The 144179-nt window shown below is 43.1% G+C and overlaps 1 protein-coding gene across 1 annotated transcript; it reads left to right on the top strand.

Moving 5' to 3' along the window:
* The first annotated feature begins 76735 nt into the window (after positions 1-76735).
* Positions 76736-136804, top strand: LOC126252532 (troponin C-like). The gene is made up of 6 exons (XM_049953427.1): positions 76736-76863; positions 103263-103293; positions 107492-107635; positions 117861-117977; positions 125155-125286; positions 136603-136804. Exons 1-6 carry the CDS (start codon positions 76861-76863, stop codon positions 136629-136631), a joined length of 456 nt encoding a protein of 151 aa, XP_049809384.1. The 5' UTR covers positions 76736-76860; the 3' UTR covers positions 136632-136804.
* The last annotated feature ends 7375 nt before the right edge of the window (positions 136805-144179 follow it).

Genomic DNA, 144179 nt, shown 5'->3' with positions numbered 1-144179 from the left:
TAAACCGCAATCGCGATAGGCTACAATCCGACCTTTATCAAAGTCGGAATCGTGATGGTACGCATTTCTCGTCCTTACACGAGGCATCACAACAACGTTTCACCAGGCAACGCCGGTCAACTGCTGTTTGTGTATGAGAAATCGGTTGGAAACTTTGCTCATGTCAGCACGTTGTAGGTGTCGCCACAGGTGCCAGCCTTGTGTGAATGCTCAGAGAAGCTAATCATTTTCATATCACAGCATCTTCTTCCTGTCGGTCAAATTTCGCGTCTGTAGCACGTCATCTTCGTGGTGTAGCAATTTTAATGGCCAGTAGTGTACCTTACTTACTTTAGGTAAAACAAACTTTTTTTTTGCTTCGTGTGACTTTCACCCCCCCCCCCCCCCCCCTGCCATACTGACACGTCGCAAAGCCCCGATGCTACTAATATGAGGTTCGCCTTGTAAATTAGGACGAAATCATTTGGTACAAATCGTTTCATGTCTCTGAAAAGTTTCGACTTCTTTGCATGCGTTTGAAGCAATCCTGAAAAACATTGTCTCTTATTTTAAAACACATCATATTCGCTATCGACGTTAAAAAGCATTTATTTTCACAACAGCAATTTCGGCCTTGAGGCCTTTATTAAGTGATATACTGCTTCAATGAATGTCAAACTTCAAAATTCCTCTGATAGGTCAGCGGAATGTTAAAGTTTTCGTTCTGTTGAAGCTCAGTAGTATGACGATGACACTTCAGAAACCTGGTTTTGGACTCAGCAGCTTCCGAAAGCGATGAAAATCTCTCTCCAGGGATAGATGAATGTGAGATTAATTCGATGTTTTTCTCCGTCGCATAATCAACTGCTTGACGTGCTGTCCATTGACAGACGCATTGTCATAATGAGGAACGATGCCATGTTTCCCGTCCTTTTTGCTCCTATCATTGCTGAATTGTGACAAATTGTTGTATACTACTCAGAATTACTTTTTCTTCAATCGTCTAAACTAAACGTTGCTACGTGTCCAGTGCAAAGAAAAAATAAAGCAAATATTTTGTTGGAAGTGTTATGTGTTGTTGGTTTCCGTTCAGTCATGAACACCAAAATTCTTTACTGCTGTTTAGTTTTCGGTTCGTAACGTTATATACAAATTTAATGTTCCGTTACCATGTTGCATTTCTGTGGTCCAATTTTTTGAGCATTCTGGTTTTAGGTCAAATTATGCGGAATACATCTGGTACGGATCTTTTTGACAGTTAAATGATGTGACGAAATAGAAGGTATTATCACATTCGATATCCTAAAGCAGTTCTCAAACGGGAAGCGTTGCTTGCCAAATGTGATATGCATGTGGTTGCTGCACACTCAGAGGCGAGCTGATAAATCACACGGAACGTGCTCCTCATCATGATTTACGTCTGCAGTGGCGTCCAGAGGCTGCTGTAGACTGTGTCTAACGCTCTTGTTACACAGTTTGTTTCCAAAAATGGACTATTGTCCATCTGTAGTGTGCGTAAATATAAACTTTAGTATCCATAACATGATACAAGGAAAAAAGAAAGTTCATGTCCAGTCATTAAGGATATCGCTTTTTAAAACTGCTATTCTAAACAGTACGATAGAAATTTAGAATGGAGTTCCACATAATATGGAAATGATTTATGAAGTGTGACAAATGCAAAAATCTGGCTGCGAACCGCAACACCACTATAAGCGATTATAAGTGGGAATTACGTCTTTGATCACGAAGACTTTAATATCTGATAATCATTAGCTGACATTTTGGTGCCTTGGAACGGCATACTTTCGTGTCAAATGTTCTAGGGAATTTTGCAACTTGCGACTAACTTCATTTCTTTTGCAAGGAAAGTCATTCGTTTTAAGTTTATCAATTATGAAATATAATTCACAAATCAAAGTGAAGGGTACTTATTTAAAGGTTACTGCGGACGTTATCTGATGTAGCACGCATAGACCGAAGGTGTCTAGAAATACTCGCGAAAGGAAGTTCAAAATATTACACATTTTCTCTTTTCGCAGGAGAGACCAATGGAATACAGGGACACGAGTAAGTGGCAATTATTCCGCACGCATTCCGATTTGCCGTGCCTGTAATAGGGAGCATGAATACTTCATTAGTTTACACCGCTTTATTATGTATACAGGAGGATAATCAGGTTCACTGTCGATGTTAATGGAATCACCCTGCTAATGATATCTATCGGGAATCAATGGATTTAATTAGAGAGCGCATTCATCCACATGATGTGCAAATTCTTTTTTTTACGAAATTTAATATAACAATTGTTTTAACGAGATTTGATTCACTCGCATCGAAATACTTGAAATGAAATAAAACCGAGACTAAGCCTCTCCAATATTAGAGGTGAAAAGTGCTGAAATTTTATGAACTTTTAATGGCCTATGAAATTTTAAAACAAGTAGGGGTGTACGAGGGAGGCAATGGCCGAAAAGCCAGCTTTCACGGTGCGAACAGAAGAGACGACGAAGCTCGGTCTGATGTGTCTAGAGGAGGGCGAAGTTGGCAATTTTGTGCGTCCCAAGAGGGATATATAAAAATTAATTTGCAAAGTCGGGGAGGACATTCAGAAAATTAAAAATTATGTCCTATGGCAGTTTACTTTATGAGTTCTTTAATGTTTGTTAAGCCACGTTGTTCGACAGCAGACGGAAGAGAAAATACAGAAACGGACCACAACATCTGTCACGAATCAGCAGCAAACGTCACTTTTTATTTTTCATCTAGGACTTTGGACAGCTCGCTTATTACCACTTGTACAAATAAATTAATCAAAAATGGAAAAAACTGTAAAATCATAATTATAACTGCGCCATTGTCTTCTTTCTAATGTGACATCCATTTTGTCGTTTTATTTACGAAGATACGAAATACATACTTATTTAACGACTATTGAACCAAGAATTTTATATGTGCTTCCTATATCTACATGTGAGTTGCATTTCAGTGTGTTGACCGATCCAAGATCTCACACTCGATTTCCATCTTACAGCAGACAAAGTTTGTGGCAGTAGAGTCTTTGTAAAACGGACTAATCTAAAATTGCTCGAGTTATTAGAGTTTCTTGGGTTTCCAGTCACTTTTATACATTTGCATGGAATTTTATTGCCAGCAAACTATCGGCTATGCTTTGTATAAGTTGCACCTTCGAAATGTATGTGACCCATACTGCGTTAAAGTTCTGAAGCGTGGGCAGCTCTCTCTCTCTCTCTCTCTCTCTCTCTCTCTCTCTCTCTCTCTTTTACATACACACACACACACAAATCAAGACTATACGAGATAATAGACCTGAAAATTTACCTCACTCGCAACAATTTCAAGTTTCAAGCCTATGCGAATTTTCTCCTTTGTATATTAATACAGTAAATGTAGAGTCAAAATAGACGATCGTTTGTTGGGAGAGTCACCAGTCAAAAAGGGGCTAAGATAAAGTTATAGAATCAGATGTTCAGATGTGTGTGAAATCTTATGGGACTTAACTGCTAAGGTCATCAGTCCCTAAGCTTACACACTACTTAACCTAAATTATCCTAAGGACAAACACACACACCCATGCCCGAGGGAGGACTCGAACCTCCGCTGGGACCAGCCGCACAGTCCGTGACTGCAGCGCCCAAGACCGCGCGGCTAATCCCGCGCGGCAGTTATAGAATCTCTACGTCGAAGTACAGGTCTGCGAGTGGGAAATGGAAGTATATATAGCTTAGTCTTCAAAGATTACCAAGTGATTATTTGTAGCCGAGGATGACGAAGACATGTTTGGAGAATTAGTGTAGGGATACGAGAGGTTGCGCATGGAGATAAACGTTCAAACAACACAATACAAGGGTATATAAGTGGAAGGTCATTACCTACAGTCGGAGAAGGAAACTATTAAAAACATAACCACATGTAATTCGTACCTGTACTATGTTCAAAATGTACAGAATAAACCCAGAAAAAATAAAAGATCATAACTAAGCAGCTGCATACAGTGGTATGGGACGACAGTGTCTCAAGGTTACAGAGAAGAGTGTCCAGTGGGGAAGAGGTATGAGCACTGACAAAGAAATTGAGAGAAAGAATACACGCAACGGAAAACATATTTTGTAGAAACTATTGCAAAACAAATACAATGGACAATGTAAGGAATGAAGACATAAAGTGAATGACAGAAATAGATCCAAGCAGATACAAGAAACAATTAAGAATTGAAAGGCCATGCGAGACGTACTGGTGATAACAGAACACTTCACAAAGTGTGGGCATGGGGACCTCCGGGAAGACGGATAAGATTCAAGTGGTTCAAATGGCTCTGAGCACTATGGGAGTTAACATCTGAAGTCATCAGTCCCCTAGACTTAGAACTATTTAAACCTAACTAACCTAAGGACATCACACATATCCATGCCCGAGGCAGGATTCGAACGTGCGACCGTAGCAGCAGCGCGGTTTCAGACTGAAGCGCCTAGAACCGCTCAGCCACAACGCCCGGCCACGGATAAGATACAGGATTTCCAGAAGCCAAGCAAGAAACGCATAGATAGATAAAAAGGTATGGAGACTGGGCTGCGGTACGCGGACAGCTATGCTGCAAAACTCCTGCTACAAACGTATTATTTTTGTAATATTGAAAATAAATGTGGAAGCGTTCAACTATTTCAGTACATCTGCAATTTTAAAGAAGGTAAATGCGACAAAAAGTGAACCTCCATGCCGAATGACTATACGAGTCTCGCACGTCCAGCTAAACCAGAAGACCACTGCACGCCAAAACACTTCCGTCTGGATTGTGTAATGCCCAGTGTGTACTCCGCGAACATTAACAGTTTCCACAGACTGACTGCGATAAACGGAAACAATTTCAGTAAGTCGTGGACACCGGAGAAGAAAGATTGAACAAGACATCAAAATATAATAGTGTAGCCGGCCGCGGTGGTCTAGCGGTTCTAGGCGCTCAGTCCGGAACCGCGCGACTGCTACGGTCGCAGGTTCGAATCCTGCCTCGGGCATGGATGTGTGTGATGTCCTTAGGTTAGTTAGGTTTAAGTAGTTCTAAGTTCTAGGGGACTGATGACCACAGATGTTAAGTCCCATAGTGCTCAGAGCCATTTGAACCATTTTTTTTATAATAGTGTAACTGTCGTGACAAGCGAAACTACTCTCGTTCGACCACAACTGCTTGTTCTTCGGTTGCCCAGGGAGAAGGATCATCAATGTAGAACACGTGAAATATTATTTCACTTCATTAAGTAAATGAGTAAAAGATTTACTTATCTTTCACACACCTCTTTTCCACAAGAGTAATGGGCAATTTACTGTCATGCCATGGAGGTGCAAAAACATCACTTGATGCCGTCATTAACAAACTGTTCTGTTGGGGTACAATGTTCAACATTGACAAAAGTATATTTCCATCTGAAATTTTAACTGTCACTGTGCTACTCGATGATGATGAAGTAGCTGTGGTCTCCAACTGTGCTGTGCTCTTGTATATTGACTTCAGTGCAGGGGCGCTACTGTTGCTGAGAGGAAGGCGTGGTTTCGTTGTTGCGGATTGCAGCTAACCGTCGCTAATGTCACTGGTATCTATTCTCGTAGCTGACTTGCAGTTCCGCTGTCTGTGAACGATACCACAGTAACGTCCAAAAACACAATACAATTGATCAGGATATTTTCGATGCTCAAAAGTGGTGCGCACGAGGTAAGAGAAGGATATGCTCTGTAGGACGGGGAAGAAAGTGGTTTCAAATGGCGCATAGGAATGTTACGCAGCGTTAGTATCAGCCCCGGGCTCGTATTCGGAGCTGAGCCAGAAAGTTAGCAGAACGCTTCCGCTGCGTCACTGCCGGCTCTGAACGACGCGGCAAAGTGGAGCGGAAGGCCCGTGGCCCGCCTGTATCAACAGAGCGCGAGTTACGCGCGGAAATGAAGTGCGGCTGCGGCTGTTTGTTGGTGCGCTGTCAAAGTTGCGTCTGCTGCCGCAGGCTCGCACCCACGCAGGAAATGAGACACTCGTCCGAAGCCCCCACCCTGCGTCGATGAGCGGCGGTCTACTTTTACTGGTTCGTCTCAATCCTGAGATCGATGAGGTAGTAATTTAGGTACTTCGTAGCAACGAATACACTACTAACGGTTTAAAAATACTAAAGCGTACTATACCACTTGCTGCAAACGCGAAACGGTACATATGTGTGAGCAATCAGTTGTAAATTCGCGTGCGAGGAGCATACCTTGTGTCTCAGTTTTAGTACAGCCGAAAACAGGCAACGAGTAACATAATAAATCTACAATAACGCTATAATAAAAAACTACAAACAAAAGAATTTAACTTGTATGAACAGGTACGTGGCTACTCGACTTTCGTCACTGCACATGCATGCAGCGGCCGCCCTGCCGCTCTCTCTCTCCCCCCCCCCCGCCCCCCCCTTCTCACCTTTTCTCTCTCTGTCTCATCTGCTCACGCCACGAACATTCCACTATACTCTTTCCATCTCTCTCCCATCCACAAACATCTCGTACCGCCTCGAAGGATTTCGTCGCTTCGCTATCTGTGGTTCAACACTCGGTGTTATATAAGCCCGCACCATGCAATACAGCGTACAGTTCCTAGTCGAGTATAGCCGGCCATTGTGGCCGAGCGGTTCTAGGCGCTACAGTCTGGAACCGCGCAATCGTTACGGTCGCAGGTTCGAATCCTGCCTCGGGCATGGATGTGTGTTACGTCCTTAGGTTACTTAGGTTTAAGTAGTTCTAAGTTTTAGGGGACTGATGACCTCAGAAGTTAAGTCCCATAGTGCTCAGAGCCATTTGAACCATTTTTGAACCTACTCGAGTTTGCGATTGCAACACACAGTCCAGTTTGGCACGGCAAATTCGTGCACTGCTTTCAGACAGCAGTATTTTCGATTTGTGTTTGTTACTATGTTTGTACAACTCAATGTCTTGATGCAATATTACTCTGTTTTTGTCATAATATAAAATTATACTGTTGATTTTAAAAGATAAAATGGAGCGTTGGGTTAAAGGTGTTGCGAAAAAATCTTGCATTGAAAGTTCAAAAGGTGGCTCGCTCGGAAGATGGGGTATTAGCAACAAATACACTCCTGGTTGGTTGGTTGGTTGTTTTGGGGAAGGAGACCAGACATCGAGATCATCGGTCTCATCGGATTAGGGAAGGACGGGGAAGGAAGTCGGCCGTGCCCTTTGAAAGGAACCATCCCGTACACTCCTGGAAATGGAAAAAAGAACACATTGACACCGGTGTGTCAGACCCACCATACTTGCTCCGGACACTGCGAGAGGGCTGTACAAGCAATGATCACACGCACGGCACAGCGGACACACCAGGAACCGCGGTGTTGGCCGTCGAATGGCGCTAGCTGCGCAGCATTTGTGCACCGCCGCCGTCAGTGTCAGCCAGTTTGCCGTGGCATACGGAGCTCCATCGCAGTCTTTAACACTGGTAGCATGCCGCGACAGCGTGGACGTGAACCGTATGTGCAGTTGACGGACTTTGAGCGAGGGCGTATAGTGGGCATGCGGGAGGCCGGGTGGACGTACCGCCGAATTGCTCAACACGTGGGGCGTGAGGTCTCCACAGTACATCGATGTTGTCGCCAGTGGTCGGCGGAAGGTGCACGTGCCCGTCGACCTAGGACCGGACCGCAGCGACGCACGGATGCACGCCAAGACCGTAGGATCCTACGCAGTGCCGTAGGGGACCGCACCGCCACTTCCCAGCAAATTAGGGACACTGTTGCTCCTGGGGTATCGGCGAGGACCATTCGCAACCGTCTCCATGAAGCTGGGCTACGGTCCCGCACACCGTTAGGCCGTCTTCCGCTCACGCCCCAACATCGTGCAGTCCGCCTCCAGTGGTGTCGCGACAGGCGTGAATGGAGGGACGAATGGAGACGTGTCGTCTTCAGCGATGAGAGTCGCTTCTGCCTTGGTGCCAATGATGGTCGTATGCGTGTTTGGCGCCGTGCAGGTGAGCGCCACAATCAGGACTGCATACGACCGAGGCAGACAGGGCCAACACCCGGCATCATGGTGTGGGGAGCGATCTCCTACACTGGCCGTACACCGCTGGTGATCGTCGAGGGGACACGGTACATCCAAACCGTCATCGAACCCATCGTTCTACCATTCCTAGACCGGCAAGGGAACTTGCTGTTCCAACAGGACAATGCACGTCCGCATGTATCCCGTGCCACCCAACGTGCTCTAGAAGGTGTAAGTCAACTACCCTGGCCAGCAAGATCTCCGGATCTGTCCCCCATTGAGCATGGTTGGGACTGGATGAAGCGTCGTCTCACGCGGTCTGCACGTCCAGCACGAACGCTGGTCCAACTGAGGCGCCAGGTGGAAATGGCATGGCAAGCCGTTCCACAGGACTACATCCAGCATCTGTACGATCGTCTCCATGGGAGAATAGCAGCCTGCATTGCTGCGAAAGGTGGATATACACTGTACTAGTGCCGACATTGTGCATGCTCTGTTGCCTGTGTCTATGTGCCTGTGGTTCTGTCAGTGTGATCATGTGATGTATCTGACCCCAGGAATGTGTCAATAAAGTTTCCCCTTCCTGGGACAATGAATTCACGGTGTTCTTATTTCAATTTCCAGGAGTGTATTTCCAATTAAGAGTACGAGATTCAAGAAAGTGGTGTAACGATTTCAAGCTCCATGGTTTGAAGCAGTAAAATATTTAACTTCTCACTAAAGGTGAAAAATAGTACGTTCTATCTCACGTCGATCTCGGGCTTACTGATTCTTAACAGCTCTCCCCTCTGCGTGTTACGTAGCAAGCTACTTCCAAATAATTCGATGGTCTCTTCTAAGATGCACCGACGTTTTGAACTATACATCAAGATTGCAAAGATAATAATGAACATGTCTATGTAAAAAGGACATTTCACTTATAAACTGCAAAGAAAATACCGAAGAACATTTTCATGTAAAAAAGACATTTATTAAGACGTCAAAAATGTGAAGAATGGGAGGGCAAATACTGAATAAAAAAAGTCACGGGGGCATCGTATCTGACCAGCTATCACACTGCACAAGTGAGCGGAGCACACACTATCACTGAGAATTTAATAAAACCATGTGTGGCAGACGTAACACAATGTCTGCTCGATGAAAATTCTACAAAGTATCTTTCTACAGTGCAGTTTCGAACATCACTGTTTCGCATCGAATTACAGATCTCGCAGACTGTATCAAACAAGAACCAGATAGTCGCCGTCAACACATCAAATTCGTCTTGCAAGTGGCTGACTCGACTGATGTTACTGGACTGGCCATCTTGCTGATGACTGTAAGACATCCATATAAACATTCACGCGAAAAGAAGATGTGCTTATGTGCGCGTCGCCGCCAACTGACACTATAGGAAAAGAAATTTTTAACACGATTAACAATTTTTTAAAATAAATCACCTTGATGGGAAAGACTGTATCGACATTTGTACAGGTCAGACCAAGGTAATGACTGGTAAAACACCAGTAGTGGTGCCGCTAATTAAAAAGTAAAGTGGAAAACTGTAGTTCAAGCCATTGTACCCTGCATAGGCAATCACTGAAGATAGTGAAGATGCTGTCAAATCTAAAACTGGTTCTTGATGAAGCAAAAAAAAAAAAAAAATCCGTAATGTTCAACCATGTGCTCCTTGGGGAGCCGATTGTTTTCAATATTGTGTGAAAATTATGGGACCAGACATAAAACACTAGTTAGATGTTTTATCTAGCCTAAGTCTTAATAAGATTATTCGAACTAAGACATAAATCACAAGCTTTTCTGACTGACATTTCTCTTAAATTAAAAGACCGTTTGAGTGATATGAATTGGTTATTAAGATTAGCTATTTGCCAGATATACTGGAAAAATTAATCAAGATTAGCTTTTTTGGCAGATATATTTGGAAAAATTAATGAATGAAATCTATTTTTACAGATAAAACAAGCAACAGTTATCAACTTTCAATACTAATAACAAAACAACTGCCTTAAAAATTGGATTTTTGGACTGTTTGTGGTGGCAAGAGAGAACTAGAAAGCTTTATAGCACTGAATGTGTTCGTTGGTGAGACAGTAGAATTATCAAATGAGAAATCTGAAATGATAGGATGTCTTCATGATATGCACGCATATTTTGGTATGTACTTTCCTGAAAAGCAGAATACAAAACAGAAAATGAATTCATGGACTCAGAGTCCCTTTGTACCAAATTTGCAGACGCCATAAAATACACTCCTGGAAATTGAAATAAGAACACCGTGAATTCATTGTCCCAGGAAGGGGAAACTTTATTGACACATTCCTGGGGTCAGATACATCACATGATCACACTGACAGAACCACAGGCACATAGACACAGGCAACAGAGCATGCACAATGTCGGCACTAGTACAGTGTATATCCACCTTTCGCAGCAATGCAGGCTGCTATTCTCCCATGGAGACGATCGTACAGATGCTGGATGTAGTCCTGTGGAACGGCTTGCCATGCCATTTCCACCTGGCGCCTCAGTTGGACCAGCGTTCGTGCTGGACGTGCAGACCGCGTGAGACGACGCTTCATCCAGTCCCAACCATGCTCAATGGGGGACAGATCCGGAGATCTTGCTGGCCAGGGTAGTTGACTTACACCTTCTAGAGCACGTTGGGTGGCACGGGATACATGCGGACGTGCATTGTCCTGTTGGAACAGCAAGTTCCCTTGCCGGTCTAGGAATGGTAGAACGATGGGTTCGATGACGGTTTGGATGTACCGTGCACTATTCAGTGTCCCCTCGACGATCACCAGTGGTGTACGGCCAGTGTAGGAGATCGCTCCCCACACCATGATGCCGGGTGTTGGCCCTGTGTGCCTCGGTCGTATGCAGTCCTGATTGTGGCGCTCACCTGCACGGCGCCAAACACGCATACGACCATCATTGGCACCAAGGCAGAAGCGACTCTCATCGCTGAAGACGACACGTCTCCATTCGTCCCTCCATTCACGCCTGTCGCGACACCACTGGAGGCGGGCTGCACGATGTTGGGGCGTGAGCGGAAGACGGCCTAACGGTGTGCGGGACCGTAGCCCAGCTTCATGGAGACGGTTGCGAATGGTCCTCGCCGATACCCCAGGAGCAACAGTGTCCCTAATTTGCTGGGAAGTGGCGGTGCGGTCCCCTACGGCACTGCGTAGGATCCTACGGTCTTGGCGTGCATCCGTGCGCCGCTGCGGTCCGGTCCTAGGTCGACGGGCACGTGCACCTTCCGCCGACCACTGGCGACAACATCGATGTACTGTGGAGACCTCACGCCCCACGTGTTGAGCAATTCGGCGGTACGTCCACCCGGCCTCCCGCATGCCCACTATACGCCCTCGCTCAAAGTCCGTCAACTGCACATACGGTTCACGTCCACGCTGTCGCGGCATGCTACCAGTGTTAAAGACTGCGATGGAGCTCCGTATGCCACGGCAAACTGGCTGACACTGACGGCGGCGGTGCACAAATGCTGCGCAGCTAGCGCCATTCGACGGCCAACACCGCGGTTCCTGGTGTGTCCGCTGTGCCGTGCGTGTGATCATTGCTTGTACAGCCCTCTCGCAGTGTCCGGAGCAAGTATGGTGGGTCTGACACACCGGTGTCAATGTGTTCTTTTTTCCATTCCCAGGAGTGTATGTCAAACGAAACCTATGAATCCTTTCTAGAAACGACATCAGATTGAAACGTGGGATCATTGCTCAAAACAATTTCACTTGATTTTTGGAGCAGGGTTCGTGATGATCGCTCACAACCTGAAGCACAGACTGACTGTTCGTTTCCTGTTCCCACTAACATACTTGTGTGAAACGGGATTCTCAGCATATGCAGCCACAAAGACAAAATACCCTAATAGACTGGATGCTGAACTCGACATGAGTCTTCAAATCTATTATGTCAAGCCTGGCATAACCAGTCGGTCCAAATTTCAGTAAATAAATAAATAAATAAAAACTTCATACCTCCCATTAAATGGGAACAGTTTATAGTAGAATCAGTTCAATTTTATTTTTTTGTATTTTATTATTGCGTGTTGTTGTGCATATTGTCGTAGAAGTGAGTAGTGTATAATGTACCTGTTTTTGTATGATTTTCATTAAATGATTGTAAGTGAAGAGTAAACACAAAACTAGATTTTGCTTATTTTAGGTCTCCGTGAAGCATTTCAAAAGGGTTCTGTCGCCTAAAAATTTTGAGAACAGGTGTTCTACATCATAGTTCATTTTCTTTGCCTATCATCTGTTTTCGGAACAACAGAAGATAAGGCTCATTCGAGAAATCATCAACTTTCGTTCTTCTCGCAAATAATAATTTAACCCATAATTTCCCACCTTTTTTGGATAATATTCCAATTTTCAAACAGTTTTTCGACTCAGAGAACTACTAAAGCCACGTTCCACGTTCAGTTTCTAGCTGTTTTTGTTCTCTGAATAACGTACACAGAGCTAACTACAGCCGTTCTGAAATTTCCCTGTAAGCCTGTTTTTGAGATACATGATGCAGTATCTCAACTTTTGTAAGGAGCATTAAATGTAGTATTTGAGCGAGAGTGTGAACGTAGTTGAGAAACCATTTCACGTATAAATTTGAAAATAATTATCGGCCTATATAGAGGCTGTAGTCGCATAAACAAGGATAATAGAAAAATGGCTCTGAGCACTATGGGACTTAACATCTATGGTCATCAGTCCTCTAGAACTTAGAACTACTTAAACCTAACTAACCTAAGGACATCACACAACACCCAGCCATCACGAGGCAGAGAAAATCCCTGACCCCGCCGGGAATCGAACCCAGGAACCCGGGCGTGGGAAGCGAGAACGCTACCGCACGACCACGAGATGCGGGCAAGGATAATAGAAACAGCAACGTAAACATCGCTTTTCTGGTCCCTTGTACATTAAGGCAGGCCATGTTTCCTTGACCCACGGTGTGTAATACATTTTACACCGCAAGCTCACCTCTTATGCAAATACTTGGCACCCACAGGACAACTGCGTCAAAGGGCGTGCTATGTAACAGGGAACTTGGAGTTTTTCCCGTCCTGCGAGATGACTGCCGCAAATGCTTCAGCTCTCTCGCGTTCTTTCTCAGCTGCTCTCATGTTAACCTGTCATTTTTCAGATATGAATGGAATACCTAATATGAAATAAAGGCCAATAGCTACTTATAATATGGACTGATCTTTCTGAAAAGACATTTGGAGCTATTTTTTAAAACATGCGTTCTTATATTTTCAGTGTAATCAAAACCTTCAGCTCCTTCTTGCGAGTGTTCCCCATGAGGAAGGAGACAGAAGTATGGGCCAGCAAAATACCCTTACGTCCCTTCAAAGCCCACAGGTGGGCGCCACTACTCCCGTTCGAAACCACTCTACATTTATACGAGCTACACGCGCTGATCACTGTTCCGACGAACGTCAAGCAAATAAAAAAATACGGGATAAGCAAGGAGGTGCAAATAAGGCGTGCCAGTACTTCTCCTAATAGAAATAAAAATGCAAAAAACAGATCTGAATTCCAAGAATCTCTCGCATTTCTATCCTAAACAGCAAACTTCTTCGTTATCAACGAAGATCTTTGACGTGATACAGAACGTTCACTTAAACTGGGTTGGAACGCAGCTACGGTTCACCAGAAGGTGTTGTCGTCATCTCGGAAATTAAAGACATAAAAAATCATTCCGACTTAAGAAGAAAAACTCATAAACCCACTAGTACTCACAGTTTCCCGTTATCATGGCGCAAGCAGCGCTGTGTGACGTAGCAATTTGTCTCAGTGACTAGTGTGCTCTGTGTCGCCAGTTCAAACCTGACTACCATCAATTACTTGTCATTTGGTATGTTTCGTTTCCGGAAGATTCTCGCAGTTTCTTATATTTGTAATCGTTAAGTATTCTGAAATATTAGATTTGTGTTTAAATAGCAGCATTCTCCGTCAGGCGATCAGTTCTGTTCCGGCTGTACACTGTTCAAATGGTTCTGAGCACTATGGGACATAACGTCTGAGGTCATCAGTCCCATAGAACTTAGAACTACTTAAACCTAACTAACCTAAGGACATCACACACATCCATGCCCGAGGCAGGATTCGAACCTGTACACTGTTGTCCGTAATAAACATGCTTCCAGTACTGAGTGTCTTGTTTCACCGATTACTTTGGTTTTGAATTAGGCGTTGAGTATGATTACGACGTGACAATATGAGCGGTATTCTGCAAGTGCTTGTGTTTGGGTGGTCAAGCTAGTTGTAGATGGTAACGAAAGCTTGTTTGTGATATATTTATGATTTTCGGCTTTTCCCCATATCACTACATCCTTCGAACCGTTATTTCGGCAACATTGGAATGAGAGTCGACATTTCCATTCTTACTTTTTACACTACGGTTTGCTCAGTTTCTGCAGCACCTTCTCATTTATTATCGAACAGCAGCACAAGGTCCCCCCCATGAACCATGGACCTTGCCGTTGGTGGGGAGGCTTGCGTGCCTCAGCGATACAGATAGCCGTACCGTAGGTACAACCACAACGGAGGGGTATCTGTTGAGAGGCCAGACAAACGTGTGGTTCCTGAAGAGGGGCAGCAGCCTTTTCAGTAGTTGCAGGGGCAACAGTCTGGATGATTGACTGATCTGGCCTTGTAACAATAACCAAAACGGCCTTGCTGTGCTGGTACTGCGAACGGCTGAAAGCAAGGGGAAACTACGGCCGTAATTTTTCCCGAGGGCATGCAGCTTTACTGTATGATTAAATGATGATGGCGTCCTCTTGGGTAAAATATTCCGGAGGTAAAATAGTCCCCCATTCGGATCTCCGGGCGGGGACTACTCAAGAGGATGTCGTTATCAGGAGAAAGAAACCTGGCGTTCTACGGATCGGAGCGTGGAATGTCAGATCCCTTAATCGGGCAGGTAGGTTAGAAAATTTGAAAAGGGAAATGGATAGGTTAAAGTTAGATATAGTGGGAATTAGTGAAGTTCGGTGGCAGGAGGAACAAGACTTCTGGTCAGGTGACTACAGGGTTATAAACACAAAGTCAAATAGGGGTAATGCAGGAGTAGGCTTAATAATGAATAGGAAAATAGGGACGCGGGTAAGCTACTACAAACAGCATAGTGAACGCATTATTGTGGCCAAGATAGATACGAAGCCCACATCTACTACAGTAGTACAAGTTTATATGCCAACTAGCTCTGCAGATGACGAAGAAATTGAAGAAATGTATGATGAAATAAAAGAAATTATTCAGATAGTGAAGGGAGACGAAAATTTAATAGTCATGGGTGACTGGAATTCGAGTGTAGGAAAAGGGAGAGAAGGAAACGTAGTAGGTGAATATGGATTGGGGCTAAGAAATGAAAGAGGAAGCCGCCTGGTAGAATTTTGCACAGAGCACAAATTAATCATAGCTAACACTTGGTTTAAGAATCATGAAAGAAGGTTGTATACATGGAACAACCCTGGAGATACTAAAAGGTATCAGATAGATTATATTATGGTAAGACAGAGATTTAGGAACCAGGTTCTAAATTGTAAGACATTTCCAGGGGCAGATGTGGATTCTGACCACAATCTATTGGTTATGAACTGCAGATTGAAACTGAAGAAACTGCAAAAAGGTGGGAATTTAAGGAGATGGGACCTGGATAAACTGAAAGAACCAGAGGTTGTAGAGAGTTTCAGGGAGAGCATAAGGGAACAATTGACAGGAATGGGGGAAAGAAATACAGTAGAAGAAGAATGGGTAGTTTTGAGGGATGAAGTAGTGAAGGCAGCAGAGGATCAAGTAGGTAAAAAGACGAGGGCTAGTAGAAATCGTTGGGTAACAGAAGAAATATTGAATTTAATTGATGAAAGGAGAAAATATAAAAATGCAGTAAATGAAGCAGGCAAAAAGGAATACAAACGTCTCAAAAATGAGATCGACAGGAAGTGCAAAATGGCTAAGCAGGGATGGCTAGAGCACAAATGTAAGGATGTAGAGGCTTATCTCACTAGGGGTAAGATAGATACTGCCTACAGGAAAATTAAAGAGACCTTTGGAGATAAGAGAACCACTTGTATGAACATCAAGAGCTCAGATGGAAACCCAGTTCTAAGCAAAGAAGGGAAAGCAGAAAGGTGGAAGGAGTATATAGAGGGTCTATACAAGGGCGATGTACTTGAGGACAATATTATGGAAATGGAAGAGGATGTAGATGAAGATGAAATGGGAGATACGATACTGCGTGAAGAGTTTGACAGAGCACTGAAAGACCTGAGTCGAAACAAGGCCCCCGGAGTAGACAACATTCCATTGGAACTACTGACGGCCTTGGGAGAGCCAGTCCTGACAAAACTCTACCATTTGGTGAGCAAGATGTATGAAACAGGCGAAATACCCTCAGACTTCAAGAAGAATATAATAATTCCAATCCCAAAGAAAGCAGGTGTTGACAGATGTGAAAATTACCGAACAATCAGTTTAATAAGCCACAGCTGCAAAATACTAACACGAATTCTTTACAGACGAATGGAAAAACTAGTAGAAGCCGACCTCGGGGAAGATCAGTTTGGATTCCGTAGAAATACTGGAACACGTGAGGCAATACTGACCTTACGACTTATCTTAGAAGGAAGATTAAGGAAAGGCAAACCTACGTTTCTAGCATTTGTAGACTTAGAGAAAGCTTTTGACAATGTTGACTGGAATACTCTCTTTCAAATTCTGAAGGTGGCAAGGGTAAAATACAGGGAGCGAAAGGCTATTTACAATTTGTACAGAAACCAGATGGCAGTTATAAGAGTCGAGGGACATGAAAGGGAAGCAGTGGTTGGGAAGGGAGTAAGACAGGGTTGTAGCCTCTCCCCGATGTTATTCAATCTGTATATTGAGCAAGCAGTAAAGGAAACAAAAGAAAAATTCGGAGTAGGTATTAAAATCCATGGAGAAGAAATAAAAACTTTGAGGTTCGCCGATGACATTGTAATTCTGTCAGAGACAGCAAAGGACTTGGAAGAGCAGTTGAACGGAATGGATGGTGTCTTGAAGGGAGGATATAAGATGAACATCAACAAAAGCAAAACGAGGATAATGGAATGTAGTCAAATTAAATCGGGTGATGCTGAGGGTATTAGATTAGGAAATGAGACACTTAAAGTAGTAAAGGAGTTTTGCTATTTGGGGAGCAAAATAACTGATGATGGTCGAAGTAGAGAGGATATAAAATGTAGACTGGCAATGGCAAGGAAAGCGTTTCTGAAGAAGAGAAATTTGTTAACATCGAGTATAGATTTAAATGTCAGGAAGTCGTTTCTGAAAGTATTTGTATGGAGTGCAGCCATGTATGGAAGTGAAACATGGACGATAACTAGTGTGGACAAGAAGAGAATAGAAGCTTTCGAAATGTGGTGCTACAGAAGAATGCTGAAGATTAGATGGGTAGATCACATAACTAATGAGGAGGTACTGAATAGGATTGGGGAGAAGAGGAGTTTGTGGTACAACTTGACCAGAAGAAGGGATCGGTTGGTAGGACATGTTCTGAGGCATCAAGGGATCACCAATTTAGTATTGGAGGGCAGCGTGGAGGGTAAAAATCGTAGGGGGAGACCAAGAGATGAATACACTAAGCAGATTCAGAAGGATGTAGGTTGCAGTAGGTACTGGGAGATGAAGAAGCTTGCACAGGATAGAGTAGCATGGAGAGCTGCATCAAACCAGTCTCAGGACTGAAGACCACAACAACAACAACAACAGCACAAGGTATGCTTCCTATCTTCAAAAATGGTTCAAATGGCTCTGATCACTATGGTATTTAACTTCTGAGGTCATCAGTCCCCTAGAACTTAGAACTACTGTAACCTAACTAACCTAAGGACATGACACACATCCATGCCCGAGGCAGGATTCGAACCTGCAACCGTAGCGGTCGCGCGGTTCCAGACTGTAGCGCCTAGAACCGCTCGGCCACTCCGGCCGGCTTCCAGTCTTCTTATTATTGTCCCTGCTCTAGATATGCAGTGGAGAAGGAGCAATTGTTGCTCGACCGAGTTACCACAAGCATTTATCACGGACTCAAGATATTTAGTTCCTATCTCTACCCTCGGGCTCTTTCACTTGTTCATAGGCTTATCTTGTGTGTACGCTGATTTTCAGTACAGTAAACGCAATTTATGCGCAATAAGAAAAACAATACTGATTTCCATTATTAGCGCTAGTCCCGAATTACTGTTTATCGAGAATGCGGGACAGAGCCAAAGGTTGCTGGAAACTATCAGCTGTAAATGTCGCACACGTTGTACTTTGAGAAGAGACATGCGATTATCACTGAAAAAGCTTGCTGTCGAAACAAAGGCTGTATCTGTATGGGAAAGCAAATGACTGAAGTAGTGCTGGAGGGAACTGACACCATGAATCCTACAGGGCTGTCCATAACTCCGTAAGAGTACGAAGGGTGGAGATCTCTTCTGAACAGCACGTTGCAAGGCATCGCAGATATGCTCACTAACATTCGTGTTTGGGGAGTTGGGTGGCCACTGGAATTGTTTAAACTCAGAAGAGTCTTCCTGGAGTCACTCTGTATCTATTCTGGACGTGTGGGGGATTGCACTGTCCTGCTTGAATTGACCAAGTCCGTCGGAATGCACAATGGATGTGAATGGAAGCAAGTGATCAGACAGGGTGCTTACATACGTGCCACCTGTCGGAGTCGTATCTAGACTTATCAGGAATCCCATATCACTTCAACTGCACACACCCACACCATTACAGAGCCTCCACCAGCTTGAACAGTCCCCTGCTGACATGCAGGGTCCATGGATTCATGAAGTTGTTTCCATAGCCGAGCGGTGTGACCGAGCGGTTCTAGGCGCTTCAGTCTGGAACGGCGCGACCGCTACGATCGCAGGTTCGAATCCTGCCTCTGGCATGGATGTGTGTGATTTACTTAGGTTAGTTAGGTTTAAGTAGTTCTAAGTTCTAGGGGACTGATGACCACAGTAGTTAAGTCCCATTTGAACCATTTGTTTCCATACCCGCACGCGTCCATCCGCTCGATACAATCTGAAACGAGATTCGTCCCACCAGGCAACGTGTTTCCAGTCATCAACAGTCCATTGTCGGTGTTGACCGGCGCAGGCGTGGCGTAATGCTTTGTGTTGTGCGGTCATCAAGGGTACATGAGTGGGCCTTTGGCTTCGAAAGCCCATTCGATCACGTTTCGTTAAATGGTTCGGACGCTGACACTTGTTGATGACCCAGCATTGAAATCTGCAGCAATGTGCGGAAGGGTTGCACTTTTGTCACGTTGAAGGATTCTCTTCAGTCGTCGTTGATGCCGCTCTTGCAGGATCTTTTGCCGACCGCAGCGATGTCAGAGATTTGATGTTTTAGCGGATTCCAGAGATTCACGGTACACTCGTAAAAATGGTTGTACGGGAAAATCCCCACTTCATCGCTACCTCGGAGATGCTTTGCCCCGTCGCTCGTGCGCCGACTACAACAACACGTTCAAAGTCACTTAAATCTTGATAACCTGCCATTGCAGCAGCAGTAACCGATCTAACAACTGCGCCAGACACTTTTTGTCTTATACATGCGTTGCCGACCGCAGCGCCGTATTCTGCCTATTTACATATCACCGTATTTGAATATGCATGCCTATACCAGTTTCTTTGGCGCTTCAGTGTAATTGTCATCATCTGGCAAGATGAAATTTATTACGTGGGTTATAACACAATACATTTTTGTACGCTGCACTTGCATGATGTTGTCAGTACATTTGCTGCCAATATGTGTAGCAAAGTAAGCACAACATTACTATTTAATTTCTACTTGCCTAGACATGACAAAGATGACGTGTTTCCTTCGTTGGCGGTACATATTTGTAATCCTGCTGACTTCTGCAGTTGCAGCCGTACAGCACGAAAATTGATCCTATTTCAAGATGCAACAATAATATGAAGGTACTTCAGGATTGAAGAACGTCGGCTCTCAAAGCTGGCTTTCGCGCGTCAAACAGAAAGAAAAAGGTGATTTGTGAGAAAAAATTGAACTTAACGACGAAGAAGCAACAGTTGTTAATTTGTGATAGAGCTCTCGATATCGATGTTATTGATGGTGATGATGATGATCGTGGGTTACAGTTTAAGACTGAGATGTACCCTTCTAATGGGCAATACGTTTGATGTGGCACATAAACCGGGGAAATGACGGATGCACGACACGCGGGTGACTAGCGCACATACCGTTTCCCTGTCATTCGAATATCTTTAAATTGTACGAAGGACAGCTCTGTGCTTCAGCCTTGACGGATCATTCGGTGCCGATAGCCTGCCATGTCAAGCTCTGTTATGTGGCGTCACTCGGATGCGGCGTGGAGGGGAGAGGGCGGGGGGTGTTAGAACATTCAGGAAGCTCGCAAACTGGCATTACCAAGTTGAGTGCACACCGGCCTGACCATCCTATCAAAGAGAAACCGTGGCAGTACCGTGTACTGATGCCAGGTCGTCCGCATGGAAGTCAAGACACGCTAATCACCCGGCTACAGAAATGGACCTTCAATATAATACATGACACGTAAGTACAGCTATACATATACGTCATGAAAAGTGTGTAACGACTTTATATTATCTCTTGCAGAAGAAACACACAGAAACAATAGTATAAAGGAAATTTCTAGGGGATATGGTACGTTCATCTTACATCTTAAAATGTTGTAGTTGTGAAAATAGTTTGGGCTGCGCGGCCCCTCCCGCCGGAGGTTCAAGCCCTCCCTCCGGTATGGGTGTGTGTGTTGTTCTTAGCATAAGTCAGTTTAAGTAGTGTGTGAGTCTAGGGGCCGATGACCTCAGCAGTTTGATCCCTTAGGAATTACGCACATTTCAATATTTGAAAATAGTTTGGGTAAGAGACGAGTCAATATGATAAAATTTAATACCTTCTGCACATTCGACTTATTGCGTCCTGAAATAGATGGCAGGTGAGTAGCTGACAAACTACTGTTTAATTTTTATTTTTTTCTGAATACAGAACGCAGTATGTCAAGATGCGGTGGTGTACTGGGATCAGAGCTTCACAACCACTAACCGGAGCTCCTTTTCCCTGTGAGATTGGATCGTCGGAGGATTGTCCTCTATTCATAGTCTTGTTAGGGTCCTTCCTTTCTATCTGAGTGACTGAAATAATGTAAGTGATTGATTTGTAATAGGCATCGCCTTGTGTAGCTCCCTGTTCGTTTTTGTCTCCAGCCGTTGTTCTGCCACGGAGACATCAGCTTTCGCATATGGTGTGATGTGACAGCGTGTAATGGACTAGTGCAGTGCGTAACCACCTACTCCTCACAAGTGATTTTGCTAGAAGACATTTGAAAAGAAGGAAAAATAAAATCAGTAGATTACCCTCAATATCAAATTACGAAATACTCTTGCGGATTTGCTCCGAGGTAACGAGCTACCCACCGATTTAAATGGACTGGCTGGTAGGTTCAAAAGGACTGTATTGCGGAGCTACGATCCGAATACCAAGTGGGAGCGGTAGTCTCAGCCTCGGGAGGCGAAAATAAACCCCACTTTAACCGAATACAAGACAGCTCACTCAGATAACTCCAGAGCCGAACGGTTTTATGAGAGAAAAAAAGCAGTCGCAAACCAGAGTTTGATATCCGACATATTTTTGTTTCTTCCTTTCTCCTAAAATGCTCGTGGGCGGGACACGTGCCCGATCCCCGCGGCGCACACAACACAGCTCCGCCGCAGCGCCTCCGCCTTCTCCCACGCTATTTCGGGCGGGACGCGTCCTAACGACACGACGCCGGCGGCATGAATTTCTGTTACACGGCCCCTGAAAATACTGCCGGGCGTCCGCATTACGTTATGCCGCTGGCGCGCTGCCTAAGCGATCCGGCAGCACCCGGCTATAGGCTGCCGCGGCACGCGAGCGTAAAATGAAGTCGGCCGCCCACCCCTGTCTCAGACCCCATCACAGGCTCATCAGCCACTCTCTGAAAACACTTCCACTTTGCCGCTTCATTTGGGTTCCCACAAGGTGTCGATACCTGGAGTAAATTGCTTTCTGGGAGTGCAATAGCATCATTATGAAGTGCAACGTAATATTAAACATCATCATAAAGTCCTAAGGTATCCAGCCGCCATAAATTACTCTCACAAATACGCGGCTCCGCAGCCTAGTTCGCCAATGCACGCTAATGCAGTACCGCTCAACTCCGAGGTAGCCGGTTCGAATCTTACCGGTAAACTCTGCTGCCCCCCCCCTCCCCCTCTCTCTTTCCACCACTCCCCCCGCACTCACAACTAGTCTAGCCAAGTGATAGACATGCGTTGCAGAAGGTGAGGTAAAAGATTTTTTTAACTCGTTCATCTCTCTAGAAAGACAGAAAAAACCAAGCTTTGCCAACAAAATTTATATTGACTGAAATTTCTGTAGTAAAAAAAAAAAAAAAAAAAAAAATGAAAATTTCCGACGTATTCAGATTTTTCAAAAAACCTCCGTTTTCTGTGCTCCTAATGCATTGACGTTTACGTCCTTTTTTAAAAAAAATTAGACTACAGAAAGTTTAGCCAACACAAATTTTATTGGCAAAACTTGGTTTTCCAATCTCTCCAACCATATGAACACCTTAAAACAATAAACTCTTCTTCCCCACCTTTTGCAAAGTATATGTCCTTTTTTTCCACAATTTGGCTAGACGAAACCCCCGATTCTTTACAGTAGATTCAGGTGTCCGATTACTTTAAAAATGACGTCATAACTCCTGACCTATGTGTCATACAATGATATAATTTTGCAGGTGCATTCAATGATAAATGTGGATCTTGTTTGCAAAATGTTTTGCAGATAGAAAGAGTAATAAAGAGGAAATAAATTGAAATGTCGCGTTAGATGCTTAGGTTTTACTGCACGAACAGCAACGTGATCAAGTTTTTTTCCTTTCATTCTTTAGTGAGGGTATCCGTGAGAAAAAATCTCGGAAAAGTTAGAAATTACATGTGAAGTTTATTCGAAGTTGCTTAGTGCTTTCAAACTCAAGTAAGGGATTGATATAGTCTGCGCTATTCGCACACCGGAAGTATCACCGTCTCAAGATGTATTAAAAGTTTCTAACTTTAATACTAGACCTATTGCGTTAAACCCTTAACATAAGATCATATTTCTTAATGAGCAGATTATGACACTATTTCAAAGTTTTAAATTAAGTCAGTAATTATATTAAACACTAAAAATCAAATTGCCGGAAGCCATTAGATAACTTGGAACTGGGACCGGCTGAGCGATACTGTCTTGTAATGTGAACCGTGGCCAAAACAGAACTGGTCTGGAGAACATTTCATGCACCTTAAGATGGACGAATCAACTTACTTCGTCTGTACCCAGGGCAGATGGTGTAAGTTTGGTTCTCTTTCTGAAGGTGCATGAAATATTTTCCATATGCGTTAAGATATTTATTCCACAAAGCGACGAGACGATCAGTTAGTTGTTGTTCCACAGAGCGCTATTGGCCGCTGACGGATCCACAACCACACTCATCTTGCACTTCCTCGTCCGACTGAAACCGACGCACACGCATGTCTTCCTTCAAATCACCAACGATGTGGAAATCACACGGTGAAAGATCCGGGCTGTACGGAGGATGTTGCAGTATTTCCTAAACAAGTCGTTGAAGCATAATCTTCTTCCGATTGGCAGCGTGGCGGTGGACGTCATCCTGCAAGAGGATGAATCCGTCCGACAGCATTCCTGGGCGTTTTGACTTCATGGTGCATCGCAGTTTCTGCAAAGTGTCTTCACAGCGCTTGTAAGGTACCCCTTAATTGCAGATAAGAGTGCATTTTAATTTATCTCCAGTTTTGGCATTTCACTTACGTGAAGTTATTGTATCAGACCTGCTGTATAGACGAAGTAAGGAGCGAGCGGTAGGTTCAAACGCTGGCTATCAAAGGCGGCTGGACATCTGGCGCTCTCACACTCAGTGGGATGAGGTGCCGATGCAGAAGTCGTGACGTGAGCAAAGAAATTCGCAGGGAAAGTACTCGTACATCTATTCCGGCGCGAGTCAAGTAATTGTTATTAATAAATACTTACTAACAAAAGTTGCCTTTTATCGCTCAGACATTAGAAGGAGTCTACGGATTACAAACACTATCTTTCAGCTATGTCACATTCCCAGGAAAAGTTGATATTAATAAATAAATGAATAATTTTTGCATAACCGAGATGTAAGGTCTTATACGAACTATACCGATTGTACACTCAAGTTACAGACTGTGTGCCATAGTAGGCAGTCGTCGATAGGGTGCCTTTCAATCTAGTCATGGGGTAGACCATACTCTCATACTGTTAATATATAGCTTATAATCAGTTTGAACAAGTTCATTTTACGCTGTTTCTTAAATAAACGCACCATAATCCTGTGTAAAAATTATTTGCACAAAAAACTTCTTCCCGCTTCATTACGTAAACCATAGACAGTAGTACTATCGTTTCAGAGAATCTGACGGCGCTACTACGGCTCTGGAAGGGGACATACAACTATAAGAGCATCTCTACATAACAGGTAGGAACAATTCCCAGGCGGCGGATCACTAAGTGAGTTGGAGGACGGACTGGCTCAATTATCGCAAAACTGGGCTGGCCAGTTATACTATACGCTGCTTATACCATTTCTGGAGGTTTTGTGTGTGTGTGGGGGGGGGGGGGGGGGAGGGGAGATTCTTGCATGCTGTGCACTGATTGTGGCTCCACGCTCGAGGAACTCTACATACTGCCACACTGTTAGTCGGACAAATGCTACGATTCAGGAGCTGTATTGGGAAACACTGTACCATCTTCTGTAAAACCCGCATCTTCACTGAGTGATTTTCATATCGTTGCTGACCTAGAGAAAGATACAGTAGAGACGTAGCTTAAAGGTGGTTCGATGAAACCTCTGCCAGCTACTTAATTGTGAACTGCGGAGCAAACGTGTAGATGTCGATGTAGACGTCGGTTTCAGTTGGACGGGTGAGTGCAAGAGTCGGTGTGGTTGTAGATCCATCAGTGATCGATCGCGTTCTATGAAACTGGAATTGATCATCCCGTCTCCCAATGGGATAAAAGTCTTAACGTGTGCGGTAATTACTGTTGAATGGAACCGTTCCATGGTTACTTTGTGGCAGGTGTTCTGTTGTCATTTGATTGCCCCTCATATTCTTCGGAAGTTTTAAACTGGTAGAAGAAATACTCATCGCTAATTGCTGACTGGGAAAGGGAGGGAAAGTTCCTGTTCACTAGACGTTAGGCCAATATCCTGGGATAAATTCCAAATTGACCGCAGTATCTCATGGAGTATAGGCATGCGACACCGTTGAATCAGATCGGTCCATCGGACAGGGACATAAAGCTAGGTGGGTCTATGGCAGTGTTCAGGAGGAGTGAGTTGTGCGACAGCACCGCACCCGGTTTAGCTTCTCCCTTCCATCATCATAGAACACAAAAATGCCACAGCTCTATACAAATTACCATTACAGTCACGTACATTCGACAAATGCACTTTACTCACAACATTCGTAACAGTGCGAGGAAGGGGGTCATTCTGCATGGAGGAAGAAAACTCTTCCAGAGGAGGCAACCGAACCTATACCGTGGGGCTTCCCAGCCATTCCATTCTCTCTCTTCGAGGTCATAATACCTGAAATTTGTGGAGTAGCACTGCGCATCTTCCAACCGTCTCTTAATCAGTATCTATACTTATGAAAATTAAACTGTTTGTAGTTGAAGTTGGCGGTACCCCTAAAACGACCTGTCCCAGTCATTGGTACTGATGCCTGGTGCTACCCTTTGGCTCCGCCGTTGTGCCCTATAGTGTTTGTTCGCTGGCAGCTGTGGGTATACCGGTACCTGAAGTGGTCACCATCACATTATGGTGGCCGCCAGGAGCCCTTCTGTCTTTCGCATCTGAACCGATGTGTTGTGCAGCATTGTAAAGACCGAGGAAGAATTCATCAAGAAGTGCATCAGCTTACACAGAGTATATGAACACAAAGACTGGGTTTGTGAGCGAAAAATTTTATAAAAAGATAACGTTCGTCAATAAAAAAAATCTGCGAATATAGAATACATTGCCTGGGGAAGGAAAAAAAAATACATCCATTTATAAAATGATGAACCAAGACGAAAAGCGTTCGCTCTCCAACAGGACTCGTAAATTCGCTCAGTGCTCCCGGTTCGCCCTTGCAATGAGGCTTCTAAACAACATCAGAGAAGCCGGAATATTAACCGGAAAAGAAAAAGGCAAGTCAGTATTCGAACCACGAATTCCACTAATTTCAACTAACCACTCAGCTTTGAAAGGCTCGTTTTCAAAAGGTTCCAATTTCCGGTAAGGCTAACATACACGCTGAGCGCCCATAAACACACACACACACACACACACACACACACACACACACACACACACAGACCGTCGTACAGTATAATTATAAATAAACCACAACGGCAAACATTCCAACACTGCAGAAAGAATTTAAAAAAATATGTTTCTCGCATGAAAACCACTACGTACCGTGTTCGTGTGATAGACAACCACAAAACTGATTTATCTTTGCAAAACTCCAAATGGTGCGCGTATGAATATTCTCTGAATATGTTAGATGCTAAACAGAAATTATGATAAATTGCGCATCTTTTTTTCATTTCAGAGAGGAAAGAGACAATTAGACTAAACGAAGCAGGCCCTTTACAGCTAGTACATTACATTCGCACAGAGAGGGGTTTAAAATCCTATTTTCTATGATAGAGTCTTTAGCAGCTCGAACCAACATTCACACACATCGCATTCTCATACGCTGTCATTTAGACATTTAGAGACGCAGGAATTGGTGATCGCGTGTCAAGCTGACAAGCTTACGAAGAAGTTGAACGATTCGTACAGTATTGCACTGAGGGGAACTGGACAAGGTCTGTATAACCAGATCAAGGACAAGTCGGATCTCAAACAGCACGTCACCCCTGTACAAGAATAGTTCACGGGGTGGATAAATGCCCAGAAAGAAGTCTATTTTTGGTACCGGTATCCTGAAACTGTCCAGCGACAAGGCCGCCGTGGCATGTCACCTGCGTGGAGGATAGCACAGCCGGTAGTGTTTCGTATTTATCTCGTGCTAAACATATATTGATCTCATGCGTGACATACGTACAGGCCTTTATTCCACTACTGACTAAGTTTTGTTTTCGTTATCTCTTTGATTAGGTTAAGGCGAGGACACGACGATTTCTGCTTGGTCCGTATTCTCTGCATCTACACCTACGTGATTACTGTGCAATTCATGCTGCTTGTCAGAGTGTGCATAGAACAACTATGGGACTATATTTCTACCGTTCCATTCTCAGACAGCAGGTGAGAAATTGAAAAACTAAATAGCTCCCTGCGAGGTCTGATTACCCCTATTTTATCACGACGATCATTTCTCCCTATGTATGTGGGAGTGGATCAAATATTTCAACGTTCAAAAGAGAAAGTTAAAAACTGTAATTTCGTGAAAAGATATGGCCGCAACGAAAAATTCCTTTGTTTTCATGATTAAGACACCAAATCGCTTATCTTATCCGTGATATTCTCTCCCCTATTTCTCCGTTACATAAATCGATCTGCCCTTATTTAAACTTGCTCCATATCCTCCATCAGTCCTAACAGGTAACGATCCCGTATTGCTCAGCTGTGCCGGCCGCCGTGGTCTCGCGGTTCTAGGCGCTCAGTCCGGAACCGCGCGACTGCTACGGTCGCAGGTTCGAATCCTGCCTCGGGCATGGATGTGTGTGGTGTCCTTAGGTTGGTTAGGTTTAAGTAGTTCTAAGTTCTAGGGGACTGATGACCATAGATGTTAAGTCCCATAGTGCTCAGAGCCAATTTTTTTCGCTCAGCAGTGTTCCAGAAGAGGACAGACAAAATTTTATGTGATGGTTCTGAATTAAACTGTCTACAATTTTAATCCATTGATGTTTAGTTAAATCGAAATCCTTTAAGTCTGAATTATCGCGAATCCGAAATTTAGTGGGACCTTTTTTAATAGTAATGTGGAGGATCTCTCACTTTGTATTGTTCAACGTGTTTCCACTTTTTGCACCAAGCAGAGATATTTGGTAAGTCACTACACAATTCGTTTTACCTTCTGATGACTTTGGCAGACGATAAAGACGGCACTATATGCAAACTATCTAAGAGAGCTGTTCAGGTCGTCTCTTACATCACTTGTATAATTTGAGAACAGCAAACGGTCTAAACGCGTCCTTGGATTAACAATTTTTTTTGTCGTTTCAGTGTATACTCGCCCACAGCTACGAGGTCTGTTCAAAAAATTCCAGAATTTCGCGCCAATGGTGCGTTCGAGCGAAATGCGGTTGGCATCCCTTCACACACCTGTGTCTAATGTGTAACTTCCGGAAATTTCATTGTTGTACGTCTGTTAGTTATCGTTCGGTGCTGTAGTGAGTAGAACGTCATGTTGCACAGTTTGCGAATTTCGAGATGGCCGAGTTAGGGGAGCCACCATTCTGCATTCTAGTTTGCGTGAAACGCAAGGAAACCTTTACAGAGACAAAACAAATGATGCAGGAAGGCTACAGTGGTGAGTTCTTAAGCCGTACTCGGTGTTACGAATGCTTCGCACGGTTTAAAAATGGCAGTACGCAGGATAAAGATTACCCTCATTCAGGACGCCCTTCGCCGTCTACCGACGACGCTCATGTCAGGAACGTCAACGAAACTGTGCGTGCCAGTAGAAGACTGACTGTCCGAGACACTGCATAAGAATGTAGCATTTCAGTCGGATCACGTCATGAAATCCTCACACGGCATCTTGCAATGCACCGTGCTGCCGCCAAGCTCGTCCCACGGCTCATCAACCTTCGCCTCGCAATCTGTGAAGAGCTTTCGCGCAAATGAGAACGAGGTGTTGCTTAACAGAATTATAACGTCATGAGATGTGGATCTAGTGTTATGAAGTTGAGACCAAGGTCCAGTCTTCACAATGGGTCGGGAGAGATTCTCCAAGACAAAGAAAAGCTCGCCAGGTCAGACCAAAAGTGAAAGCCATGCTCATAGTTGCATCTGACTTTGAAAGACTAGTTCATCATGAATTCGTGCCACAGGAAGAAACTGTTAATCGATGGTACTATCGCGACGTGTTGTGACGCCTACGAGAAAATGTGAGGAGGAAACGGCCTGAACTGTGGCGAGGCAGTTCATGTCTCTTGAAACAGGATAACGCACCCGCATATTCATCCCTGTTAGTCCGCGCCTGTTTGACAAAAAAAGACAAAATCACTGCGTTGCCTCATCCTCCATACTCTACCGACTTAGTCCCCTACAGATATTCCTAGTTTCCAATGCTGAAAATCCCGGTGAGAGGAAGATCTGCAACGATAGACGAGATAAAAGAAAACTCTCAGATGTTGCTTCGTGCGATCCAGCAAGACTAAGGAGTGCCAAGACTACTTCCGGCAGTGGAAACGGCATTGGGAGCGGTGTGTCAATTGTGAAAGAGAGTATTTCGAAGGAGACCATACAGAATAAGTAAAAGATAAGCGTAGAGAAATTTTGTGGACGAAGTTCCGAAATTTATCCATCAGACCTCATACACGGGATTTTATATACCCAGTTTCGCGAGTGAATACCTATGTCTTTTGCGTTTCTTAAGCATTCTTTTATACTCTTGGTGGCCCCAAAGGTCGGTTCAGCCCCATGCTTGGTCAACACTTTCCAGTGATGAGTCAGAACCACAAATAGGAGTGTTAACACCCTCTTACGGCAAACACAAAATGAACTGCCGGCGAGGTGAAAAACACGAAACAAAATTTAGTGGAATTAGCGTTTTGGCAAAGACAACTCATTATCATGCGCGCAGGTACAGAGAGTCCATAGAGATTTACAAACGCCATAGTAATTTCAACAGAAAAGGAGAAGGTGTAAAGTTATACAAAATAGGCTGTTCGACTACTTTTAATCGAGAACGACGGCGCCTTCCGGAGAAAATCACGCGAGCAGCATCACGTGACGAATGGTGGTGCCTGTATACAGCTCTATAAATTCGTTGGTGCTTCGTGACTTTCATGCAGTTGCCGTTTCGCATCCGACCATGTCTCTCGCAGTGGGAAACGAAACGCCAGGGAACAGTTTTATATACCCACAACGATCTCTCAGCCCGAAAGTTTCAACTGCGGTAAACGCCGGCAGTGAAATTTCACTGATTTGTGAACTGCTACTCGTCATCATAATAAAAAAATCAGTTACAAAGAAATAAGATTAAGGATTAGCATAGGTCGACAATGATATTATTAGACTCACAGCAGATGGTAGACTAGGACACAGGTGTACCGACGCCACGGAAAATGTAAACCTGTATTGCCACCCAGTACCCAAACCAAGTTGGCAATAGCGTTAGGTCTCTGAGGAAATACGGAACACAAATACCGTTGTGTAGATAATTTGCAAACTTCTTGGAAACATAACAACACTGATCTATTGCGCCACTGAAATGTACCTGGAAATTTGTATGTAGAAATGTCCTCCTCTCGATTCCACTGAGATAAAAAACAACGTCCATGGACTGCATAATTACACAATTGTTGCCGGCCGAAGTGGCCGTGCGGTTAAAGGCGCTGCAGTCTGGAACCGCAAGACCGCTACGGTCGCAGGTTCGAATCCTGCCTCGGGCATGGATGTTTGTGATGTCCTTAGGTTAGTTAGATTTAACTAGTTCTAAGTTCTAGGGGACTAATAACCTCAGCAGTTAAGTCCCATAGTACTCAGAGCCATTTGAACCATTTTACATAATTGTTCAAGCTTGTGCCTGAAGAAGTAATAGATACGGAAATGAATGCTCCAAACTAGCTGCAATAAGGTGATATGTTTTTGAATATTTTACACCACATGCCTGTTTCGGCTTATTGCCATGATCAAGTGACATCTAGTTGGAAGTGACGACCATATTTGATCTATAGTGAAGTCTTTTCTGTCATGTCTCAGCAAGTATAATAAAAATACGTTTTTGTCAGATATTTTGACAGTTCTTTATTATGACGCTATATGCTTACAGCATCATAGTAAAGAACTGTCAAAACGGGAATCGCTCCAGGCAAATGCCGGGATGGTTCCATTGAAAGTGGAGGGGAGGGGGGACGTTAAATTCTAATCTTCCTTCCTTCCATAGCTTCCATAGCTCTATCGATTTCATTCTCTAAGTATCATATCTCTCATCTCACGTAAATTTAGTTTCCCTTCTCTTAAATACCAAAATTCATTATAACTCTGCCAGAAAACAAGTACGTCTATGTGCATCTGACCTCGCTGTGAGATGTCTACTAGCGGAATCATAACGGAAAGAGAAAATCTCACACGACGTACTGGCTACAAATTAAAATGACAGGATTTACATAAAAAGTGAGTCAGTATATTCTAAAATAGACAAAAAATATGAACACAACGCCGCAAAAGCTGATTTCGATGTTATGGTGACTAAGAAGAATAAATGATTCAAATAGACGGATCCCATATTCAACATCTTTGTCGGGAAAAGGAAAAGAAGAATACCGTGGCACATGAACATGGAAAAACATCCACAGGAAATGCGTAAGCAATCGGAAGACGCTCTCATCAGACATTATCGTAAGAGCTGTAGTAGCGCTTGGGACATTGCGAGACGAGAAACGAACGACTGGTGCCAAATGGTCAGGTGATCGTCGCGCTAGACAAAATGGTGGCTTAAAAGAAAAAGATAAACTTACGTGAACTGTCACAACGGTTCGTAAGCTTCTTGTGTTACATGGATGCCCGGCAACGTAACAAATAAACAAATAAAAATGTGGCAGCACCACTGGGGGGAACAGAGGTGGCAACTATTCGCCAGCAAGCGGTCTCTCTTGCAGCGGAAAGGTGTCGACGCACAGTTACGCCTGAGCAGCGGCGACGCAGATCCGATAACGCCGGCTGCCAGCTGCCGCCGGCCGCCTGCACTCGTTAGCGCGGGACGAATGGCCCAGCACACTGCGCAGCCTCTGTCTGCGGCATCAGTGCCGCACACACTTCACAAATAGTTCAAGTCTCCTCAATTCTCACCATCTTAGAACGACGATATCCGTGGCAGGCAACTTTTTCTGTTCTTCTACTTCGAAAGCTCGCAATCGATTCGACTTACCGACCGGGGTTACTCGTGGTGGAATGCCGACATTAAGACGTGTGGTACAGAGGCATTTAAACTGACGAGTGTGTCCTGAACGTATCCGAACGGACTGTCCTCGTTATTTATACACTGTAATTTCCTTCGTCCCGTTCTTCGTTTCATCTTCTTTATATACAGGGTGTCCCACTCAGACCTCCCTGATTTCAAAGACCCAGGGAAAAAAAACACTTGATACGACAGTGAAAAATGCACCACATTGTAGAGCATCTCAAAGAATTTATTTATTTATCATCAGTACACCTCAACATGTGAACCATATGTAGCACGAAGAATATCGAGTCCATATTCAGTTTCTTGCCAAGTTCTTTGTAACATTTCCTCTGTTATTGTTGCAATTGCATTAGTGATACGATGTCACAACGAAGGAGTATCGGCCACTTTGGTCGCATACACGTGGTCCTTCACGAATCTCCACATGAAGAAGTCAAGCGGCGTAATGTCGGGTGAACGTGGCGGCCAGGCAATGCGTCCTCCACGTCCGACCCAACGATTGGGAAATTTCCTATCCAGGCACTTGCGAACAGCCGTTGACCAATGTGGCGGATATTGGGTTGCAAGTCTTGTATATGAGGGTAAACAAACTGCTCCAACATGTCCAGACACGCTGACCCATTAACTGTGTGTTGGGCAAAGAAGAACGGTCCAACAATCCTGTCCTGCATTAGCCCGCACCAGACGTTTTGTTTAGGGCTATCACGAACTTGTTCAATGACAACGTGCGGAATTTGCGAACCCCAAATCCGAACATTATAAATGGTAACCCTTCCTGATAGATGACAGGTTGCCTCATCTGAGAATAAACATCTTTCCAGGAAGCTAGCATCCATATCAACACGCTGCAGCATATCCACAGCAAATTGTTGTCGGCGTGGTTTGCCGTTTGGCGTCAGATGTTCAGAATTTGCACTTTGTAGGCACACATACGAGGACGCTGGTGAACTACACGATGCAATTTTGATCAAGGTACATCAAGTTGCCTAGATACTTGAGGAATTGACTTACGTGGGCTTCTGAGAAGTGTTTGTATGATGTCCTCCACTATCTCTTCTGAAACTCCATAACGTGCACCGCCAGAAAGTTTCACAACACTTTCTCTTGCCAGAAACTTCCTATACCATTCCTTAATTCTTTTCACATCAGGTGGATCACATTCATACACACGATTATAATTTCTTTGCACAGTAATCGGCGATTTTGCTTCTGAAAACCAGACTACTGCTTGCGCGTGCTGCTGTGGAGTCGCCATTTTCACTGCATGTGATCATGCTGCACTCTGGCGATGATACTTGGCACTTCTGACGCGGGAATATAAATTCTTTGAGAAGCTCTACAATGTGGCGCATTTTTCATCGTCGTATCCATTATGGTTTTTCTCTCCTTGGTCCTTAAAATCTGGGAGGTTTGAGTGGGACAGCCTGTATATTGTCCCTTAATTCTACTAGGAAAGGGTGCAGACTGATGAGCACCATTCTTTAACCGATCGAACAAGTGTTTTGTATGTAAGCCATTTCTTTCGTGAACGTATTACATTTCCTTAAGAGCCTTCCATTAAACTTCAGACTCCAATCTCATTTCCCTGCGGTTAGTTTCAAAAGCAAACACCCGAATTCTAAGTATATAGAGAGCAGCACTGCTCCGTAAACATTTAGAATTTGGATGTTTTCTTTTAAAGGGCTGTCTCATATATATTTACTTTCATGGCATACACTACACATATTAAGTAATGACTAATGCCATATGGTAGCGTAAATCATTTTAACACTTCATGGGTGAAGATGGTCCAAGACCGAAACCGGTAGAATTTGGGTTTAAAATAAAAACAGCTAATTGTTCAAATATGCATTTTATACATTATTTAACGGCTGTTGGCTTCCAAAACTGCTACAGATTTCTGACTGTGGGAGGTATGTGAAATAAGTCGTGTATGCGGAGCGCATCCCGGACGTGCAGATCCTGCAACAACGGACGCACCCATGCTAACTGTGGTGCCTTTCGGTTGCAGGATGGCACATTTAAAGGTATGAGTAGATCAGTCAGTGAGTCTTGTGTTTGCGCTTACGTTGAACACCTTGTCTACTGGTGGTTTCATCACAGCATGTTATGCACTGCATTGTACTGTACAGCCATGATGAATTAATAAACAGACTGTAGTAGAGAGACCATGCATTTCCGGACACATGTCCATACGACTTTTTTTTCTTCTTATCCTCTTAGATACAGTTTCCTGTAGTCTTCTCATTTAGAAAAATAACCATGTAAATATTAACCATTTCTTGGTGTACGCCAGAAATTATTTTTACATCTGCCAGTATCGTCCTCTTACGAATAACGTGTTCTATCCGCCTGGAAGTGTTGAATCTAGCCATGAATCTGGCCTGATAATTGGTAAACTCTTATTATCTTCTCTGTATTTTGCACAAGGCTACCGACACACTTGGTTTCTAATCAATTCGCGTTCTTACGGAGCATTGTCTAAACTGTGAGACTGGATTCGTTATTTCCTGTCAGAAAGAGGCGGGAGGTCATCTACTGAAACGAAAGTGATGTCAGGAGTGCCCGAAAGAAGTGGTATAGGCACCCTCCTGTTCTTTATCTGTTTAAACGGATAAGAGACGATCTGAGCCGTCTTAGATTGTCTGAAGATGATGCAGTCGTTTACCGTCTAGTAAAGTCAACAGAAAAACAAAAATTATTACAAAATGATTTAGGCAATATACTTGCATTGTGCGAAAAGTGCAACTGGCCCTAAAAATAAAATGCATGAGGCCCTCCACAGTAGTACTGAAAATTATGTTAAACTCCGGTTGCACGATAAATCATACAAATTTAAAGTTGTCGGTTAGACTAAATGTCTAGCGATTAGAAACTACTTAAAGAGGAGGACCACACAGAAAATATTGTGGAGCAGGAGAACGAAAGATTATGTTTTATTGACAGATTATGTTTTATTGACAGCACACATGGAAGATGCTACAAATATACTAAAGAGAATGTCTACATTATGCTTGTCAGTGTTCTTCTGGAGTACTGCTGCGCGATATGAGATCCTTACCAGATTATCAAAATGGTTCAAAAGGCTCTGAGCACTATGGGACTTAACGTCTGAGGTCATCAGTCCCCTAGAACATAGAAGTACTTAAACCTAAGTAACCTAAGGACATCACACACATCCATGCCAGAGGCAGGATTCGAACCTGCGACCGTAGCAGTCCCGCGGTTCCGGACTGAAGCGCCTAGAACCGCTCGGTCACACCGGCCGGCGCTTCAGATTATCACAATGGACTGACTGACGACATGGAAGATCAAAAGCGGGTAGCTCGGTTGCAACGGAAGAGGATTTCGCAGATACGGTAAGAGAATTGGTGTTGAAGTCAGTAAACCAAAGACGCTTTTCGTTGCGGCGAGAACTTTTCCTCCAAATTTCGGTCACCAAATTCCTCCTCCGAATGCCAAAATGTTTTGTTGGATCTCAGACCTCGAGCAGGACATTTCCCACGTGCTATTCGAGAGTGAAACGGTCGAGAGATAGGCTGAAAGTGGTTCGCAGAATTTACGGCCAAGCAGCTAAATGTGGTTCAAATGGCTCTGAGCACTATGGGACTCAACTTCTGAGGTCATTAGTCCCCTAGAACTTAGAACTAGTTAAACCTAACTAACCTAAGGACATCACAAACATCCATGCCCGAGGCAGGATTCGAACCTGCGACCGTAGCGGTCTTGCGGTTCCAGACTGCAGCGCCTTTAACCGCACGGCCACTTCGGCCGGCCAGCTAAATGTGAATTTGAGATTAATCATGTAGATGTTGCCGTATATGTTAAGGTCACTGCTGAACTGTATCAAATGCTTTCCGGAATTCGAGCAATAAAACATCAGATAACACTCCCGTTCTGAATACGTTCACACGCTCCTCCTTGACTTGCAATATTGGAGGAACGGTAATAGTCGGGACTAGTTTAGGACATTTTGTCACGTAAAACAAACACGGTGCACAAAGGTACAATGTAAACAACGAAAATCGATCACATGTATCATTTTGCCGGCTGCAAGCCCCGTCTGCAACTGACTAACACAGCTGGCATATGAGTTAACAGGAACACGATAACGGTGGACAGAATACCATGCGAGACGAAGGCCAGTCTTAGACTGGTTGTTGCTGTGGCAGCTGAACTGTAAACAACTAGCTGTGCAGTGCGGTGCAGCGGCCGAGATATTCTGGGAGGCCCGACGCACGGATCGGCGGCGCCAACGCAAACAACAGAGCGGCGCTAATGGCGGGCAGCGTGACTTCTCTCCATGCTACAACACACTCCACGCCACTCCGGGTCGGACGAGCGCCAGTCCTTGTAATTACGGATACACATCGTCAGACAGCTCGTGTCCATACGTTCTCTACCTCTAGGACTAACCTGACCTGCCTTCTCCTTGCACCCGTACACGTGCGAGGAGCGCAGCTGCAATCGGTTCATAAACCATTGATGGTAATATGCTGATGGACCAAAACATTAGCATCTATTCCTACAGGCAAGTGACGCCATAAGGTAAATATACTGGATGTCACGGAAATGTAGTGACGAACTTCGAGGGATGGTAGAGGGTGTCTTGAGGAACAAATCGAAGATAGGAACACGTGTCCGGAAACGTGTTCCAACGACGCTACAGAGCATCGAATTTATAGCCTCCCCTTCGCAACAAACGTGACTTTGTACGCTGACGGACTGTAGGCGGGACGTATCTAATGTTGTTGTTATTCAGTGACCGCGACTTATTGCCACGAACACCAGTGGAGGAGATGGAGTTAGCTGTTGCGTAGAAAGGCCTTGTCTCCTATGAATGGGATGCTCTGTTGCCTGGGTGGATGACCATTTAGGACACGGGTTTCCATCCACAGCTTATTTTTCTCCTGGAACCCTCTAAAATCTCTAACGTGTTTTGGTACGCAGGAAAAACTAACCTGCAGATGGAATCCTTTGTCCAAAACCGTCAATAGCCTAGGCAACAGAGCATCATATTCCGGTCTTCCTATGCATCAGCTAGCTCCATCTTCTCCTTGGCGATCCTGGCAATCAGTGGTAATCGCCGAGTAGCAAACAATGTTACAAAACTTTCCACCTACGGTCCGTCAGCGTACAAACATCCCGTATGAGTGGAGCAGAGACGAATTGGGTATCACTCTATCGATTATTCTGGCCACAAAAGAGAAATTCACTAACATGAATTACTTACACGAAGGGCCCCGCGCCTGACAACTAGCATACCGGAAGCGCTGATACTAATCAGCCCTTCGGACTCTACTGCGGTGAGGATTTACGGAAAGTTGTGAAGGGTGGTGCTACCACGACTGGCTGACAAAACTGTTTAACAGCCCCGGCTCTTCACTGACCGTGGAGGTCGGAGGTTAGCCCGCACTATAAAGCGGGATAGGCAGCGATTTGTGGCAGATCCAACGGCAGAGTACAGTGCTAGTCCAGACAAAAGTGTTGCGGAACACACCATGCGGAACACACCATTCAGCGCACATCGTTGAAAATGGGGCTCCGCCGCTGCCGACCCTACCTACTCCCATGTCGACCCAATAGTCAACCACGATTCCACAGTGGGCATGGGACCATTGATATATGTGCTTATTTATATGCTATTTTCTTTTCGTCTGTTATCTACATAGAAGAACAGACCAAATGCTGCACTTGAATTGGCAAGACTATAGCATGTAAAATTTTAACACAATTTCAAATGTTTCAGTACAAGTAAGCATTATGATGTTTAAAGGAAATAAATCTACGTCAGATATCTACAGAAAAAGTAATGATTAACAAAAACCATCCAGACTGTATAGTGGATCAATTGAAACATGTTGCCTAGTTGGGTGAATCGGCGTTCTCGTTATACTAGATCGATGGTCGCGTCCAGGTAGGTTGTCATCGCAGTGAACAGCTACTCGAAACATCTACCATGCCACGGACTGAGGACGGTGTGGTCTTGGAGGACGTTCCCCTGGTCTTCCACGGGCCCTGTGGCAGTAATCGAAACCATCATGACAGCTATGGACGACGTCTACATAGTTGGCCACCATCTGCAGCCCATCAGGTCTGATATCTTCCGTGGCGGCGATGGCCTCCTCTAGCGGGATGACTGCCCATGTTATATGGCCAAAGTCCTGCTGTAGTGGTTTTAGAAGTGTGGTAGTGAACTCATGTTGACAACTTCGCCTGATCTGGACCCGATAGAACACACCTGGGACGCCTATATGGTGCCAGCTTTGAAATTTGGTACAGATACGAACGGAAAATGCAATTTGTGAACTGTGGCGGCCGAAGGATACCTGTGCGTCGCTAAAGCGCAATTTCATCGCAGGGAACATGTCGATGGCAGGGCATAAAATCTCTGTGAATTTCATTCGGTGTACTCAGTTGGACAGATAACATGCCTCGTAGTCAGGCCCGTGACCAATATATGCAGATGTCAGCATTTGAAAGAAGGCGTGTAGTTGGGCTCAAAGAAACCGGTTGGAGTAGTTGACGAATCACTAGACGTTTAATAGGAGCGGTACCACTATTCGACGATGTTGGCAAGAACGAGGGAACCATAGCCGAAGACACAGCGTCAAGATGGAAGTGGTTGAACTAGAGGGATGACAGAACGTGAGGACCGAGCAATCTTCAGAGAGACACTCCGAGTCCCAGATTCATCACAGTCATCGATCCAACGAGCAACTGGTGCTTCAGAGGCCACAAAGACCATTAATTGGCAGCTCACAGAAAGAGCGCTGAGCTCAGGCGTTCCTAGCACCTACTGCCAATAACCTCTGTTATTCGGCCTGCAATCTCATCGACAGGAGGATTGTCTTCGGAGATGAGTCACGCTTCGAGTTGATTCCCGATGACGAGACATGTCTGGAGGCGCTCCAGACCTGGATGTTGGCCGCCATACGGCCCGACAACCGGAAGTAATAGTCTGGGGTGGCATTTCATTTCTTGGCAGGTCCCCTTTGGTTGTCACCCGCGGCACCCTTACATCACAGTGGTACGTCGATATTATCCGTACCATCCTCGGTTTACGTTTCAGCAAGATAATATTCGCTCTCACGCGGCTTGTGCTTCTACTGCTTGTTTTCATGTTTGCCAAACCCTGCCTTGGCCAGTAAGGTTGCCGGATCTCTCCCCCAATTCAGAACGTTTGGGGCATTATGAGCAGAGCCGCCCAACTAACTCGGGATTTTGACGAAATAATGGGACAATTGGACAGAATTTGGTGCGATATTTCCCGGGAGGTCATCAAACAAGTCTACCAGTCAATGCCAAGCTTGACTGCTTGCAGACGGTCCAAAAGTGGACCAACGCTCTATTTAATTGTTCAATTTGTGGAGCTCTTTCCCTTGAATAAATCTCCTAACTTACCTGAAATTTCCATTCGTTCATTTGTACGTAGGTATAATCACATCTCCCGATTTCCGTCCCATTCGGATAAGTCCCTCGTGGCGTGTCTTTTTTTTTTTGTCTTAGAGAGTATAAGGAGCCTAATGCTTCTGGTAACCAAACAAACAGCCTTTCATCTAATCGCAGAATCGAACTTTATGTCTTAAGAAAGTGACAGTTGTAACGTAAATGAAAGAAACTGCTAGAGAAATCGACGTTCGAGCTCGCCGGCGCTCGATCTCCCCCGAGAGGATATGTTCTTCCAACAAAAGAACAAGATAAGGCTCCAGCATCTTGGGTGGCCCACACCTAGCAACGAAGTACACTATCAACAGACACACTCTGCTTTCAATCACCAGTCACTTGAGACGCCTTACGTCACCTCCGGAGTCTCGCATACTCTTCACTGGTAGAGCGCTCTATTTCTGTCCAGCGGGAACACAATACGCTGTGAATCGGGCGTTGTAGGATTATAAGCTGCGTTCGAAAGTTCGGTGAATGGTCTCGACTAAAGGAAACAAGAGCTATATATAAAATATCTTTACTGCCCTTCGAAGTAATCGCCATTAACTACAACACACTTCTGACACCGGTTGTAAAGCGGTTGGAGACTCAGCAAACGCACCTCGTGGAATCGCACGAAACACCGTGCACAGCGTCGTTGGATATCTCCAACGTCTTCGTGCTCAACTTCCTCGCTCAACACAAAATGTTTTTAGAAACCTTTCTCGTTCTCTAGATCTGCCCCTGCAGACTTCTCACTCAGCTACTCACTACTCAACAGCTTCTCTTCGATCTATCCATCGTTCAGGTAGATTTTCATCCAAGTAGGCTCTGACATCTCTGTGACAGCGAGGCGGAGCGCTGTCTTGTTGAAAGTAAAATCTCTCATTTCTCAACATCTCTCAGATAGCACGTAAAATCGATGCTCGCTGCTTATGTTCTCACCAATTTCGGTACCTTCAAAGAAGAATGAGCCAATCAAACCGCGGGATGACAGACCAAACTACACGTTAACAGCCGGTAGATTAACGTTTTTCTTCACTTGAACGTGGAGCCCTGTACACATACTTGTGACGGTTTACAGTATTGTTCAGTTTGAATTGCGCATCGTCAGACAAGATAACCATCTCTGCGAACCGTTCACCCACGCGAAGCCTCGTTCATAGCGTGCTGCGATTTTGGAATGTACACTTCCCAGTTTGCAGCCTTCAGAATTCGCCGTACACTTCATCGCCTTACCCTGCTTTCACGTGCACCCTGCTTCACAGACTTCTGAGGTGATCTAGTAAAATGTTGGAACACAGCAGCTGCACTTAATGTCTTTAGTCGGCCTCATGCACATCCTTAATAGTACCGTCGACTTCAAATTTATCCTAAATACGATAAACTGTTATACGTGTCGGTGGCAGGGTTCCGTAAACATTAAGCTACTGCCGCTTTACCTCCATATATTTTCGTACTTCTGGTACCACTTCAATATGGCCTTGCGTTGCTTCAACGACAATTTTACCTCATTCATTACTGCACTATCATCTGCTGGAAAACGCGCGCCAAGATCTGTTGAGAAAATAATGGACTACGCTACCGCACAAAATTGCAACGATATGTCATTGTTTTCTAAAGATAGCAACTATCAAAGAGTATCTACATTTTTCTGCACTCGTCTGTATACATTTTTCTGGACTCCTCCGTATAAAGGCAGATAAAAATATTTTGTTTGTAACTCTTGCTTCCTTTACTTTCTGAGACCACTCACAGAAGGTTTCGTACGCACCTTGTATTTACGTTTAATCGAGGCAGGGATTAATCCTCAGCGGTGCCAAACGGCATCGCGTTCCACACGGGAAGTTTATGCAGTCGCGGTAGTGGCAGCGCCTGCAGGCAACTCGCAGTGCGCAGACGAGTCCGCTAAATGCCGGAGGGCACTCGATGAAAGCGATGGGTTACGGCACCCGGCGCCCGGCTTTCAGGAAACTTCGCTCGCCTCTCAAGATCGCTACGCCTGACTGTGGCCGGATTTCCTAGTCACGCCACGGTCGGCTATCGAATTTCTGAGCCACCGTTTCCCTGGGCGATAAGATGGAAGTTTCAAAAAAGGTATCCGCCTTCGTCTCTCTCTCTTTGTATCTACCTTGTTAACATGAAGCAATGAATGACTTACATCATGTGGAAAAAAGATTACACATATTATGTCACATTCCAACCCGAATGCAAAGGCAATACGCAGAAGACACGCCCATGGAGGGAAAAAAAACTGCCTACCGCGAGACTAAATGCCGCGTGGTAGCGCTGCGTGCGCGAGACGCGATAAGGAAAGTACATAAGCGCAATACCGTTTAGCAACGATAGTAGCCACAAGTTGGTAAATGGAACTAACAGTTGTGACTTCGATAAATGGCAGGTGGTTATTGTCGGGCGCCTGGGAACTAGCTTCTTCGGTACGATGAAGCTGCTCCGTTGTTGCCGTCCTCTCCCGTCGTGAGCATCGACGGAATGTGATTGAAGAACGGTGAAAACCACGAGCAGGCAATAGTGTTCGACATCGACGCATCAGCAGAACGTGAAGATCGGATGCTTATCCGTTCCGTTAAGCAGACCCGGTGGCGATGTGTATCATACCTTATTAGAGAGTATAGAGTGGCTACACGAATTTGAAAAAAAGAAAATCAAATTACAAGTGTGAGGATGAATCAGGTGTAAAGAAACTCTTGATAAAATTAATGGTGAGCGGGAAAAGGGGGTTGTGACACGGACACGATGTCATACCACAATAACGCCTTTTCCCTCTCAGCTGAGCTATACTACCTGCAGTTTTTACACATCGCTAATTTATGTGGAATAATATTCATGTAAATGACTCACTCTGAAGTATCAAGTATTTTAAAATTTGTGATTTATATAATTCAATAAAATTAAACTTAAATGCTGCCTTAAAAACCCACAGAGTTCCCTGAGATTTTATGAAGTTCCCTGACATTTCCCTGACTTTTCCAGGTAAAATGTAATTTCCTGAGAATTTCAGGTTTTCTAGAAGAATCGCCACCCTGGAGTACACTGCGGGTGCGCAACGTTCAGTGTTAACTGTCAAACATGTGCCTCTTCAGTACATATCGCTTATGTGTTGTCATGTTGACGGAAAGACTTTTTCAGTTACAGGTGTAGTGGGCACGGGATGATCGAGACTTGACTGTGGTCGCGTCCGGATATGCCGTCATCCAGGCGAATGGCTGCTCCAAACATGCCCCGCACAAAGGATGCAGCATTATGCTACGGGGACATACATCTGGGTTTCCATTTAACCTGTGTTACTAATCATAAGCATTACGACAGCTGAGAACTATGTGAATATTACACTGAACATTACACATAGAATACTTCTTCATACAGTCTCGGACCTCCTTTTGCCTGACTTAGGGCAACAATTCGACGTGGTATGGACTCAACAAATCGTTGGAAATCCCCTGCAGAAACAATGAGATACGCTGCCTCTATACCCGTCCATAATTCCGAAGGTGTTGCCGGTGCGGGATTTTAGACACGAAACGACCTCTCGACTATGGCCCATAAATGTTCCATGGGATTCAAGTCGGGCGATCTGCGTGGCCAAATAATTCGCTCGAATCGTTCGGAATGTACTTGAAACAAGTCATGAACAACTGTGGCGCGTTGTCATCCATGAAAATTCCATCTTTGTTTGGCGACATCAAGTTCATGAATGCCTGCAAATGATCTCGAAGTAACCGAACATAACTAGGACCCAATCCGTTCCATGTAAAAACAGCCTACACTATTATGCAGCCACTGCCAGCTTGCACAACTTGGATCCCTTGCTTCGTGGCGGTCTGCACCACACTCGAGCCCTACCATCAGCTCTTAGCAACTAAAATTGGGTCTCATATCACCAGGCCACAGTTTTCTAGTCGCCTAGGGTCCAGCCGATATGGTCACGAGCGCAACAGGGGCGCTGCAGGCGATGTCGTGCTGTTAGTAAAGGCACTCGCATCGGCCGTGTGCTGCCACAGCCCATAATCGCCAGATTTCGCCACACTGTCCAAACGGATACGTTCGTCGTACGTCTCACATTGATTGGGCTATTTCAGGTAGTGCTGCTTATCTGTTACCACTGATAACTCCACAAGAACGCCGTTGCTCTCTGTCATTATGTGAAGGCTGTCCGCCACTGCGTTGTCCGTGGTGAGAGGTATTACCTCAAATTTCGTATTCTCGGGGCACTATTGATGCTTTGGATCTCGGAATTTTTCAAATGATTTCCGAAATGCAATGTCCCAAGTGTCTAGAGAAAGGTTGTTCAAAGTCTGTTAATTCCCGTAGTGCGGTCCTAATCACTTCGGAAACCTGTTTACATGAATCTCCTAATTAGAAATGACATCTTGACCTGCATTCCTTCATATTTGACGGCTTACCCGATGCAGTCTTCCCGGATTACGTCACAAGTCTCGGTCGGGCACACAGTTTTAATCTGCCAGGAAGTTTCATATCAGCGCACACTCCGCTGCAGAGTGAAAATCTCATTCTGGTCACAAGACCTGATTAGCGCTACAGTGGTTTAAGGGACATGATAGTCAACTGACGATGACATATTGGTCACCAAATGTTTCTTTATCTGTACCTAATGCAACACATCAGGGACGTAACTGGACGAAGCTCCGCGCCCGCAAACCACCGCCGTGTAATTTTCGGAAATTGTATAATCTGTGCTTGGACATCTGGTACCACATATCTTCGAAACCTATCAAGTACTTGTCGATCCATGCCACGTAGAATCGTTCCAGTAATGCTTTCCAAAGGTCGACCAACCCGCTATAGTGGTCAAAATTTGTTGTTCAACAATGTAAATATTTATTAACTAAAATGTTTCAAATGGCTCTGAGCACTATGGGACTTAACATCTGAGGTCATCAGTCCCCTAGAACTTAGAACTACTTAAACCTAACTAACCTAAGGACATCACACACATCCATGCCCAAGGCAGGATTCGAACTTGCGACCGTAGTGGTCGCGCGGTTCCAGACTGAAGCGCCTAGAACCGCTTGGCCACACTGGCCGGCATGAACTAAAATGGTGACCTTTTTATGGTATTCGTTTTATCCAGGTAAATTTCTGTATAAGTGACGCAAGGTATTTGAATTACGTATACTGTATTAATGATGGTTCAGCTCTGTGATTGTGGATCATATTTCGTGAAGAAATACATCAACCAGCCACATTATTGTTGAATTTTAATTTGTTCAGAGACGCATGTCGGGCTTTCGCCAAAATTCAACATGAGTGATACGTTTAGATCTTCATCAGTATACTTTCTCGACTGCATTTTGAGTGCTAAGCTGCCTTTCTTGCAATTAGTGGCCTCTTTCTCCGCCTTTGCATCATCATCAACCACTGCTCAAACTCTATCCTTGCATAAAATAAAAGTAAATAAGACAGTGTCTGGAACAGTGTATGTTTAAGAAATACCATTCAGAACCACAGCTATACAAAAATAATGTCTGGTTGATGTGTTTTTCACATTATGCAACTGGGCATACTGCCTTAGGGGAACACTGTGACCGTATTATTCTTACTATTAAAAAAAATAATAATAATATTATTTTGCCTCAAGTGAGACAAATAGTACTGTGAAATGGGGTGAAAAGAAATTAATGAGTGAATAGCAACGAAATTTCCAAAAATGTTCTATGCTGTCGTGTCAGAAGACAAATGGCAATATTTTTCAGATAAATTACCGTACGAATTTCAGCGTTAGTGACACTGTAGTTGATGTTTTGTTCACTCCATGGCAAACTTCTTATTTGATGTCTAGTTTGCCTACTTCGAACTTTATTTGTAAATGTCTGTCTAAACTGTGTTGTTTTGATTTAAGTATCTGCTATGTACGGAACTATGCAATCCCATTTCATTTAGCAGAAGTTCATTTTAAAAGTTTTTTTTAATCTGATTTGTGTTTTGGCTAACTGAAAATTTGGCTTTGTGTTTTCGGAATTTGTGGACTGAATAGCAACAGTAATCTTCGGAATTTCATCAGAAGATCAAAAATCTGACGGAACTGAAGAACCACCTCACGCTGTTCTTAACCAATATTGATCTTTGATTAAAGTATATGGAAAAAGTAAGCATTAATTTAGAACACATGAATGTAACATTTATTATGTAGAAGGCAAGGATTCTGTTTAAAAAAAATAGACCGATTAAACATTTTTATTGTACCGGATGAGGAGACCATTTTTAGTCAAGGAGAGATTTGTTTGAAACCTCTTCATTGCTTCTGGGGGTATGAATTGTACATGCAAATACATCATTTTCAAACATGATGTCAGTCATTTAAATGTGTGACATATAAACCACGTTCATCAATTTAGTATTAGATAAACTAACTACAGATATAACAATTTTTATTTAGAAAACAGAATAAAAAACCACAATTCATGCAATTTACTTGTTTTTATATTGAATAAAAATGTTTGTGATCGATATGCTTTTTCCCTTATTCTCCTACATCAGAAACAGGTTTTAAAATTTCCCAACTTACCCCAAAGAAAACTTACCCCAATACAAAAAAAAAGACTGGCATTGCTCTTTCTATTAACACTCTTCTGTGGAATGAACAGAAACACCAAGTTTTTGTTTTTTATATTATAAAAGCATGACTCAGGTCCCAAATGTAATCATAAGTTTAAAGTTAGTCACACAACCAATAACCCAATACAATTTTGATTTTCACATTACTTTTTAAAATTATCAGTTGTAGCTAAAAACAGTTTCTATTCGGCACATTTTAAGGTACCTTAATTAGTTTCGAGCCTTTGGCAAATCACCACCAGATGATCCGTTTAAAAACAAAGAAAAAAAGAGGATGATAAAATGCAACGGATCCAAATAACAAAACCTAGCATCTTGCATCTCCATAATTACACGCACATGCGTACATTACACAGTAACTCGTCAAAGTGCGACTGAATGGCGTAGGAGAGGGCACGTGGATGTGGCAAGAACGAATAACTGAATGAATAAATAACTTACTTAATGAGTAAGAAACGTTCTTTGCAGTTCATATGAACGTAGTCGGCCCAGAGGAAAACACTGTGCTTCCGCCTCACACGCGACGAAATCGCTCCACTATCCACAAAGTGACTTGTGAAATTCGCTCTGGGTATCAGCCGGCAGGGAACACGTGGCTCGGAAAAGGGATCAAGAACAGCACAGGCATCACGCCGGACTTTTACCGCCCAACTCCGCCAGGGAAACGCAATACGCCGCAGACAATTACTGTTAACGAACCTGGCCCGCAGCCAGGTCTGTTTCGAATGCCGCGGTTGCAACAGCGAGCGAGACTAAATGGAGTCGTGTCAGTACACGAGTTCCACCGTGCAAAAAGATGGTGCGGCCCCGCTCTGCGTTGCAGAAGTGGAATAATGAGAACAACCGACGGTCGCGGAACAAATCTCTTAACTATGAAGCAAGACACGGGTGCTGCAAATCATCCGCTGTCTAACTTGTACACCAACATGAACAGGATTTATGCGCCACGAAGTCGCGCTGTAACTTTGTTAACGTCCGCTTGCTGGAACAGAGACACCACCGCAGTGTCGCCTACGACATAAGCCTTCTCTTTTTACGTTCTTCTGAATGTCCGCTCATGTCCCTCCTCAATTTTGCAAGCACGCATAACAGTATACAGACTTCCAAGCGACTCTTTGGAGCCCTACTCTGAAGACAGATCTAAATTTACCTCTACATCTATACTCCGGCAAACCACCCATTGCCAAGTGCCTTGCAGAGGATACTTCCATTCGCGTATTGAGGGTGAGAATAAAAATTGCTTAAATATGTTCGTGTCTGCCGTAATTAGTGTAGACATCTCAGTCGCGATCTCTACAGGAGAGATATGTAGGAGTTTGTAGAATATTCCTGAATTCCTTACTTAATACTGGTTCTTCAAATTTTGTAAGTAGGCTTTCTCAGGTAGCTGTCGTATATCTTTAAGCATCTAATAACTCAGTTTATTCAGCAGTTCCGTGATGCTCTCCCTTGTACCAAACAAATCTGTGGCCATTCATTCTGCCCATCTCCTTTGTATACGTTCATTTTCTCCCGTTAGTCCAATTTCGTTTAGGTCCCACACACTTGAGCAATATTCTGTTGCACGAGTCTTTTGTCAGTAATCTAGTTTGTATACCATCTGCATTTTCCTAATATCGTACTAATAAACGAAAGTCTGCCGACTGTTTTAGCTATGTCTGAGCCTTTGGAGTTATTTCGTTTCATATTCTTACAATATATTACACACGGGTTTTTGTGACAGCGTGACGTTGTCAGGAGCAGGCCTATCCGCCCTCCGCTCACAGACGTCTCGTGTCGTTCCGGAGCATCGCCTGTGTGCCCATTCGCTGGCTGTAAAAGAGTCTGTTTAGGAGAAGGCATCGTCGCTGAATATCATCATCTAGAACATTTACTGTCCCGGTTGTTGTCAGGTTATGTGTGATCTTCGCTGCTTTGTGAAAGACAACAGCTGTGTGCTCAGAGCAGTTGCGTCGTTCGTCAGGTTGCAGCCCGAGATGTCGGCAACCTGCACGCACTGATACCTGCCCCTTCAAGCGTAATGACGGACTTGCTGTCCTGCTTTTAATTTAGCACTACGAAATGTGTTATAAAAGTAAGAAGACTGGTAAATATGTTCCGAAAAGCCAACCGCGAAAATGAGATTTTTTCAGGGCTCATATCTCGGATCTGTTGATCAAGAGGTAAAGGGCCGCGTGTTTTGGATAGCCCTTCGCCTAGCGGGCAATAGGCTATTCCAAAGTGCTGCGTCAAAATTTTAATATCACACACTTCCTTCAGCCCAGGCAAATTGAGCAAATCGGTCGGTTCTTTTGCGTTAGGTGTGGTCGCGGTGGAGCTGAGGTGGCTTATAAAATAACCATTTATTCGTGGGCAGAATCTGGCAAAACCCTGAAAAACCATGATTTTAGGGTACTTAAAGTACCAATTATGCGGATGGCCACTACATCTACCTATTCGTGGCAAATCATGGAAATTTTTACCATATGTTCACAGGGTGAAATTCTCGGGGAAATTAGAAGTTTTTCAATGTTCTTATCCATAACCGAGATCCAGAGGGTCAAAGTTACAGTACTTAAGCAGAAAAAATAAAAACAGTTTTTGCAACGTGGCCGCAACTATCTACACAACTAACAATAGCAAACTGCTCAAATTTTAACTGTACATTCTTTAGAGATTCATCTAGAAACATCATTTTTCCGTTTTCGAAAATTGTATCCGTTATCAAGACACCCACGAAAAACCATGATCTTTAGGCAGCCGAAGTACCAAGTATGGGTATCACCACTTCTATCATTTCTATTCACGACTGATCCTCGAAATTTTTACTGTATGTCCTTAAGATGATGTTCTCGGGGAGCCTTTAAACTTTTTTCGATACATTATCCTTTACCGAGATCCAGAGGTTGAAAATTACTGTTCGTACCCACATAGAATATGCGCCTAATGTCTGCGTAATGGACATTACACGCCTCTATAAACATGACCAAAGTAGTGCTGCAGCGACAAAAATGGGCTAAAAAGGGCTTAATACGCCGTAGAAGCACTTAAAATAACTGCCAAAAACTGATAGAAAAGTGGGGAAACAGCTGCTTTAAACCCAATTCCGTCTTCCTTGCCAAACAATTTTGGCATGTGAACATATTAGGGCGTTTTTTGTGCTGAAAGACAGTAGCAGAGAGACAATGACGGTGGAAGAGAGAGACAGTGTCAGTGTAGGATAAAGAGAGAGGAGACAGTGATGGTGGGAGAAGAAAATGGCAATGAAACATTAAAGGATGAACACAACAGCAGTGAGAGACAAAGAGAGAGGACATACTGATGGAAAGTGAGAAACAGGAATAGTAAAAGAGAATGAGAAATGGGTAGAAACACAAACAGTAGGAGCAAACGAGAGAAGAAATACGGGAAATGAAAAATACGTATGAGCGGAGAGCACACATTGGTTTGGTGGGTCTTAACCTTCTAGATTGGTGAGTTTTAACGCGTAGATATATGGGAGTGCGCATTTTGGAACGAAATTTCAAACACGTCTATATACGCGAAAAAATTTGTTGTATCAACCAGAATTTTGGGCTGCTGAGGTGTGGTGGAGACAATGGCAGTGGCAAAGTAAAACAAAAAGGAGCAGAGTAAGTGGGAGGGGAGACAGCGGCAGAGGGATTGACTGTAAATCAATGGGAGGAAGACGAGACAGTGGGAGACAGACATAACCAACAGCAGTGAGAGGAAGATGCTAAATACGAATGCTTAACTACAATGAGAGATTGGGCAAAATGATTTCGTATGTTCTATGTTAAAGGAGCACAATATGTTCGCATGCCAAATGTTTGGCGAGGAAGGTGGAATGACGATTGAGGAGCTGTTTACCCAGCTTTATGTCATAGTTTTTTTTATTTCTTTTAAAGAAAGAGGTACGTATTTGCCTTTTCTGTGTTCTGGCAGGAAAGGAAAACAAAAAGAGGCAGAGCAAGTGGGAGAGGAGACAGCGGCAGAGGGATTTACTGTAAATCAATGGGCGGAAGACGAGATAGTGGGAGACAGACATAAGAAATGGCTCTGAGCACTATGGGACTTAACTGCTGTGGTCATCAGTCCCCTAGAACTTAGAACTACTTAAACCTAACTAACCTAAGGACATCACACACATCCATGCCCGAGGCAGGATTCGAATCTGCGACCGTAGCGGTCGCGCGGTTCCAGACTGTAGCGCCTAGAACCACTCGACCACTCCGAGCGGCGAGACAGACATAGCCAACAGCAGTGAGAGGAGGATGCTGAATACGAAATACTGAATATGAAAAACTACAATGAGAGATTGGTCAAAATGATTTCGTATGTTCTATGTTAAAGGAGCACAATATGTCCGCATGCCAAAATGTTTGGCGAGGAATGCGGAATGACGATTGAGGAGCTGTTTACCCAGCTTTCTGTCACAGTTTTTTTATTTCTTTAAAAAAAGAGGTACATATTTGCCTTTTCTGTGTTCTGACAGGAAAGGAAAACAGAAAGAGGCAGAGTGAGTGGGAGAGGAGACAGCGGCAGAGGGATTTACTGTAAATCAATGGAAGGAAGACGAGACAGTGGGAGACAGACATAGCCAATAGCAGTGAGAGGAGGATGCTGAATACGAATGCTTTTCCGGCGTAAATTAGACGCTATTGCTATACTAGTGCGGAGATCTTATGTGAAGGCTTGTTTTCCAGTGTGCTGTGAACACGGACAGGTAAAAGTATTGGCAACGCTACGGTATCAAAATTAATATGGAGCCTGGTGGCGAAACTGCTAATGTGGCGTATGAAATTCTACGAAGGACGTCAGTAGAACATTCCCCATCTACATCTACTTCTATGTAAGTACTGCGCGAGCCAGCATATGATGCGTGGCGGTGAGTACCTTGTGCTATTACTACACATTTCCTTTCCTGTTCCACTTGCAATTATAGTCATGGAAAAACGACTATCTATGTGCTTCCGTAAGAGACGTAATTTTCCTGATCTTATCTTCGTGGTCTTTACCCCGAAGTGTACGTTGACGGCAGTAGAATCTTTCTGCTATCAGCTTCAAACGCTTTCTTTCTAAATTTTCTCAGTAGTGTTCCTCCGAAAGAACGTCGACTTCCTTCAGGACTTCACACTTGAGTTCCCGAAGAATCTTCTTAATACTTGCGTGTTGATCGAACCGACTGGTAACAAACCTAGCAGCCCGCCTCTGAATTGCTTCCTTTAATCCGACCTGGTGGGGATTCCACACACTCACGCAGGAGGCTACTCGAAAATGGCTCCCATTAGTGTACTATACGCGGGCTCCCTCACAGATGAACCACACTTCGCTAAAATTCTCTCAATAAACCGAGGTCGACAATTCGCCTTCCTACTACAATCCTTACACGCTCGCTCCGTATCATATCGCTTTGTAGCGTTACCAGCGCAAGTGTGTCAAATGACGCAATGCTCTTTTAGCAGGGCAAGGAGAAAGGAAAGACGAAGCTCGTATGTGAAGATATTTACCTTCGAGGAGGACAACCTCAATTTGGAAAGAGTGAAGGGTTTTCTAGTGTCAAATCGTCGACTGTCGGTGTCAATGAACGGAAGTGATTTAAGCTGAATGTGTTCGGCGCCATGACAGTTTAACACAGGGATCGGACATCCAAAAGATATACGCAAAGTTACTTCCAAAGAGCTTCAAGACTCAGTAAAGCGGTTGGAAGGATAGGTGTCTTAATTTTTGGGACTACTTTCAGAGAGAGAATTTCTCATAGGTAACAAATCACCTATTTTCAAGAAAAAAAAATCAAGTCGTGAATGGAAAATGTAAACCCTTGCCGTTTCAGGAAAGCGAGAAATAGCAAATCGAAAATGGAATCCATGGACACTTTTTATTTCAGGCGGGGAATCGTGTTCATAAGTTTGTGCCGCCAGTACAAATTATGGATAAAGCGTCATATAGGGAAGTCCTTGAGAGACTCATGAAAAAGAAGGCTCGTGTGTCATCAGGTATTACACGCACCTGGATTCTCGAACTCGACAATGCTCTGTGTCGTTTCCGTCAATCGGCCTTTTAGAAGAAATCGCATTTCTGAAGTTTCTCAGTTCCATATTCGCCGGATCTCAGTCCCTATGTCTATCTTTTTATTCCGCCCCTCCTCTCCTCCCCCCCCCCCTCCCGGCTCCAAAATATCTTAAAAAGTGTAACACAGAGACCTTGTGTAGTTGTGTAATATCCAGGATATTGTAGCCAATGAGCTGAAAGCTCCCCAGGGATGGAATCGATGGTTTGAAACCATCTATACGGTGATGCAGGTTAAGGTCCAATGTATGACAAAAAAATGGCTCTGAGCACTATGGGACTTAACATCTGTGGTCATCAGTCCCCTAGAACTTAGAACTACTTAAACCTAACTAACCTAAGGACATCACACAACACCCAGCCATCACGAGGCAGAGAAAATCCCTGACCCCGCCGGGAATCGAATCCGGGAACCCGGGCGTGGGAAGCGAGAACGCTACCGCACGACCACGAGATGCGGGCCAATGTATGACACTCTGCAGCCATTCACCCTGCTGGGTCTTGCTTTGAGAGTAATCGCCGAAACAAATTTCATAATCTCGTGTGATGTCCTACAGCTTTAAAAGCTCCTAGCCTTTGCACACACCAGTGGCGTAGAGCAATGGTAGGCGGCACGGCAGCGTGTTCGGTCAAAGGGCTGCGTGAGGTAACCAATGATTAACTTGAAGGGACGTCATGTAACGTCCGCCCAGATCAAATGACGAGAACAGTAACCAACAAAATGAGGAAAAATTGGTTTATGTGTTTTCCTCATATCCAGAAAATTGCCGGTTCGAATATGCATATCTGTATTTTAGTCTTCATCATAATGATATTGATCATTATATTCATTGGTGTGAATGTATTTCTTTATTTTAACCCTCTGTTAAATCATTTCAACTTTATCATTTGCTCTGATTTTTTTCTTTCTTTCATTCTTTTTCCATCTGGAATCTACGTGCATTTGAATTTCATTACTTTTATATATCTCTCAATTTTTAAAAGTTTGAAAAATTCCGATTTATGACTTAATAACAAAAGACGAAATAATCCATTTATGTTGAATGTGTACTAGTGTAAAAAATATGTTACCCGTTACATAGTAAACATTTTTAGATAGTGATCATCATACAAACGTTCAAAACAAATCCTTGTTGCACTAGGGACAAAATAACGCATATGAAGATATTGACGAACGTAGATGATGTGGGTAAAACGAAATTCAAGGAATAATGAATACAATAACATGGGTGAAAATATAAGATCATGAAATGGAAGAAACTAAAATCGAAGTTAATACACAATAATAATTAAAATCACACGAACAAAATTCCATATGAAAGCAGAACGAAGCGAAGAAAACTGAACGCAAATTAATGTTAATATAGTGCTTAAAATGACATGAATAAGGATTAGAAAAAAAGAATTACATTTAAACGAGTTAACTGAATGAAAATAACGATAAAAATACAAAATTTGAAACCATCTGATGAGATTCGAACCACAACCTTTTTCATGGGGGGCAGTGTCGGGGCGGGGGGGGGGGGGGGGAGGAGATGCGGGACGCACCTTACCCATTACGCTGCACTACCGACCCGCGTAACTACAACTACTTTTAAAGCTCTAGAGCGTGACATGACATTATGAATATTTTCTTTCGCGGTTACTCACTAACGAAGCCTCACCAGGATGAACGGTTGCAGGTTGTGACATGTGTGATACTTATATACACAACCGTATAGATTGTTTCAAAAAGTCAGTCCCACCCCAGGCGACATCTTCTCGTACAACAGATAACATCTCCGTTGATGTGAAACTGCCGTTGAAAACTATTTTGAAAAGATCAAACTGGAGGTGTGTAAAAAATCATTGTAACCAAACCAAATCTGTGACATTATTATTTCAGCTAGTCTTGCAGGTAGTTTTTTGAACGGCGATCCCCTCCAGGACCCCTCAACAGCGAGGGACATCTCGGAGACCGATAATTCGGTGGGCACGCCGGGATTCGAGCTCCACTTCTCTGTAATGCGAGTACACTGTCTCGAGGACTACGCTAAGACTCTCGGCTGCACAGTTTTTCTGCAACTGTGTGTCGAAATCTTAACCAGCGCGACAGACGTGTTGTGGATCGTGAATTAACGTGGTAGCAGCAGAGGGGAGCTAAGATAAACAGCGTAAAACGCCCATGCCAGGAGCAGCGACGTCTTGGCACCCGAGTGACTCGAGAATAAAAGCGCAGAGCTGAATGGCGGAGCGCGGCCATTCAGGCAGCCCCAACAGTCTGCGGCCGTACTGCTCTCGCAGGCTGGCACCTGTGAGGCGCCGGCGGCTCAGCGGCGCGCGAGCCCCGTCCTCCAGATACCAGACGCCAGATACCAGATCCGCGCCTAAGATGGCCACGGGCCGCCGCGCCACGCCGCGCCGCCGCAACTTACTGCACGCCGCGCCACGCGCCACAGAAATAGACGCCGTCCCTCCCCCGACCCCGCCCCCGCGCGACGCATTCCACTTACGAAACGCAGCGGCGAACGGCTACCGGCTTCTGACGGGGTTCGAACGAAACGGCCGCCCGATCGCCGCTGACAGACACCGGCGACGTGCATCAGCAGTTGTGTCTCAGGAGGCGGGACAGTGCAGCTACAACGTGCAGCTGCCGAGCGAAGACGCCTAGTTCACTCTAAGACAAAATAAACCGTACACCACGAAGGAATTATTCGAATGGGACGGAAATCGGCAAATGTCATGTATGTGTAGAGACATAGAAATGATTTATTGGAGAGAATGATCTTCACAGATAACGCGCTGGTCCCTCTCTGCCTCTTATGCAAGTTATTCAACTTGAGATTGATAAGATGTCCTCCTGAAGGGTATCGTGACAAATTCTGCCCAACTGGCGCGTTAGATCATCAAAATGCGCAGCAGACTGGAGAGCCCTGCCAATAATGCTGCTAACAGTGTCAGTTGGGGAAGGATATAGCGACCTTGCTGGCGAAAGCAGGATTTGGCCGGCATGAAGACAAACAGTAGAAATTCTCGCCGTCTGCGGGTGGGCATTACCTTGCTGAGACATAAGCCAGCCGGCAGGTGTGGCCGTGCGGTTCTAGACGCTTCAGTCTGGAACCGCGTGACCGCTACGGTCGCAGGTTCGAATCCTGCCTCGGGCATGGATGTGTGTGATGTCCTTAGGTTAGTTAGGTTTGAGTAGTTCTGAGTTCTAGGGGACTGATGACCACAGATCTTAAGTCCCATAGTGCTCAGAGCCATTTGAAACTAACATAAGCCAAGGATGGCTTGCCATGAAGGGTAATAAAACGGGCCATAGAATATCGTCGACATACCGATGTGCTGTAAGAGTGCCGTGGATGCCAACCAAATGGTTGCTGATATGAAATGGCACCCCAGACCAACACTCCTGGATGTTGCGCCGACAGTCAGGCTGGTATCCCATTGCTGTCTGGAGTGTCTCCAGACACCTGGAATCTCATTCATTGGAGTAGAACTGGCTTAAGTGATGAATTCCGCTCGATCTGAGCGCTGATGACCAGCGAAGACATGTCTGAAGATGCCGTGAACAGTGGTGGGATACCGATCTGACTGTCACCCGCCATACGGGCCGACAACCAGGAGCGATGGTTTGGGACCGTTCTGGTTGTCTTCCCCTGCACCGTTATAAAACAGCGGTACGTGGACGATTTTCTGCGCCCCGTTTTGTTGCCTTTCATGACAACCCATCCTGGGCTTCGCCCCCCCCCCCCCCCCGCAGTTTCTACTGCTTGTTTTCCTGCTTGTCAAAAATAGTTCTGAGCACTATGGGATTTAACTTCTGAGGTCATCAGTCCCCTACAATTAGAACTACTTAAACCTAACTAACCTAAGGACATCACACACATCCATGCCCGAGGCAGAATTCGAACCTGCGACCGTAGCGGTCGCGCGGTTCCAGACTGTAGCGCCTAGAACCGCTTGGCCACTACGGCCGGCTCCTGCTAGTCAAACCCTACCTTGGCCAGCAAGGTCGCTAGATCTATCCCCAATAGAAAAACGTTTGGGTCATAATGGGCAAGACCCTCCAACCATCTCTGGACTGAATTTGGCATGATATCCCTCAGAAGAACAACTTTCTCACTCAATGCGAAGTCGAATAACTGCTTGCATGAGGACCAGAGAAGGATCAACGCATTGATGACTTGCTTAATTTGTGAAACTCTTTCTCTTGAGTAAATCATCTAGTTTTTCTGAATTTGTCATCATTTGTTTGTCTGTACATGTACACCGCGTCTACCGATTTCAGTCTCACTTGGATAATTCCTTCTTCACGCGTCTTTTCTTGTTATCTTAGAGTGTATTTCAGTCACCTTTCAACAATCCCATTTGTCACTATTATCGAAAATGTGATGGTATGGGTTGATTGTAACAGCCAAACACGTCACATACGTCTTGCACGTGGACACGTACACTTCAAGCAAACGTCGTGAACGTTCTCTCCGCTCACTGTGCGCCTTCTATGGTTGCGTCCCATATACAGAACATGTATCACGGTCGTAACTGCGCTGATGCCACTCACGTTGACTTTTATGAGGATCACTATAAGTTTAATAGTCTGCTTGCCCTTTCTAACAGTGTTATTGAATTACTTTTAGGGGTGTCATCGTACTTTTTATGCGTCACAAGAACTATCCTTACGAAAGATGTACCACTAGTAATCTCACAAGCACTTTTAAGAAATACTAACACATAATTGTAGTAGGATAAAACACACTCTTTCACTATGTACGTCTTTCTCCGTATGCGTTCACACTAACACCGACGCCAGCCCTTCACGTCAGGCGGTTTTGGGGTCTGTATTTTCAAAAACTAGCCTATAGGACGGCAGAAAACGCAACGCTTTCTTATACGGGCAAGCTCTGAACAGCCAGTGGCAGACGACAAAACGTATATGCCACTTGTTACACGTGATCTACCATGCACCCAAGGCGGAATCACAATGCAATGTGTGTCGACCTGTTGAGTGTATTCTATAACACACTACATTTCAATTTCCATATACTGGAATGATGACTGCCCCCCAACCCAATAAACCAACGGCACGTCCCAGATTTGGCAGGGCTTAGCTTAAGGCAATCGCCAAAAGCATTGCAATTTGGCAATCACTGGTTTTCAAACAGATTTATTATGCCTCTCAAGTACGTTAGTTTTTTAAATGGGCATTTTAGGTTCAACATGAATCATCCTCAGAACTGAATGTATCAGTAACTAAGAGTAGCATTCTCAACTACGAACAAATTTGGTAATAAATTTATTGTGTGATATAGCATGTAAAATTGTTGGTAGTTGGACTTACTCTTATAACGGACAGATTCACACTTGAAGTTGGTTCATGTTGAACGAAAACTGCAATTTAAAAAAAAAAAGCGTTAGTGCAATTCAGACAGATAATAAAACTTTTTGATTACATCTCGGCTCACATTCAGATATGAGCTGAGTTCCAATTCTATCCTCGCCATTTAGTTTTAGATTTGTCGTTTTTCCGCTAAACCGCAGCAGCAGACGAATGCAGGAATGGTTCCTTTCAAAACACATGGCCTATTTCCTACACAATCATTGTTCAACCAAAATAATAATCCAGTAGTCAACGGGACATTAAATGATAATCTTGTTATTATCTTGCCGGCCGTGGTGGCCGAGCGGTTCTAGGCGCTCCAGTCCGTAACGACGCTGCTGCTACGGTCGCAGGTTCGAATCCTGCCTCGGGCATGGTTGTTTGTGATGTCCTTAGGTTTAAGTAGTTCTAAGTTTAGGGAACTGATCACCTCAGAAATTGAGTCCCATAGTGGTCAGAGCCTTTTGAACCATTTTGTTATTTTCTTCATCTATCGCCAGTCGCTAACGACAGCAGACCGAAAGAAGAAATTTTTAAATTTCACCTTTAAAAATGCAACATTCAAGATGATACTACAATACCAATGGCTGACAGCCGCACAGACTTTCAGATCAGCGATACCGATATTAACACCCCCGATACTGAAACATCACGTAACTTACTTAAAAACGCACACGGCACTGACATTCCAAACAGCTCAAGTACACAATAACACACCAGATACTAGCATTCTGCAGCTGCACATAATCTCTCATTCTGAGGATACAGCGTCTTTTGAAGCTCCGACGTGCTGCTATCACAGAAGCTTAATGAATGCAAGCCCTTGGAACGAAGGCAGTGCTTGTTGGCGGACCGTTTCTATGAACGATATCACAATTTTTTTCCAGTTTGACATTTCAGGGATACGTGTAGGACAAGAAAGCACCATCTTCTTCTTCTTCTGCTCCTCGTCCTCATTCTAAAGGCTAAGCCTTGCCGCTGTAACTACTCTTCTTTATTTTCTGCTGTCCACTTCATTTACTGATTAACTCTTTCTTCCAACAGACGGTCTTCTTTTATTCTTTCTTGGCTTACCTTTGGTTTTTAATCAAAACTTCTCCTTCCAACATGTTTATTGAAGACTTATTCAACGTAACTAAGTATTCAGAATACTCCGTTTCCCTTTACGGCACAATTCTAGTGAGAAACTTGGTCATTGAACTCTATCAAAGCATCTTATTTGTCCAAAAGGTCCTTGTCGGCCTTCTCTAAAGCCATATACACATCGCTTCTGAGCGCTTTCTGTCTGTCATCAACAGTATCATGCTTTTACAGAAGCACACTCAGGTGAATGTCTTGACAAATTGCTGTATCTTTTCTGAAATAAACGACACTTTCACAGAAAGTACGTTTTGATGTCACAATTCTCGTCTGATTTCTTTGCTACAATAGTTGTCTCCTCAGTTACGCTGCCTCAACACCAAAATATGTCGGCTATTTCGATTTTATTTCTTCCACTTTTGATATGAGGTTTTGTTCTCATCTTCGACTTGCTCATGGTTTAGTCGCAGTTTTTGACTGTTAATTATAAATTCAATCTTCTTTACAACTTTTGAAAATTCATAATCTGCGATTGTATCTCATTATCAGTTATTTAGGCTATATGACCCACTAAAATTTTGCAGTGAATGAATTCTGCTTTCATTTTAACTCCAGATTTTTTTTTCCTGTGACGATTCTCATAATTTTTCCACAAAAAGCTTACACAAAGGCAATGATAACAAGCGTCCTCATCCATGGTATATGCCCACAAAAAGGCTCCTCCATTGGAGTACTGACTCTTATTAGCACTTCTGCAGAAGAAGACATGTATTTCATAGCAGCCAAGATGATCTAGTGCTCATAGCTCTATAAAGGTATGCACTTTAGCGTCCAAGTTAACTGGACGTTTGTTTTTTGTTTTGATCCATACTATCACCTCTCGAAATATGGAAAGAAAAGAGCTTGCAACATAAGAGATTCGTTTCACAGTAGAGAAGATGAAAAGTGCTCATATTCGTAGCTCTTAAGATATGCATTTTATAGCCCATGTTTACTAAGGTTTTCTGCTTCGAATGATGAGGTCTGGCGACTCTGCACGGGGTCACCTTGACATATCAGTGATGTTTCCTGCCACAGAAGAAATAGTAGTGCAGTGATTCTATGTATTCCATCCCTCTCCTATTTAAATAGCTCATCAATGGTACAATAATGTAAACATTAATGCTATTTTATCAAACAAAAATGCTGATTTTTTTTCAGTTACTCGCAAACGAGAGTCCACCAGGGTGAATGGGATCTTAAATATGTCATCGCATAGATGGTTTCAAAAAGTCGATCGCACCGTTGGCGACCTCTGCCTTGTGTGTTCAACCTGTGCCTTCAGTTGATCGGATAACTCACGTTCCTCATTATACCAGGTTGATGGCGGCCCGGCGAACAGCTGCTGGAGACTTACACCACGCCATCGACGCAGGCTTGTGGCTGCAGTATTACGCTATGGGGGACAGTTACCTGGGATTCCACCATGACAGCTGTGGGCTACGTCAACGTTATTGCGGACCACATGCACGTTCAGGCTAGGTGTGTACTCCGACGACGATGCCATCATGCAGCAGGTCGAACTCGCTCTGTCACTTGGCCAGAATAATGCTACAACGGTTAGGAAGTAAGATGGTGATCTCAAGTTGATATGTTGCCCACGAAATTCGCCTGATCTAAACCTACAGGACGCCCTCCGCGCCCCCAAACCACCGGATTGTAATTTACAGGCATTGTACAGCCTGTGCGCTGACAAACGGTGCCACGTACCTCCAGAAACCTTTCCATGACTTGTCGAATCCACGACAAGCAGAATCGCTGCCACACTGCGTTCTAAACATGGACTAACACGCTACTAAGCAGGTGACCATTATGTTCTGGCTCACCAGTGTATGTTACCGAGAATTTTTTTAAGGCTCTTGTTTCATTCCTTCCTCCTCTTCCACACACGATCACAGTTTTTCTGGTGGCTCTGTTTTTTCTTCTTTATTTAGTAATTTATGTAATCTGAAGTTCAGTAAAATGAATTAAGTTATTTGAGTGCTTCTATTGGAAGAGCGTGAACTGTAATCTAAGAGAGTGAGGCTTTGTTTTGGCAGAAAACTGTTATTTGTGACTCGTGGCTGTGGTGTTGGGCGGGTTGCTTGCGTGCCGTTACCTAGACAACGGCAGGCAGCAGACTGAAGTGTGGCCTGGAGTGGGTGCTTAGCACGTAAGGCTACTCCAGTAACTGCTCCGGCGACAGGTGCGATGGCCACAGATCTACGCCAGAACTGCGATATATCTGACACACTTTTTCGCTTCTATTAATACCACTTAATTCATGTGGTGCGTGAGTGAGATCCAGAAATCTCTGTACTTCTTTTTTTCTGATTTTACTTCAAGATATTTTCTCTATGCCTGCTGCTGACAAGTGAGTTACACAGTGTAAACGTCATAGCGTACCAGCAATGTTGGTACTATCTCGATAAACAATAATCAACTTTACGGTTGTAATATATAAACGCCCATGCTTCGCAGTGGAAGTTAAAATAGGGCCTCAGGATATAGTTGCTTTTTTAAAAGCGGAACCGTTATCGGATAACTGTCTCAGTACATACATTTTTCCTATTCAAGAAGTAAATATAAATGAAACCTATCGAAAGAAGCAAAGCAATTTCGTTAATTTTTCAATGCACAAAGTGAAGTCAATAAATACGTATATCCTATCCGAGTGAATACAATGTTAGTTTGTATTCGTAAAGATAAGATTGCGGCACTTAGCCCTCCTAATATGATCCCATAAGCACATTGGAAACAAATATCGCCTTGGTTTTCAAAACTATTGTTTTCCAAATACACTCCTGGAAATGGAAAAAAGAACACATTGACACCGGTGTGTCAGACCCACCATACTTTGCTCCGGACACTGCGAGAGGGCTGTACAAGCAATGATCACACGCACGGCACAGCGGACACACCGGGAACCGCGGTGTTGGCCGTCGAATGGCGCTAGCTGCGCAGCATTTGTGCACCGCCGCCGTCAGTGTCAGCCAGTTTGGCGTGGCATACGGAGCTCCATCGCAGTCTTTAACACTGGTAGCATGCCGCGACAGCGTGGACGTGAACCGTATGTGCAGTTGACGGACTTTGAGCGAGGGCGTATAGTGGGCATGCGGGAGGCCGGGTGGACGTACCGCCGAATTGCTCAACACGTGGGGCGTGAGGTCTCCACAGTACATCGATGTTGTCGCCAGTGGTCGGCGGAAGGTGCACGTGCCCGTCGACCTGGGACCGGACCGCAGCGACGCACGGATGCACGCCAAGACCGTAGGATCCTACGCAGTGCCGTAGGGGACCGCACCGCCACTTCCCAGCAAATTAGGGACACTGTTGCTCCTGGGGTATCGGCGAGGACCATTCGCAACCGTCTCCATGAAGCTGGGCTACGGTCCCGCACACCGTTAGGCCGTCTTCCGCTCACGCCCCAACATCGTGCAGCCCGCCTCCAGTGGTGTCGCGACAGGCGTGAATGGAGGGACGAATGGAGACGTGTCGTCTTCAGCGATGAGAGTCGCTTCTGCCTTGGTGCCAATGATGGTCGTATGCGTGTTTGGCGCCGTGCAGGTGAGCGCCGCAATCAGGACTGCATACGACCGAGGCACACAGGGCCAACACCCGGCATCATGGTGTGGGGAGCGATCTCCTACACTGGCCGTACACCACTGGTGATCGTCGAGGGGTCACTGAATAGTGCACGGTACATCCAAACCGTCATCGAACCCATCGTTCTACCATTCCTAGACCGGCAAGGGAACTTGCTGTTCCAACAGGACAATGCACGTCCGCATGTATCCCGTGCCACCCAACGTGCTCTGGAAGGTGTAAGTCAACTACCCTGGCCAGCAAGATCTCCGGATCTGTCCCCCATTGAGCATGTTTGGGACTGGATGAAGCGTCGTCTCACGCGGTCTGCACGTCCAGCACGAACGCTGGTCCAACTGAGGCGCCAGGTGGAAATGGCATGGCAAACCGTTCCACAGGACTACATCCAGCATCTCTACGATCGTCTCCATGGGAGAATAGCAGCCTGCATTGCTGCGAAAGGTGGATATACACTGTACTAGTGCCGACATTGTGCATGCTCTGTTGCCTGTGTCTATGTGCCTGTGGTTCTGTCAGTGTGATCATGTGATGTATCTGACCCCAGGAATGTGTCAATAAAGTTTCCCCTTCCTGGGACAATGAATTCACGGTGTTCTCATTTCAATTTCCAGGAGTGTATATGACTTTCTCCCTCTGAATCAACTGTATCGAGTGATGTTTTGTTCACTTTTATACATTTACAATAAATTTTTTTTAGAATTTCAGTGTGTATTACTCTATCTTCTATACTGTTTAAATTTCGGCTTTTATGCCATTATACAGTAAGATGCTAAAAATTCTTAAACCATTACAAGCTGTTCTTGGTCTTTGTCTTTTTACTGACCGCGTTAATGGTCTAAGAACTTTAGCATTGTACCCGATAATGTAATAAAAGCGGAAATCGAGATAGTACATAAGATAATTACGGTAATAAACAGTCAAATGGCTGTTTGTTCTCTCACAAAGTATTGCTTGACTGTGGCTGAGCACCATCGAAAACATTAAAATTTATTCATATCAGACGTAAATTACTTTGGGGTCTATATTGCCCCAGTGGTACTCGGAGACACAAAAATCCTGCTTACAGGAGGGTTAATTGTGTTACTGACGTAAACTTGTGAAAATACCTCTGTCACTGAGGTAAGACAAATAAAAGCGCGATATACTCGTATTTGTTCTTTGGTGTACTACGGAACTAACTGTTGGTCCTTTGGTGTACTACATCGTCACTAAGGTGAACATCCGGACTCCTAAGCTGAGCAGACCCCTGAAACTTTAAATTACGATATATTTTTCTTCCATGATTAGATTTTGATGAAAGAGAGGCCATGTTATGCACCAAGCTACGCTCAAGTTATCTGCGAAAACGCCATGACTATTTGTCCATTGCTTTTGGAGATTATCGTGTTGAAACATACAAATAGACAGATGCGACGGATTTACAGTCTTATTATTAGTACACTGATGGGAAAAAAGGATACTGACGGAAAAAATTCAACAACAAGAAGAAGTTGTGCGACATAAAAGAAAATTGGTAGGCGTGTTTCTGCGTCTAAAAGATGATGTCGATTCAAGTTTCACGCCAATCATCTAAGAGTGGCGCTAGTAGCGCCATTATGATGATGCAAATCAGGTTTGATTTAAATGCACGCTGTTACGGTCGTTTGCGTTAGTTACCTCTGAGAGAGGACGTAGTGCGTTGATGTTAATCAACACTGTCTTTAAGGTGACAAAGACACTGTTATCAACAGGTCGTGAACGAAGTCATATAATAGGGCTACGAGGTGCTGGATGTTCAAATAAAATGGTTCAAATGGCTCGGAGCACTATGGGACTTAACATCTGTGGTCATCAGTCCCCTACAGCTTAGAACTACTTAAACCTAACTAACCTAAGGTCATTACACACATCCAAGCCCGAGGCAGGATTCGAACCTGCGACCGTAGCGGTCGCACTGTTCCAGACTGAAGCGCCTAGAACCGCTCGGCCACACCGGCCGGCGCTGGATGTTCCTTCTGTGATATTACAGCAAGATTTGGCTGTAATGTAGCCACTGTACATGATTGCTGGCAGCAATGGCAACGAGAAGGTACGATAGCAAGAGGACTGGATTTCGGACGGCCATGTGGTACTATAATACGTTCATCATAAGAATAAACCTGATGTAAACATTGCACTATGTATTCTTCTGCGTTTGCTGAAATCTCATTGGATTTCCGTTTCACTCGGGACTGCAGTCAAGCTGTCTCGAGTACTGTCAAGTACGATAATAAGGGGTACTTTGGTGAGCGATAGTACGGGACAACAGCTTTACCTGCTCATTTAACGTGGACAGCACTGGCCAGTCAGCTGGTACAGTGACGTGACCAACTTCAGTTCGCACGTAAAAAGAGACGAGGAGGGGAGCAATGCGGCTACGAATGTCATTTAATTTTTAAGCAGAATGAAATAATACACTGAAAATCTCCTACGATACGCTCCTCAGGCGACTAGACGAAAACCGCAACACGTTATCGTTTTTAGCTAATGTACTACTGTAATTAATAACAAGAATGATGAAAATTCACGACTTAACCGTAGAATAATTTTTCTGCATAATCTGTGTTTGACGTAAGAGAGTATCGAAAGATTTCACCGGATAGTTAAATATTGAAGCCACTGAAGGTATTATTTACAGTCAGTCGTCTGGTAATGTCTCAGCTCCTTCCTCATCCGAACCCGAGAAATACATTTCATTTCTGGAAGTGTCACCTGCTACGTTGATAACTAACCTATCAACAACAGAATCCACGAAGCCAACCAGGCGTAGTATTTTCTCTTCTTCTTTTAAGACAAGCCGTTCCATATCACGCCAGCGTTTGGCAGTGACGTGTGAAAAAGCTGTGTCCGTTAGTTCCAGTACGTCTGGCAGCTTAACAGTCTGTTCACTTCTCGGGCCAAATCCCGCAGCTTGGCTCCAGATCAGTTCCGTTGGATTCATATTGTAATGGTACAGTAGCAAATTTAAAAATGCAGCATTTGTATAATGTGCTCGATGCTGTGAAAATGATTATTTTTCATGTTTCTACGATACTTATCTACCTCTGTAGCGTAAGACGCTGGACATAGTCCAGATAAAGGGGACTTGGTTTCTCATTTCTGCTTTAAAAAATTAATTTAGGTTTTCTTTATTTAAACAACTTATATGAACCGGAACAGTCTTTCATAAAACATCAATAATTAAGAATTTCTATTTGAAATGGAAATAGGAATTTCGCGTCCAATACGTAATTAGAAACAAGAAGAGTTCAGGGTCTGCAACCAACCTGTCTGCATGCTAGACAGACTGGACCTACAGCTGGAGTTATAGTCTGCGATGCGACGCCGTGTGACGATAGGAGCACTCTCGTGTTTATCCCATGCATACTGACAGCAAACCTGCACGTTAGTCTGGTGACTCGACTGTTGGTGCTGTCATTCGTGAACAGTATTCCAGGAGGTGTTTTCCAACAGGACAACGCTCGCCCACATGCCGCTGTTGTAACGAGCACATATCGGACATCATCGGACAACTCCAGCGTCATCCACAATCAGCATTAACCTTCCCTCTATTGACAGACCAAGTGCAAACAGACATGGAACGCCATCCCAAAAACTGACATCCGACACCTGTACAACACAATGCCTGCCGCTTGCACGTCTGCGTTCAACATTGTGGCGGTTACACCAGTTATTAATGTATCAGTATTTCACATTTGGAATGGCATATCTCGCGCTTACTTTAGCTGTGAATCCTGGTCATGAGTCGTGTTTGGACAGCTCAGTCGGTACAGTATTTTCTCGCAAAAGGCAAAGGTCCCGAGTTCGAGTCTGGGTCCTGCACGCAGTTTTAGTCTGCCAGGAAGTTTCATTTCACATTCCGCTGCAGAGAGAAAATTCCATTCTGGGATGTAGTGGCTGTGGTAATGCGGAAACGGAGCGATTTATCTGACGTCTTTCGCTGTCGGGCCAAGGGTGGAAGCATTTCCGAAACGCCTACGTTAGTAAACTGTTCGCGTGCCACCGTGGTTGAAGTATATTTAAAATCAGTCAATTGTTTCACATAAATATTGCTTCTTTATTTGTCTATCATAAGTGCTCATGTATATTCATATTGTCAGTCAAACGGGAATTAACATTCTCCATTAACAGGAATCTCCTTAAAACCACCTTTCTATATCTGTTATTTTCATCCTTGTCACTACCACTACTACTACTACTATTATCTTTTTCGTAACCATCACTGCCACTTTCCATCTTACTTTTCGCTCCCTTCTCCGCTACCTTCAAAATGGTTCAAATGGCTCTGAGCACTATGGGACTTAACATCTATGGTCATCAGTCCCCTAGAACTTATAACTACTTAAACCTAACTAACCTAAGGACAGCACACAACACCCAGCCATCACGAGGCAGAGAAAATCCCTGACCCCGCCGGGAATCGAACCCGGGACCCCGGGCGTGGGAAGCGAGAACGTTACCGCACGACCACGAGATGCGGGCTCTCCGCTACCTCCAGGGTGTCTTTCACCTTTAGCCCACAGACGCTTGAGTCAGCCACGACCTTGGGCACACCTGTAAATATGTCTTCCCCCGCGAAATCCAGCTTTTGTCCTTCTTCCGGCAGCAGGTAAACGGAGCGCGCTCGGTCCTACAGGCGGCCACAATGGGACGGACCGGTTCCGGCGGCGGGCTCTTTGTGGCCCACGCGAACGCGCAGTCGCTAACGGCTCACTTCGACAAGTTCTGTGACCTGTTCTGCCAATCGCTGTTCCATATTATCCTCATCTCTGAAACTTGGTTGAAACCAAACATTTCTTCCGATGCTATCCGAATCACTGGTTACTCTCTCCTAAGGACTGATCGTGAAACACGACGCGGGGGGTGGTGTGGGTGCCTATGTTCGCTCTGATCTGACACCTACTATACTATGCACATCGGATGGAAAGGGCGAAGGAGAAGCAGAGTTCTTGTTTTTTGAAATAAATACATCAAATCAGAAACTGCTAATTGGAGTAATCTATAAACCTCCAAACGTCGATGCTATGTCCTCCTTTCAGTCTGCCCTGTCCTCGCTCGTGACACAGTATGAGCACATAGTCATTATGGGCGACACAAACATCGACTTACAGTTAAAATCTCCCTCTGCAGAAAAACTAAGCAGACTGTTCCACTCCAATGATATGAGTTTAACACCGCTGGACCCAACTCATCACACGCCACACAGCCATACACTCATAGATATAATAGCAACAAAGCGACCAGATAAAATAATTCGCGCCAATCAGACATCCGCTCCGGGACTCTCTGCTCATGACGTGATATTCTTAAATTACTCAATGCATACTACCAAAGAAAAATCTCACCTGGTAACCTACAGAAACCTAAAAAATGCTAACCATGACGCTCTTCAGAAGGATTGCTCAGACATCCCTTGGCATGATATAAGCAATGAACCGACTTTAAACCGAAAAATTCGGGAATTACGTCGCAAAATTATTGCACTGTATGATAAACATGCTCCTCAACGCACTGTCAAGGTAAAGAGAGCCCCCGCTCCGTGGCTCACCACTGCATTACGCCAGTTAATGAATAAACGTGATGCTGCACATAGGGCCTTCAAGCGTAACCCAACTCCCGAAGCGTACGAAGCTTATAGGAAACTCCGAAACAGAACCAAGCAAAGCGTGAGGAATGCCAAAATCAGACATGCCCGCTCTGTCGTATGCGGCATATCAAAACCTGCTGCAATGTGGAAAAAGCTGCGCAGTTTCGGTATAGGGAAGCGAAGATCTGACGCTGTTTATCAAGCGTCTGCAGAAGAATTAAACGATTTCTTCTCAACAGCTGTAAACTGCCACGCAGCGACAAATTACCAGACCCAAGATATCAATCTCTCGAGAGACAAGATTTTTCCTAAAACATGTCACTACCGGCACAGTACACAAGGCAATTTTGAGAATCTCTTCCGAGGCAGTAGGAAATGATGGAGTGAGCATTGGCATGATTAAGAACGTCGTAGACACTATTATTCCAGTTATCACAGACATCTTCAACCTGTCTCTTATCGGTAGTACATATCCTACTGAGTGGAAGCAAAGTTTAATTCAACCTGTACCCAAGACTGGCAACCCTAAGTCGCCAGGTGACTACAGGCCGATCAGCATACTACCTGCAATATCTAAAGCCCTAGAATATATCGTCCATGAACAGCTGACGGATTACCTCAAAACTCATAACATCCACGACAAATATCAGTCAGGCTTTCGAAAGCACCATAGTACAGCAACTGCATTAATCAAAGTAACTGATGACATTAAACATGCTATGGACGGACGTGAAACTACCATCCTAACACTGCTTGACTTTAGCAAGGCTTTTGATACAATTGACTTTGATATATTACTAATTAAAATGAAACAGCTGAATTTCTCAAACAGCGCAATACACTGGTTCGACAGCTACCTCAAAAACAGAAGTCAACAAGTCATTGGGGGTCGAAAAAGTCATCATGGAAAAACGTGCGTTCTGGAGTTCCCCAAGGCTCCGTCCTTGGTCCATTACTCTTCTCACTGTACATTAATGATATTTCTTCAGTTATTCACTCCTGCAACTACCATCTATATGCCGACGACATCCAACTGTATATAAGTGCAAGCCCCAAGAACATTGCTGACGCAGTAGCGAGTATGAACGCAGATCTTTGCTCTGTTTCTCGATGGGCACAGAACCTAGGTCTGAAACTAAACCCCAAGAAATCCCATGTCATACTTATATCTCATCCAAAGTTAATCAGCCGGTACTTTGGCGAAACAGTCCCTCAAATACTCCTCAATGGTACCCAACTACCATACCAAAAAACAGTAAAAGACCTTGGAATAATCTTGGATGAACACCTAAACTGGGAAGAACAAACAGTCACAGCTTGCCGGAAATCACTCTCCTCCCTACATGCAATTCAAAAATTTAGAAAAATATTTCCAACCCATGTTAAACAAAAATTAGTCCAAACACTGGTCTTGCCTAATCTTTACTACTGTGATGTAGTTCAACACGGCACAAATAGTGAAAATTCGAGATGCCTCGAGCTAGTGATGAATGCTTGCTTTAGATACGTGTGCAATATACGGTTGTATGATCATATCAGTCCTTCATACTCCCAGCTATGTTGGATACGCCCTCATAAGGCACGCGTTCTCCACACGATGTGCTTACTTCATCGATTACTTAGCCACTGGTGCCCCCAATACTTATCTTCTCACATTAAACACCTATCATCATTCCACAACCGGAATACCAGATCGGATACGTCTAGCATCTTGGCTGTACCTTTACATAACACAAAATCTTTCTCCGTTTCATTCTCCATCTCAGCCATACGACTATGGAACGCGCTCCCCTGTGATCTGCGTCTCATCCAGAACTACTCAACATTCAAGAGGGAACTCAAAACTTACATATTAGGGATGGTATAGCCACCACTGTTGTGCCCCTCTCATCTCTTTCTTTCTCCTCTCCATCATAGCTTCGAATTTTACCATTCTATTTCTCTTCCTCTAATCTACCTACCTCTTCTATATCTCTTTCACCCCATTCTATCGTCTTATGTCTCTGCTCGATGAGAATAACTCACAAGCTACAAGAACATAACGAGAAAATTCCCAACTAGCAATAGGACTGACATTCATAAAAGAAAAAATGTTTACTTTCATATACATAGTCATTACTATTATTATTATTATTCTTGATTGTTATAATTATTTTTTGATTGTTATAATTATCATTATACTACTGTTATAATCTCTATTTTTTTTCTTTAACATTAATACTATATAACACGTTATATGTGCTTCATGTTCTGTAGAAACTGTAATTCGTTCAATATGGGTATTCCTGGTTAGGTGTAAGAGGGCCTGAAGGCTCTAATCTTGCCAGGTAAAATAAATGCATAAATAAATAAATAAATAAATATATTGTGGACGGTTGGTCCCGGCGGAGGTTCGAGTCCTCCTTCGGGCATGGGTGTGTGTGTGTTTGTCCTTAGGATAATTTAGATTAAGTAGCGTGTAAGCTTAGGGACCGATGACATTAGCAGTTAAGTCCCATAAGATATCACACACATTTGACATTTTTGACAACAGTTCCCTGCTTCACGCACTCTGCTGAGTGCTGTTAATCGGAGACGAGGGCTGGAACTTGCACATAAGTACCACAAATGGACAGTGGCGACTGGTGTCCTTTTCAGAAGAATCACGTTTTAAGCTCCATCGGACAGATGGCCATTAGTGTGAAACGTCTGAAAGCAAATACCCTGCAACCAGGACGGAGCGTTATGGTCTGGGGAATGTTTCGTCATTCTGGAAGGCACAATGAATCAATACATGTCCACCCTCACATGCATTTCGTTTTTCCTCGGCACGATGGGATCTGTCAGCAGGACACTGCAATGTGTCACACAACTCGATGTTCCGAATAGCACAGGGATGATTTTACCGTTCCGTCCTGTCCACCAAAATCAACAAATTAAACCCAATCGACAATCTGTGGGACACTCTCGATCGGGCTATTAGCGCCTTGTACTCTAAACCGAGAAACCGAGAGCAGCTGGCCACGAGCTGGAGTCGGTATAGCTCCACTTCCTTGCCGGTACCTTCCAGAATCTCATTAATTGTCTTTCTGGACGTCTCGCTGCGGTCCGTGCTCCTGAAGGTGGTTATTCAGGCTTTTGAAGGGTAGTCACATTAACGTCATTAGAGAGAGTATATCCGAGAGAGAACAAGATTCTAAACTTGCCATTTCAGATAGCAGGAAACTTGAGATGTTTCTGTTGATTATTAACAAAAATAAGCAGCAGAAATACTACTGATTAATACTCCTGAAAGTGAGAAAACAGAAAAAACATTTCAAAAAAGCTTATTCAGATTACACTGACGTAATAGAAGTCACGGGATAGCGATATGCACATATGCAGATGACAGTAGTATCGCGTACACGAGGTATAGAAGGGCAGTGCATTGGCGGAGCTGTCATTTGTACTCAGGTGGTTCATGTGATAAAATTAACGACATGGTTATGGCAGCACGATGGAAATTAAGGCACTCCGAACGCGGAATGGTACACTATGTGATCAAAAGTATTCGGACTGTCCCAAAAACATACGTTTTTCATATTAGGTGCAGCGTGCTGCCACCAATTGCCAGGTACTCCGTATCAGCGACCTCAGTAGCCTTTAGACATCGTGAGAGAGAAGAATGGGGCGCTTCGCGGAACTCACGGACTTCGAACGTGGTGAGGTGATTGGTTGTCACTTGTGTCATACGTCTGTACGCGAGATTTTCACACTCCTAAACTTCTCTAGGTCCACTGTTTCCAATGTGACAGTGAACGTCATCTGCCAGCGTGTGTAGTGCCAACAGTAAAATTCGGAGGCGGTGGTGGTGTCGTGTGGTCGTGTTTTACGTGGACCCCTTATTGTTTTGTGTGGCACTATCACAGCACAGGCGTACAACGATGTTTTAAGCATCTTCTTGTTTCCCACTGTTGAAGAGCAAATCGGGGATTGCGATTGCATCTTTCAACACGAGCACCTGTTCATAATTTACGGCCTGTGGCGGAGTGGTTACACGAGAATAACATCCCTGTAATGGACTGGCCTGCACAGAGTCCTGACCTGAATTCTATAGAACATGTTTGAGACGTTTTGGAACGCCGACTTCGCGCCAGGCCTCACCGACCAACATCGATACTTCTCCTCAGTGCAGCACTCCTGAAGAATGGGCTCCCATTCCCCAAGAAACCTTCCAGCACCTGATTGAACGTATGTCTGCGGGAGTGGAGGCTGTCATCAAGGCTAAGGGTGGGCCAACACCATATTGAATTCTAGCATTACCGATGGAGGGCGCCACGAAACTGTAAGTCATTTTCAGCCAGATGTTGGGATACTTTTGATCACATAGTGTAGTTGGAGCTAGACGCATGGGACATTCCATCTGGAAAGTCTTCAAGGAATTCAATATTCCAAGATCGACAGTGTCAAAAGTGTGCCGAGAATACCAAGTTTCAGGTAAACCGTGGAATGGTCAGATGAGTCCCGATTTCATTTGGTAAGAGATGATGGTAGGTTCGAGTGTGGGGCAGACCACACGAAGCCATGGACCCATGTTATGAACAAGGCACTGTGCAAGCTGTTGGTAGCTCCATAATGGTTTGGGATGTTTATACATGGAATGGACGGTGTCCTACCAATGTTCGGCTACTTGGAGACCATTTGCACCCACTCACGGGCGTCATGTTTCTAAAACGATGCAATTTTTATGGATGTCAATGCGACGTGTCAACGGCACGTAATTGTATGCAACGGTTTGAAGAACAGTCTAAACAATTCGAGCGAATGGTTTGGCTACTCAGATCGCCCGATATGTACCCCTTCGAAAATTTATGGGCCATAATGGAGAGATCAGTTCGTGCACAAAATCCTACACCCTACACAGTTATGGATGGCCAATGCCGAGTCGCTGCACTACGCGGTCCGACACGACATTAGCACGTATCCCATAACTGTAGTCACCACAGTGTATGCCATCTACAACACTGTTTGCTTAGAAAACTTCTTAGCTGATATACTGACAGATTTTATCGCAATATTTTTTAAATTGATTAGTGTAATTAACACTTTCGGCCACGAATTATTTTTTTTTCCTGAAAAAAAAATCATAGCTTTGCTGTCCAGTTCTTCGAATTCAATTATGATTTTTCAGATGTATAAAATATTCCGAGGTGCTCCCAAGGGGGGATACAACGCGTCTCCAAATGAGGACATTGTATTCAAGTGGGTGCAGTACAAGTCGAAAAGTCAAAGTACTTTATTTGATTTTATTTCACCGAAATACATAAATTACACAACTGAAGCATTTGCATAATGATTGGAATTCACGAAATATAGTGTTTTATGGCGTTATACGATAAGTACGTTTATTTTGATAAAAGCGTGTGAGGCCTGAAGATCGCAAAATTGGTTGCCGAAACTGGTTGCTTTCAGAATAAAATAAAATATTTTACAGTTGTTGGTGAAGTTTATTGACATTAAAAATTCGTTTTATGTAGATTTTGAGGTGGGCATGCGGCCATATAGATTTTTTCAGCGACTACTTGATGGAATATGCTTCAGGTTGCAAAACCGGCTATAAACCGTCGAAAATGGCTGTCGAAAATAGTGGTCGGTTCCAAAAGCAGCTAACTGTATGTTGTCTTCGGGTGCAAAGCCTGCTAAATGCTCAATAGGCGTGGCAGTCGCGCTGCCGTGTCTGGATGCAAAGCACGTGGACAGACATTAGACTTACCAACCTGGACATTCAAAGCTACCTCTCAGTTTGTTATGATTTGAATGGATATTTTTCTTATGGAGCTTTATACTGGCTGCGCTGTAACAAATTAGCACACAGCAGTAACATTCTCGCTGCCAATGCATTGTCGTTTGGTTGGGACGAGTGTTTCGTGATTATCTCAGTGTCATTTATCATGCAGTTAGCGGGCCTTGTGTCAAGGCTACTCAGTTTACAATATACCGTATGATACAAAACGTCTAACATTATCTCCATCATTGTTGTCTTGTTCAGAATTATACCAGTATCATCGGATGTATCGTCAATTTCAGATGAATTAAGGAGCTCTATAACTTCTTCTGTAAGTGGCCTTTGTCTATGTTGGACTCGGGGCAATGTGAAATCACTGTAAGATTACTAAAAAGACAGCGAAATAATGTCTTAAATTTCTCCGCTATTACAACCTTTCAATCACAGTGTCCTCATTTGGAGACACATATAAAGTTATAATACGTCATTTACCTTTCGTTAGGAAAGACACCATTTCTTTTCACCTTGAAGAATGCACCTTTCTACGCACAAATAAATTTTTCTCCTAAACTCAGAAGATATGAACCAGCTGATGAGAAGTACAAAGATTATTGGGAAGCGTTCATGTGACTGTGCACATTGAGTTTTGTTTCGTGCTACTCAGATTGACAGGACATGTCGACACTGTTCTCAAATAAAAGCTCTGCTTGTGACAATATGAGGACAAAAATCACAAATGGTAAAATTTAACGAATTTTAATATACTAAGCATTTATTTAGTATGTCCTTATATGAGGACGCCATGACCGAAAGGGTTAAAGATTAACAAAATGTGTTTTCAAAGCTACATTTTTTAAGATGCTTGAGTAAAGTGTAACCCAAGGTAGCATTCGAGAATACGAATGTGGGTAACCCCCCAAAAAATCGCAAATTCCTCGGTAAAATCAGCTCTAAACAGTGTTTGACTGAACGAAAACGTGTCTTATCTCTCACCCTCCTTCCACAAATTATTGGGCACCCATGCTAGCTGGACTGGTGAATCGTAGTTATATGATATTGTGCTCTGTTCCATACTGCTGAGTTTGGTAAGATCTCATTTCTCAAAGTGCAGAGCTTTTCGACATGGATTTTTCAGACAGTTCCTTTCCTCTCTTCTAGTGTAAAAAAAAGTACTTTTTACTTGATTTTCTTTTATTTGAGTACGTAGATGAGGTACAGATGAGGACACACAGAGTACAGGTAGACCGTATTTTTCAGAATCTACAACAGTTACATACTATGCCTAACGAATCTTCTTTTAGCGCAGACAAATGGTAAATTACTATGGCAATTCCTTGTGGAAATTGGAGACGGATATTCAGTAGGTATACTGCAGCCATTTTTACTTCATAAGGAGAACAGGAGCCAGAGTTCTCGCGCCAGAATGTTGGACTGGTCTCTTTGTGGTGCTCGACAAGGACTGTATGAGTAAGGCGCATATACTGTAAGAGCCAGTTAAATGAAAACCGAACACGAGGCACGACGGGACCATGGACTGGTTCCTTTCAAAAGTAATCACCACACGAAATAAGACTCGTATCCCATTGAGACGATCAATTCCTGTATCACAGAGCGTTGTCGGCCGCTGGCGGCTCTACAACTGCACCCACTCGTGCACTTCTTCGTCCGACTGAAACCGACGCCCCCGTACGTGCTTCTTCAGATCGACAAAAAAGTAAAAATCTTACGATGGAAGCTCCGGGCTGTACGGTGAATGTTGTCAACCAAACCACTGAACCATAGCCTTCGTCGGATTAGCAGTGTGGGGGCTGGCGTTATCGTGAAAAGCAGATTATTACGTCATACAGAATTCCTGAGCACTTGATTTTGTGGGGGATCTAGTTGCCGCGAAGTGTTTTCATAGCACTGCGCGTCGATTGTGATTCTACGCTCGAGGAACTCTACGAGCATAGGGGCCCTGCAGTCGAAGAATGTCATCATGACACAACCGTAAGTAATGCGAAAATCTTAGGCGTTCGTTGGCGGGGGAGATGAGAGTGGTTTCCACTGTTGACTGCGCCGTTTGTCCTCCGCTCCCATGCCGCAAATCGGACGAGGGCCACGCTTCGCTGGAAAACACTGCAACATGCTCTGTACAGCGAAGATCTTTATTAGAAAGATGCACCAGAATAGCTGCTTTATTAATATTTATCAACACCAGACGGTTTCGGCATTTATCGCCGTTGTCAAGCACCTGTGAATAGCACTGAGTAATGAATGGATCTGTAATTGATTCATAGCACGTTCTGTCATCGAATAATGAAAATACAATACACATAATTAAAAAAATCTGAATCATGAATTCCCGGTAATCAGGCACGTCTTCTCCCTTGTTTCCTTGCAGGAAATGAAAGAACGTACATGTAAATAAACAGCACAGTATGTGTAAACTTGTACGCCTGTCAGATGTAAATAAGGTGGAAAACAGTAACGCTAGACAAAGCGGTAGGCGAGTTTACTTCTGGACGTCCTTGAGCTAGCTTCTACTACCCCAGGTTCCATATTTCAAAGTGTTCAGTGGAGCATTCTAATGTCCTGTTACGTTTTTGCACGCTCTTACGGGAACAGCCTGTAGTACAACACCGAAGCCAGTGTTGTGCCGAAAGGTATAGTTCCCCGTGAACAGCCTGTGTTAGAATTCAGTACACGAAATTCCAGGTAGGCCAAATTCCCCTCTTGCCCCTCCTTGCGGACGCCTAGGCGATTATCGGTTATAAATAGTTACCATAACAGCAGCCACGATAGTTAGCTGTTCCTGGCGAAGACAATGGAGGATTTGGGCGAAAGCTCGAAATTGTACTCTGACTTGACGCGACAAGTACGCCGAGGTAGTTTTTATAGAAGAGCTAGACGGTGTTATAGATATTTATGACTGCGCTGAGGTCGGATGGAGCCGGGTGGGAAGGTTCGGCAGTGAGGCGCTCGGAGGCGAGATGAGGTGGCGTCGGCGGCTCGGCGGTTTGCAGCAGCTTTCCGTGGAGCGACGCGCGTAGCAAGCGGCTGCATGCGCTGCTCGGCTATATCCGGAGTCGCGCCTCCGCCAGCCGCAGTCCAGCGCACTCCACGCCGCCGCCCGCACCGCAACCACTGGCCACACCATGGTGAGTACTCCAGCACCGTCGGAAACTCTGCTAGGTTCCCCTCTACCGGAACTTGTGCTTCTACACATATGCCACGTTCTTCACCACTGCCTACTGTCGGGTGGACCATTATGATGTAAACGCGACCTGTAATCGCGATATTGAAAGACGTAGAAGAGCAGAAAGGAGGGAAGACTGGGATATATCGCCGACGGCGCGGTCCACAACACAGTGGGATTTCAAGGAATGGTCCACAAGTTGGTAGCGTTTTTGTTTTCCATGTTGGTATTCCGGCTGCTATGGGTTTATTTGTCGATTGGCATTTTTTACTTGTAGTTTACTGTTGCTATCTGAGTTTACGTATTGCCATTTTTTATCATTTAAGGATAGTGAGGGGAGCTGCGGACGGTAGAAAATGGAGTGCCAAGTAGAGAAATCGGAACATTGCCGACATATTCTTCTCTCTGAGTTCAATAGATGGATGACAGCAGCGGAGGCATCCAGAACCATTTCCGCCGTGTATGGGGATCATGCCACTGGACAGAGTACGGCAAGAAAATAGTTTTCTCGTTTCAAGGAGGATCGTTTCGACATTAGTAACTGTCCACATTTAGGAAGAAAAAATGGTTCTGAGCTCATCAGTCCCCTAGAACTTAGAAATACTTAAACCTAACTAACCTAAGGACATCACACACATGCATGCCCGAGGCAGGATTCGAACCTGTGACCGTAGCGGTTGCGCGGTTCCAGACTGAAGCTAGTAGAACCGTTCGGCCACTCCGGCTTGCGTTCGGGAAGAGTTTCCGGGTTTGAAGATCGTTTAAACGTATTAATCCACAATGCTTCACAGTAGCATCCTCGAGAAGTGGCAGATGTGATGAACTGTGGTCACTCCACCGTCTTGCGGCATTTGCATGCAGTGGGGAAGGTTCAAAGTCAGATGTATGGCTACCGCATGCTCTAAGCCAAAATCACAAAAATCTGCGGGTGGCCGTCAGTGTATCTTTGTTTGCTAGTCATCAACTGGCTAGTGAACAAACCGGCAGTTCCTATCATGTATCGTTATTGGTAATGTGAAATGGTGTCTTTATGCTAACATAAGGAAAAGAAAAGAATGGATGAGCCCAAAAAAGCAGCAACTCCCCGCACAAAGACATGCGCACATCCATAAAATATAATGTCGTGCATCTGGTGGAACAACGACAGTTTGATATACTACGAATTGCTTCCACGTAGCGTAACCATCACTCTTGGCATTTATTGTGTTCTGAGACGTCTTGCAGGCGGAATCCAAGAACAACGACCAGGAAGACTCCCTGAAGTGATGCTACTCCACTATAACTCCCGCGCGTATTCTGCTAGGATGACAAAAAAAGCTGTACACGAGTTGGGTTGGGATTTCATTCCGCACCCACATAATTCATCTGCTCTTGCGCCCTCAGACTCTCACTTTTTCTCCTCTCTATCGAATAACTTTCTAGGATCTTCCTTTCCGACGAAAAATGCGCTCCGAACAGGGCTCGACAAGTCCTTCTACTCAAAAGGACTCGATTTCTACAGTCGCAGAATCAAATAGTTATCCCAGCGTTGACAGAATGTTGTAAATGGTGAAGGAGAATATATTATTGATGGCTAAAATCTCTAATATGTGTGTTTGTTGTGTTTATTAAAGTGATCAAAAAACGAAACGAACTTATCTGCCAACCCAGCAGAACTTGTTTTAACCGGACAGATAGCTTTTGATGCTTTATATCCATGTCCACGTCGTCACGCATGTATTCCTCTTTCGCTGATGGATACACACAGACTCTGCACATTTACATTTCAGTAACAGCACTCACAACCTTAACCACGAAATACTGAGTTTTGAAGGGCCCACTGAGGAAGGCACAAACGCTGCATGTTTCGGCAATAAAAGTAAAATAAGAAGATCTAGTGGTTTCCACGACAGGCGGAACTCAACAATTTTTGTACTCTCGACCCTGAATGAGAGCTACTCGTAGAAGTGCTAATAGGACGGGAGATTTGAGTACGTCATCCCGTCAACATAGAGGTCAGTAGAGATGATAGTCACAGACTCGAGTAGCGTGGTGTAGCAACGTGGTGTCCTGGATTTGCGATACCGAAGGAAAAAAGAATTACGTGAAACGGACGATTAAAAGTTTCCGTTTGAGGGCGTTGCTGTAGCGTACCTGCAACGTAGCGCAACTTCTATGCGGGTGTATAAGCACCGACTGGGGATTAGTGTGGCATTCGCGTCTTTGGTAAGTGTGTGCGGTGAATGCGGAAACGTTATCTATGGCGACGTTATTACCGAACAGGACCAACGTGCTTTTATCCTTCTCTCGGCTGCGAAGGACAGACTTGGGTAGACATCCATCGGAAATTGAAGAATGTGTATGGTGCAGCATGTCTGTCGAAAACCACCAATGTGGAATACTGCGACAAGGACAGCTGTTTGACAACGCACGCTCTCATGTGCTAAATGTCGTAACGAAAAAGTTACGCCAAGGGTCGACGTTTCCTGCCGAACGGGGTTGTGCAGCAGGCAGCTACGGACTTCTTCATGCAGCACGAAACAGTGTTTTACCAAACGGGTGTCTTCAACCTGATGGTGGCTAGCGCTGCTGCCTCTGGATCACGGGGTCCCGGGTTCGATTCCCAGTCGGGTTGGGGATTTGTCTCTGCCCGAGGACTGGGTGTTTATGTTGTCCTCATCAGTTCATCATCCTCCTCCTCATTCGTGACAGTGGGTAGATTGGACTTTGAGAAAATTAGGACATAGTACGGACGCTGATGACCGCGCAGTTGAGCGCCTCACAAACCAAATATCATCATCTTCAACCTGATGCGTCGGTGGGATGTTTGCCTCAGCGAGCATGATGATTTTCCCTGAATGGCATACCGATTACGGAATGTACGGCCTTCGAACGGAAAGTTTTTGATGGGCCTTATATTTACTGGCCCACAACGACAAGAAACCCACTCTTTCCTAACTTAAGTCCAGTATCTTCAGCGCTGCGTGACCTCCCTCTGCTTTGAAAGTCCACTGCAGCATTTTATTCGGATTACTTTGGGAAATTCTGCACTAAAGCTCCCTTCTCGTGAAACGACAGATTAAATATGGCCCAGAGAACTCTAATTTCGGAACACAAGAAAAATATGGCTACTAAATTTCAGAGAAATACTCAAAATGAAATGACAGAAAGGGTCAGATATCGCACTGAGAGAGCTACTCAAGCTATAATTCACACCACGGGACTCCCCAAAGCAGGGCAGTGTTACGTACACGCTTCTGATTCCGGATTCACGCAAAGGCGCAGTACGTGGATATTTCGAAATTAATCCGGATGGAAAGGAGAAACATTGTTGTAATGTTGCAGTACTACTAACATATGTTTCCGCGCCTGCCATGTACATTAAATGTCTGTTGGTAACGTTGGGAAATGAAATGGAATGAGCACATAAACGTAGTTTGTAGGTAGGGCGAAGCGGTGCTAATGTTTATTACGAGGAGGTGCAGTGTGTCTGTAGAGGAGACTGCGTACGGGACACTCGTGCGAACCACTCTAGAGCTCTGTACCAATGTCCAGGCTCCACCAGGTCGGACTGAAGCAAGAGGTTTGGTCAAATCAGATGAGTACTGCTAGATTGGGTACCGAATGGTGTCGTCATTACGATGGTACCCTATCAGCTTAGATAATAATCCATGCGGGGAAACAAGACGATCTTTTCGAAAAACGCCAACCAGGATGTCTACAGAACCAGCATTTTTGAGAGACTGCAGAGCTTTTATACTGTGTCTTCCCGCGCAAGAAGCCGAAGGAAAAATCGAGTGAGTTCACTGTTCGTATATAGGATATAGGCAATCATTTTCCTTCGCTCTATTTGCGAGTGGAACAGTAAAGAGAACTGTGTAAAGTTTCCTCCGCCATGCACACTACAGTGATTTGCGAACTATAGCTTACATATAGTTGTAGAAGTTTTGGAAATTATCAGTTGAGTACGGAAGTACTGTTTGTCCCTTCTGAGTGCAGGATTCCTCGGGCAACCTCAATCATCTCGGTTCATCAAAAGTATAACTACGTCACCTGAATTCAACGTTTCAAGAAGTTTCTCGCTCATCTTCATTCTACGATACTTCCTTGTCCAACGCACAACGAGATAACTGGAGTTACACTATAGGAATAACCTAATAGATAGCAATAGTGTTCCACTGTATTATAGACGCGTAAATTTACGCAAAAATTGCTTCAAAAAACGAAACTTTGCAGACTGTGGTGATAGCGAGATTCGCAAATATCCGCAATGGCTTGAAGATGAGTTTTAAGCTACATCCGTATTCCACAAAACATTATGTCGCCGTGAGTGCATAAAGCGCATTTACTACAAAAATACAGCCTTTCACTCTGTTGTATGCGCGGGGAAACGCCTTTCAGCATACATCTCTGTAAATCAGCATTTTTCATACATTTTACCACTATGGACTTCACATGAGGAGTGCATACGAGGACGTCATATGTTGAGAAATTCGTGTTGTCTAAACAAACACGTGACGAACTGGGAAGGTGTTCTCTAAACTTTATCTCTTTTTTATTTATCCAACTTGGTAACTGTCCAAAGCACTCAAAAATTCCATTTCACAAAACCTTTACTACAGAACTGTATCTAGTACGCCAAGAGCCAAGAGCACCAATTCTAATACCAAATCAAACGTAGAAGTAAGTTTATTGAGCAAATACTTAACGCAGTTTTTTTATCCTACGCGATATAAAATTTAAATTTTTCACTGGTTGCACTCGGTTCCATCTTCCAGGAACGGAAGGGCCTATCGTTCTTCTACATTTGTAACACCTATATAAGTAGGGTATGGAATATCGAGTACAGTCTGCAGTAATACAGAGTTTTCTAGTCGCACGAGATTTTTCAAGACACTTAAACTTTCAGTCTCTGCAAGCGACTGGAACAAGTCGAGACACAAGTAATCCAAATGTGTGTATCGCCTCTTCAAATCATCTCTACACATTGCACTCTCCTATGCCTCGAAATAATATTGCAGTATTACTCTGTTAAGAAAGTGTCCATGTGTTTCAGTTAATACAAACACCTGCCACAGATAGATTTTCACCGGACACATTGGAGATAAGTCGTGCAACGTCTTTCGGCACGCAGTGGTTTCGCAGAGAGTCATATCAGCACCAGTTAAAAAGTGGTAGCTAAATTTACATTAAACTATGTTGGCAGGATGTTTCGAGGAAAACAGCCTTTTGAGTGAATAAAAAAGAAACCAAAGTTAGTTGACAAAGAGTAACTGCTGAGATAAAAGCAATACTGAGGATGATTCTCCAGGACTTTTTGTATTTCCTTTATGCCACAGCAAACTAATAAAACTGTGGCTCGACACAATGTTCCTATTTCTAACGACAGTATCAAATCTTATATTTCTTGCCGCCTTGGCTGCAAAGAGCAAACTATAAATGGTTCATGATGATATCGTACGCTGTTCATCGCGATCTTCAGGGTACACTTCGCCGCTTTCGCAAGTATCACCTAGTTAAACAGTTGAATTACTTACTGTAATTTTATTTCTGTGTTTTGGAAACTCGTGATAGTTCGAGCGTGAAATACACTAGCCAATTATAAACTAGATATCAGTCGGCCACGGTGGCCGAGCGGTTCTAGGCGCTTCAGTCCGGAACCGCGCAACTGCTACGGTCGCAGGTTCGAATCCTGTCTCGGGCATGGATGTGTGTGACGTCCTTAGGTTAGTTAGGTTTAAGTAGTTCTAAGTTCTAGGGGACTGATGACCTGAGATGTTGAGTCCAATAGTGCTCAGAGCCATTTTGTAAACTAGATATCCCACTACGTCATGAAATCAACCCGGCTGTTTTCAGTTCCACCTGAAGTTAGAAATTTAGCAGTAGTCCTATTCTTTGACCACACATCTGGACTATGTAGCATAAAAATATCAGATGACGATGACAGATCTGTTAAACAACTGTGGGACAGCAGTACAAAACTGTATTAGCCATGCGCAAAGGCATATAGAACTTCACTGAAATATTACTTATCCAGGATTTGTAATGAAGGTGGATTGGTTGTAGTTTATGATAAATTCGTTTCTCCGAAAGATAAATTTATTGTTTTATATTGACAATGTTTTCAATGATCCGATCATTGTTATAAGTAGATATAGTCGTCTCTCCACGTTCAAGTGTCCCTTTTTTAGTATTAATTGGTGCTGTTCATAGCCAAATAGAACGTAGCATGGAAACAGTAACGCAAGTAGAACTGTTAGAGCGCTCCCCAGTAATGGTACACTCACACTTATTACATACCAAGGGAAATCTAATCCACATAACCCTCCCCATCAAAACTGAAACGGCTAATACTGTTCGCTATAATGAAGCTGACCATTCAACATTAGAGTTCGTGATGAAATTTCAGTTCAACTTTGAAAGGTTGTTAGCTTCAACGAATCGCAGTGACGTCAGCAGATCAGGAGAACAATGCAAGTCTGATTACGGCTGCATTGTTTGAAATAAACCTGAGAAATATCGTGACACAAAACATAGTGAACAATCACCGTCAGAGAATGTAGAAAATCCTGGGTCAATTTTCGAGGGACACAATATTTCATCCTCAGATAAATGAACAGAGCCATTTTAATTGGGTCCAGTACGTTTACCCATCGTATCTCGCAGTAGGTGCAGCTTGAAGTACAGCACGTATCGGATCTGCGATGGCTGTGATACGAGAAACTACATTTTAAATAGATGAATATAATGAATCAATGAATTTTACTGTTTAGTGACTTCTTCGTTTTCGCAGTTTTATAAATTTATTTCACTATCGTGGTAGAGAATTGCTCCGCTATGGGAGCTTCGTCTTCCTCCTCGATGTCAGAGAATAAGAAGGATCATTAATATTCGGGTTATTTCACGGAGTGCAACGGACAGACCTACATAATGTGACGCTGCTACAGCCTTCGTGCTTCGCGGTAAGCTGCCAGGAAATTTTAATTTAGAAACTACCAATCGTTGAAAAGACTAATGAGATTCACCAAAAACTAGAGAGTTCCATTAAAAAGCGATCACTTAATAGTTCACAGCCTCTGGTGCAGTCATCCAATACCAACGAGATTTCAAGGTCTAATTATAAGGGGATGACAGAAAGATTCCATTCGCATTAGACCGGCTTATGAATCTCGAATTGCAAATTGTAGGTTTAAGATTCCTATAAGCGGACTGAAGCTGTTGACGAAATATATTTCATTATGGGCATGGTTCGTTGAGTGAACGCCTATATCTCTTGTGCATTATTTTCTTATAAATAGAAATTACATACGTCTTTTGTAAAAAGACACTCCTACATGTCTCACTTTTATAATTTTCTAGCGTCCATCCTCATAGTTGTGAGGTTAGCTCCAGTTGGTTTCCATTTATGACGAGTACCTCATTTTTTCAAACTGGTTGAGCGGTCTAAACAAGAAACACAGGTTTCCGTACCGTTAAATGACATTTTATTTGGGGAAATGAATAAAAACAGAAATCGATGACGCAGTGTCAGTTCGAACCTTGCTGCTGTTTGGAAGACAAAATTTCAGAGGCAACGCCCTACTACAGTGAGAACAGAGGCGACGTTTCTCGTGTCGTCTAACAATTTGTGGGTCACATCCAAACCTATCTTAAATTCGTAAGTCAATGATGTACTATAATGGCTTATGTAGGATAAAAGTACTCATGCTTTCTAAACACTGTGTGTTGAGAGCAAAGATTCTGTTGATAGCAAAGATTCTCTTCGAACTAAGTTGTAATTACGAAGATTAGGAAGACACCCGATTAAGTATTGTTTTAGTGTAGGCATAAGGGTCACAGTTTCTTATTCACAACCTGACTGAATTCTGCGCAAGCGAAATACTGTAATATGTGGGGGATACACAGCACTTCTAGCTTGTAAGCATGCCCCACGTTCCTCCAAGCGGAATGTACGTCATAATACTACCTTAAGAAACTTAACTACAGAAAATTTGAGTAGAACAGCGTGGTAATTATGGTCGGGTCCAATGGGTGTGGACTAAATTATTGCAAGAAATACAGCAACCAGCCGTTTTTTTTCCTTACTTTATTTACGTTCAGATGTCTTCATTCCGGTCTTTTACCCATCTTAGTTATCTTAACACAGCTCAATACTTATCGTTATTATTTCGACTGCGTTTTCGTGCTGCAGCTGCGCTGTGCTTATAAAATGTGCCTGACACTGTATGACGGAGATAAATAATGCGGAAAGAAAGTAGTTCTAGATTAGACGTGAATATGATACTCGGGTAACAGTAAATTGAATAACAATGTTGTGTTGTATGCTGACGGTTTGTTACAGTTCTCAGTTTAACGACTACACGAAAATGAAGCTGCATGTGACTATTCTGATAGGAGAACTTCTTCTCGTATTCAATGTATGTAGTTTTAAATCGAACATCAGTTGTGGATTACTCTCTCTCTAAGTATTAATCCCGACTTGCGGGGTCTGCTGTTTTGCTACATCTCCTCCATTTCTCCCTGTCGTTGACATCTGCTGGTCTTAAGCCAACAACGTGCATGTCTCCCCTGACGTAGTCAGTACATGTCTTTACCGGTCTTCCTCGTGGTCTTGTTGCTCCTGTTTTTGCGACTGAGTTGCCTTGCTTTCTCATGACGTGGCCGTATCAGCGGAGCCAGGCTTCCTCACTTTGTCGGCGATCGGCGCGACACCAAACCTTTGCCGGACGTCTTATTTTTTACGCGGTCAGATCGTGTCAGCCCCATGGACCATCGAAGCATCTTCATCAGTTGTGGATTACTGGTTGCTATTAATTAGTACTTTTGTCGCCGGATTAGTGGGCGTCATATTATTCTGTCTGACCATCCTCTTGAGAGGTACATTAGTTTTATCGAAACTTCTTAGGCGGATTCGGCCACAGTTCCTACAAAAAAACTCACGGCCCTTCCCTTTCTCATTTTTTCTATAACTAAAAATTATTCATTTCCTATCAATCTCATTGGTTTCTCCTGCCTCTTTTTCACTTAGCTATAACACACCCCTCACAGATTCATAAAGAGTTGAAACACGGAAAACTGATTAATTTGTGGACGGCATTAGACGTTTCTGGGAACAGAACCTACGCGCTAGAATATGTATGCTGAATAAGAATTTGGCTAGAAGAGTCTGAAACACAACGACTTTGATGGTCGGTCGATTTCATACGAGGGAGTCCATTTAAGTTTTTACAAAAACCTTGAAGGAGAACTTTTTTTGCACCGAATCGTCTTACTGGTTCTTTAAACAATAAACTTCGAAATTTTGCACATTTTTGCATGCGTTTTGATCAATTCTGGAACATTTCTTCCACTCTGACTGTGGTGCTTCAAAAGCACAGTCATGAAAGGATTCAACAGGTAATGAATATCGCTATCAATGCATTTTTTTATTAAGAGATATCGTTAGGGGGGATAGATCATGTGAATACAGGCGGTGAGGCAGCAGTTGCGTGTTTTTCTCCCTTAAGTAACCAACTGTTTGACGTGTTGCGTGGCAGCTGTTTTTGTCAAAATGATAGCTGGTCGGACATTTTCGTTTGCTTTTCATGATTTCATCGATGATTTGTGGCAAACAAATTGTTGTACAATAACTAGCATTAACTGTTCTTCGATTCCACGGTTGTGTCACATCCAGTGTGACCAAAGAAACAAGCGACGAATTTCGTTGAAGTGCTTCCAGTACGGAATACTCTTGTTGGTTTGTTTCTGTCTTGAAACACCCGAAAATCTGAGTGCCACTTAGTTTCCGGCTCGTACGGAGACGCCCAAGTTTCGTTTCTGTTGCAATATTGTACACAGACTTTCCACTTCTTCGGTCCAGTTTTTTGAGCATTTCCTTTAACCAGTAGACAAAAACGTTGTCTGAGCTTCGGTATATTGGGAAAAACTCTCCTTCACAAAACCGCAGTCTAGAATATGTTTCCACTTGACGGTAAGTTCATCTTCACACAGCGTCGATGTGATTCACGGAATCATGTAAAACTATTGTAGACGTTTTTTCTGAAGGTGCTATTATCATTAAAAGCTGAACGAAGCCGCTCCGGGCGTTGCTGTTGAGATAGGTCTTTGAGAACAGTAACAATAACATGTGGTTTTCACTCCCGGTCGTCATGTAGGTACCTCTTGTAAGAGTTACGCATTTTAACTGTAGCATCACAATACTTATATTCGCCAATGAAATCCGTCACAAACAATTAAACCACAATTTGAAAAAAATACTACTGTCCATATGTACAGTAACGGAATGTAAAAAGGGCGTTTATTATCAATTCTTAAAGCTGTCATAACATAAAATGTCTGGTAGGTAGCAAAGCAAGTTTTAAACCCAACCTAAAATCATATCTTCTGAGCAACTTCTTGTATTCCATGGATGAATTTTTATTTAAAAACTTGGACCCTCTAAAACGAAACCTAGTTTTCAATTGTAGTTGCACGAGTACGACTAAAAAATATGTTCATCAACGTGAACATTAATCACGTTCACATATAGTGTAAAGTGACTAGTTCAACAGCCTTCCGATAAAAGAATGGTACAAATGATCTACGGAACGTGTACTTAACGAAGGTCGTAAAAAAGTTATCGAACAAAAACCTTCATGTAGATTTCCAATATTGCACACTACTATGTTTTTTAAAAGCCCACTATAAACTAACTAATCTACCAGCTTCTGAGATGCCAGTGTATTAACAACAACAAATGTGAAATTTTAAAGTAATTGTGTTGTCACATCTCAAAGCGTCATCTACTGTTGGTTTGTAAAAACTCAAAAAGCAACCTGTGCCTGGACTTCGACCAAGGTCGCAACTCTCTCGCAGCAGGTACAGTAACCGGTAAGTTGCACCTATGTATGAATTACTGGTGACTCGATGTGTATGTTAGCTAGGATTTCCCACTACACTTCTGTACCAATGATTACTGTGTTTCGTAAGTATACGATGGATTTGAGATATGCAGCGCTTGCTGCGGTAGCGTGAGCAAACCGCTGTCTGAACAAGTGGAACCAAAGTTTTAATTCTCCACAGGCACAGGCATAAGTGGCGCTTCGGTTAACAGAAAATAATTTTCTACACAATAACGTTCACCTCTCCCAAGATGCGCAGTAAAATGTGTAAAGATATTTTAGTACTCAACATTGTTTATCATATTTACAAAGAAAATAGGACACACTATTCGATTAGGTGATACGGCACACTACAGTTCGATCTTCTGATTGTGACTTTTCATGAAAAACGTGGACTTTCGATTGACGAAATTTTTGTGCTTTGACTACACACATATCCACTAAAGTGAAACCACGTCACATAATTGAGGAATACATGCTCCAGTTCCGCGGTTCCATGGATCCCAGCAACTCACCAAAACCATGTGCAGTATGCCAGACGCTTTTCTCTGTCCGGCGCCTTCAATTCCTGCACACTACGACCATAATTATGCACGAATTTTAACTTATTCAACACTTTCTGACCTGTACCGTACGATATGTGAAACTGAAAAGAACCTCTTGAAGACGAACGTAGCATCGCATGCCTCGCCTCAGTCAGTTTACCGCCCAGCATTATGGCCAGATTCCCGTTTCTCTTCTTGTCTGCAACTGATCCTCAAACCAATAAAATGGCAATCAGCTCGTTATTGTTGAACTGTTCGACACAGCTGGATGCTTGCCACGAAATGGGCCTACAATACGTGCATAGGAACGACTGGAAAAATACTGTTCGACGATGAAAACTCGTTGCTGTTGGGAAAACTAAATGTTTACCTGCGATGAACTGGCAGTGCTACAAACTTCATGTGGTCCGTACCCGTTTCGGTTCCGCCTTCGATTGCTATCCGTAATAATACATGTGCCGCTATCTTGTGGCAGCTGACTGAACGAATGCAGTGCAACTCTTAATTATACACACATTTATTTTCATGTCCGCGACTTTTCGATCACGTTGTATAATCCATCAAAGTAACATACTTGAGTTACAGTCAAAATTACTGTTTAGTCGCATGAGGTGTGGTTATAAAATAACGGGACTACCACTGTAAATAATTTTATTTCAAAAACATACATAGTTGGTTATTGCCTCACTCAGTGTACTTCACTCTTCTATCCCTACAACGCTCCATGCGAATTTTCCACTGGTGGGAACAGTGCTAAAAGTCTTGCTCCGTGAGCTCCTTGAGGAAGCGTGATCTTTTCCTTTCTCTGCTACAAGGGACTGAAACCTTGTTCCTCTTAATGCAGATTGACCTTGGAGAATACACAAAAGACACATGGTGATAGGTCAGGCCGATAAGGTAGGGATGCTGTACGTCGCTAGAAAACTCTTAACAGACAATTCGGTATGAGCTGGTGCGTTCCCTGGATGCGGAACACATAACTTGTTCTTCCACAACTCGGTTCTTTTTTTTTTATTTTCTCACGGAGTTGAGCAAGAACCTCAAGGTAGTAATGTTGATTAATAATGTGGTCTTCTGGATCCCGGTGCAGATTCATAATTCCATGAATATAGGAAAAAAATCATAATTGCTTTTAATCTTTATTTGCTCATTTGAGCTTTTTCGCTCTCGATGAAGTTGGGGCCTTCAAATGCATGGACTGGCGCTTAGTTTCTGGATCATAAGAGAAAAATTAACATTTATCACATGTTATCACTCTTTCCAGGAACCTAGTATCATTTTCAGTGGTATTCAAAATCTCAGTACAAACATTTTCAAGAGGTTCATTTTGTTCGACTGTGAAAACTTTCGCAACCAGTTTCGCACACGTCTTTCTCATGTTCATTTGGTTACGTAAAATTTGCCTTACGCATTCTTGGTCAATTCCTACAGTTTCAGCTGTCGATCGAATACTTAACTGACAGTCATATCGAATCGGATTACCTACTTTTTCGATATTTTCATCTGTTTCTGATGTTGAAGGGCGTCCTGGGCGCGAGTAATCTTCAAAATATTCTTGCTCATGGCGGAAGCACGTGATAAACATTCCTTGCCATACACGTATTTTAGTAACAGATAGGTTTCAGTAGTAGTCTTTTCCAAGTTTAATGTGAAAGTTCACGACAACTCGTTGCTCTGTTGTTACACTTATCATTTTTCCGTCAAAACAAAGTAACAGCTCTTACACAAACGAAAACCACAGACACCAGAGATGTCGCATTTGACTTCGCGTCACAGCTATTGGTTGTTATCTTTGGCACATCCGTAGTACTGTGATAGCATCAGTCCCGTTAGATTACAGCCACACCTCGTACATTGATGAAACACGACAACCCACAAAATTTGGTTTGGCCGTGGACCTCACAATCCTCGAAATTAAAGATTGTTAATGTGAGCTACGACCTGACGCATACCTTATTTTTAGACATCTGTAATTAGATGGCGAGACAAGGTGAACATTCTCGTCTTATATTTATCGAGACAATTTGCTGTAGACGTGGCGTCACAAATGCGCTGGCGAGCTGACGGCGGGCGCCTTGCACAACGCCGTGCCGCAATCTGCGAGGCTCATTCGCCTTGCGGGAAGCGCCCTCCCCAGCACGGCAGGAGTGGAGCCATTAAAAGGAGCGGGGCGACGCCGTGTGTTGAGCGCACGCTCGTAAAACAGTAAAGCTGCGCCAGCCGCAGAATTACAGCTGTACACGTCAGCTCTAACGAGCAGGCGCAAGACGCGAGCTATTTTTATGTGCTGCACTTTCCTTCTGGTAGCAGTCCGCGTAGCTTGCTAAATACTACGAACTGAAAAAGAGTGTTACTACTCGTTACAGTGTGTAATCTCGAGGCACGTTACAGCTGCTTTCGTAATACAATTGTAAGGTCTCTCTTTTGATTCAGCGAGGTGTGTTAATAATGCTACCAACAGGTTCTCCGACAGATGCAGTGCAATGTCGAACCTACTGGCGGACCTAAAAGTGCACTACCACATGAAAATTCAATACTTCACGGAATAATGTAGGTAGAGAGGTTAAAATTTACACACTTGCCTGAAATGACATGGGGGTTTACTCAAACTAAAGAAAAATTGCACAAAATGACCAACAGATGCCGCTTCATACAGGGTGACAATTATTGAACTTTTGAACTACATGAAATAAAATCGTCATTACTTCTGAAAGGTTTGAGTTACGACGTTCAAACTGCACGTTTGGCCACGGTTCACGATGGGAATTTGTGAGCGCATGCATGGATTGGTTTAGCGACGAAGCCCACTTTAATTTGGATGGGTTCGTCAATAAGCAAGATTGGTGCATTTGGGGGACTGAGAACCCGCATTTCGCGATCGGGAAGTCTCTTCACCCTCAGCGGGTGACTGTGCGTTGTGTAATGTCCAGTCACGGAAATCGGCACGATGGCACGATGACTACCGAACAATACGTGGAGGTTTCGGAAGATGATTTCATCCCCAGTATCCAAAGAGATCACGATTTCGACAAGATGTGGTTCATGCAAGACGGAGCTCGAACCCATAGAAGCAGAACAGTGTTTGATGTCCCGGAGGAGCACTTTGGGGACCGTATTCTGGCTCTGGGGTACCCAGAGGCCACTGGCATGGGTCTCGATTGGCAGCCATATTCTCCGGATATGAACACAAGCGACTCCTTATTGTGGGGCTATATTGAAGACAAGGTGTACAGCAATAACCATAAAACCATTGCTGAGCAGAAAACAGCTATTCAGGAGCTCATCGGCAGCATCGACTTCCCGACACTACAAAGGGTCGGGCAGAATTTCGCTGTTCAACTCGCCACATCATCCGCAGTGATGGCAGGCATATCGAACATGTCATAACATAATACCGAACATCTGTAGCGGCGTTTACGTGTTGAATAACGCCGTAGTTTGTAACTGATTTACGTTTTTTCATATTCAATAATTGTTACCCTGTGTGACACAAAAGCAATAATTAGCGTAACAACTGATTTTCAGAACAGGCGATGTTCTTTACAACAAGTGCACGTGTCGGCCGTCATTCATAAAAAAAGTACCTATAGTCGAGAAAAAACGTGAACAGTAATGTACAGCATTTCAGCAGGTACGGTGAGAGATTTCCGTCGGATGGTGTCTTTTAGCATCGCTTTTCAGGTCGCAAGACTTTAGTAGACTTGTGACTTCGGGTAACTCCTCAACCAATAATCACGCTGATCGAGGACTGGGGACTGGCAGGCCAAGCGTGTTGAAAAGGGTGGCTCAGAACGCGATCCTCATCAAATGATGTGCGCAAGGGATCTTTCATATGTGTAGCAATATGGATTGGAGCGCCAGGCAGGTGTTTATCAGCCAGGCTAGGGAAGATGGGATTCTGGAACATATCGGCATACCTCGCACCCCTCACGCTGACGGTTCGGAAACCAGAACCCCACATTTCCTCGAAGAAAAGGGCTCCGATCACGACTGAAGTGGTAAATCCAGAACCCATCGTGACTTTCTCGTCATGGAGTGCGAGTTTCACGACAACTGCAGGATTTTCGGTAGCCCAAATTCTGCAGCTGCGGATGTTGACAGACCCTCAGAGTGTCAAATGCGCTTCATCGGTCCACATCATGTTAGACAATAAATCGTCATCTTCCTCCATTTTTTTAAAGTGCTCACACAGCAAATGCTCTCCGCGTCACAAAACCGGTTGCTAACAGTTCATGATGACGCCGAAGTTTGTACAGATAGCATTGGAGGACAAACTTTTGGGCTCTCCTAACAACAGACGAGCGCCGACTTCACCGTGCGGAGAGGAACCCGTTAAAGTCTCGATTTCTTCTGAACTGTCCGAACAGCAGTAGCACTTGTGTCTGGTCACCCACAACCGGGCCGATCGTCTAAACAACCAGTGTCCTCGAAATCCGTATTCATTTTCTTCTTACTGTCACTTGGCACCGGACTTTCCATCGTTCGAATACCTTTCTTATGGTGATAAGCTGCAGCGGCGGATTCTGCATTCTGATAATAAAGCTTCACAAATAGTGCCTTTTCTGGTAAAACCAACATGCTGCGAATGCTGGCGTATCTGACTCTCACTACTGCTCATTTTATATGCGATTCCAATGCGGCGTCACTGACCTGTTGCTGTCCAGTGACATATGTTGGCCGAATATTGCACTAATTTTTGGTGTCAATAAAAGCTCGTGTCATATCATGCATGTGTGTCAAGATGTACATTATTCCGTGAACTGGTCCATTTACATATGTTAGCAAGTTTTTGGGTCACCCTTCTGACACTCCACCCCTTTTCATGTCCGTCAGACGTCAGAAAAAACACCCTGTGAGTGCGTTAGCGTCACTAGAATAAAATTTTGGGGTTATGAGTGGACCTTTATTCTATGACAGAGCACATTGGTGTTTAGCTACAAACAGTTTATTTAATTTCTGGATCGTTGTCAAAGAAGCACGCGGGTTTGCATAGATTGTCACATGACAATTTCAGGACAGTTCTCAAATAATGTATTACGTCCTCACTAGCGGAAATAACATTGAACACAATAACATCAAATTTAAATAGAAAGTTCTCTACAAGATTTTTTTTTACTTGTAGACAGTGAAGTTGGTCAATATTATGACAAATCATCCGATTCCGGTTCTAAGTTCAGTAATATTTACAATGACAATCAAGTCTACGAAGGATGGTTGGTTTTTGTGACATGACGAGCAAAAGATTGCTCAAGGTTGCTCGAGTTCACAGTGGACGTAAGCTGGTGAACCAACAAGTTTACGCCTCTGCCAGCGGCATTTACCTTTAGCTACGATGTGCTCTCCGCTGCATGGCTGCTCTCGTCCTCTGAAAATCCTATAAAAAGCTAATCAAAATCTTTACTTATCAGCTGAAACTGTCCTATGTTTCTCGTTAGGCGAGAAAACATGCATTCATCCCCAGTCTGGAAAATGTGGCGATATACACGTGCATGGATTGTGGAGTGTGTATACTTCAATGCCCTTTCAGTTCTCGCAAGAACAATTAACTACGTGGCTGTTTCGTTTCTCCGCTGTTGGGAGCTTAACGAATCTTCAGCTAATTTCTAGCTGAATGTCAGCCAAAGTGAACACAGGGTGTTCACACAAAAATTCCCCTGGCGTCGTACAGGGCGTGATGCGCCCTGTTCTACACTTGACGCTGGTTCAAAGGAGAGACTATGATGTTTTCGGTATTGTGTCATTTACAACAAACTGCACCCATCTGTTTCCTTTTGTACTTCACGTCAAGGGTTTCTCAGACCAATGGGAGCGTTCCTTTCGTCCTGTGAAAACTACCCCTGCCAATCGCAAAGGGCCTATCTTTAAACTGCGTCAAAATATCGCCCCTTTTTCTCCATCCGAGTTTATTTCAGCCAATCGGAAATTTTGTACCCGCTCCTGACGCCTAAAGTTACACTCGTACATCACGAGCCTTTCACTTGATCAGCTGCGTCGCTGGTCTGTTTCTATCCATCTGGAAATTCCCCGACACAGTTTTCTATGGAATTTCTCCGTCGCAGGCAGCGCTGGACCGCCCTACCTGCTCCTCTCGATGTATCGCCCGGCACGTTCGTGTCCCTGTCTCCGCAGGTCACCAACCCGTGTTAGAAGCCTTTCGTTTTATGCGGGCCGTGACGACACAACTCGCGTCTGCCTCCAAACTAAAACGTTTCTTCCAGCAGCTTTTTACACCTCTTGCTCATTGCCATGCAGCATTCTGGTTCGGTGTGTTAATACCGTCGAATAGAGTATCATTACATACTGTATATTTTGATATATTAATCTGCTCACCATAGCCGAAGTATGTCAGGTGACATATCCATCTACTTGTTACAACATATAAAACCCCTGTAAGGTGCGAAACTGACATTCATTCAAGCTGCCACCTTACACCCTGTAGACACAGACGTAGTTATGAAGTGGGCATAACACAACGTTGTGTCGACCTCAGCAAATTATTATGCGAAGGCTACTTTTTCCAACCTCTGATCGATAGCGAAATGAAGACCACAGTAAAAATAAAGAAATTATTCCCTATGTTAACCTGCACCTTCCAGGTACTTCTCTACATAGTCACCGCTCCGCTCCATTTGTCGTAGCGTGGCACCAACTTTCCAATACCCTCGTCATAGAATACAGTCGTCTGTGATTTCTGCCAATTCCCTATGGTGGTATCCAACTCGTTGTCTGTGCAGAAATGTTCTCCGCACAGCCAGCGGTTCATGTCAGCAAAGAGATGAAAATCAGAGAAGCCTAGTCCGGGCTGTACGGTGAGTGATCAAACACTTCTCACCAAAATGCTCGAGGAGCGTCTTTGTTGCGTCTACAGCGTGCGGCCGAAAACTGTCACGAAGAAGGAAACGCATGCCAGTTACGTGACGCTGCTGCATGAAATCATCCTAAATCCAACAGCAGAACTTCACACTTGGCGAGACACGCCATTCTCTAGGCACCTTGACGTGCTCACTGTGTTCTCAGAACTAAAGTTGCGACGTGCATACTAGAGACATTGCAGAACACGTTTTCGCAAAGCTTCATCGGATTTTCACTGTGGTTTTCTTTTTACGATCGACCAGAAGTAGAAAAAAAAAGAGACAGACCTCGTAGTACGTTTCTAGTTAGAGAAAATCCGATTAACAGCGGCACGCTTTGTGATGAGCTGCTTCAGTTAGCTTGAGAGCGTTACTGGGATGTTCAAAAGACACCAGTGGCAGACGCTACGGCGAAGGTGTTTTGTTTCGTGAAAAAGTTTACGCCTAAAATTCCGACACCTTGAGTTCGATGAGCAGTCTTGCATCGTATTATTTCCTGATGCGTCGTATGAGAAATGGAGGAAAAGTCGGATAAATTATAATTCATATAGGCTTACCGACGGTCGACTCTCCCATACACCTTTTACGAACGGAACAGGGAAGGAGGAAATGAGAATGGAAACAGAAGTACTCTTCGTCACAACGTAACGTTGCTTGCGGGATACAAAACAGAGAGAAAGACTGCTACGCCACTGGTGGCGAGGAAACCCATAGCGGTAGGTTCAGCCTTCCAATCGGAAAGGGTTTCAATGACTAATGTCGACAAATCATGTGCATGAATTCTGCCTCTCTTTCTCCAAGTCCTCCTCTCCTTCGTTTTTTCCTACTATCTCTGTCGCCTCCCCCCTCCCCCCCCCCCATCCCCCTCTCCAACCACAGGCCACTGAGTATTCACTGCTGGGCCAGTCTAATGTAGCTTTATCTCACCCTAGGACAAGTGCCTGTTTGGCAACAACGTCAGTTAACCCCATTTGATCGAATGGCGGTGGAGCTGAGATCCTTTATTGATAGTAGCTTTTCATCTTTCTGCTTTAGGGCCTTATATGGACTGCCTTTTAATTCAATTTCTTTGTTTGTCGCTGTTCTTCCATTTTATTCGTATTTCTTCAATGTTTTTCTATGTTTCTTTTTCCTTTCTTTACAGAACGTGTCCTTCCGGAACCTTCCATTTGGAAGGTTTCCTTCTAAAGATGTTTCTTTCCATTACATGTTCTTATGTTGCTCGTTTCTAAATATTTGTTGACCTCTTGAATCCAGGTTGGTTGATCTGGCAGAAGAAACCATACAGCGATGTCATCGGTCCCATCGGATTAGGGAAAAAAGTCGACCGTGCCCTTTCAAAGAAACCATTCCGGCATTTTTATGAAGCGATTTAAGGAATTCACGGAAATCCTAAATCAGGATGGCCGGACGCGGGTTTGAACCGTCGTCCTCCCGAACGCGAGTCCAGTGTGATAACCACTGCGGCACCTCGCTCGGTCCTTGAATCCAGATGGTTGTTCAATCCCCCCTCCCCCAAAAGATAGCGGAAGCTCATTTTGGTTCGTATTTTTTTTTCATTCATTCTGTAAATTCTCGCAAAGAACATCAGTCTTTTGTTCCTCATTGTTTCTGAAATGTTTTCAGTATTCTGACAGATATTAGGTCTACAACTTTGCTTCCGCCGTTTTGCAATAGACGGAAGCAGCGGCAAGTGGGGTTCAGGTGGTTGATCACAGGTGTAATACAATAAGCTTAGGCATCTGTAAACATAATGTCATAAAAATATTAGTCGATTTGTGATTGCATCATAATGTTATTCTCGATTAAGCACGTTAACTTACGTACCCGGTTCTCGCCATTTGCCGTAAGTTTTAATTTTCTGATTTAACTTGAAGAAATCTGCGGCTGTGGCGCTTAAAATGCTGGGTAAGACCAATGGTAAAGGAACTATTAGTGGAGGAACATGCAGAGAATGTTTTCAATGCCTTAAGAACGGTGATTTTGATGTTGAAGACCGGCATGGCGGTGGAAGACAGAACGTTTTCGTAGCTACTAAAACAGACGAAGACAGTCACAGGACATCATTATCGAAAGCAATTGATGCGTTCTATCCCAGCACTGAAAGACAAATGGCCACAATACAGCGATAGACACGTAAAGGTAATTTTGCAGTAGGTCAGCGCTGGATCCCATGTCGCAAAACCCGTCAAAACAAACATGAAAACGTTAAAATGAGGAGTCCTGTCCCTCCCGGTGTATTCTCCATACGTTGCTCTCTCTGACGACAATCCTTTTCGATCAGTGGCATACAGTCTGGCTGACCAGCACTTCCGATCATATGAACAAGTGTAAAATTGAATCGATTCATGGATCCTCACAAAAGACGGGATTCGTATGCTATCCGAAAGATGGGGGAATGTAGTGGCCAGCGATGGGCAATACTATGAATTATAATTTTTTGTAAGTTTTTCACAATAAAGCCGTGAACTTCGGGAAAAAACGGCAGAAGCAAAATTGTAGACCTAGTATAATACTTTCCAAAACTCTGAAAGTTTTACAGGACATAACACTGTTCCTATGTTTGTTCTTTCTCATAATTCTAACGTTTCAGGTGTATAAGTTGGTACTAAAAATACGCTGGCTTGTAGGCATTTGGTAATAACTACTGTGTTGTAGCGCGTCATTGTAATGTTTTTAGATACTGTAACTATTTTTTGTTCTGGGTATCTTAGTTATATCGTAAACTCTTTCCTTTGACGTATCCTTTCATCTACAGCAGACGTATTCTTTGATTTTTCCCTCTCAAATATTTTTATTCCTTCAGCTTTGATATTGGATAAACGTCCAGTCTTAAATATTACAAAGGATTTTCATATTCGCTATGATATTGTTGAGGGTGACTGGTTCGTACTGCTGCATTTACCAGGCTTGCAAAAATGTTATCTTTGTTGCTATTGAAAGGTATCGGCGAATGTCACTACATGGTTTAGGAGGTGGAAGTCCTCGCGCGAGAAGGAGTCGTTGTCTGGACTGTCCTACTCTCCACACTTACACAGAGAGCCAATCACGTTACGCAGTCAACTTTACCATTGGCCGGTAGAACCGCGCCAGATTCTACGCAGCAGCTTTCTCTGCTTCAGTTGTTTGAAAGGTCTTCTGAGTATACAATTTGTGTATCTGTGTGAACGACAGCTTAATCCAATGACGATGACGTACACGAATGTGAATGGACACTCCCGATGAGGCTGTTGCTGGAACTCGAGGTGCCAATTTTCAAAGCGTCAGCAGTTCTGTATTTGGACGGCTCTCGCCACCCACGGCGTTAACGAGAGCAGCCGCTGTCTGGCAAGTGTGAAACGCTTGCACTCGCCATCAGATATCAGAAGCGTCGCGGCCGGGGATTCCCCTGCTTGCAGGGACAGCCGGCCTTTGTGTTCGGCTAGCTGCCGGCTCGACCCGCTGCAGAGGTGGATTTGCCGTTAACAAAGGAACAAAGCCAAGCAGCATCCAGCCTCTGATTCAAAGCACAGCGGGATTGATTCGCATCTCTGCTCTGAGAATTGGAGAGCTCAAGCGGGTGGCTTAAAAGCAGCGTATTCGTAAAAGACGCGCAGATGGAATGCTGCAATTTAATCATTTTGACATTACATTTACAAATGGTTATTTTACTTCACGTAAATCCTTTGTCATGACTAATTAACCTAATATCGCGTAATTCACTTTGTAATCAAATAGCATGTTTAATACGAACAGAATTAATATTAACAAAAGATACGTCAGAGGATAATTTTCAGGACTTCTTTTGTTTTTAAAATGTTTTTGGCTTTATAGATTGTAAGGAACGTCTAGTGCTTCCCGCTGTGATAAATTTTGTGACACTTAACGTACAAAATTTCATAGCTAACATAGATATCCGTGCTACGCCGGGTCTGCTTTTGGGTTGTTGGAAGCTTTATGTGGCACGTTCACTCAAATTTTGTTCACGTTTTCTCTATGCCACATATAGTGCGAGAAGATCCCAGAAAGCTGACAAATGCTGTTGCCAAGTTTTAGCTGCTAAGAGCTAAAGTTTGCCGTCAAAACCGAAAATCATTGTCACCTAAAACTGCCGCTAACTACTGCTACATTTATCTGTTGACACAGAAAAGTAAACAAAAAACGTAACGCGATTGGTCTCGGTAAATGAGCGAAACAGCTACACAAACTTCATATTGACAGTGACAGATCTGGCCGAACGGACTGTGCATGTCATGCAAGTGTCCTTTTTTTCTTCTGTTTTGCAGCCTAATGATGATACCAACCTCCCAGTCCAAACATCTTTTGTCTTTTTGTGGGAAAAAGTGCCATTCGAATTCATTTGTTATGTATACCGTTGGACAAAAAACTGTGTGCTTGAACATAAATCCAGATGCTAGGCAATCCTGTAGGTGATGCTATTGCGTTTGACCACGAGCGGCACTTGTAAAATGTCCTCAATACGCTGAAAGTGCCAGTCGTGGTCAGAACAGTTATTCTGAGTATTTGTGAGTGCATTACGAAGGTGGTACGTGGTTCAGGATGTGGCCAGTGTTGGTGCTCATATGGTGGATCATTTCGTGTTTTATGTCTCAAGCAGCATCATATCCAAGGTTTTACAGGAAAAGCGGAAAATCGTCATCCGCTAAATCACAACACAGGCGAAGTGTGTTTTCAGTGATCGTGACAGACGGTCACTGAAGAGCATAGTGATGAAAAACAATAGGCCGACAGCTGTTGTCATTGGAGAAATCAATGTTGTAATAGCAGCACCAAAAGAACACGAATGGAGCTCCATAATCTGGGAATTGCAGGGCATAATCTGGGAATTGCAGGGCGAACTGCATTTGCAAAACTACTAAACAGTGATGCAAATGATCATAACAGGAAAACGTGGTGGCGAGCGCATAAAACCTGGACCGTGGAGCACTGGAAGAAAGCCATAAGATTGACTGGATCTTGCTGCACATTGTTTCCAACGTCTGGTCGAATTTACGTCCCAAGAGTGAAACACGGCAGGGGTTAGATGATGATTTCGGCAGGCATATCGTGGTGTTTCATTTGCATCATGGTCATTCTAAAAGGTCGCATTTCTGTCAAGGGTAATTTGAACGTTTCGGCTGATCAGCTCCATCCCATGATGCAGTGATCGCTCTCCAATGGTGATGCTGGGTTCCAAGAGGAGAGGGCCCCAGCTCGCAAAGCTCGTATAATCCAGGACTGGATTTGATAGCACGATGATGAATTGTCGCATCTCCCCTGGCCACAACAGTCACCAGATCTCAATATTATTGAGCCTTTGTGGTCTACTTTGGAAAGAGAGCGCGTGATCGCTATCCATCTCCATTACTCTTACTTGAACTTACCACTTTTTGCAGGAATAATGGTAAAAGATTCCACTCTAAACCATACAGGATTTGTATTTATCCATTCCGAGGCGTCTGGAAAAGTTTTGAATGGTAAGAGTTTTCTTACACCGAGTTAGGCATGGCAAGGTGGTGTGTTTTTTGTGTGGTTCCGTATTTGTCAATGTCCGCGCGCGCGGGTGTGTGTGTGTGTGTGTGTGTGTGTGTGTGTGTGTGTGTGTGTCTATGGGCGCGAGCGTCGTGTTTTCGTGTTATGGAGCACGGTGTCGAAGGGGAGTTGGAGTGGTATGAGAAATAAAAGCGTAGAGAAATAGAACTTGATTTTCAGATGCTCATTCTTCTTATTGATGATGGCTAACTTACGTTTATTTGTCTCTTATTCAGTTCAGTAACTCTGAATGCGGCGATTTCCTTTTTTTAAAAGGAACTTCCTATTCTCATTACTCATTCTCAAGGTTCATATACATCGATAAGCCAAAACATTATGATCACTGGTGGCGCTGCGGATACATGACGCAGTAACAAAAGTATGTAAGCGGAGCAGACGCGGAAGGATGTCACCCTTCTGAAGATATGGGCTGCAAGTGGGGAAATTCATAGAGATATGCGACTCTGACAAAGGGCATATTATTATTATTACGCAGAGCCTCTGAACGAGTATCTCGAAAACGGCGAAGCTGGTCGAATGTACACGTACTATTGTGAATATCTAGGGAAATAGGTAGAAGGACAGTGAAACTACCTCAAGGCTCTAAATGGTTGGACGTCCACGACTCTTCAGAGAACGTGGGATTCGGAGGCTTGTCTGCTCTGTAAAGTAGGACAGATGGTGATCTGTAGCATCTCCGTCGAAAGACCCTGGCACTGGTGCACGCATAGGTGTTTCAGAGCACACCGTTCATCGTACGCTGTTGAACACGTAGCTCCGCAGCAGACCACCCTTATGTGTTCCCATTCTGACCCAACGACATCGTTAGTTACGATTCCAGCGGGCGCGGGACCATCGGGATTCGACCGTCGGTCAATGGAAACGTGTCGGCTCTTCGGGTCAATCATATTTTTGCTACACTAGGTCGACGGTCGTCTCCACAGACACCGTCATCGAGGTGAAAGGCGACTCGAAACGCGAAGCGCACCACAGACGCAGGCTGGTGGGAGCAGTATTATGCTATGGCGGACACTCTTCTGCGCTTACTTGGGACATACAGTAGTAATCTAAGACACGGTGACAGATTCGAACCACCTGCATCCCTTCATGCTCGATGCCTTCCCCAACGGCGATGTTATCTTTCAGCAGTATAATTGTCCTTGTCTCGAAGCCAGAACCGTGTCACAGTGGTTTGAGGAGCGTTATGGTGAACCCAAGTTGCTGTCTCGGCGACCAAATTCACCTGATTTAAATCCCATGGACCTCGTCTGAGCTGCTATAGGACGCCGTCACTGCGTACGCAAATCAGCGGCCCGGTATTTATGCGAATTACATGACCTGTGCGTAGACATCTCATGTCACATACCTCCACAAACCTAAGAGCAAACTGTCGTATCCCTGATACGCAGAATCAGTGATGTATTTCGTTCCAAAGACGGACAAACAAGCTGTTAAGCAGGTGGTCATACTATTCCTGGCTCATCAGTGAGTAGTGTAATGCTTTATTAGATGTTCCTCAGCGATGAACTAGCTGCTCTCTTCTGCTTCTAACATATATTCATTATACCGACATTCATTTTCGCAACAAGGAAGTAACAGAGAGAAAGATTACAACTGATTTTGGCACCTAAAGAACTGCCAGTGGAGGCATAGAGTGATTGTTGTGTGTTTCATTACTGGGTCTGTGCTCATATTCACATAAACGGGTACTGAAATACTGCGGAAATAGCAAAAACTGTTTTTCCATTACGTAATCGTTAATTTTCTGTGAGTCCTATTTATTACCGGACGGTGTGTGTTTTTCACATATGGTGAGAAAGAAACCAGTTTGGTGGTATACTATACTGTTTTCCCAGGTTTTGACGTTGGTAATCGGGCTTGTCCTAGGAGAACTATCCCATATCATATTAAATGAGTGAAAAGTTGTGTGATAGATAAACGACTGTTGGGATTCAAAACCGGAATGTATCACATTTTCGAATAGGAAGAAAATCTTAAGGCCATCTGAGATAAACTTCCTGTTGAAGAGATGATTAGAAGTGCAGCAAAATCTCGGTTAGGACAAAAATGAGGAACCATTCTGAGATTCACCTTAGTCGATTTTGGAAAAGCGTGGAAAATCAACCTGTGGACGGGAATGCAGGGGCCCAGCATTTTAACCAATGCGCCGCAACGCTCGTTTTGCCGCCGGCGTATTACATAAAAACTACAGCTGTCTTAGCGGGTTATTTTACGGCTGAAACCTTATGGCTATTAAATTTCTCGTATAGCGTGAAATAGGTGTCAACTGCTTCCAGGTATTTTCTTACCTTCTAGAATGGAAGCAAGTACGCATTTTTGTCGTATATGGCCTACTGTAAATCAATAATAGGAACGACATGACAACTGCTTCAATGTAGTCTGTTTATATTCACGATGAGTAGTCTTGCTTAGTCATCATTCTGCAGTACTATATATTTATAATGCCAGTGTCAAAATGACCTCAGTTTCAGTCATTGTGAGTCCAGTTCCATGCATGTTTTAGTATTAGCTCGGTAGGGAGATACTGCGAAAGTTACAGAGTTCATCTTATCACTCTTGTCTTCTCTGTTTCAGACTGAAGCACTGGATTCTGAGCAAGTCCAAAGTAAGTAATAAGTTTCATGTACTTATTAAATTAATCATTTGATGACCCAGTCTAACATCCAACCAATCTTTCTTCAAACATTTTCCGAATTGTTAGTTGTAATAAAAGAAAACATCTATTAACAATACTATAGGCAGATACAGTCAAATCTTTGCACTTTTGAAGATAGTAATTTTATGAACCATTTAGTCATTAGCAGTTTTCTTCCAACCGGAACTGAACGGTCAGTACGGTACCATTCTTACAGTGGCGTCGATAAAAGTGAAATTGAAGACATCATTATCCACAGCCATCAAGAGTAAAATGGATTGACAGCTAAATAATTTTCGTATGTAGTCTACATTCAGTTTCCCTGCTTTTATATGAAATGCTCTCTGACTGACTTCTTCATACATTTACGATCTGTGGGACACCACCTGAACAAAATACGTTGTGCATTTATTCTTTCTCGGTTCTCTGCTGCACAAAAGACGAGTGTCGAATCAATCTCAGCACGTCTTACATTTAAGTAGAAGCAATTTACTTGGTACATCAATGTTTGGGTCCAGAAGGGTTGCTCCAATGCGGATACTATTTGTACAGGTACGCTTAAATAATAAAATATCAACAGTGGTACTTTCTGTCATCTGATCAAGGCGTCTGATTGTGTAGATCGTATTACTATCTTATAAAAAGTTAAGTTTTATGGAATTAATGGCCTTACAAACAACTGGTTTGAATCATACTTAAGAAACGGAATAAAACCGGTTGTATTAAATAATTCAAAGAAAATTGGGAGAATTAAGTGGACTCTTTCTAAATTTTGAGAAAACAAACTATATTCAGTTATGTAAAACAAATACGTCGTGCCAATTATTGATACAGCACACGAACAAGAGTCAGTGAACAGGGTAGAAGGCTCCAAGCTAGGACTGAATGATGCATATTACTGAGCTGCTCATACAGTTAACCTCAATTACTCCTGCTGTTCGTATAACTGCTGGTATAGGAAACAAATGAATGATTTTCATAAAATATTTCCTCTCAATAATGTCTTATGGAATAATTTTTTGGACTAACCCATAACTCGGAAAAAAGGTATCGAGTGCACAAAAGCGTGTAAGAAGGGCATGTAGTGGTAGTGTTCAACTATAGTCATCTTGCCGTACCTCGTCAAGTAATAAGGCGTTTTAACAACCCTTCACTATATATATATATATATATATATATATATATATATATATATATATATATATATATATATCTCCAGTAATGAAATTCATCATGAATAATTCATAACAATTTTATAAGAATACCAATCTCTTCACCTAAAACACTAGAGGAAAATATGACCTTTATGACCCATTACGAGTGCTGTCAGTGGCTCATAAAGGAGTTCAATATGCAGCAACAAAAATGTTTAGTCATTTGTCGAATAATAAAGTATCTGATTGACAGTAAAGCAACTCTTAAATCTAACTTACAATTATTTCTTCTGTACAACTCCTTCACTCCATAGGCGACTATTTATTTAAGAACATGTAGCCTAAAGAAAACTAGATTTAAGAGTTGCTTCACGACTAGGGCAGGAATATTATATGTTTGCTGGTGTTACATACAGGCCGGAGCGCCATTTAGGAACTTGTGAATGGCCAGCACGTAGCTATCCATGGAAACTAATCGTGCGTACGCAAACTGTAAACTGACTCGATCAATATCATTTCGCCGGCCGGAGTGACCGAGCGGTTCTAGGCGCTTCAGTCAGTTCTAAGTTCTAGGGGACTGATTACCTTAGATATTAAGTCCCATAGTGCTCAGAGCCATTTTTTTTCTAGGGGACTGATGACCTCATATGTTAAATTCCATAACTCTCAGAGCGATTTGAACCATTTTTGAACATCATTTCGTTAAAAGAAGTTGTTCGAAAGGTCTGCATAACATATAACTAACTAACCAGTACTGTTCACTCTTGAGGTTTTGTTATCGTTCGTAACCAAACAATACTCTGCCAAACTGTTAACTCTGTATTTAATTTTGATGCGTTGTGTGCGAATAGTTGTGTGATGAAACACTTGTTGCTATATCACTCCTACCACCTACACGTCCTTCTCCATAGAATGAATAGTTTGTTGGTAGTAATGAGAACAGAAAAATGTTGGCAACGCTCCATGAGCGTAGACTTCACTTCTGTGAACTGTCCCTCTCCGCTCTATATTTGTATTCGAATTACTAGAATTGGCATCCAATGGAAGCTCGAAAGGAACTGTACCAATCACAGCGAAATCGCGGTGAAAATTATTGTGCAATTATTACTAATTGTGTTACGCCAACAGTGAAGACTTTATCTATTCATATAATCTAGTCGCACTGTTGGTGGACACGTACGGAGAGATTGCACTTGTCTAGAACGATGTCTCCGCCAACAACAGGCGTAATGTTAAACAGAAAATAATGTGCAAAGCTATGTCTGTCGAAAATGATGCCATCAACGAGCTACGGAGTGGTCGCGACACATCTTGTTCCTCTGTGAGAAAAACTTTTAAGAACCAGCAGATGCAACAAACAAAAACAGCCGGAAAGAATGGAGCTACGCTGTGTAATCAAAATACTGATGTGGAATTTCTAGCACGTAAGTTAAATGAGCTACTATTAGAAATTTATGTTATTGTCATGGAAGTGATGCAGACTGGTCGGTTTTCAGTAACGTCAGCAGACAGGTGTTTACTTCGCATTCAATTGCTAGAAACTAGTTTGTAGAACGTTTATGTTTAGTACGAAAGGAAAAAGAGACTGTGAGCATCGAAATACACTGCCAGAGGTTGCCCACAAAAAGTGTAAACAAATCGCGAATAGCTTCTTAATTTTAATTTTTAAATGACGAAAGTCATGGGATACCTCCTAACATCGTGTCAGTCCTCCTTTTGTCCGGCGTAGGGCAACAACTCATAGTCGTTGGAAGTCACCTGCAGAAATACGGAGCCATGCTTACTCTATAGCCATCCATAACTGCGAAAGTGTTGCCAGTGCAGGACTTTGTGCACGATTATGTTCCATAAGTGTTCGGAGGGAATGACGTCGAGCGATTAGTGTGGCCAAATCATTCGCTCCAATTGTACAGCATATCATTCAAACTAATCACGAGCCATTGTGGCCCGGTGACATGGCGCAATATCATCCATAAAAATTCCATCGTTATTTGGGAACATGAAGTCCACCAATGGCTGAAAATGATTTCCAAGTAGCCCAACATCACATTTACATTCAATGATCGGCTCAGTTGGACGAGAGGACCCAGTCCACTCCATGTAAACACAGCCCACACCATTACGGAGCCATCACCAACTTGCACAGTGACTTGTTGATACCGTGGCTCCGTGGCTTTGTGGGATCTGCGCCACGCTCGAACCCTACCATCACCTCTTACCAACTGAAATCGGGACTGATCGGTCATCTGCTGCCATAGCCGATTAACGCCAAATTCCGCCGCACTGTCCTAACCGACACGTCTGTCGTACGCCGTCACATTGATTTGTGTGCTAATTCCATCCATTGTTGCTTGTCTGTTAGCACTGACAACTGACAGCCGGAGTGGACGAACTGTTCTAGTCGCTACAGTCTGGAACAGCGAGACCGCTACGGTCGCAGGTTCGAATCCTGCCTCGGGCATGGATGTGTGTGATGTCCTTAGGTTAGTTAGGTTTAAGTACTCGTAGTTCTAAGTTCTATGGGACTGATGACCTCAGAAGTTAAGTCCCATAGTGGTCAGAGCCATTTGAACCATTTGAACCACTGACAACTATACGCAAAGACCGCTGCTTTTGGTCGTTAAGTGAAGACCTTCAGCCACTGCGTTGGCCGTGGATAGATATAATGCCTGTGTATTTCGGAATATTGAATTCCCTAACGACATCCGAAAACGAATGTTACATGCGTGTAGCTCCAACAACCATTCCGTATTCAAAATCTGCTAACTGTCGTCGTGCGGCCCTAATCATGTCGGAAACCTTTTCACGTAAATCATCTGAGTACAAATAACAGCTCCGCCTATGCGCTGCCCCTTTAGAACTCGTGTACACGAGACTGCTGCAATCTTTATATGTGCACATCGCTATGCCATGACTTTTATCGCCTCAGTGTAAACCCTCGTCATAATGGAACCCTAATACCCCGAAATGCATAGAACAACGCTGTCAGCTGGTGTGGCGTGTGTGTGTTGCAGTGCTCAAGCGGGCCTTCTCCATGTTCGACTCTGGAAAGACGGGCCGCATCGACAAGGAGAAGGTGCGCACCATCCTGCAGACTCTCGGGCTCATGATCGACGAGCTCGAGTTGGAGGCGCTTGTCGCGGACGAGGACAAAGACGGTAAGGCAAGCTCTGTTATTTTATGACACCCACTGCTCAGGCATTACGTGTTTCATTTATTTATTCTAGAGCACCTAGGGTCATCAGACTCACTCTTACGTTCAACAGGCGTTCTACTACATATTTTAGATGAGATTCATTACAACGCATATGGATTTGAACACTTAAAAATAATTTTTAGAGAGACAGTTGAAAGAGTAGTAGATATCGAAGAAAGTAAAGCACAGTTTATATTCGTGAATGGAAAGAAGAGGAACAAGGGTAAGTTTCAAGCAGATGGGTTTTAACTGACTTCTCTGGCAACAATGGACGGACGACTAGAGAGAAAAGAGGAGACGAGAGAAAAGAGGAGCGTGATGGAACACAAATAATGAAGAGACGGAAAGGAAAGTGGTATCACTGACTGACAAGCGAAAAGAGAAATAACTGTAAGGAGAGAAGTTACCGTCTGACTCCCTACTTGGCATACCACAAACGTTAGCGTTTAAGGAAAAGTTTTGAGGTCGACAAAAAGAAGTGCATCAGATTTAAAAAAAAAATCAAAAGAGCATCGAACTGCGCAGAGTGCAGGTTAATATGTTCCAGAGTGGACAGCAGCAACAGAGAATAATAAAATATAGTCAGATTATCATTCAAAAGCGGTAATATACACACAGACGGCTGGTGAGCTTGCAGTGAAAACTGCAGATCCAACTCTAGCTACCTTGTGTTAGGGATGGTGCGATCGATGCTTTAAACATTCAACATGTTGCTACCAAGGCAATAAATGTGAGTGGATGCTCGCTATACCTTGCTCGAACGGTAGTGGTCAACGAGTAGTGACTTTCCGTCACTCCATACGAAGAAATCTGCGTATGGGGAGCAGATGGTGTTTGTACTCATCACATATACTAATCGACAACAGGTAGTGTAGTTCGGAGATAAAGAATTTTTGAGATTACTTCAAAATGAGGCTACGAACCCCAAACTAGCAGCAAGAACGGGAGACAAATAAGTAAAACAAACACAGTGTTGCTGTGGAAATTTTAGTTAAAAATCAGCAATAATGTGTAAAAAAACAGAGCTGATCTGTAAGTCATTAGTATCAATAAGCTAGCTGTATGACAAAAGTTAAAGGCCACCAAATGCAGGAATACAAAATTCTTCGCCTGAAAATGACGAGAAAGTGACTCGTCAAAACGTTGCTACAACACAACGGCAGGGCTTGGCTGATAACCCGAGAAGATTTCATCAATGAATTCCTTGACAAACCTCGCATTCCCACAGAAGTGAGGAGTCTGCGAATGTGTTTGTTTAAAGACTGCGCACAGCTAAGTGAGGCCGTGTGCTGCGGCTATGATGACAAAATAGGTATTTGATTCCTGGCGGGAGGTACAGCGCTGCATACAGAAGACCTTACGAAGAACACGTATTTCACATAAGGAGAGCGCGAATAATTCAACAACAACTAATACCTGTCTTGCCGTAAATTTGCCAGCCACGTAACTTTTACTAAAAATATTCTTATTGCTACCATAGTCACAGCAAATTTGTTTTTCAAATTAAGCTGTATCCAAACTTGTAATAGAAAATATTTTCACTCTTGTGGAACTGCTGAAGCTGATGTGAAGGTGTTTCTATACTAAAATACTCATTTTCAAGTGTCGACAAATAACACAGTGAACATTTGTTACGTGGTACCATCTGATAACATCCCCACATACATGATCTATGCATTCTTGAATATGTTTTCTTTTTCTTATCAATGTTAATTGTACTCATCGAAACATATTAATGCTTTCCTATCAGTGAGGTGAATAGAAGGACTGGATTAAATAATATGAACACTATGTTTCCTTAACTGTTTCTTCAATGTAGACACAAATGGTAATAGCCAAATTCGGCGAATGTGTCTGCCTTGGGACTAGTTTGGCTTCACTGTTATCAAGCCACATCCCGGCATTCTCAGCCGTCAGCGTACAGCCATCATCCTCATGAAAAATGCTATCCATAGTTTGGAATAAAGCACGCAGCGTACAATTCACATGGTGGCTTACAAGGCTCCAGCGTTACTACAGAACTATGTGAAACTGTCTACATCGCTGCCCAAATCAATACAGAACCGTCACTGTCCATCACGCTTCACAATTGGGAGCGACCGTTTGCGTTCGCTATAGGTAAACACATCGTCCGATATGGAAAGATGTATGTATAATTCGTCATAGCGCATCATACATCTATCCTGGCCAAGTAGCTTTGGTGTAGCTTATACCGCTGAAGTCGCTTCTTATCAATCATCTGGTTTACAATCTCCTTGCCAGCAACAGATATACCGAAAATATTTTGTCTGTATAGCTCCTACGGTCTCTGGGCGTACATGTGCTTAGAACTAACTTTGTCCGTGTAGCTGTTTGATAACAATCTTCTGTAACTCCATTCTGCCACTATCAGTAACTGCAGTTACCGTACTGAACTTAGCGGATGAAATTTCCCACAATTTGTTTTATGTTTTCACGGTATTTAACATACCTGTGGTACCTCTATAGTCTGAAACAAAATTGCACTGACAAAATTTTAGAGCTTATTGAGAAATATTTTCAGAGTATTTTAGTGTAAGGGACCCCTGGTCTCGTTACAGACTAATCATATTTCGTTTGATCTCTTATCGCTATTTATCACTGTATGTGCACTGCAATGAAAATATCTGGATAACAATGCATTCGTCGACGGTGTGCGACAGACTTTTTCCATTAAGTCCGGCCGGCGGGTCACCAAAGTTTCCTATGCCCAGTGTACGGGTTCACTGTATCCAGTGAAAGTGCGCCACCATGCTGAGCTATTCCCCCAGCAACGGCCACCACACAATCGTATTTTTGCATTTCCCACTTTCGGAACTCTTCATCAGTAAAACTACCCGTACAGTTCTGTATTTTCAATGCAATTAGGATACAATTGCACCCGTAAATGGAGAAAAATAAAATAAAATACAGGTGCTATGTAACTGGTCACCAGAGACCACTGGTCATTTGCACCAAAAAATTTACAAAATATCTCTGAACGAAATTTAAATCAGTCAGTTTAGGATGACCCTCTATACGCCACTATTTATTTTATATTCCTGAATTTGTTGGCCTTTAACATTCGCCTTACAGCTATCTCATTCATACTGACGACGTTCACATTACGTTGATTTTCTAAATAAAATTTCCACGGCTACAATGTTTTTGTTTTATTCATGTATCTTTCGTTCTTCTTGCTACTTTTGGGTTCGTAGCCTCATTTTCAAGCAATTCCAAAAATTCTTCATCTCCGAACTGCACTGTTTGTTGTACGAGAAGTACGAACGACATCGACTCACCGGTCACAAATTTCTTCATATGGGGATGGCGGAATATCACTGCTCGTTGACGACTACCAAATTAGCAAGACACAGGCTGCATCCACTGACATTCATTGCCATGGTGGCAACGCATTGGAACTTTAATGCAACGCTCGCACCATCGCCAACACAAGGTGATTCGAGATGGATCTGCACTGTTTTAGTTTACAGGCCGTGTGTATGTCTGTGACTACACTGTGTTGATATTAGATGTAGATGTGTCAGCGACGATGTAGATGAACGATATGGTGTGAGTTCTACGATTCTGTTATGGCAAGGGGGTCGCCACACTGGTTGGCAGTTGTTGCCCAAATTGCATAAGTTCTTGTTAGAAGATAACATTACTTCGAAGAAAGCACAGATCCCACACATCTACAAGAAGGGTAACAATGTTTTTGATAACTCTAAACTCAAATGTCACAACATATTCAGACAGAATGACTTCCATGGAAACCAGCATGGCTTGCAAAAACATCGGTGATACAGAAGGCAACTCGCGCTTTCTTCATATGACATCCTGAAATCCGCGGATCCAAGCAGTCTAGGAGACACAGCATTTCTTGACTTCCGAAAGGTATTCGACTGAGCATCACACCAACGCTAATTACAGTCATATGGCATGTACAACGAAATTTCTGACAACATTGTGGATTTATTGGTTGGGAGACGCAGCATTTTGTCTTGGCTGGAGAGTCGTGGACAGATGCATAAGTAACTTTAGATGTGACCCAGGGAAATTAGTTGAGAGTCTTGTTGTCTGAGTTGTATATTAATGACCTCACACACGATGTGAATAGTAACCACAGACGTCTCGCTGATAATGCGGTATTTATGAGGAAGTACTGTCTGAAAAAGGCTTTACAAATATTCAGTCATATTTTCAGGTGTAAATATTGCGAAGTTGCTTTGGATGTTCTAAAATATAAAATTGTGCACTTCACAGAACGAAATAACGTAGTATCTTATGATTATAATATCAATGAGTCACCACTGGAATAAGTCAGCAATTGGTGCAACAATTTGCAGCGATATGATGCAACGATCACATAGCTTCGGTAGCAGGTAAAGCAGGTGGCAGACTGCGGTTCATTCGCAGTATACTAGGAAGAAGAAGTTAGTCTACAAAGGAGACTGCTCACAAAGCACATGTGTGACTCATCCTAGAATAATTTTCAAATGTGTCTGACGCGTACTATTTAGAAATACTGGAAGGGCAACGCAAATGGTCACATGGATGTTTGACCCATTGGAATGCGCCACGGAAATGCTGAAAAACCTGAACTGATAGACGGTTGAAGAGGGACACAAATAGTCCAGTGAGAGCCTACTACAAAGTTTGAGCTTTAAGTGAGAGATCTAGGAATATGCAACAACTGTTTACGTCTCGCCTCCGTAGGAGTCGTGTAGGTAAGATTAAACTAATTGCAACGTGCACAGTGTTGTTGTTGTTGTGGTCTTCAGTCCTGAGACTGGTTTGATGCAGCTCTCCATGCTACTCTATCCTGTGCAAGCTTCTTCATCTCCCAGTACCTACTGCAACCTACATCCTTCTGAATCTGCTTAGTGTATTCATCTCTTGGTCTCCCTCTACGATTTTTACCCTCCACGCTGCCCTCCAATGCTAAATTTGTGATCCCTTGATGCCTCAAAACATGTCCTACCAATCGATCCCTTCTTCTAGTCAAGTTGTGCCACAAACTTCTCTTCTCCCCAGTCCTATTCAATACCTCCTCATTAGTTACGTGATCTACCCACCTTATCTTCAGCATTCTTCTGTGCACCACATTTCGAAAGCTTCTATTCTCTTCTTGTCCACACTAGTTATCGTCCATGTTTCACTTCCATACATGGCTACACTCCATACAAATACTTTCAGAAACGACTTCCTGACACTTAAATCTATACTCGATGTTAACAAATTTCTCTTCTTCAGAAACGATTTCCTTGCCATTGCCAGTCTACATTTTATATCCTGTCTACTTCGACCATCATCAGTTATTTTACTCCCTAAATAGCAAAACTCCTTTACTACTTTAAGTGTCTCATTTCCTAATCTAATTCCCTCAGCATCACCCGATTTAATTTGACTACATTTTATTATCCTCGTTTTGCTTTTATTGATGTTCATCTTATATCCTCCTTTCAAGACACTGTCCATTCCGTTCAACTGCTCTTCCAAGTCTTTTGCTGTCTCTGACAGAATTACAATGTCAGCGGTGAACCTCAAAGTTTTTACTTCTTCTCCATGAATTTTAATGCGTACTCCGAATTTTTCTTTTGTTTCCTTTACTGCTTGCTCAATATACAGATTGAATAACATCGGGGAGAGGCTACAACCCTGTCTCACTCCTTTCCCAACCACTGCTTCCATTTCATGCCCCTCGACTCTTACAACTGCCATCTGGTTTCTGTACAAATTGTAAATAGCCTTTCGCTCCCTGTATTTTACCCCTGCCACCTTCAGAATTTGAAAGAGAGTATTCCAGTTAACATTGTCAAAAGCTTTCTCTAAGTCTACAAATGCTAGAAACGTGGGTTTGCCTTTTCTTAATATTTCTTCTAAGGTAAGTCGTAAGGTTAGTATCGCCTCACGTGTTCCAACATTTCTACGGAATCCAAACTGATCTTCCCCGAGGTCCGCTTCTACCAGGTTTTCCATTCGTCTGTAAAGAATTCGCGTTAGTATTTTGCAGCTGTGACTTATTAAACTGATAGATCGGTAATTTTCACATCTGTCAACACCTGCTTTCTTTGGGATTGGAATTATTATATTCTTCTTCAAGTCTGAGGGTATTTCGCCTGTCTCATACATCTTGCTCACCAGATGGTAGAGTTTTGTCAGGACTGGCTCTCCCAAGGCCATCAGTAGTTCTAATGGAATGTTGTCTACTCCCGGGGCCTTGTTTCGACTCCGGTCTTTCAGTGCTCTGTCAAACTCTTCACGCAGTATCATATCTCCCATTTCGTCTTCGTCTACATCCTCTTCCATTTCCATAATATTGTCCTCAAGTACTTCGCCCTTGTATAAACCCTCTATATACTCCTTCCACCTTTCTGCCTTCCCTTCTTTGCTTAGAACTGGGTTGCCATCTGAGCTCTTGATATTCATACAAGTGGTTCTCTTCTCTCCAAAGGTCTCTCTAATTTTCCTGTAGGCAGTATCTATCTTACCCCTAGTGAGACAAGCCTCTACATCCTTACATTTGTCCTCTAGCCATCCCTGCTTAGCCATTTTGCACTTCCTGTCGATTTCATTTTTGAGACGTTTGTATTCCTTTTTGCCTGTTTCATTTACTGCATTTTTATATTTTCTCCTTTCATCAATTAAATTCAATATTTCTTCTGTTACCCAAGGATTTCTATTATCCCTCGTCTTTTTACCTATTTGATCCTCTGCTGCCTTCACTACTTCATCCCTCAGAGCTACCCATTCTTCTTCTACTGTATTTCTTTCCCCCATTCCTGTCAATTGTTCCCTTATGCTCTCCCTGAAACTCTCTACAACCTCTCATTCTTTCAAATTATCCAGGTCCCATATCCTTAAATTCCCACCTTTTTGCAGTTTCTTCAGTTTCAATCTGCAGATCATAACCAATAGATTGTGGTCAGAATCCACATCTGCCCCTGGAAATGTCTTACAATTTAAAACCTGGTTCCTAAATCTCTGTCTTACCATTATATAATCTATCTGATACCTTTTAGTATCACAGTGGCGATTAAAAAATTTTTCTTCCCGCGCACCTTTGGAACGGGAAGACACCCTAATCACTGATACAATAAGAAGTACCTTCCGGCACAAACTTCACAGAATTTTTCAGGATATATACGAAGATGTAGATCCATGCCTGGCTTGTGCAGATGTTCAAGCAAAAGTCAGAGATTAAATCTGAATCTAGTTATTAAAGACAGCAGATGCCTAGAGTCTTAGTGTGGATAGGATTTCGTGAGCTGAGGAATTTTAGGGTGAATTAATGATTAGTTTTTGCCTTTATGTCTAGTTATCAACTCATATTGTCGTTTCCAGGATGCTATCTTAAATCTAAATAGAAAGCCTGCATGTTTCTAATCCGTACTGGAATTTCAGTCAAAGTTATCTTGTTCCTACCGTAGTAGAATTTTGACTATATGGTCGACAATTTTTTGTGGTAATTCTACAATATAACTTTATCGAACCAAGATAACAAATGAAAATTCGCTATACTGTAAAGTGTCACATTTCTTGATCTTTTGCTACGCATTTCGAAGTTTTATCCACCATCATTACGTAGATTATTTCAATGAGAAGGCGCAGACGATTAATGCAGGGCGGTCAGAAACACTCTGAAAAGCGTGTAAGGGTGTTGCAGGATAAGTTGTGGTAAGAACTAATTGTTAATGAAAAATTCGATACGTTGCGCAGTTTCTGGGTTAATTAGCATTGAAGTTAGCCAATCAGGCCGTTGCGCGCGTAAACTCAAGCGGTCCGTCAGACACGGTGTAGCCGAACTGTTATTCGTTTGGATCCCTAAAACCGAACAAAAGAGCCATACAAAACTGGGACATGGAACGGTAGTAAGAATCGAACGCGAGCCAAAGGCTGAGCAGTCCAGTGAGCTTTATAAGCTTTTCACACTGTTTATGACCACCCCGTTCCTGCAACAGCTTTGTAAGCTTTTCACACCGTTTATGACCAGCCCGCATAAGGCGATCGATACAGTTTCGCACTGCTGCTTAATGAACAATATACGAGTGTAAGAATAGCGTAAACCTTGAAATGGAAATAACAATAAATTCCACTGGTTGCAGTAATTTGTATTTTCAACCGAAATGTGTCAGTGCAGCTGTAAAATATTCTTATTTACAACGAAAGTGACACATCTGTCGTCTTCTAGCACTGGCAATAACATTTCGATGGTCCTGAATGAAATAAGTTTTTCAGAATCACCAGAGAAATTGTTGATACGGATGCACCAGCAAAGCAGACGCCAACAACTGTCTTCGTTGGAATTCTTTGACGTCAGACATTACTTACCGTCAACTCAATGACCTCAGACATACTGAAGTCTAAAAAGATTTCCAGAGCTAGAAGTGTTTACAGTCAGAGAGTTAGCTCTGTAAACGAGTTGTTTACGCTGCGAGACCACGGTGCACTGCTCAACTCTTGTGCATCTTTTCACCCCACATAAATATGTACCTCATCATCGAATATTAATAGCACGACTTAGTGTCCACATAGGAATTCAACGACGCGAATGAGAAACATAACAGTTTACGCATATCATTCACTGAAAGCCATGAGGGATTTGCTCAGCACCAGTAGGGCAGAACTGAGCAGCCTTGCCATTAGCTAAATCGCATTCCCGGCCTTCAAAGGAGCAGTAGTTGCCGGCACGTAGCAAACAATACGAGACAGCTCCGCCGACTGCCAAGTTAAACACGCTGCGTCCCAAAAACGTTGTACACTGGCACATGCCTTCCACTACAGAGATAATCCCATCCAAGGACCTGCACCTCTCCAGAAATTTTGGATTTCACATCACTATGGCAGAGCTTGTCGCCACTGTTGCTTAACTGTCGAGGATATTAAAAAGGAAGTGAAATATAATTCCAAAAGCGAACTAAATCTCCATGTGGGTTGAACACCAGTCATGAGCTCCATAGACTACGCAGTTCTTCTGTGCCTAAACGAGGAGGACTAAGAAGACTTGTTGAACAGAATGGACGGAATACTTAACATGGTAAAAGTAGCGAATGTGGATCTGATGAACTATACCAGAAAAGCGAATAGCGTCATCGTGGGGAAGACACAGTGATAAGAAGACTGAAAGAATTATTTTTTCTTGGGAGCAAGATTGCACAAACTCCATAAACCAAGTAAGATATCAAACTTAGACTGGCGCAGGCAGCAAGTACATTCGTGAACAAAAGAACTTTACTGACACCAAGTCTTGAATAACAATTGAAGATCTTACTGAATGTGTACCTCTTGAGGATACTCAAAACAGATTTACTCTGATGTTAAGTGTAGAAATTATGTACAACTCATTTATCGGTTGGAAACGCACGCTTTCATTTTTGATCAGGAAACTCGGGGCAATAAATGCCTCGAAGTGCTGAGGGCATCCATAATTTTTGTACGAGATTGACAATTTTTAGACAAATATTTAACCGTAATACTTGTGAACTACAATCCTGTAGTGGTGCGATAATTGTTACCTACGCCGATTAACTGTAACTGCTCTTTGTGATCACGCACATGCTTGGTACTTGGTCAGTGATTTCAGGTAGACGCAATCTGCTCAAGGAGTCCAAAAACAGCTACCGTGACTTTCTTCGAAGCTTGATAGCGTTTTACTGTCATTTGCTGGCAGTGACGTGTCTATACAAAAGGAGTATCTCCTAATATTAGGAGGAACAAACGTAATTCATGACTATCTTCTGGAATAAATAATGGTCTTATTGTGAAGATCCGTTGAGGTCATATTTATGTACTGAAAATGTTCTGATAATCATGTCTCAATCTTCATGGGTTACATCTTCGCCGAGACATAACGTTTGTATTGCCCAAAGGAACGTTAAACAGGATCTTCAGTGACGAAGCAAATATACAAACCAACTGGGCATTGCCCTGTGACATTTTCCTTCTTTTTACGTAGAAATTAAAAGTTGTGTAAATATTTCGGCGATTATGCTTCAGTCAGTTTGTGCGCACTGTAAACATATTTATGCGGCTGCTTGCACAACGAAAACTTGTAATAATGATAAAATATATCTTTCAGGACATTTTTATCGTGTATCACTTGGATTCGTTTTTTCAGATCTGAACAATACAGATGATACATTCGATATCCTCCATCGAAGATTCTGACCGTGAGCGATCTGTTGCAGAGAACGGTCGCCTGAATTTTGAAGCGTTCTGTCGCGTCGCCACGCACTTCCTGGACGAGGACGATGAGGTCATGCAGAAGGAGCTCAAGGAGGCGTTCCGTCTCTACGACAAGGAAGGTGAGCACATGTCACTAACACAAAGGTGAGAAAAAAAGGCGCAAAAGATTATCAGCCCTTACTTAACCTGGGAGATATTTCGCTAGTCATCCCAGTTCTCTGTCTGTTTGAAGAAAATACATTGTTGGATTCCACGTCTACAAAATATAATAACGTTAATAAGAAACTAGTAGTAATTATGATTCAGATTTATCATATTGAATCATATTTGGTTAGTGTTTGGTATGGGATACTGTTTCTCCCATTCCTTTTGGTAACGATGTTGTTAGTTGAGGCGGGAAGAAGGGGGGAACGCAGGTGCTGAGAACACAGTAAATCACATGTGAGCTCGCGAAGAGCATATCCAAACTTTGTCTTTTCTGCTCTGAAAATCTGGATAAATAATAGTCGCAGCATTTCTGTACGTAATATTCACATCTGTCTTCATATTCACTGATGAATGTGTATAGTCTTCAATCCGCTCCAGTTCCGTAACAAACGAAAATCGGACACGTATTCGTAGGAATTTTTCGGTTTATTTTCATATGTAGAGTAAATTCACATCATAAATTATGTGACATTCCTCCAGCATATAGTATAGAGTATTTCCTTTTTAAAAAAATGTGTTATAGTACAAACAAGAACAGCTTATTGTAGTGTGGAAAGCGGATGCGTCGAAGACCTATTTATTAATTCTTCTCCATGGAGAGAGTCGAGTGAACATAACAGTTAACCTTCTATTACATAGTGTTGCCATTTGGAAAAAAGAAGACCGTAAATTTACGTATAATGCACTCGTATATGCAAGAAGTTGCCGTCTGCAACACGCGTAGCCTGGTTGCATCGATCTTGACTGTGTTTAGCGTCATTGTGTTGCCAGAATCATTTCAAAATCGGTAATCTATGCTAGATGTCGAGTGCCACTGAAAGAGTGTATTACTTCTGCCACTTACATCACATCGAGTTAAGACTTTGAAGGTATGTAAAATGATGCTTAATGACAGCACTTACTGTACGGCAACTGAACTAAAATATTGAATAAATCAAAATTAATTAAAAATTTTGTGTTCATCCTATTACATAATATTTCGTGTCAGATCCTATCCCCAGATACTATTTTTACTGAAATTGGTTTTCTAAAAAACAAGTCATGCGACTTCTAATCAAGCTGCGGGCGTATGGGGTATCGTCTCAGTTGTGCGACTGGATTCGTGATTTCCTGTCAGGAAGGTCGCAGTTCGTAGTAATAGACGGCAAATCATCGAGTAAAACTTAAGTGACATCAGGTGTTCCCCAGGGAAGCGTCCTGGGACCTCTGCTGTTCCTGATCTATATAAATAACCTGGGTGACAATCTGAGCAGTTCTCTTAGGTTGTTCGCAGATGATGCTATAATTTACCGTCTAGTAAGGTCATCCGAAGACCAGTATCAGTTGCAAAGTGATTTAGAAAAGATTGCTGTATGGTGTGGCAGGTGGCAGTTGACGCTAAATAACGAAAAGTGTGAGGTGATCCACATGAGTTCCAAAAGAAGTCCGTTGGAATACGATTACTCGATAAATAGTAAAATTCTCAAGGCTGTCAATTCAACCAAGTACCTGGGTGTTAAAATTACGAACAACTTCAGCTGGAAAGACCACATAGATAATATTGTGGGGAAGGCGAGCCAAAGGTTGCGTTTCATTGGCAGGACACTTAGAAGATGCAACAAGTCCACTAAAGAGACAGCTTACACTACACCCGTTCGTCATCTGTTAGAGTATTGCTGCGCGGTGTGGGATCCTTACCAGGTGGGATTGACGGAGGACATCGAATGGGTGCAAAAAAGGGCAGCTCGTTTTGTATTATCACGTAGTAGGGGAGAGAGTGTGGCAGATATGATACGCGAATTGGGATGGAAGTCATTACAGCAAAGACGTTTTTCGTCGCGGCGAGATCTATTTACGAAATTTCAATCACCAACTTTCTCTTCCGAATGCGGAAATATTTTGTTGAGCCCAACCTACATAGGTAGGAATGATCATCAAAATAAAATAAGAGAAATCAGAGCTCGAACAGAAAGGTTTAGGTGTTCGTTTTTCCCGCGCGCTGTTCGGGAGTGGAATGGTACAGAGAGATAGTATGATTGTGGTTCGACGAACCCTCTGCGGAACACTTAAATGTGAATTGCAGAGTAGTCTTGTAGATGTAGAGAGTTAACCGTTGAATTGAGGTATGAAGCTTTTGAATTTTAGTTCTTCTACATGTATTAAATTGTTTGGTATTCAAATTGCTTGGTCTGACGGTACTGTGGCTGTTAAGTCGACAAGGTACAATTGGGAAATCCCCAATACTGGAGATGCTCGAAAAAAAAACTTCAAATTACGACAATACTGTGAGTGCCTTTAGGGATAACTGTTTTCTGCCACTACCCATGTGAATGACCGACTGTATGGCAAGGCCGTGAAAATATTTACCGTCAAACGAACAAGAACACCGCGCGATACTTTATTTTCGAGAGAGTATATACAGACACAGTAAAGAGAAAACTAGTAATACTCCTGCATTCTGTCTGAAGTGATGCGTAGTGGCTCTAAACAAAGAACAGTAGTTTTTTGTGATATTTTCTAATCTATAGAGATAAAGTGTAAGTCCTTTGTGATAATCAATTATCCACAGCTGCTTGTGTCTTATATTGTGCTTTATATTTTGTTATATACATCCTTCAAATTCTACAGTCAGTACTACTGATTTTCTTTTATGACAACTGAGAACAAAATCTAAATGTTATATTGTATTCGATCTCTCAAGGAACAGGTAATGTAAATCGAGATGATTCTCCGCATAGATGTTCGTGTATGAACTGAGAAATAATTCCCATATGGACATTAAGTATCAGCCTAAGGATCAAAATAAACACGCAGTGCACTTTGAAGACAGTAAAAGGTAGCTCCTCTCCATAGGTAACAACTGGAAAACATTTGCACGTAGCATAAAAAGGTACACTGAAGCACTTTCAGGGTTACAGTGTATTATGAACCATCCGATATTTCATGGAAGTATGTTCCGTCTTTGCAACTAAATGAAAGGCAGTTGGTGGTTTACCGATTGCATTTCGCTTCTTTTGTAATGAAGCATCTTCAGTGGCCTCTCGTAAATATTTTTTTTTAATGTGTACAATACATTTATTATGTAGTAGTTACAAAACTGTTGCTATGTTACGTTTTCTCTTATTTTTCAGATTGAAAACAACTTTTGTAGCACCAGTTTCATGAGGTTAAATTATCGTTTGGTGGTACTTACGATATAGCTCACGGAAATCTGCTTAGTGTAATCATCTCTTGGTCTCCCTCTACGATTTTTACCCTCCACGCTGCTCTCCAATACTAAATTGGTGATCCCTTGATGCCTCAGAACATGTCCTACCAACTGATCCCTTGTTCTAGTCAAGTTGAGCCACAAATTTCTCTTCTCCCCAATTCTATTCTATACCTCATTAGTTATGTGATCTACCCATCTAATCTTCAGCATTCTTCTGTAGCACCACATTTCGAGAGCTTCTATTCTCTTCTTGTCTAAACTATTTATCGTCCACGTTTCACTTCCATTCGTGGATACACTCCATACAAATACTTTCAGAAGGACTACCTGACACTTAAATCTATACTCGATGTTAACAAATTTCTCTTCTTCAGAAACGATTTGCTTGCCATTGCCAGTTTACATTTTATATCCTCTCTACATCGACCATCATCAGTTATTTTGCTTCCCAAATATCAAAACTCCTTTACTACTTTAAGTGTCTCATTTCCTAATCTAATTTCCTTAGCATCACCTGATTTAATTTGACTACATTTTATTATCCTCGTTTTGCTTTTGTTAGTGTTCATCTTATATCGTCCTTTGAAGACAATGTCCATTCTGTTCTACTGCTCTTCCAGGTCGTTTGCTGTCTCTGACAGAATTACGTCATCGGCATGTTTTTATTTCTTCTCCATGGATTATAATTCCTGCTCCATATTTTTCATTTGTTGCCTTCACTGCATCCTTTTCATGCCCCTCGACTCTTATAACTGCCATCTGGTTTCTGTACAAATTGTAAACAGCCTTTGACCCTGGCCACCTTCAGAATTTGAAAGATAGTATTCCAGTCAAGATAGTCAAAAGCGTTCGCTAGGTTTACAAATGCTAGAAACGTATGTTTGGCTTTCCTTAATCTATTTTCTAAGAGAAGTCTAGGGTCAGTACTGCCTCATGCGATCCACCATTTCTACGGATTCCGAACTGATCTTCCCCATGGTCGCCCGCATCTCGTGGTCGTGCGGTAGCGTTCTCGCTTCCCACGCCCGGGTTCCCGGGTTGGATTCCCGGCGGGGTCAGGGATTTTCTCTGCCTCGTGATGGCTGGGTGTTGTGTGCTGTCCTTAGGTTAGTTAGGTTTAAGTAGTTCTAAGTTCTAGGGGACTGATGACCATAGATGTTAAGTCCCATAGTGCTCAGAGCCATTTGAACCATTTTTCCCCATGGTCGGCTTCTACCAATTTTTCCATTCGTTTGTAAAGAATTCGCGTCAGTATTTTGCAGTCGTGACTTATTAAGCTGTCAGTCCGGTAATTTTCACACCTGTCAACACCTGCTTTCTTTGGGACTGGAATTATTATATTCTTCTTGAAGTTTGAGGATATTTCGCCTGTCTCATACATCTTGCTCACTAGATGGTAGAGTTTTGTTGAGGCTGGCTCTCCCAAGGCTGTCAGTAGTTCTAATGGAATGTTGTCTACTCACGGGGACTTGTTTCGACTTAGGTCTTCCAGTGCTCTGTCAAATTCTTCACTCAGTGTCATATCTCCCATTTCATAATGGTTTCCCATCTGAGCTCTTGATATTCATAGAAGTGGTTCTGTTTTCTCCAAAGGTCTCTTTAATTTTCCTGGAAGCAGTATCTATCTTACCCCTAGTGAGACATGCCTCTACATCCTTACACTTGTCCTCTAACCATTCCTGGATATCCATTTTGCACTTCCTGCCGATCTCATTTTTGAGACTTTTATATTCCTTTTTGCCTGCTTCATTTACTGTATTCTTATATTTTCTCCTTTCCTCAATTAAATAAAATATTTCTTTTGTTACGCAAGGATTACTACTAGCCCTCGTCTTTTTACCTACTTGATCCTCGGCTGCCTTCACTATTTCATCTCTCAAAGTGTCCGCCCCGATATGTCAGCGTGACGGACTTCCGTCCTAAGGGGCTCTGGTTCGATTCCCGGCTAGGTCGGGGATTTTCTCCACTCTGGGACTAAGTGTTGTGTTGTTTTCATCATAATTTCATCCCCATCCGGCGCGCAGGTCGCCGAATGTGGCGTCGAATGTAATAAGACCTGCACCACGGCGGCTGGACCTGCCCCGTAAGGGGCCTCCTGGCCAATGACGCCAAATACTCATTTCCATTTCCATACTTCTCCTACTGTATTTCTTTCCCCTGTTCCTGTCAATCGTTCCCTAACGCCCTCTCTGAAATTCTCTACAACCTCTAGTTCTTTCAGTTTATCCAGGTCCCATCTCCTTAAATTCCCATCTTTATGCCGTTTCTTCAGTTTTAGTCTACAGTTCATAACCAATAGATTATGGTTAGAGTCCACATCTGCCCCTGGAAATGACTTACACTTTAAAACCTGGTTCCTAAATCTCTGTCATGGCATTATATAATCTATTTGAAGCCTTCCAGTATCTCCAGGCCTCTTTCACTTACACAACCTTCTTTCATGATTCTTAAACCAAGTGTTAGCTATGATTAAGTTATTCTCTGTGCTGAATTTTACCAGGTGGCTTCCTCTTTCATTTCTTACCCCCAATCCATATTCACCTACTAAATTTCCTTCTCTTCCTTTTGCTACTATCGAATTCCAGTCCCCCATGATTATTAAATTTTCGTCTCCCTTCATTACGTGAATAATTTCTTTTATCGCATCATACATTTCTTCAATTTCTTCGTCATCTACGGATCTACTTGGCATATAAACTTGTACTAATGTAGTAGGCACGGGCTTCGTGTCTGTCTTGGCTACAATAATGCGTTCACTATGCAGTTCGTAGTAGCTGACTCGCGCTCCTATTTTTTTATTCATTATTAAATCTACTCCTGTTTAATTTGATTTTACATTTATGGCCCCGACCAGAAGTCTCGTTCCTCCTGTCACCGAACTTCGTTAGTTCCCATTATATCTAACTTCAACCTATCCATTTCCCTTTTTAAATTTTCCAACCTATCTGCCCAATTAAGGGATCTGACACTCCACGCTCCGATCCGTAGAATACCAGTTTTCTTTCTCCTGATAACGACGTCCTCCTAAGTCGTCCCCACCCCGAAATCCGAATGGGGGACTATTTTACCTCCGTAGTATTTTACCCAAGAGGACGCCATCATCATTTAACCATACAGGAAAGCTGCATGCCCTCGGGAAAAATTACGGCTGTAGTTCCCCCTTGCTTTCAGCCGTTCGCAGTACCAGCACAGCAAGGCCACTTTGGTTAATGTTACAAGGCCAGGTCAGTCATTCATCCACACTGTTGCTCCTGCAACTACTGAGAAAGCCCTCTTTAGGAACCACATGTTTGTCTGGCCTCTCAACACATACCCCTCCGTTGTGGTTGCACCTACGGTATGGCTATCTGTATCGCTGAGGCATGCAAGGCCCCCATCAACAGCAAGATCGATGGTTCATTGTGGGGGGGGGGGGGGGGGGGCTACTACATACTAAATTTATTATATATGTTAAAAGAAACACGTATTACAGGCCAAAGAAGTTGCTTTATAAATAAAAGAAGCGAAACGCGTATGGAAAGAAAGAAACTGCTTTTCATTTGGTTGCTAAGACCTCTATGAATTTTGAAGCAACTAAGGAACGACGTAGAACGGAAAAAATGACTTCCAATGTTTATTTAATATAACGACGAATCATTACAGCTTTCCTTCTAACGGATATCTGTTGAACCATGCTGACTGGTAGGTAGAAGAAATCAAGTAGACAGAATGTTGTTTCATAATCTTTGCTAAACAAAGGCAACATTCGGTCCATTATTACTAAATAAGACGTGAATATGAGACTGCGAAAGCCTTTCAGCAGGCTTATTTTCCATTAGACAAGTAGAACAGAAATGTAATTTCGAATCTGTTTAGTCTCCAAGCTGACAGATAGATGATTCATGCCTTGTTTGTGGCAGGCAACGGTTACATCCCAACATCGAGTCTGCGCGAGATCTTGGCGGCGCTAGACGACCAGTTAACGCCGGACCAGCTCGACGAGATGATCGCTGAGATCGACACTGATGGCTCCGGCACCGTGGACTTCGACGGTAAGGCTGCCGCATCTACTGTTTCTGCCGTAGAATGGTACCGAGTTGAACAAAATGATATGAACATCTCAATTAATATGGTGTAGGCCAAACTTGGCTGGTTCAAATGGCTCTGAGCACTATGGGACTTAACTTCTGAGGTCATCAGTCCCCTAGAACTTAGAACTACTTAAACCTAACTAACCTAAGGACGTCACACACATCCATGCCCGAGGCAGGATTCGAACCTGCGACCGTAGCGGTCGCGCAGTTCCAGACTGTAGCGCCTAGAACCGCTCGGCCACTCTGGCCGGCAGCCAAAATTTCCCTTCGTTTTCTGATGACAGCACTTTCCTGAGTAGATCCGTCGCGGAGACGGGAATTCAGGACTATTTTAAACAAGAGTAGTCTATCGTCATCGCAGCATACAGTGGAGCTGCAGGTCCTCGATAAAAATTACACCGTAAATTCCCCTTGCTTTCAACTGTTTGCATTACCAACATAGTAAGGCAGTCTTGTCTGGCTACTGTTGCCAGCTCAAATCAGTCACCCAGACAGATGCCGCTGCAACTGCTGAAAAGGCTGTGGGGCAGGAATCATATGTTAATCTGGCTCCTCCACACACACATGGTTGTACCTATGCTACGGCTATCTGTATAGCTGGGGCACGCAAGCCACCTCACCGTGGCAGAGTCCATAGTTCGTAAGAGCCAAGCAGAGGTTTTGAAATAGGGTTGTGCAAACGAATACTGACAATTAAAATGACGATTAAGGTGAACAGACACTGCAACGAATTTAGAATAAACAAGAGATCGATGAGATACAACCTGTGGCATATAGGAATTGTTAATTTCCCAGTGGAGGGAAGTGAGTGAAGGGTAAAAACTTTAGATGGATAGTAAGTCTGACTACAGTAAGGCGATTGTATTAATTATGCAGCGATAAAGAGATTTTCGTAGGGCACACTTGCATGGAGAGTTGCATTAAACGTGTCTTCGGACTGGAGACCACAACGACAAGATAGCTATACAGCACTGAAACTGACTTGTGCTCAGAAAGATGTCGGGATTATTGCAGAAACAATCATAAATTGATGGGACGAAACCTGATTAATTGCGTGTTGGTTCATCTTTGGAACATAATAACAAAGTTTTCTCACGTCCCGCCTGTCATAGTACTTGCAGTGGATTCTGATGCAGTTTGGAATTCCTGTGTGATAGTCTGGATAGATGTCTGCCTATTACACATTACGACCCTCTTCAACTGTCGGCGATGTCTGTCAGTCAACAGACGAGGTCGACCTGTACGCTTTTGTGTTGTACGTGTCACTTCACGTTTCCACTTCAGTATCAAATCGAAAACAGTGGACCTAGGGATGTTTAGGAGTGTGTAAATCTCACGTACAGACGCATGACACAAGTGACACCCAATCACCTCACCACGTTCGAAGTCCGTGAGTTCCGCAGAGCGCCCCATTCTACTCTCCCACGACGTCTAATGACTACTGAGTTCGCTGATATCGAGTACCTGGCAGTAGGTGGCAACACAATGCACCTAACATGAGAAACGTATGTTTTTGGGGATATTCGGATACTTTTGATCACATAGTGTTAAGAAAACGTTGTAAAAGTTCAAAGAAGCTGTGAGTTGGAATTACGAACATTCGGAATTGCGGTCTGACACTTGGGCACTTGTACAGAGCGAAGTAGCCAGGGCAGTGGCAAGATTCCGGATCTGCATCTACGAGGACGGCGCTTCAAGTTCCTGTCCGACATACAGACTTGGGTTTATCGTTATTTCCCTAAATCGCTCAAAGCAAACTTCGGGACATAATCTTTGAAAAGGAGGATACATTCCCTTCTCCAATATGAACAAGGTCTCCGTCTCCAATAAGCTCCTACTCGCCGGAAGGTAAATCCTTCCTTCACTTTCGCACTGTGCCACTGAGTTACACGTATGTTACAGACAAGGCAGATAATCAAACGTTTACAACAAAACATTCATACTAGCGCGACTGCTACGGTTGCAGGTTCGAATCCTGCCTCGGGCATGGATGTGTGTGATATCCTTAGGTTAGTTAGGTGTAAGTAGTTCTAAGTTCTAGGGGACTGATGACCACATATGTTAAGTCCCATAGTGCTCAGAGCCATTTGAACCATTCATACTACCTTGTCCAAAGCGTCTGCTGTCGAAACACTGTGAACACTGTGTTAGGTGAGCATTCGAGAGAAAACTAAATTTTTTTATCTTTTCTTGTGGTAGCTGCAGATCTGAAAGTTAAAATTTTCGCTATAGTAATTAGATCGGTTATTTCATTTTTCAGGTAATTTGCAAGCTCTGTTCCAATAACAAGAACGGTAACAAATCATAACTTGCACATACGCTTGGAAAATTCTTCATTCATTTGTATTAATGCCGTCTACTCAGGAGACATGTATATATTTTGTAGTCTTCGATGGCCACGTGGAGTGGCCGCGCGGTTTGAGGCGTTATGTCACAGACTACGCGGCCCCTCCCGCCGGAGGTTCGAGTCCTTCCTCGGGCATGGGTGTGGATGTTGTTCTTAGCATAAGTTAGATTAAGATAGTTTAAGTAGTGTGTAAGTCTAGGGACCTATGACCTTTGCAGGTTGGTCCCTTAGGAATTCACACACATTTGAACAGTCTTCCATGACTCAAAATACTGAATCCACATATGTAAGCCACAAAAAGAAATATTGTGTATCTATACAGGGTGTATCATAATTAATTATGTAAATGCGTACAGTTGAAAGTGCACGATAGTAGAAGCAAAACAGTCTCAGTAAACGTAGGTTCGCAAACGCGCGACTTTTTGGTTGCCAGCTACTTCTAACGTGGTTCTGTGTAAACACCGCGTGCCGGTCCGTGGTGTGGTCTTTATTTATATTTTCGGCCTGTGGAGTTGTAAACAGAATGGATTAGAAATGGCTGGCTCTGAGCACTATGGGACTTAACATCTGAGGTCATCAGTCCCTTATAACTCAGAACTACTTAAACCTAACTAACCTATGGACAGCACACAACACCCAGTCATCACGAGGCAAAGAAAATCGCTGACCCCGCCGGGAATCGAACCCGGGAACCCGCGCGCGGGAAGCGAGAACGCTACCGCACGACCACGAGCTGCGGACAGAATGGACTAGACAATACACTACACTGTCAGAGCGCCACTCATGTCAGTTGTTATAGGAGCGTGGGTGGTGACATGAAACATGACAGTAACGAGGAGTATGCGGATATGCGTTTCATGTATGGTAGTGCTAACGACAATGCACGAGAGGCTGCACGCTTGTACCAAGAAGCTGGCCGCGGTAGCCGAGCGGTTCTAGGCGCTATTCTCTGGAACCGCGCGACCGCTACTGTCGCAGGTTCGAATCCTGCCTCGGGCATGGATGTGTGTGGTGGCCTTAGGTTAGTTAGATTAAGTAGTTCTAAGTTCTAGGGGACTTATGTCCTCAGAAGTTAATCCCATAGTGCTCAGAGAAATTTTGATTTTTTTGTACCAAGAAACATACTCTGCCCGAAGGGACCTCGAGAGTCGAACGTTTACAAATGTTCATCAGTGCCTCCGAGAAACTGTGAGGTTTGCACATACTGCAGGAGCGGATAGGCCTGTACTTATTACACCTATGCTTGAATATGTGGTGCTGGAAACAATTGAACACTGTCCAGGAATCTCGCAAGGAGACTTGCCACATAAATTCCTGGAATGAACCACAGTAGTGTTTGGTGAACGATGCATCGCAGTGCAATGCAGCCGTACCACCGCCAACGAGTTCAGTGTCTTTTTGAGGCGGACTTTGGTCCTAGACTATTGATCTGTCAGTGGATACAACAACAAGCTGTAGGCAACCCTACCCTTTGACAACAACATTTTATTTACAGGTGTAGCACGGTTCAATCGTAATTCTGTGTTTAATTATTATTCACGTTTGAAGTCATCTAGCCTCCAACCCACAGGCTGTGCGTGAGCCTCGTCAGCGACGTTTCTCATTGAACGTGTAGCTAGTCGTGCTACGTGGCTAGCAAATCGGTTTCTGTTCATCTTGCAAGATTGATTGAGGATGTTCCCTTAAAGCTACACCAGAGGATTTTGTACGTGCATGATGGATCACTGCCACACTTTGCTTCTGTGGTGAGACGATATCTAACGCGCTGATATGGCCACAGATGGATTTGGCGAGGACGACTTGTGCCGTAGCCTCCAACATCACCTGATCTGAACCCCATCGATTTCTCTATTTGGGCCACCTTAGATGTGTACACCATTCCAGTTAACACGGTTGAACAAATGGAACATAAACTTGTTGATATTTGTCAAGAATTTCGAAATGGTCCCGGCGTGTCTGAAGCTTTTGTACACCCTAGTCGCTACTACTGGGGAGACTGAGTTGCCACTGTTGTTATGGTAGGCCGAGTTTGTGAGTTCGTGGAACGGCTTCTGGTGCAGCACACCACTAACACGATTTCCCCCTGCCACTATTACACAGCTATGCCCCAGGGTCCGGTAACTGGATAGGAGAACGAAGTTTCTACGACACTCCAACAAATTAGTAACGAAGTCACACAAATGAGTTAAAATATTTACTTATATCTGTGACTTGCAGCACCGCAATTAATATAACACAAAAAATCCCTCAATGGCTAAATGCAACTTCACAGTGAATACCAAATGCAATTAACAACAGTTTTAAGAGTTCACGAAACAAAGTTCGCTGTCTAAGTCAGCCCTGGACGATGATCTATAGCCAGGTGGGCGAGAGCTCCTCTTCTATCGTCCGAGTAGACTTCTGTCTGTTGTCCGATCATGAGCATATTGTACTCGGCCGGCAATTGGCCGAGGCGAAGTGAATATCTTCATCGTCAGCGCCGCCCGTGGCGCTGGTGGAACTCGGCCAAGCGGTGAGTCTCTATGGCACTGGCAGCAGCTCGCATCTTTGCGCCTGTGGTTCTTTTGCCCTGGCTATGCCTTGTTCGGACGACACAGCAGAAACGATTCAAAACTTATTTCGGCGACGGTTACAGGCCTTTATCCGGGAAGAAGCACAGCACGTTGTACACCTTTAAGAACGAGAAAGGTCATTTAACTGTTGTCGTGTTCATTCAAAACACCTGCATTTCTAGCAAAGTATCTCTAATAACTTTTTTTGATATTTTACATTATTGTTACCTTTTCTTAAATGCGATGATGTTTACACAGAATCAAGTCAGTGGTAACCACAATGCCGTAATATTGTCGCAAAAGTTTCATTTGCGGACCTATGTTCCCTGAGACTTTATTGCCTCTGATATCTTGTACTTTCAACTATACGCGTTTACGCTAATAATTGTAACAAATCCTGAATATTTGATAAAAAAATCACTGACTGTATGAGGGTCGTTCAAAAAGTAAAGAACGTTTTGGCTCGACTAAATAAACACGAAATTTACCGTTCCCATGTTCCACTCCTCACCACAAAGATTTGAGGTCGGATATCACTACTTGTTTGAGGTCTTCATCGCTTGTGAACTGTCTTCCACTCAAAAATTCCTTCACATTCGGGAATAAGTGAAAATCACTTGGTGCCAAGTCACGGCTGTACGCAGACTGTTCAAAAATTTCCTACTTAAGATGCTGAACTTCTTGCTGTGTTCGTACTGATGCATGATGCCGCGCATTCTCATGAATAAAAACACCTTTGCCGCGCGACCGCTACGGTCGCAGGTTCGAATCCTGCCTCGGGCATGGATGTGTGTGATGTCCTTAGGTTAATTAGGTTTAAGTAGTTCTAAGTTCTAGCGGACTGATGACCTCAGAAGTTAAGTCCCGTAGTGCACAGAGCCATCTGAACTATCTGAACACCTTTGCGGACAACATTCCACACATCTTACTAGGGAGTGACGTACAATGTTGTCGTCAAGGGAGTTTTTGATCCAAGACAATGCGCGGCCTCTTGCATCAGCATGAACACAGCAAGAACTTCAGCGTCTTAAACGGGAAATTTCTTGACATCCGGCATAAATCCCTGACTTGGTACCATGTGATTCTGACTTATTCCCGAACCTAAAGAAATTTTTGGGTGAAAACAATGAAGACCTCAACAAGTCTTTGGCGGTAGCGGAGTACAACATGCGAATGGAAAAAATTGATCTCACGTTCCGCTACAGATATTCGCTAAAAATTAGTAACGAATGCAAGGTTGTCTGGGTCACTAGGCTCTTTGGTGAGAGTCACAATCACGTAGCATCACAAGGGGTTATGGTGCACAGATAATGGCGTACTAGCATATGTCTGTAACCCCTAAAGCAGTTTCTAGAAAACTTGTCACACATATCACTTGCTGTCAGGGAAAAAATTACTGTTACAATACGACATTGTTAGTAGCCCTGTGGCTGAGGATAAGCATGATAAGGTGTGACACAGAATCAAAACTGAGGGACGCCTCAAGTAATTTTAACCAAATTTTGGTGTATGCATGGCTCATTACTGGTATGAAACTAAAGGAATAAGGTTATAAACTTTTGACATTTAGAAATGCCATATCTAGCTCGAATACTGAACTTTGTTTTCGAGTAGTTTATGTTGCCAGGAACGCAAGAGAGGCTATGCGAGATATTAGAAAGCAGGTGAAGGTATCAGTAGAATGAAATTTCGATTTCGGTCTTGAGGTCTGGTCGGAAGTCTCAGATGTTATAACTCTACTAGCAGAAGACAAATACATTGTTTAGAGTCTCGGGACATCACACACTTTCAATTAGTATCCCTGAAACGAATGTATCAAATTAATATACCTTCTGGAAAAACAGATCATGGATTAAACGAGAAAAGCTTATAAAAACCGAAATGACACATAAAAAGGTGTCACAGTTATCGACAAGTAAGGATCTGTGTTCTTTTATGGCCTTGGATTTACAAGGTTCTGTCGGACGCTACTTACAGTTAAAAACGAGAGCTGAGTGCCTAGGAGAAATAGTAAAGGAAACAGATGTCAAGTGGGAAGGTTGCTTTCACTTTGGGAAGAGAAAATTGGCTTTCGTATTTCAATAAAATAAAGATTTTACAGTCTGGATTTCATTTCAATTAATTAGTATTTCATTTATTGGCAAATTAAAAAGGAAAAAGAAGAGAATCGAAATCTTTGAGATGTTGTGCTGTAGAGGAATATTAAATATGGGGGGACTGATAAGATAAGAAATGAAGAAGTTCTTTGCAATATCGGCGGAGACAGAAATGTCTGAAAAGGACTGACACGGAGAAGGGACGTGATGGTAGGACATGTGTTAGGAAGCAGGAATATCTTGATGTACTCGAGGGAGCTGTAGAGGAAAAAATATGGGGTAAGACCGAGACTGGAATATACCTAAAAAATTAATTCAGGATACGGAGCGCTAATGGTACTCTGAGATGAAAAGGCTGGCACAAGAGAATTCCTAACGGGATGCAACAAACCAGTCGGGAACCTGATGGAGAAAAAAGGTGACCAAGATTGTGAATTAATTAAAAAGTAAACACCACTAATGGATTAGGCCTTACACCTGTTCGGACTGCTGCCTACAAGACAGTACGAGGAATTAATTTTGATTGTGGGACATGTGACCAGCGTGAATCCTAACGGTGCCGCTGTTTCTTTATTCAAGCAGCTTGTCATCTGACCTCAATAAGGCTGACTGGACCCTATACCAGACCTCCCAACTACAGAACAAATCGATATCTAATATTAGATAATCAATAAAGACGAAACGTTTTGCGCACCGTTTCAAGATTCCTAAAGAAAGATTAATTTCCCAAATGACGATAAAAATTAGGCATGACATGCTTGTGATACAATAAATCTTGATATTATACTCCTGTATAAACACAAATATCCCGGGAGATAAAAAAAAATAAAGAAGAGAGTGTTTTGTGAAGGAAATAGTCTTGTATCGCTTAAGGAAACACTTCGACATAGACAGGAAATGAGTTAAGAGTCCGATGTACATCAAAATATGAATGGCCGAACGGATACATAAAACTCGTCTGCGCCCGCCCCCCCCCCCCCCCCTCTCCCTGCAACAACTCGCAAACTCGCCCACTCGAGCGGCCTCGTCCAAGACAAAAGGTTTAAGAAATGGTTACTACGGTTTTCCACAATATTTTACCACTCCACACAACGTTTCAATTTGTATAAGAGCTCAATTGGCATACTTTGCGGCACTATCTGAACCCTCGTCACCGACGCTGTATATGATGTGAAACAGGAAGGTGATGCTTACACCCAAACCTCCAGATGTCAGATCGGTACCAAAAGTTGTATGTCGACAGAGTATGAACCAAAACACCGATTTATTTCGTACTATATGCTGTAGTCCAGCAGAACGAGCGTAAACTTTAATTAAAAGCAACACCAGAGCAACATCAAAAGGATAACTGGGGGTAAATGAAACATGTCGCGTCCGTGGGGAAGTTGTCACATATCGAGGGACCCGGTTTCAAATCTCAATGATTACAATTTTTTTACGCTACGAACAATTGCATCAAACGTGCGGAAATAAAAGTAACAATTATAATCAATAATAAAATAATAATATCAATAATAAGTATATAATGTGCAACTAACGAATGGAGAGCAGACTGCCGAAAGGATATTACAAACTCCGAAAAGTCCTTCTACATGTCAGGAAAATTTTCACCCATACAACAGCTTCACGTGTAAACAATAATAATAAAAAAAACTTGTCATCGGTGGGGTATGAACGTAGAAACTTTGCTACGACGACCGAATGCGAGACCTGCGATACAATTACACACAGACAAACTTTTCCTTCACAGATAAGCTTTTCCTGTGCCACATACCTTTGGTGATACTTTTAATTACCGTTCACGCATGTTCAACTGGACAACAGCATATAAAACTAACTAGATCGGTGTTTTGGTTCATACTCTCTCGACATATAACGTTTGGTACGGATCTGAGTGTCTGACATCTGGAGATTTGGGTGTTGGCTACGATGCTGAGCTAAGACTAATTTATCCATTCAGCTTGTCGAAACTGTACTAACATTCCGCTCCTCATTGTGAACGATAATTTTTAAAAATATTACAAGCTGCGATGTAAATAATGACGTCTGTTATCGTCCCCTAGTTTCTCTTACTCGTAGTGCTTTCATAGTCGCACCACCGCAGTCTCTGCTCGTACGGTATGTCGACAGCCTTTCACGCTTGGGCGGCGACAACACTTCGCGAGATGCCGTTGCAGTAGCGTCCGCTCTCTCCGGAACCCTCTGCCAGGATGCGAGATAAAACGTCCGGGGTTGTTCCTGTAGAGAATGCGTCCACCGTTTCTCACAAAAGAAAGGGGGCACTCCAAAGATGGATTCCATTTCGGTCCATCCCACCGTACACAAACGCTGATGCGTACAAGGAACTTTCTCGTCATCCCGCATACAACATTCCTGTCGCTCTGTGCTCCGGGATATTGCACTGTGTGGGAAAAACTGATATTCAAATGATCCAACCAATATAGATTTCGGCAAGCCAGGACTCATTTTGAAAAAGCAAGACATTACAAGTTCTCACAGAATACTTTCGTATTTACTGTTTCTAAATACTCATCGTAAATTAGACCCGTCATATCAGAGAGAATCGTCACCTGTACCTCCTGGATCCAAATGTACCACTTATCAGCCAACAGCGAACTGCTCGATTTAGCTGCCATAAAATTAGTTTGGCCCTTCAATCGCGATGTTTATTTTTTTTTCGGTGTACTGCTGGTGTTTCACCTCCTCATGTTTCGATGCTACTACAAACCACTTCTTTTGTACGCGAAAAGAGACGAATGAGCGATGGGACATGAGTGACATCTAGAGCGTACATACCCAGATGGAAGAAAGGGCCCGTACCCTCCACCCCCCACCCCCACCCCCCCAAAAAAATCCCTCTCCTTGACCAGAAACAAATTATTTTAAAACCGAAGTCAGCCATCTGTCACGAAAACTCGAAACAACTTCGCCTTTCACCGCGAAACTAGGTCATGTCATGGATACGCACCCTGTCAACAAGATAAGCATTTTCGAACGCAATGAGAAATCGACTTTCGAAAATATCCGCATTCGGGCGAAACAGCTGCGGATACTATGTAGGGAGATGCGACAACATGCCAGAGGGCCAACACAAAGTTTGAGATAAGACAATGATATTTTCTTCCAACAGAAACTGGAATGTAAAAATCAAGTCGAAAACCCCATGAAAATTGATATACTACATAATCAATAGTCAGTTTTTTTCCTTCCCCCAACAACATCCACAATCTCTTGCACCTTGTGGAATGATATATTTCACCTACTTGCAGCCCCTGTGTGAGCGAATTAGAGACCAAAAACCGTTTCCTTTAAGATGTGGTATTGACCACGACAGACACTACCTCAGTTGCGTCAGATGATTCAAGTGTTATCACTACAATACGTCAGTTACCAAATCCAGACGTGCTTCTTCAGCAAATAGCAACTCAGCCTTTAAGAAGTTCTTGAGTGTTTGCAAAACGTTGTATTCGTCAGCGACAGTACTGTAGACACAGTTTACGGGGCTTAGAAAATTGGTAACAACACTACTAAGTAACTCGCTAATGCATTTTGTCATATTGTTCGTTTCGGAGTAAAATCGACACTTAAGAAGAAAAAGTGTTCCTTTCTGTTTACCAGATCGGTAATTATTACAAGAAAGCTAAGGCTGCTCCTGAACTGTGTCGTGGCTTATCCAACAGCTAGTCAAATGATGAGTACAAGCGAACTGTTTTATTCTTCAGTAGGTCTCCATTTACACAATATTACTTAACTGTACATTTTTCCGTCTCTATCCCTAAGGTGTCGCGGGCCCTCTGAATTCTGATGCACTGTAAACTAAGAGTAAGAGTGAGTCTTTAAATCTAAACACCAGACGAAATGGTAGTTGGGCCGAGTAAGTCCAATTTGGAGTATTTCGGGGAGAATTTCCGGTTCTGGTATATGCGTTATTACCAACGCAAACCTTTCGAAAATCTTGGTCAGAACCGGTAATGGGATCTTTACATAATTTCATCCGAAAGTAATACGCTCAAGACAAAAAATATGATGGTCTGTGCACCTGTAAGTGTAATTTGTTTAAGTGTGTAGGGCGTAAAGCTAACGACTTGCAGGTGACGTGAGCTATCCGATCGAGTGTGACCTGCAGTTAGTATGTTTCAAAGGTAGATGGAGTAACGTCCAAGTTATCATGCTGGAAACAATGATCGTAAATTGTGTACACCCTCTGTATAGAGAGGTTGCAAAGATAGGTTAACTGCAATGAACACATGTCGTGACCCAGATATTTTCTGTGTTTCAGAGTTCATGGAGATGATGACCGGAGACTGAACGCTGAACAGCCAAGCACCGCTGCCACAAGTGCGCCATTTCATAATCTGGGCGTAGCTCCATCCATCATCATCTGTTACATCAAATGAACTGAATACAATTTGCAGTCTGTGGATACCTTTCAGTTGCTGTATACATCATCTACAAATAAAGCGCTTCTTATTCTCTTGTTATCTGTTTAATCTGAATAAGATTCTTTTCCAGATACAAGAAGAATGTTCTTCTTATCCACTGTTTAAAACTGAGTACGTACATATTAGAATTACTGTCATCGGGGATTCTTTGAATCAAAGAAACGTACTAATACATTTACTCAACACTATTGCTGCCCTTTTTTGTCGCATGTGTTAGTTCTTTATTCTGCGTTGAAGTATGTCTATAGACAACTGCACGAATTATTACTTCACGGTAAGCTAACATAATAGACTAATACAACAATGACGGTGTCGATATAAAGTTCTCACTATTAAAAATTGCAAGTCATGTTGAATATATTGACAGAAATCAAAGAAAAGGGAAATTTTTAAATCTGCGAATTTCACATTTTGCTGCCCCATATGTTTTTAATAATTTTATTTTTATAGGCATGTTTTTCTCTTTGGCCATACCCTTAAGTATACACAAAAGTGTAAAGTGCATCAGCTATTTGTCAAACCATAAACAACAGCTATTTCCAAGACAAAACTATCCGACGTACAGAAAAGGAAAATTTTAGAATTTTTATAATTATGATACCGTTTTCCTCGGTAAATATATCTAAGCCAATTTTGCATTCAAACGCTGCGTACCCGTTTCATAGTGGTAATACACTGGTTGTGCAACAATAATAAAATTACAGCAGAAGTGGAAAAACGCCGCTTTCATTCATTCATAAATAAGGTTACGAAATGTTTTAGGCCTGGCAGAGTAAATTTTTCATTGAATTCTACAGAAGATTCTAAACCGAAATTTTACCAGTCGCAAAATAAACAAGGTATGTTGTCTGAAAGACTAAAGTAATTCCACCAATTTACCCCGAATTAATACCGATGAAGTAATGAAACTTATTAAAAGAAGATACTCCGCTACGTTAAGAAGAAACGAAGAGAAGCTTATGGTTCAACGCTTTGACGACGACGAAATAACTAGAGGCTGAACACGAGGGTGGATAAAGTACCATTTCGGATGGAGGAATAAATCGGCTGTGTGTTTTTCAGAGGCATTACATACAATGTTGCAGTGAAAGCATGTCCCAAGGAACAGGCACTGCGGCGACTACAGCTATTATGAAGTATATGAAATGTATGCGAGTTGAGAATGTAGACAACCTTCGGCTGTATAATGGAATGACGACACTGAAAATGTGTGCCGATGAGGGACTCGAACCCGATCAAGCGCGAAATTCAGGCTCGAATCCCGATCTGGCAAAGATTTTCAATGTCTTCATTCATAATGCAGCCGAAGGTTGCTCACATTCGCAATGGCCAACACATTTCATGTACCTCGTCATTTGTCGTAATTGATTTAGGGCAACTAAAGGAAAACTAAAGGAGAATTGTCAGTCTGGATTCGAACTCCACAGCTCCCAAATGTGAGTCCAGTGTCTTAACCGTTATGTCACGTCGCTCGGTTGCTGTATTGCGGTTAATAAGAACTACGAACTTAAGGTGTTTTAACAGCTGCCACACTTGTTCTCGTATATGACAGATAGTACGTTTTACTGACAGAGAGCACCAATGGAGTGAGAGAGGTAAAGTGTTGCAGAATGTTAGTCTCTAAATCAGGGTTTCACAATCTGTGTTCTTCGGAACACTGGTATTCCGCGGCAAGTGAATAAGTGATCCACAAAAACTTTTAATACCATAGCACTTTTTTGCATTTTTACGGTAGCCATTATTTTTATCTTTATAAAGATTTCTGTGTTATTTGTTATGATATAAAATTGAAGTACTCACGGAATAACACAAGTTTTTTTCCATTTTTAAAAGTTTTATTCACCTTCAAAATGAACAAGAAGTTCTATCGGAACACCAGGATTCTCAGAGTGTTCCGTCAGAGGAAAGGTTCGGGAGCCCCTGTTCTAAACGAATGATTACAAAGGAATGTTACTGCAAAATCCGACACGCAGTGACAATCTTTTAGTAATATTACTAATGATTCTGTGATATGCTTGCATGACCGATAATGGAGTTTTGGCGTCCCCGCCTTACGGCGCAGAGGACCACGCGGTGCCCACAGGGTGCTGCGTCATTCTCTGCCATTCGGATACGGTACGGACGACATGGAGTCAGCACAACGCTCTCCCATTCGTTGTCCACTTCCTTGAGATTCGGCTCGCTATTTCTCATGCAAGTATTACCTCAAATGGCGTGACGACGCTTAGTGCACCCCGTTCCGGGCCTCCTACCGTCAATAAATCCCTGCCGGTAGCTGTAATCGAACTTTGGTCCTCCGCACAGCAGTTTGACGTGGCCATCGCTCAGCCACGAAAGGTGGACTGATGATGATCAACGTGGTTTGTACGAACAGTAAATGATATTCCTTCAATAAATTTCTGCTCACCAGTCACCATTGTGTGGTATCACGTAATTAATTTTGAGTTTAACGAACAACGGAGTTTGGTTTCAACAGAACATGGTAATGATACTGGACCAGAAATCCCTTCGAGAGGTTATTTTTTTCATCAGTACTGAGGTGAGTGTGTACTGAATAACAATGAGTGGTAACTCAATCTTTTGAAGCACAATATTTTGCTCAAGAATTACCAAGAGAAATTTGTTAAACGATGAATCGTAGACAAAGTAATGTATTCAACGCGCTTCCCACAAAAAGCGACAGTACGAATGTACTGTGTGCCTAATTTAAACATTTGTGGAGAAAACAGCTCTATCGATATCGGAGACAAGATAAAACATGTTTAAATCCGGAGGCACGCATAAAAAATCACCAGAAATTGTGCTAAACGCATTCTCTGAAAATTATTTCGAGCAATTAGTTCATGAGCCCACTCGAATAATAAATGGTTGTGGAAACACATTTGACCTTTCAGAAACAAACAATCCTGTGCTATTAACGAACATCAAAACGGATACAGGGATTGGTTATCACAGGTTGTCGTACCGAGACTGAATATTGCAACTCTCAAATCCTTGAAAAGTAAATGAAAAAATCACCTGTACAAATAGCAGTTAAAGATTCACTTCACATCTTCCTGAGAGACAATCTCCACTCTTCCCATATTAACAATTTACCGGGAAGTGTAGACCAAATGTGGCTTGAATTCAAAGAAATAGTGTTGACAGTAGCTGAGAGATTTATAGCAAATAAATTAATAAAACTACGGAGCTCATCTCCCTTCGTATCCAAAATGGGTCAGAACACTGTTGCAGAAAAAAACAAAAATGCCATACCATATGTAAACGAACGCAAAATCACCAAGTTTGGCTATCTTTTACAGAGGCTCGAAAATTGGCGCAGACGTCAATGTCAGATGCTTCTAATAGTTTCCACAACGGAACTTTGCCTCGGAACTTGGCACAAAATCCAAAGAGATTCTGCTCATATGTCAAGTATTCCAGCGCCAAGAAACAATCGATGCCTTCTCTGTCCGATAACAGTTGAGATACTATCGATGATAGTGCTGCTAAAGCAGTTACTAAACACAGCTTTCCGAAATTTCTTCACCAAAGAAAACGTAGTAAATATTTCAGAATTCGAATCAAGAACAGTTGCCACTTAGAAGTAGATATCCTCGGAGTAGTGAAGCAACTTTAATCTCTTAATAAAAGCAAGTCTTCCGCTTTAGAGTCTATACCAATTAGGTCCCTTTCAGAGTATGCCGATGCAATAGGTCCATACTTAGCAATGATAAACAACTGCTCGCTCTTCGAAAGATACGTTTCCAAACACTGTAAAGTAGCACAGATCACACAAGAAAAGCAGTAGGAGTAATCCACTAAGTTACAGGCCCATATCATTAACGTCGATATGCAGCAGGATTTTGGAATAATTATTGTGTTAGGATATTGTGAATTACTTCGAAGATAACACAAAGTTAACACGGATTTAGAAAATATCGTTCTTGTGAAACACAACTAGCTCTTTACTCCCACCAAGTGCTGAGTGCTACTGACAAGGGATTTCAAATTGATTCCCTATTTCTAGGTTTCCAGATTTCTTCACAAGCGGCTTGTAGTCATATCGCGTGTTTATGGAATATCGTCTCAGTTATGTGATTCTACTGTCAGAAAGATCTCAGTTCGTAGTAACGTGATTCTACTGTCAGAAAGATCTCAGTTCGTAGTAACTGACGGGAAGTTATCGAGTAAAACAGACGTGATTTCTGGCTTCCCCAGGGTAGTGTTATAGGCACTCTGCTGCTCCTTATCTGTATAAAAGATTTAAGAGACAATCTGAGAAGCCGTCTTAGGTTGTCTGCAGATGATGTTGTTGTTTATCGTCTGGTAAAGTCATCAAAGATCAAAACAAATTGCAAAACGATTTAGGACAGACATCTGTATGGCGCAGATATTGGCAATTGATCAAATAATGAAAAGTGTGAGGTCATCCATATGAGTGCCAAAAGGAATCAGTTAACTTCGATTTCGCTATAAATCAGTCAAATCTGAAGCGTGTAAATTCATGTACGTACTTAAGAATTGCAATTACGAACAATTTAAACTGCAAACAACACATAGAAAATGTTGTAGGGAAGGCGGAACTTCTCACGAAATTTCGATCAACAACTTTCTCTTCAGAAAGAGAAAATATTTTATTGATTCCAATCTGCATAAGGAGAAACAACAACAACAATAATAATAATAATAATAATAAAGTAAGGGAAATCAGAGATTGCACAGAAAAATATAGGTGTTCGTTTTTTTTCCACGCGCTGTTCGAGACTGGAATAATACAGAAATATTGTGATGATGGTTCGATGAACCCTCTGCCGGGCACTTAAGTGTGATTTGCTGAGTATGAATGTAGATATAGGTGTAGATGTACAGACCAAACACCTCGCAGCTCCGAAGTGGATATCCGTGGGACTTGAGATCAAAGATAGTCAAGGTTCGACCATTGTACTGTGTAGACAACTTGTGTGTGTCCTCTTGTAATGAAGTGTTATCTAACCATAATCGTGTGGGCCAGCTTACTGCTACATCCTCCCGTATTCGTAGCGGAAATCTACCACATTTCTGTAACAAGATGTGGTACGTTGATTTACCCGTGAGTTGTCCTATACCTAGTCCAGAAGAAGAAAGTGACTGACAGTTGAACAGAAACTGTTTGACAGTTGAACATTGAAAGGGGAAGGGATGCTGGTTCGCCGTTACGCGCAAACACAACATGGCTCCGGGAGCTGCAGCAGTGAAGTTTCGTATGTTTCCCGTTAACGTACGCTCGCTCTACAGTATCTTAATTACCTAAGCAATTTCGCAGTTAGTTTCACATAATTCCTAAAAGAAACGAACCTCACGGAGAAAGAAAGTAAAAACTCTTTAAGACGCACTACATGTTTTGAGTAATTAAATGAAACAACAAGTTTACTGTTACCAGTCACCGTTTTATTTATTTCCACGACGCGTTTCGAAGGTTTAAACCTCCATCATCGGGTGGATTTACATTAGTAAGTATTACATTTGTGTGTGTGTGTTGTGTTACGATTTTTGGAGGAACTTGTGGCACTGCCTAGTGGAGAAACGAGACGCTATTTCAGAATATGGTTCAGGATTACTTTTGACGAAAAATTAAACTGATATCTAATGGTAAACATTGAATAAGTAAACAACAGTACCTTCAGTGATCACAGGTTCCTTTTGCTGTCGTAACACATCACATGTATACTGCCACATTTGTAAACAAATATGGCGTCTGGAATCAGCTGGGTGCAAGGTTCGTATAACAGAGGTGAAGACATAATCGCAAAGTGCAAAGAATATACATCATAACAATATTATTACAGAATAATTGCTTTAAGCATTTGGCGGTGTTTGTTTTGAGGTGTCAAATATATGTGTGTGTACTTCAGGGGGTATATAAATCCAATTCTGACAAGTTAAAACAGCAAACATTCGTACTCGTTTATACAATCAGGTGAAATGTTAAAATGGCTTAAACTTCATACTTATTGATAACAATTAAGTGAAATGTTACAGACTATAATTACAATGATCATATTGGCTACAACAGTAAAATCATACATACATTACACTCTTTGATTGGGGTTAATAAACAGATGTGAAGTGATGGGCTGGAGGCAGAAGGAGAGGTAGAGAGAGAGAAAAAGTGTGTGTGTCTCAGCTGGGTGCAAGGTTCGTATAGCAGAGGTGAAGACATAATCACAAAGTGCAAAGAATATACATCATAACAATATTATTACAGAATAATTGCTTTAAGCATTTGGCAGTGTTTGTTTTGAGGTGTCAAATATATGTGTGTGTGCTTCAGGTGGTATATAAATCCAATTCTGATAATTAAAAACAGCAAACATTCGTACTCGTTTATACAATCTGGTGAAATGTTAAAATGGCTTAAACTTCATACTTATTGATAACAATTAGGTGAAATGTTACACAATATAATTACAATGATCATATTGGCTACAACAGTAAAATCATACATACCTTACACTCTTTGATTGGGGTTAATAAACAGATGTGAAGTGAGGGGCTGGAGGCAGAAGGAGAGGCAGAGAGAGAGAAAAAGTGTGTGTGTGTGTGTGTGTGTGTGTGTGTGTGTGTGTGTGTGTGTGTGTGTGAGTAAAAGGGAGAGGGAAAGGGAGAGGGAGAGGGAGAGAGAGAGAGAGAGAGAGAAAGAGAGAGAAAACAGAGTGATTATATGAGAGGAAACATTTTATGGCAAGGAGTCTTAATATTGCATGTTGCATGTATTAGCTGCCTAAAGGTTGGGGTAATACATTGGTTAATGCTATGAAATATGCAGATAGATATACATTTGTGCCAGTAGTTGATGTACATACAGTTTTAAGCTGATATGGGGTACAAGCTGTTGGTGTGAGGAATTATCTGTGAATGAGGTCAATCTCTTGTACTCTTGGCAGCTGTCAATATTTATGGTAAATATTAGGTGTGTGTGTGTGTGTGTGTGTGTGTGTGCATTTTTCTGAGTGTAGGCAGTTGTTGAAAACGGAGATGATACTATTGTAAATATTGTCATTTTTGTCATTTAAGATAGATTCTGGTTGTTTCATTTGATGTTTGTATATTTGGAGTGTTTCAAGGATGTCTAGTTTTCTGCCTTTTGGTTGGATGTGTAAGATGCTAATACTTGTGTTGTTAACATGGTGTTTTGTTTCATGCAGGTGGGTAGCTATTGCTGATGTGATATTTTTTGTTTTTTAGTGCTGCCATGTGTTCCTTGAACCTAATCTCAAATGATCTGCCTGTCTGGCCTATGTAGAAGCAGTCACAGTCCAAACATTCAATTTTGTACACACCTGTGTGATGAAGTGGGTTTCGTGTGCCGATGTTGTGGGGTAACTTCTGTCCAATCTTGTTGTCTGTTGTAAAGGATATGCTTATGCCTTTCCGTTTGAAGACATTGGCAATC

The sequence above is a fragment of the Schistocerca nitens genome, chromosome 4, assembly GCF_023898315.1.
Source record: "Schistocerca nitens isolate TAMUIC-IGC-003100 chromosome 4, iqSchNite1.1, whole genome shotgun sequence".
Taxonomy (NCBI): Eukaryota; Metazoa; Arthropoda; class Insecta; order Orthoptera; family Acrididae; genus Schistocerca; species Schistocerca nitens.
The sequence above is the reverse complement of the archived record's forward strand: the minus strand, read 5'-3'. Positions and strand labels throughout refer to the sequence as shown.

What these genes read in the sequence shown, in the direction of transcription:
- LOC126252532 (XM_049953427.1), top strand. An exon ending in CGCGGACGAGGACAAAGACG is followed by an intron (nt 107,636 to 117,860) that starts GTAAGGCAAGCT and finishes GATCTGTTGCAG; the next exon opens with AGAACGGTCGCCTGAATTTT. An exon ending in CGGCACCGTGGACTTCGACG is followed by an intron (nt 125,287 to 136,602) that starts GTAAGGCTGCCG and finishes TCTGTGTTTCAG; the next exon opens with AGTTCATGGAGATGATGACC.